The sequence below is a fragment of the Oreochromis niloticus genome, linkage group LG3 (genome assembly GCF_001858045.2).
Source record: "Oreochromis niloticus isolate F11D_XX linkage group LG3, O_niloticus_UMD_NMBU, whole genome shotgun sequence".
Lineage (NCBI taxonomy): Eukaryota > Metazoa > Chordata > Actinopteri > Cichliformes > Cichlidae > Oreochromis > Oreochromis niloticus.
The window spans coordinates 46831654-46975832 of NC_031967.2; the positions used below are offsets into that span (position 1 = coordinate 46831654).

The 144179-nt window shown below is 40.8% G+C and overlaps 6 protein-coding genes, 1 long non-coding RNA gene and 1 pseudogene across 7 annotated transcripts; 4 read left to right on the top strand and 4 right to left on the bottom strand.

Annotated features, from left to right (window-relative positions):
* The window catches only part of LOC109199344 (nuclear factor 7, brain-like), a 1891-nt pseudogene extending 1167 nt beyond the window's left edge, over window positions 1-724 (bottom strand).
* A 15070-nt stretch (window positions 725-15794) lies between these two features.
* LOC112846187 (uncharacterized) lies at window positions 15795-16649 on the bottom strand (the record flags this gene model as incomplete). The annotated part of the gene is made up of 1 exon (XM_025905526.1): window positions 15795-16649. A coding segment is annotated over exon 1 (855 nt), but the record flags the coding sequence as incomplete, so codon positions are not given.
* A 10966-nt stretch (window positions 16650-27615) lies between these two features.
* LOC102075779 (interferon-induced protein 44) lies at window positions 27616-58443 on the bottom strand. The gene is made up of 9 exons (XM_019350956.2): window positions 58416-58443; window positions 56887-56904; window positions 56726-56759; window positions 55646-55847; window positions 55310-55459; window positions 54928-55096; window positions 54522-54622; window positions 54278-54435; window positions 27616-27771 (listed from the first exon to the last, which is right to left on the bottom strand). The coding sequence occupies exons 1-9, from the start codon at window positions 58441-58443 to the stop codon at window positions 27765-27767; spliced, it is 867 nt and encodes a 288-aa protein (XP_019206501.1). The 3' UTR covers window positions 27616-27764.
* Window positions 36873-47231, top strand: LOC102079077 (uncharacterized). Its single transcript, XM_019354636.1, has 6 exons — window positions 36873-36908; window positions 38924-38955; window positions 39772-39818; window positions 44553-44586; window positions 46130-46324; window positions 46552-47231. Exons 2-6 carry the CDS (start codon window positions 38940-38942, stop codon window positions 46878-46880), a joined length of 621 nt encoding a protein of 206 aa, XP_019210181.1. The 5' UTR covers window positions 36873-36908; window positions 38924-38939; the 3' UTR covers window positions 46881-47231.
* A 3208-nt stretch (window positions 58444-61651) lies between the features above and the next one.
* On the top strand, window positions 61652-73200 carry LOC112846460 (uncharacterized). The gene is made up of 6 exons (XM_025905983.1): window positions 61652-61664; window positions 61869-61900; window positions 62718-62764; window positions 70670-70703; window positions 72258-72452; window positions 72680-73200. The coding sequence occupies exons 2-6, from the start codon at window positions 61885-61887 to the stop codon at window positions 73006-73008; spliced, it is 621 nt and encodes a 206-aa protein (XP_025761768.1). The 5' UTR covers window positions 61652-61664; window positions 61869-61884; the 3' UTR covers window positions 73009-73200.
* A 1529-nt stretch (window positions 73201-74729) lies between these two features.
* On the top strand, window positions 74730-80215 carry LOC109199333 (uncharacterized). Its single transcript, XR_002059756.2, has 5 exons — window positions 74730-75197; window positions 75928-76006; window positions 78762-78919; window positions 79286-79372; window positions 79756-80215. It is a non-coding gene; the product is annotated as an uncharacterized LOC109199333 (long non-coding RNA).
* A 12209-nt stretch (window positions 80216-92424) lies between these two features.
* On the top strand, window positions 92425-97835 carry LOC102079008 (uncharacterized). The gene is made up of 7 exons (XM_019354633.2): window positions 92425-92485; window positions 92823-92854; window positions 93383-93429; window positions 94747-94792; window positions 95099-95200; window positions 96922-97116; window positions 97336-97835. Exons 2-7 carry the CDS (start codon window positions 92839-92841, stop codon window positions 97656-97658), a joined length of 729 nt encoding a protein of 242 aa, XP_019210178.1. The 5' UTR covers window positions 92425-92485; window positions 92823-92838; the 3' UTR covers window positions 97659-97835.
* Window positions 97836-108363: 10528 nt separating this feature from the next.
* On the bottom strand, window positions 108364-113739 carry LOC109196641 (C-type lectin BJcuL-like). Its single transcript, XM_019350949.2, has 4 exons — window positions 113657-113739; window positions 108791-109174; window positions 108451-108712; window positions 108364-108367 (listed from the first exon to the last, which is right to left on the bottom strand). Exons 1-4 carry the CDS (start codon window positions 113727-113729, stop codon window positions 108364-108366), a joined length of 723 nt encoding a protein of 240 aa, XP_019206494.2. The 5' UTR covers window positions 113730-113739.
* Between the last annotated feature and the right edge of the window lie 30440 nt (window positions 113740-144179).

Genomic DNA, 144179 nt, shown 5'->3' on the forward strand with positions numbered 1-144179 from the left:
TCACTTGAACTTCTTCACAAACCTTTAACTTCTTCTTTAAGGGCTCCAGAGTTTCCTGAAGTTCCTTCTTGTGTTGTTGTGCAGCTTCATCGATGGGTCTGAATCTGTGATTGGTGTGTTTTTCTGAGTCTCTGCAGACGACACACACTGGCTGCTGATGGTCCAGACAGAAGAGTTTGAGTTTCTCAGAGTGCAGACAGCAGAGAGCCTCTGAAGCTCTCTGATCTCTCTCCTGTAAGAATGACTCACACAGGTTCTTTAAAGCCAGGTTTGAAGGTGGTTTTGACCTTGAAGCTCTTCTCTTACAAACTGGACACTCGTGTGTTGTTCTCTCTCTCCACGATCTCTTCAGACAGTCTTTACAGAAGCTGTGGCTACATGACAGAAGAACAGGATCTTTGAAGACCTCCTGACAGACCGGACAGCAGAGATCCTTCTCTAAACTGGAAGCCATTGAGTCTGTGAGTGAAGCTGAAAACAGCAGACAGGAAGTACAGTCAGTCCTGGCTCCCCTCCCTCCTCTACGACCTTCACTGAAACTTCTTTTGAGTCGTGTTTTTGCTCAAACTCACATTCAGTGTGTGGAGCGTCAGCAGCTTGAAGCAGCAGTGTTGGAGTTTTCCACTTTTCTCTCCTGTAGCTGGACTCACTCAGAGGAAGCTGCTAGTTTGGTCTGAACTCAGTCTGATTGTCTGTGCATCTCTCTTTACTGAGGAAGAACAACATCCTGTTTCCTGGTTTGTAGCATTTCAGTGACATATAGGCCGGAACATCACTCAGTATGAGTGTGACAGCAGAGTGCAGACGTTCATCGCGGATCAGAAACGAAACCTTTTCTCAAGCTTAGAAAATAAAGTGTGACTCAGTGGTGCAGCTGTTTGGCAGTTTTTATTTCAGACTTTGTTCTGGTTATTGTTCAGGTTCCACAGCAGTGGGAGTGTAATGCAGTCACACAAACACAGGTGGATTTACTCTGGAGAACTTCAAGACATGTTGAGGAGGTAATTTAGCCATTTAAATCAGCTGTATTGGATCAATTACACATCTAAAACCTGCAGGACACTGGCCCTCGAGGCCTGGAGTTTCCCATCCCTGAGTTACTGTAACAGCAGCCACTTTTCCATCAGACCAACAACAACATTAAATTCTGTCTGACACAAACAACAACTCTAGATGGAATTTATCTTTTGACTTTAAGTCCTCCTCTTTATTCTCTGAAACACACTTTCATTCATTCATTGATTATTTTAGTCAGAAATGTTGTTTATTAACATTAAATGTGATTAAACATAAAATATTAAAATTGAAGAAGATGTGATGAAGGAATTTTTGCTTAAAAAAGAAAAATATTGTTCATCATGAGTTTTCTGGAGCTCTTTGTTGGTTTAATTAAGCCACAGCCAGAAGCTCTTGCTTTCTTCCAGATATGAAATATTTCTATGTGGTGTTAAAGAGCAGAAAGAACAGAAATAAGTGTAACACCTGTCCCACCTTCTATTGAGAGGAGCCCTGGGTTTCTGTTATTACCTACACTGTAAAATCTAATTAGTTCCCAGAACTCAAAAAAATTATGGAAACTCGTTGCCTCAAAAAAATTGAGTAAAGCTTAGCTAAAAATGACTAAGTTAGGACAACTTATTTATTTTGAGTACTCTGTACAAGCTCATTTGTTCCCAGAACTCAAAAAAATTGGATCAAGTTTACGTAAGATGACCAAGTTAGGGCAATACTCATTTTGAGTACACTGTACAGCCGTGTTAGTTCCCAGAACTCAAAAAAATTATGGAAACTCGTTGCCTCAAAAAAACTAAGTAAAGCTTACTTAAGATGACTGTTAGGACAACTTATAGATTGCAAATCTGCAGTATTAACAATAACTTGATATTTCTGACTGTACAATACTAATTGTTTACCTACTGACAAACATGTTAAGTTCAACTAAATGAAAAAACAATTTGTGGTAACCTGAATATGATTAAAAATAATTAACAACAATTTTTGTAATGATGTTAAAATGAGCCCAACTTTTATTTTCAAACACAACAAAGTATAACAGCCAACATACTGGACACTGTTCTGCTGAACAACAAACAATTATATTGCCATCACTGTTATAATTTTACAATGAAACAAAGTCTCAGATGTAATTATTCTGAAAATAAGTTTAGGTCTACCACAGTTTGTTTTGTACTTACATTACTTATATAATCAAAATAAAATATTTATTGTTCTGTCACAAGTGCAGTCTCTAATTTAAACAACACATTTGTTTTCCATTCCAACACATGAGCTGGAATGTTGTATTATTTTAAGGATGGCTTGTTTCCAGTCCAGACATTACTGCCTGAATGACTGTCATGGATCGAGGTGATCCAAATGTAGGTGCAGAAGAAAGTCTTTAACTTCCCTTAAGTACAGTGGCAGTGGATGTGGGTTGGAGATGCAATGAGCTTGAACCTGCAGGCGACCATCTTCACTGACCACACCATCTGTGACGGAGGACTCATCTCTCCTGTTGTCCTGCAAGCAAACAATCATATTTTTTGGAACATGAACTTAATTGCTTTCTTAAAACATTTTTTTCTGCATTTGGTATAGAACAGACTCCAATTTAGACAATTTCAGGCTCCCTCCCCACCGGAGAGGTGACATTCAATGTCCCAAATTGTCAGTCTGCATAGCCCTGACCACCACCCAACACACAATAATGTCATGAAAGCATCATTTTAAAAAAGGGCTATGCAAACATGGCCAATAACTTTCATTCTAATGATGTGCAAAATGATTTTGGGCACAAAACAGATTTTGCTGTTAGAAAACTTGCCGACTTCACTATATACAGTGTAGACCCTCTAAACTAAGTTTGGGGGATGTGATCTTTCAAGAAATGCAGACCAAACTGTTGTTGTTGTTTGTTCACTTACACAGCATGTCTTGTAGAATTAACTGGAGTCACCAGCAACAGCACAGTGCAGTCATATCACAAGTCTAATAACAGAAGACAGGAAAAGATCAGTAAAGAAACAACTTCCCCAAACCAAAGCACAAACAAAACAATAAGTAAAACAGGCTGATCTAAAGTATGATTAAAGTTCAGCCTGATTAATATAAATGTCACTGACAGTTGCTAATATATTGGAAAACCAAAATACTTACCACTGAGTTGATGTCTTTCTGTCCAACAACAGGAGTGCTGGTCCCGAGCCTCAAAGACAGTAAGAAGCAAGCAGAGGGAGAAAAAACAGAACATTTTTCAGAAACTGATTTGATCCTTAATGGCTGTGCAATCATTGTAACATAGAGTTTGCTTATGTTGTTAAATAAAGGCTAGATTTGACATTAATAGATGCCACAGATGTTCTAAAGCTGCCACAAAGCATGAAAAAAAAAATAGACGTCTCCGAAAACGTCGGAGCATTTTTGCAAATATGTGATGTCTTGATAAATCGAGCAGATATTTGAAATTTACACAGCTACATTCTCGCCTGAAAATATGTTAAAAGTTTATTTTGTGACCCAGAAAAAGTAATAAGTTTTTCAGCGGCGCTCCTCCGCCATTGCCGCGCTTACAAGTACGCACAGGCTCCGACAACCGCGGCGACAAATGCCATCCTCCTTTTCCCCAGACTACCCTTTCTGGGTCACAAAATAACCTTTTAAGATATTTTCAGGCGACAATGTAGCTATGTAATGCTCAAATATCTACTTAATTTATCAAAATATCACATATTTGCAAAAGTGCTTCCACGTTTTCGGAGAGCTCTGTTATCCACCCCCCACGTCCCACACCTACCCCACCCCTAACGGCTGCACCTCCCGAAGAATTTTGTCTGGGCTCTTATCTCACTTATTTATTTCAAACAATCAACAGAAAATTTCACCACATAGTTTTATGTAAGGTTTTTAAGGCTGTGGTGTTAATTTTTAAGTAACATGAGCCCAGCGGCAGCAGCAACGCTAGGCTAACACTAACTAGCTAGCAAGATTTTAAACCTGGTGCTAAACTAAGAGAAGCCACAAAATCAGTTTGAATAAGAGTAAACATTTACTCACCAAGTCAGTGTATCAGGTAAAGATCCACAGCAATGACAACAATAATATCTTGAGCTGACGCTTCTCCAGGTTTGCTCAACATATTCCATAAAAAATGCACCGTGAACATGCGGACTGATCCGAGAGGGAGGAGGACGGTAGTCACGTGGCATTTTCAAAACACATCTTTCATCCTTCCGCACTGAGAAGCAAAACTTCCAGCTTACTTAGTTATTCTAAGTTAAGACAACTCAAATAAATGGAGTTTATCAGCATTTTTGCATAAAAAGTACTGGTAACTTATTTAAATTGAGTTCTAATAACAAATTGATAAAAACTGAGTTCAGCCTATTTAATATTTTTAATTAAACACAATATTACATTTTACAGTGTACAACTGATACTCCCTTGATACTTGTAATATGAAATGTGCATTAAATTAGACTGTATGGCAATAAACCACATGCTAGCAGGTCAATTATAAATTTAACTCCACTTTAGTGAACACACACACACGCGCACACACACATACACGTTTTTCCAGCCACGTGGGGACTTCCATCTAGGAGGTTACGCGTGGGGACACAACATTTCTAAATGTAATACAGGTATTATTAAGGCATAATTTGAACTCTTAATTTTTTTAGGGCCCAAACATCTATTTTGGTACCACAATTTGTTAAATTTACAAAATCCAAGTTTTGTCAGGTTTTTCTACCTGGTGGGGACACAGCTTTTATGTCTTTTCACAAACCACCACCAGGTGACATAGTTGCACGTTTACAGTTAGAGGGTCTATTTATAGGAATTTACAACCCAGAGTAATCAAAGCTGGTATAATGAAAAAGCTTTCAAGTGCTGGTTGGATTTCAGAGAATGGTGTCTGCTACATATTTTTATTTATTGATTTTTATATTGTTTTTGTTATTTTGTCATTACCCCTTGTATTTGTTCACTGGAAAAGTTGCGCAATGGCCTCTGCTTTCAATAAAAAATGTTTCAACTAAAGAGCTTAGCTTCCCAACTTATCTTTTAGATATACAGTATAAAAAGAAATACTGAAATATCAAAATACCACATGGGGATACCAAATACTGAAGATTTAATATGTATAATGTGCTCATACATTTAACATTCTGCTTCATGTGGTCTACCCATTTAAAAACAGTGAATGTGAGAAGACATTAAGACAGTTTTAATCACTTTTGTATTTTAGACCCCAGCCTAATTAAGACTACTTCAGTACAACAATTCTGCCTTAATTGTATGATTAATGTGGCCAATATTATCTAATCTTATCCAAATATAATTTATCAATATTTTTTTATATTTATTTTAGATTTTGCAGACCCCTACTAATCATTATAATTAGCCTTCCAAATTCAATAATAATTTAAAAAGACACCACCAATCAAAAACAAATTCTCCATCTCATGCTTGCATAAACTCAAAGTATTAATACACTAAACCTAAAGGCACACATGGACTGAAAAGAAAACTTAGTATAAACAAGTATGGTCACATGTTATACTCGCATGGTTTTAGAAAGGGTTCACAGACCCTTTAATTCAGTCTACAGCAAATTATATAGTTGCAGTTAAATGTGAGAGAAAACTCCCTGCTCAAACTTAACCTGAACAGCAAAGAAAACAATCTTTTCAATACTAATGTACCATTGCTGTCATGGCTGTGTGTAGACGCGCAGGAAATGGTGGACCCAAAATGCAGACTCACGGAGACGAAAGTGAACCGAAAAAGCAGCTTTATTGCTGAACACAAACTAACTTAAACTGAGAATATAAACTGAGGAAATAGCAGGCAGGATACACGGGCGGAAACACAGCAGGGTGAGGGTACGATGCGACATGTAACTGAGGGAGACGCCGACATAAATACACAGGGGAATAACAAGGAGCGTCAGAACACACGAGGAACACAGCTGATACAAATCACAAAGACGAGGGCAAAGCAAGACACATCCACATGAGGCACAGAACTTCAAAGTAAAACAGAAAACACACATGCGAAGACAGACTTAGAGACATGGGCTTAACACAGGGACCTGACTAAACTGGAACAGAGGGAGCCCACAGGCAGGGATGACAGGACACAGAACAGAGGGGTCACAGCATAACACAAGGGGCAAAAGGACCAAAACATGAGCCCGCAATAACAAAGATAGAACACTGGGTCCCCGACCCAGCACCGTGACAATTGCCTGGTTGAAATGAACAATCCTTTTTTTTCTCTAAACAGGAGAAAATTTTAACTGCTGTAACTGAAGCTGTTTATGTTCCATTTGTTTGACATTAGCTTCTTACCTTCTTTTCACAGACTCTCGCTTTAAAGCATCAATTCGGTTTTTCACGTAAAACTTAACTCCCTCCCAACGTCTCTCTTTCAATGCTAATGGTGAAGTCTCAATACATTTGAGACACTCTGCCTTCCCAGGAACCTTTCCAGAGCTGATGTACTCCATTAGAGTCTTCTCCACAGCCTTTATTTCTGCTTCAGTCCACTTCCTTCTTGTGGTTTGTGATGCTCCTGAATAAAGTAGACAGTAACCGTGTTATTCAAAAAGAAGAGCATGGAAGTTGGTGTGTAATCACATGACTCCCCTTATGACCAGATCTGATACTTGGAGTATGTCGACAAGTATAACAAAAGCTATAGGTACATTTGGACTATACAGGGAGTGCAGAATTATTAGGCAAATGAGTATTTTGTCCACATCATCCTCTTCATGCATGTTGTCTTACTCCAAGCTGTATAGGCTCGAAAGCCTACTACCAATTAAGCATATTAGGTGATGTGGATCTCTGTAATGAGAAGGGGTGTGGTCTAATGACATCAACACCCTATATCAGGTGTGCATAATTATTAGGCAGCTACCTTTCCTTTGGCAAAATGGGTCAAAAGAAGGACTTGACAGGCTCAGAAAAGTCCAAAATAGTGAGATATCTTGCAGAGGGATGCAGCAGTCTTAAAATTGCAAAGCTTCTGAAGCGTGATCATCGAACAATCAAGCGTTTCATTCAAAATAGTCAACAGGGTCGCAAGAAGCGTGTGGAAAAACCAAGGCGCAAAATAACTGCCCATGAACTGAGAAAAGTCAAGCGTGCAGCTGCCAAGATGCCACTTGCCACCAGTTTGGCCATATTTCAGAGCTGCAACATCACTGGAGTGCCCAAAAGCACAAGGTGTGCAATACTCAGAGACATGGCCGAGGTAAGAAAGGCTGAAAGACGACCACCACTGAACAAGACACACAAGCTGAAACGTCAAGACTGGGCCAAGAAATATCTCAAGACTGATTTTTCTAAGGTTTTATGGACTGATGAAATGAGAGTGAGTCTTGATGGGCCAGATGGATGGGCCCGTGGCTGGATTGGTAAAGGGCAGAGAGCTCCAGTCCAACTCAGACGCCAGCAAGGTGGAGGTGGAGTACTGGTTTGGGCTGGTATCATCAAAGATGAGCTTGTGGGGCCTTTTCGGGTTGAGGATGGAGTCAAGCTCAACTCCCAGTCCTACTGCCAGTTTCTGGAAGACACCTTCTTCAAGCAGTGGTACAGGAAGAAGTCTGCATCCTTCAAGAAAAACATGATTTTCATGCAGGACAATGCTCCATCACACGCGTCCAAGTACTCCACAGCGTGGCTGGCAAGAAAGGGTATAAAAGAAGAAAAACTAATGACATGGCCTCCTTGTTCACCTGATCTGAACCCCATTGAGAACCTGTGGTCCATCATCAAATGTGAGATTTACAAGGAGGGAAAACAGTACACCTCTCTGAACAGTGTCTGGGAGGCTGTGGTTGCTGCTGCACGCAATGTTGATGGTGAACAGATCAAAACACTGACAGAATCCATGGATGGCAGGCTTTTGAGTGTCCTTGCAAAGAAAGGTGGCTATATTGGTCGCTGATTTGTTTTTGTTTTGTTTTTGAATGTCAGAAATGTATATTTGTGAATGTGGAGATGTTATATTGGTTTCACTGGTAAAAAATAAATAATTGAAATGGGTATATATTTGTTTTTTGTTAAGTTGCCTAATAATTATGCACAGTAATAGTCACCTGCACACACAGATATCCCCCTAAAATAGCTAAAACTAAAAACAAACTAAAAACTACTTCCAAAAACATTCAGCTTTGATATTAATGAGTTTTTTGGGTTCATTGAGAACATGGTTGTTGTTCAATAATAAAATTATTCCTCAAAAATACAACTTGCCTAATAATTCTGCACTCCCTGTATGTTGGGGTGGCTGTAGCTCAAGCGGTAGAGCACCTACAGACCTCGGATCACCTACTGATCGAAAGGTTAGTGGTTCGATCCCTGGCTCCAGTCTGCATGCCAAGTGTCCTTGGACAAGAAATTAGTATCCCTGGGTAAGTTGCTCATTGGAGTATGAATGTCTGAATGTAGTTAGGAGGCACTAGGTATAGCAGAAAGGTTGTGTGATTGGGTGAATGTGGCATGTTGTATAAAGCGCTTTGAGTACTCTGGGAGAGTAGAAAAGCGCTATATAAGAATCAGTCTATTTACCAGTGTGAGATGGTTCTTCTCCTCTGTGTATATGTGAATGAACAGAAATGTGTTAAAATACGAAAATATGACTAAAAATATGGCCTAAAATCCATATCGCAATATAATTTGAAGCACGTGCGGTAACGATATATATCGCGATATATTCTTTTCTTCTGTATAACGTATTTTCCACACTATAAGGTAAATGGTAAATGGTCTGTATTTATATAGCGCTTTTCTAGTCCCTAAGGACCCCAAAGCGCTTTACATATCCAGTCATTCACCCATTCACACACACATTCACACACTGGTGATGGCAAGCTACGTTGTAGCCACAGCCACCCTGGGGCGCACTGACAGAGGCGAGGCTGCCGGACACTGGCGCCACCGGGCCCTCTGACCACCACCAGTAGGCAACGGGTGAAGTGTCTTGCCCAAGGACACAATGACCGAGACTGTCTGAGCCGGGGCTCGAACCGATAACCTTCCGATTACAAGGCGAACTCCCAACTCTTGAGCCACACTTAAAATCCTTTAATTTTCTCAAAAATCGAGAGTGTGCCTTATGTATAAATTCTGGTTGTGCTTACTGACCTCGAACCAATTTTGGCGTGCAGAAATCTGTTAAAAAATGTTTTAGTACAACTTTGGTAAGCCGCACTGCTTGATGGATTGTCAGAGCATTACGGCTGCTGTAGTGAGGAGCTTCGTGGAGTAATCTGGGTCCAAAACTCCGTCCGCTTCATGTCTCAAAGTCAAACGAACACTGAGAGTTAAAAACGATCTAAATTCTTTCATCTTTAATAAAATCATCAGCATTGCTGCTTTACCGGGTGTAACAATTAGGTTTAACATCCAGGCATCCATGAAAACAGGATTTATTAAATTTAACGGAGCTACAAGTTAACAGGAAGTTAGCTCACTAGTTTCCATCTAAACATGACATACCATGTTCTGACTGAGAAATTTTTGAAACTAATTAAAACGTACAGCTCTGCTACCACTTCCAACATAAATGAAGACAGAAAACTAAACAGCAGTGGCGTTTGCAGGGTTACTAAAGTTGGACTACCTGGTATATAATGTTGTGCTACGTGATTGCTAGCGACACAGCTATGTTAGCATAACATTAGCACAGTGAAACTGGAGGATAAACGCCAACTTTTTTTTCCACTCGATAAAAGTTAACGTGAGGGATTCTGGTGGTTCGGCACAAATGCAATCACATAGCAGGATGCTATACATGGGCCAAACTTCAATCAGGAGAACAACTGAGATTATTCATCCACAATACGAGGTTACTTATTAATATACTGCAACAACATGGAAATAGAGCAGCTGCGAGAGAATTCAACATTATTGAATCAATGTTACGGAAGTGGAGGAAGCGCAGTTTTTCCTTTCCCTATATTTCAAAAGTGCTTCATCTCTTTGCTATGACTGTCACCCAGCATAATTTGCAGAGGATAATGCTTGTAGCCGCTGCGATGCTTTCGACCAAAACAGGTGCAGCTTGATGACATCATCAACATGCGCTATCGTGATAGAGCAGTATAGTCAAAATCTCTATCGTTGGCCAAATTTGTATCGTTTCTATCGTATATCGTTTATTTCGCCCACCCCTAACTCAAACCACTGAAGTGTGTCATAATAAGCAACATACAGTACCACATGATACACAGGAATATGAGCGTGAATACAGATGTGCTCATTTGTTCTGGTTTAACAGCAGATTTCTCCGCATGCAGAGAAATTCCTGCCTCTTTCACACACACAGTGGATATATATATATTTGTTTGGAATATTTCATCTTTAAAGTATGATGTGAGCCATGTGCTGACATCACTGCTTCTGTCCAACCATCAGTGTCCTTCGATCAGTGATGAATAGTAAGATGTTCTAGCTTTACAGAGGGCTTTTTATAGAGCAACATTCTCTTTTTCCAGGTTAAATGAAGATCTTCTGCATTACTGAGACATCTTCAGCTTATGAATTACCTGATCATCTTCAGGGACTGCCTGTCCTTCATCTCAGGACTTCACACCTCTCAGCTTCACACCTCCCAGCTCCCAGTCATTACACCCACCCCAGGCTTCTGTGGACTCCAACATACACCCCCCTCCCCCAAAACCCGCTCTTTATATCTCAGCACTTCAAGTGAGGAACGAGCTTCGCAAGATCAAGGTGCGTAAGGCTGCAGGTCCAGATGGCGTCAGCTCCAGGCTCCTGAGGTGCTGCGCAGATGAACTGTGTGGCATCCTAGGTTATCTGTTCAACCTGAGCCTGTCACTGGGGAAAGTACCACAGCTGTGGAAGACCTCCTGTGTGGTACCGGTACCAAAGACCTCCCATCCCAAGGACCTCAGCAGCTACAGGCCGGTAGCCCTCACATCGCATCTGATGAAGACCCTCGAGAGGTTGGTTCTAAACCATCTGCACCCCCTGGTGAGGTCTTCATTGGATCCGCTGCAGTTTGCTTACCAGCCTGGCATCGGGGTGGAGGACGCCATCATCTACCTCCTGCACCGAGCTCTGACTCACCTGGAGAAGCCTGGAAGCACTGTGAGGATCATGTTCTTTGATTTCTCCAGTGCTTTCAACACCATCCAGCCACAACTTCTGAGGGACAAGCTGGAGCTATCGGGAGTGGACCACCACATGTCCCAGTGGATACTGGACTACCTCACAGAACGTCCACAGTATGTGAGGTCACAGGGCTGTGTCTCTGATACGCTGGTCTGCAGTACGGGGGCCCCACAGGGAACTGTGCTGGCACCGTTCCTCTTCACCCTCTACACTGCAGACTTATCCATCAACTCCCCACGCTGCCACCTACAGAAGTTCTCTGACGACTCTGCCATAGTTGGCCTCATCACAGGCGAGGACGACTGGTGATGGCAAGCTACAAACCTGGTTTGCCTCTTATCTGTAGTTATTTATATTTAATTTAAAAACTGTACAGTACTCTGTTTATAGTAACCATTGTCCATTGTAAATATGTAAGAAAAAATTGTGTATGTTTCTGTTCTGTGTCCTGTGTACTGTTTGTTTGTATATGTGTCTTTCTGGCTGCTGTTACAACCAAATTTCCCCTTGTGGGACAATTAAAGGATTATTCTATTCTATTCTATACTATTCTATTCTATTCTATTCTATTCTATTTAAGGTTTGTGAGTTATACCAGGGAGTCAAATTCCTCTGATTTAAGGCGTTCTCCTTTAGAGGAGCCACAGTATCCAGAGCTGTACACAATGAGGATGAAACTGTCATGGTTCAGGGTCAACTGACTCAGCATTTTGAGTTTTCTTGTGTTTTGGTGACATTATTATGATTATTATTTAAAGTTCATTAGTTAGTCTTGAGGGTTTTTTTCTATATTTTGAGTTCGCCCCTGGTTTTTCCTGTTTAGTTCTTGTCTGTTCAGGTTCCTCCCGTGTCTGTGTCTCCCCACTCTGTTTATAGTGTTGGGTCTTCAGTGTGTCAGCCTGTCATTCCCCCTGTGTTAAAGTCTCCCTCTCCTTTGTGTATCCCACTTACATGTTTGTGTCTTGTCTTCCTGTTCTGTCCTCTTTGCGTTTCATTCCATGTTTTCCCAGCCCATCATGTGTGATGGGAAACTCTACCTAGCCCTCACATTTAGATTTATGTGGTTAGAATTTCACTGTATTCAATTCAATTCAATTCAATTTTATTTATATAGCGCCAAATCACAACAAAAGTCGCCTCAAGGCGCTTTATATTGTACAGTAGATAGCACAATAATAAATACAGAGAAAAACCCAACAATCATATGACCCCCTATGAGCAAGCACTTTGGCGACAGTGGGAAGGAAAAACTCCCTTTTAACAGGAAGAAACCTCCGGCAGAACCAGGCTCAGGGAGGGGCGGCCATCTGCTGCGACCGGTTGGGGTGAAAGAAGGAAAACAGGATGAAAGACATGCTGTGGAAGAGAGACAGAGATTAATAACAGATATGATTCGATGCAGAGAGGTCTATTAGCACATAGTGAGTGAGAAAGGTGACTGGAAGGGAAAAACTCAATGCATCATGGGAATCCCCGGCAGCCTACGTCTATTGCAGCATAACTAAGGGAGGATTCAGGGTCACCTGGTCCAGCCCTAACTATATGCTTTAGCAAAAAGGAAAGTTTTAAGCCTAATCTTGAAAGTAGAGATAGTGTCTGTCTCCCGAATCCAAACTGGAAGCTGGTTCCACAGAAGAGGGGCCTGAAAACTGAAGGCTCTGCCTCCCATTCTACTTTTAAATACTCTAGGAACAACAAGTAGGCCTGCAGTGCAAGAGCGAAGTGCTCTAATAGGGTGATATGGTACTACAAGGTCATTAAGATAAGATGGGGCCTGATTATTTAAGACCTTGTATGTGAGGAGCAGGATTTTGAAATCAATTCTGGATTTAACAGGAAGCCAATGAAGGGAAGCCAAAACAGGAGAAATATGCTCTCTCTTTCTAGTCCCTGTCAGTACTCTTGCTGCAGCATTTTGGATTAGCTGAAGGCTTCTCAGCGAGTTTTTAGGACTTCCTGATAATAGTGAATTACAGTAGTCCAGCCTGGAAGTAATAAATGCATGAACTAGTTTTTCAGCATCACTCTGAGACAGGATATTTCTAATTTTAGAGATATTGCGCAAATGGAAGAAAGCAGTCTTACATATTTGTTTAATATGTGCATTGAAGGACATGTCCTGGTCAAAAATGACTCCAAGGTTTCTCACAGTGTTACTGGAGGCCAAGGTAATGCCATCCAGAGTAAGAATCTGCTTAGATACCATATTTCTAAGATTTTCAGGGCCGAGTACAATAACCTCAGTTTTATCTGAATTAAGAAGCAGGAAGTTAGCGGCCATCCAGGTCTTTATGTCTTTAAGACATTCCTGCAGTTTAACTAATTGGTGTGTGTTACCTGGCTTCATGGATAGATAGAGCTGCGTGTCATCTGCATAGCAGTGAAAATTTATGCTATGTCTTCTAATGATGTTGCCTAAGGGAAGCATGTATAATGTAAATAGAATTGGTCCTAGCACTGAACCCTGTGGAACACCATAATTGACCTTAGTGTCTGAAGAGGACTCTCCATTTACATGTACAAACTGGAGTCTATTAGATAGATATGATACAAACCACTGCAGTGCAGTACCTGTAATACCTACAGCATGTTCTAATCGCTCTAATAGGATATTATGGTCAACAGTATCGAACGCAGCACTGAGGTCTAGCAGGACAAGCACAGAGATGAGTCCACTGTCAGAGGCCATAAGAAGATCATTTGTAACCTTCACTAAAGCTGTTTCTGTGCTGTGATGAGCTCTGAAACCTGACTGAAACGCTTCAAATAAGCCATTCCTCTGCAGATGATCAGTTAGCTGTTTGACAACTACTCTTTCAAGGATTTTTGATATGAAAGGAAGGTTGGAGATTGGCCTATAATTAGCTAAGACAGCTGGGTCTAGAGATGGCTTTTTAAGTAAAGGTTTAACTACAGCCAGCTTGAAGGCCTGTGGTACATAGCCGATTATTAGAGATAGGTTGATCATATTTAAGATCGAAGAATTAATTAATGGCAGGACTTCTTTGAGCAGTTTTGTAGGAATGGGGTCTAAAAGACACGTTGATGGTTTGGAGGAATTAATTATTGAAGTTAACTCAGAAAGATCAATTGGAGAAAAAGAGTCTAACTTAACATCGATGGTACTAAGAGTAGCTGTAGATAATATTACATCTGTGGGATGATTATTGGTAATTTTTTCTCTAATGATAAAAATTTTATTTGTGAAGAAGTTCATGAAGTCATTACTAGTTAACGTTAAAGGGATGGTTGGCTCAGTAGAGCTCTGACTTTTTGTCAGCCTGGCTACAGTGCTGAAGAGAAACCTGGGGTTGTTCTTATTTTCTTCAATCAGTGACGAATAGTAAGATGTTCTGGCTTTGCGGAGGGCTTTCTTATAAAGCAGCAAACTATTTCTCCAGGCTAAATGATGATCCTCTAAATTTGTGACACGCCATTTCCTCTCCAGCTTACGAGTTATCTGCTTTAGGCTACGTGTTTGAGAATTATACCACGGAGTCAGGGACTTTGGATTTGAGGCCTTAGTTTTCACAGGAGCTACAGTATCCAGAGTCGTACGTAGTGAGGAGGTAAAATTATTAACAAGATAATCGACCTCTGTTGGAGTAGCGTTCAGATAGCTGCTCTGCTCTATGTTGGTACAGGGCATTGAAGATGATAACAGTGGGTGGATTATATTCTTAAACTTAGTTACAGCACTTTCAGAAAGACATCTACTTTGATAAAGTCTACTCTCCACTGCTGTGTAATCAATTATTGTAAATGTAAATGTTATCAGGAAATGATCAGACAGCAGAGGGTTTTCAGGAAACACTGTTAAATATTCAGTTTCTATGCCATATGTTAAAACAAGATCTAGAGTGTGATTAAAGTGGTGGGTGGGTTCTTTTACATTTTGAGAGAAGCCAATTGAGTCTAGTAACAGATTAAATGCGATGTTGAGGCTGTCATTTTTAGCATCTACATGGATGTTAAAATCACCCACAATAATTATTTTATCTGAGCTGAGCACTAAATCAGATAAAAAGTCTGAGAAATCAGAGAGAAACTCTGTGTAAGGCCCAGGTGGACGATAGATGATAACAAGTAAGACTGGTTTCTGAGTTTTACAGCTGGGGTGGACGAGGCTAAGCATCAGGCTTTCAAATGAATTAAAAGTCTGTCTTGGTCTTTCGTTAATTAATAGGCTGGTGTGAAAAATTGCTGCCACACCGCCCCCTCGGCCTGTGCTTCGGGATTTCTGGTAGTTAGAATGACTCGGGGGTGTTGATTCATTTAAACTAACATACTCATCCTGCTGCAACCAGGTTTCTGTAAGGCAGAGTAAATCGATTTGTTGATCAATTATTAAGTCATGTACTAACAGAGACTTGGAGGAGAGAGACCTAATATTTAATAATCCACATTTCACTGTTTTACTCTTTGGTTCAGATGTGGATACTGTATTGTTCTTTCTTTGTGATTTTTTATGTTTAAGTTGTTTATTGCTGGTTTTTAGTTTGTTTTTTGTCTTTTTGGGAGCTGACACAGTCTCAATGGAGATGGGTTTTTGGGGGGTAGCAGGAGGAGAGAAGCTGCAGAGAGGCGTGTAAGACTGCAACTCTGCTTCCTGGTCCCAACTCTGGATAGTCATATTTTGGGGGGTTTAATGAATTTGTCCATATTTCTAGAAATGAGAGCTGCTCCATCCAAAGTGGGATGGATGCCGTCTCTCCTAACAAGACCAGGTTTCCTCCAGAAGGTTTGCCAATTATCTATGAAGCCCACATCGTTTCTGGGACACCACTCAGACAGCCAGCAATTTAAGGAGAACATGCGGCTAAACATGTCACTCCTGGTCTGATTGGGGAGGGGACCAGAGAAAACTACAGAGTCCGACATTGTTTTTGCAAAGTTACACACCGATTCAATATTGATTTTAGTGACCTCCGATTGGCGTAACCGGGTGTCATTACTGCCGACGTGAATTATGATCTTACTGTATTTACGTTTACCCTTAGCCAGCAGTTTTAAATTTCCTTCAATGTCGCCTGCTCTGGCCCCTGGAAGACAATTGACTATGGTTGCCGGTGTCTCTAGCTTCACATGTCTGAGAACAGAATCACCAATTACCAGAGTTTGACCCCCGGCGGGTGTGTCGCCGAGTGGGGAAAAACGGTTAGACACATGAACAGGTTGGTGGTGTACCTGGGGCTTCAGTTTAAGACTATGCTTCCTCCTCACCGTCACCCAGCCGCCCTCTTTCCCCAGCTGCTTGGGGTCTGCCGGGGAACAGCTAGCGGGGCCTACGCTATCTTCGGCTGCACCAGCTACAGGGGCCTGGCTAGCTACGGGTGAATGAAGGGTGCGAAGCCGAGTCTCCAATTCAGTAATCCTGGCCTCCAGAGCTGCAAATATGCTACATTTATTACAGGTATCATTACTGCTAAAGGAGGCCGAGGAGTAACTAAACATCTGACACAATGAGCAGGAAAGTGCAGGAGGGACAGGTGAAGTAGCCATGGTGCTAACGAGTCGGCTACGAGCTAAGCTAAGCTAGCGAAACAGTAAAGAGACAGTGAGTGAATACTTTGGCTATAAATTAGGTAGTGAGTACACAGAAAGGGTGATTCAGATGAAGCACGTTAAGATTATACTATGAAAAAGGGATGTATCAAAAGATTTAAATTAAATTGCTAAGCAGAAAAGCTACTCAGAAACACCACTGTGTTTGAGCAGGAACAGGAAGTGATACTATACCACAGAGCGAGCGAACACCAAGTATGATTTTTGTATAACCTTTTCATGCTTAGATGAAGTACGTGTATGTGTCAGTATGACCTTGTGAAATGAAAAACAGCTTAGCTAGGCCTAACAATGTTTCACTTTGTTATCTGCTAACCGCTTTGCTCAAAAGGATGAAGCTCAGAGCCAGCGCCAGGTGCTGCCCTGGGAAAAGATAGCGGGAGTCTTCTCTGTTCAGCAACAGCCGGGTTGGACAAAAGACTGTTGTAACTGAAAGATACACAGTTTGTGCGATGTTAAAAAAGGTGTGCGGCGATGCCCCAAGGTCAGAGCGCTAATAACTTAGACCTGTGTTGTTTTGATGTGTGTATCCCTTTTACTGAGCACAGTAATAAATAGCTTGACCACAGCTCTTTCCATGTTGCAGACTATTTACAAAAATTCCACAACACATGTCTCTCTCCGTTTCTCTCTCGTGTGTCCTCACTCCCTCTTGTGTCTGCCTTTTCTCAACCCCTGTGTCAAGCTCCTGTTGTCACAGTCCATGTTTCACCATGTTCCTGTTTTATTTTGGCAGTCTTGTGTTTCTTGTGCAGTGTGTTTAGTCTTGTGGTGTCTTGATCATTTGTCTCAGCTGTGTTCCCTACGTGTTTCTACTTCCACCATCACACTTGTATCTGTTTATTGTGTAAGCTGTCAATCATTTGTCATCAGGTATTACATATAGATACACATTACATACAAAATTTGCCAGAGGAACCCACCCGAGGGATTTATAAAGTCACTATCAGCCAATCACATGGCAGCAACTCAGTCATTTAGACATGGAGATACAATAAAGACATCAATGAAGTTCAAACTGAGCATCAGAATGAAGAACAAAGCTGATTTAAGGGACTTTGAACATGAGGGGCTGGTCTTGGTGTTTCAGAAACTGCTGATCTGCTGGGAGTTTCCCACACATGCATCACTAGAGTTTACAGAGGATTGTTGTAAAAACAGAAAATATTCAGTGAGCAGCGAGAAAGTGTTTTGTTGAGCTCAGAGGTCAGAGGAAAATGGACAACCTGCCTCATGTTAATAGGACGGCAATAGCGAGTCAAATAACCACTTATTACAACCAAGATCTGCAGAAGAGCATCTCTGAGTACTCAGAACACTGAACCTTGAAGCAGACAGACTACAGCAGCAGAAGACCACACCAGGTGCTGCCTCTGTCAGCTAAGAACAGGAAACTGAGGCTAGATTTCACACAGACTCACCATAAGTGGAAAAATATTTCCTGGTCTGATGATAATAATAATAATAATAATAACAATAATAATAATAATAATTATAATTATAAGTTATAAGATAATCCAAGTCGTAACATTGCTGTATGGAGCTGCAGATTTGGTTGCAGGTTAACATAGCTGGACTCATAGCTGGACTGGCCATCGGGCATTTGCCGGGTGGGCTGATGACTTTTTTTTTTTTGTAACGGCATGAATAATGAAAAGTGGTGGATGCACCAGATGCTGGCCGATGTGTAAAAATAACTCAGCTGTTTGGTGGTGGCTATGGCGGAGCTTCCAGAGAGGCCAGCAGGTGGATGAGGGAAGGGGAGGCAGGAGGAGCACAGACCCGAGGCAGCTGCCGGTCCGAGTGTGAAATGAACTTCAGGCCTCCAAGGTTTGGAGGTTTGGAGGCCTATCTTCCCCCACCACTTCCCCTGCCGGTGGCGGACGCCCTCAGACATCAGTGCATTGGTGGTTCTTTGTGTCCGGGGATGGGCGTCCAGGTACACACCGGCTCACTCCTTGGTGGCTGCTTATCGGGGCCTGGAGCATGGGGCTCGCTCGGGCCACTTCGGGGATGGGGTGCCCTCGGCCTCTCGGCCTGGGGCTCGGTCACTCAGGCACAGCTGGCTGCCGGCGGAGCTCACGGGCACGTCACTGCAACCCCCCTGGCTTCTGCTCCGCGGCTGCTGAGTGACCCCTCATCTGGGACTCTCCTCAGCTCTTTCTGGGACAGTGGCGCGGCTGCCCCTCTGTTGGTCTTCCTTGGTCTCTGGTGTTCTGAGGGCCTCTGGATGTCTGGAGTTTTGATCTCCTCCATACCTGCTTCATGCCCTGAAGGACGGGGCAGTGCCCCCCCCCCCCCCCCCCCCCCCCCCCCGCCCCCACACACACACACCCTCTAGCAGATCTAGCAGGAACCTTTTAAATACAAGCGCGCTCATGCTCACAGGTGTACACACGGGTGATCACACACACAAACTACACCCTTTTTGGCTCCTACCTCAAAGCACACTGTGCACTGTCAATCTTACGTGCTACACAATAATGTTTAATATTAAGTATTTAATGTTATATTCCCATATATCATTGTGATGTTGATTATTCTATTACTCTCGTTTTCTTCTGTTTGTTTTCTTTTTTCTTTCTCAACAGGTGATCCAGATGATCGATATATGTATTTTTTGTCTACTTGTTCTGTTGGTATTTGTTTTTGCCCTTTTCTCCCGTCCCTCTTCTCCGCTGTTTTTCTTTCCCTCTTTCTTTCTCCCCTTTCTTTCCCCCAGTCAAGTTTGTCCCGTATTCAGCAAGTGAAAATAAAATAAACAATAAAAGGTGAATCAAATAGACCATTACGGCAAGGCTGGGATGGTCTATTTATATCTATATATATCTATAAGTCCGAGCTGCAGCCTGTCAGCATCAACGGGGAGTGCGTGGAAAGGGTCTCCAGTTTCAAGTTTCTGGGTGTGCACATAGACACAGACCTCCAATGGAGCTCTAACACCTCTGCGGTCTTAAAGAAGGCCCAACAGCGTCTCCACTTTCTGAGAATCCTCAGAAAAATGGACCTGAAGAAGGAGGTGCTGACCGTCTTCTACCGCTGCTCCATTGAAAGTGTGCTGACATATTGCATCGGTGTATGGTTCTCCAGCTGCACCACAGCACACAGAAAGGCACTCCAGAGGGTCATCAATATGGCCCAAAAAATCATTGGACATCCTCTTCCCTCCCTGAAGGACCTGTACAGCACTCGCTGTCTCAAGAGGGCACGCAGCATCCTACGAGACTGTACACACCCAGGACACCGGGTGTTTAAGCTGCTGCCGTCTGGCAGGAGGTTCAGGCTGCTGAGGTCCCGAACAAACAGACTCAAGGATAGCTTTTACAACAGGGCAATAGCCCTAATCAATGCAAATAGCTGACCTGATTGGCTACCTGCCTGGACTTTTTTTAGGGGGAGGTAACAATGTTTAAAACAATAACAATAATAATATTTATATTTATAACAAGGTGCAATAATAATTAATGTGCAATAATAACAGTGTGCAATACACATAACACTTATTCTTCTTTTTTATTTCTAAGTTAATATACTGTGTTGTGTTGTTTGTGTTGCGTTGTGATGTGTCATATCGTGTCGTGTTGTGTTATATGTAGTACCGACGTAGGACAGTTTTTCCAATTTCATTGTACTACTGTACTATGTATGACTGTGCAATGACAATAAAGAATTATCTTATCTTATCTTATCTTATCTTATCTTATTTGGTAAAGTAAATCTGTTGGGCATCTTTCTTCACCTTTAGACAATAATTCTGATGGCAAAAGAGCCAAACGGGACAGGCAGAAAAAAAAAAAAAAAAAAGAACTGAACTTCAGGTAAGAAGTTATGACCTGCAGTCTATCTGGGTCAGATATAAACCAAGTTTAGGTGGAGTTTATTTTCGTTGTGCGGACTTTTTACAGTCAGTTACAATAAGTCGTACCGTGTACTAGCTAGCATGACGGAGTTTCTATACAGCTGGGTGGGTGCTATGATGTTACTGATAGTGAACTTTATTTTATTCATAAGGTTAGTTAGTAGAGTTGCCAACGGCTCCTTAAAAAATGGAATGGTCCCTCATTCAGAGAAAATATTACGCGTTTCGTATTACACTGAGAAGGGACGCAGTTTGTCCCGTACTGGAGTTATTCTGTCGTTACGCTGCACAGCTGCCTCTTCTTCTCTCATTCTCTCTCCCTCCCTCTCCTGTTTCTACTTCAATCATGAAACTGATCAATGATCAGCTGATCGGCTTTTCTCTCGTTTATTTATCGCCCACTTTGCGCCAGAAAGAGGAAACCAGTGGATGTCGCGCTAAACAACAGCAGCACGTTTAAGCTTGATCAGCTGTTGTTAGAATTTATTTAATATTATTTTCTAGTATCAGCTGATGTTTGCTGGAGCCACAGCTGTAAAAGCTGCTGGTCATGATATCGGTTTGGATATGTGGTGAGAGGGAAACATGAAGATGAAACCAGGAGATGTCCTTACTGAATCATCAGAGCTGAACAGGTGATGGAGAAACAGGTTTACCTTTTAGGTGACATGAATGAGTTGAAGGGAAGTTATGAACTGTTTCTGAGAGACAAATAACACCAGGATCCTTTTCTAAGTAGCTGACAGCTGGTAACTGTGCAGGGGCGGGTCTAGCAAAGTGTTGCCAGGGGGCCAGGTAGGGCATTAACAGGGAGAGGGGGGCACAAGGAAATACTTTTCTTTATTATTCTCATTTAAAATGTCTAGCTTTTATTAAATAATTATCTGAATCTTGCGACGTGTAATATATAGAAATGTATGCATTGTATAGAAATCATACACATACCAAAAAAACAGTGTACATCACTGTCACAACAGCGTTCGTTTTCATTCAAAGGCTTTATGGCTTTAATACTTCGTGGGCCGGTCTCTAGTCAAAATGCCCGGGCCGATTTTTTGTCCCAGTCCAGCCCTGCGGGTTAATACTGGCAGTGTCATCATGCCAGCTGACTGTATTTCATCATCAGCCAGTGTTGTTCTTGTTTGTAGAATGTTTTTTTAACATTATCTGCCAATTACATCTGCCACCCTTCTTTAAATCTGTGCCCCTACCTGCCCCCCCCAACAAAAACTTTCTAGACAAGCCACTGTTGTATTGGTGTGTTTGATATTTTCTACTTCCTTACAGTGCGTTCACAACGAACACAATAGACGCGACCAAAACACGGCAGACGCCCCTAGATGGTTGCGTGCACATTCGCTGCTTGACGCGCATCCAACGCGAATTGGTTGCACATCAAAATATGCAATTTTCACGCGAGTGAAGTGGAAATGTGGGAGGAAGTAGTGCCAGACGGTATGTTTGCAAGATGGCAGCTGTCGATCTAACTCTCTCTTGAAGAGAGAGTCTTGTGGTTGTCACAATGGAGAGTAATTCTTCAGATTAGCAGTAGGTGGATCACAGCTTCCCAATTTCAATTAAAGTCAACAACACAAAAATCACAGGAGAGTAGCAAAGTTCTATGCCAGCTGTTTTATTGCACAGTGCAGCTCAGCAAAACAGAAGGAAAAGCAAGCTTGGACCACTGTGTATTAGTATTATTCAAAGAAACCTGTAAGTCACTTAAAGTCAAGTTCACTCATAAAATGTGTCCGTCATAATAATGTTACAGGCTATGCTAGGCTTTGGCGCACATCAGTCTAAAATTGTATGTAACCATGAATAACGAGTTTTGGAAACTAACTGCACAACAGGCAGCACTATTAGTTCTCTCAGTCTCAGTGATAGGTTTGTAGCTTGAACCTATTCGCTGGAACGTTAAAGGCAATGTAATAACACAGCAAGCAAGACACGAAGTAGGCAAAGTTCCTTGTGTCACTCATGCATGAGGGAGGCCTGCCTGGAGCCAAGTGTCGTTCCACCTACTTGACCTCCATCAGACTCTCGTCCGTTCCCCCGTAACACTGCTCTTTTATTGTGGTTACATGAATATGCATAGGTTCATTAACATATGACATCTTATAGGTATACACGTGAACAAGGAATACCTTGTGTGTGTGTGAGCTGCTGACCAAAAGGGTCATAAAGCAGGAACAACATCCTAGGTCATAAAGAGGGTAACCTCCCCACACCCAATCTATGGTTCACCCTAGATAACACAGTGAAGCCATACAAAGGGCAGGAAGTTTTACCACATCAGACCTTCACAAGGATGTTTGCCTGTGATAAAACACTACAGCCCCCCACTCAGAACCTCGAGAATCTGGGGAGGGGAGAACAAAAGAATTCCTTTCAACACACAGTTAAAGTACAAATGGTAAGAATAAAAATGACAAACATTTAACAATTCACTCTAACACTCAGAGTAGCATTTCTAATTTTGATTGAAACTGTCAGAGAAAACGGCAGCCTCGAGGAAACCAGGATATTAGTTTACAGAGGCTGTTAAAATTATATGTCTAATGTTAAAATGTTGGTGACACAATAATTTCATCCTAATGGTACTGACATATTCATAGGGTTAATTTTTGAGACAATATATCATGAGGTAATCTTGATTTTGCAAATATATATGCAAATATATAATACCAGTTTGCACAAATTGTTTTAAAAATGCACTCACCCTACAAACATTACTGATGAGTCAAGATCTGCACAGAAACACTGAAGCAGCTACACATTTTATTCTTCTTGTCATGTATGTCCTATTTGTCTGGTGACAGAAGAACCAACACAAAGCTCAGCGAGTAATGGTGATACAAGATCACAGGTGAAATTGGATGATGACTTGGTGGTTCATGACTGTATTTGAAGCACATGTGTGACTGCATGTATTTGGGATGTCTCACTGTTATTTATCAGCTGACAGAGGCAGCTCTGCCATGTTGTAGCTCACACAGAGGTGAAGAGGCGAGGTCACAGGTGACTGACTGATGATGTGGTGCTATAACTAGTATTTATTATCATCATCTCAGTATCTTCTGCTGAGGCTGAAAGAAGCTTCAGTGCTCTCAGAAGACTAAAAACATGGCTAAGTTCAACAGTGACTCAAATGAGATTAAACAATGCTGCTGTATTTCCACCAGGAGAGACTGGACAGTATAGATGTAAAACAAATATGCCAGCAGTTTATCTCAGTTAATGAGGGGAGAAGGCATGTGTTTGGCTCCTTCACATAGTGGACATTGAGTTGTTGTGTGGGGCACCAGTAGTCCATGTCTGTTGCTGTAACAGTAGTTCATGTTTAGAATAAAAAATCCCAGCTCACTGATTTGATCGGGGCAATAGTGTGCATAAAATATTGCATAATTTTGCTGAGAGATCTTGTACTTTGTGATAATTTAAGATGAGTAGTTTTATGGACAAAAACCAGCAGGTCATTCAGTGTTCCCTTAGTACTAATGTATCAGAGATGTTGGTGTACTATAACTGAAGTAATGTTGTTAAGTCCTTAAAGTCATATTCTTTTATTGTCATGACTGTATTTTAAGCTATTTTTTATTTTTGTATGATACCTGATTTATAAGGAATATGGCTGAAGTAAACTAAAATCTAAAATACTTAGTCATTTGTTTAATTGTAATTTAAAACTATATAATTCACATTAAACAATGAATTGTAACTTTAAATGGTTTAAAAGCATGTAGAATAGCATATGTAGGCAAGTATATTTCTCCCTTTTTTTTTTTATCAAGCAGCAAAGACCATAAGGGAAAAACAGAAACAGGGCAGTGTTTGATGGTTGAATCATCCGTCCCCACCAATGCCAAAACCAAATCTACACCCTTGGGTCACACCATGGTCAAAGGTCACACATTAGTACAGCAAATAGCATAGTTTTTGTGATAATCTTATGATATTCATGTGAATAATACTTGACCTAACTACATCAAATATATGGGTTAAATGCATTACATAAAATAAACAATCCAGTGTAGGTTTATAGTGCATGTGTGCATGATAGCAACTTCATTATGTTGTTTCCAGTATCTCTGTTACCATGTTAAGAGATATGTCTAACGAATGTGCTGCATTAAAAACATTTATTGTGTGTGTGTGTGTGTGTGTGTGTGTGTGTGTGTGTGTGTGTAAAACACACGCTGGCCTAAAACTCTACATGAAAGTTAATGCATATATATATTCAGATACATATATAGGTACAAAAATCCAGCACATTAGCTATAAAGGTATACATGTCATACAAAAATCCACCACAGTCTCCCTCCTCTATTTACTGTGGAGAACAGAGCAGCGGCGTAAAGGACGTCCTCGCCATACCTGTGTCCCTCAGGTTCTCCAGAGGCATGAGCAGTTTGGTGAGTCTCAGCGGTACCACTGTCTTTCCCTCGCCCAGTTTGAGGAGCTGCTTTCCCACGTTGGTCCCAGCATCGCCCACCTAGACACCACCTGCAGAACGCCTGTTCATCTGCCTGCGGCTAGTAAAAAAGTTTATTGATACCTGTGCTAATATATGCTAAACTATCTGTTTACACACTGCTAACATGGATGTGGTATGCTAACAGTGAATGCTGTCGGTGTTTGCTGATATCAAGCTGTGGTATGAGGACCACTGTTGGTAATCTTTGTAGTGATACTCAGAAGGTCTATCTTATAAAGCACTTTTTTATTTAGACCTGGTTTAATTCTGGTATAGAACCAGTTGAATATTTGTATATAATCCCCGCAGCTGTCAGACTCTATGACAGAAGTCACCAGCCTTTCTTAAAACTGACATTAGTCATTACAAAAAGTTATTTCAAATAATATTAAAATTCTCAAACAGAAAAACATTAAACACAAATATATAAAATATAAGTATTTACAGAGAGACAGGAATAAAAAGGACCCAGCTTAAAGTGGAAGAGCCTCAGGGAGAAAGAGGAGAAAAATAAGAACATTGTTTCTATCCTAGAGAGCCAGCTGCCTCCAATGTTTGGGTCTAATGTTTCCAAATTTAACACAGCTGTGCTGTTTTCAAAAACTAATTAATACATTTGAAATTTCACTAATTCTGTCGTCTGAGGCGGCATGCTCTCCAGAGCAGGAACAAGGCTGAGGAGGAAATGCTCTGTTGGAGACTGACATGGCCTCTTCAGGAACTCCAGGATGGCCAGCTCCACCACCGATGGTCCGTCCTGGGACCCGTCCCTCGTCCGCCTCAGAGCTGTCCTCCTCTGTGGGCCTGTAAAACACAGCACAAAACACAAAGAAATGATGGGGCTGCTACTAGATTTTCATTTTCAACATTGAAAAAAACAGGATATAATCAGATTGGTTGTAGATATTTAGTAAAGGAAATCATAATGGAATCCAAGCGAGTAAAAAGTTATCAGTGCTCGCTGTACATCTGATGCTACAATTACATACCTGTGGGTGCAGCAGCAGCTCAGGGACTGGGGAGTATTTCTTCCAGATCCAAAATACTCACCAAGTGGCAAGGGCCCTTCATGGACACACGGCGGGTGAGCAATGTTCTTCATGAACTTCACTGGCTCCCTGTGAAACTCAGGATAGTGTACAAACTAATTCTGCTCACCTTCAAGACCCTTCATAACCTCGCTCCTCCTTACCTCTCTGATCTGTTAAGCCCCATCTCTTCTGCCTGCTCACTTCAATCCTCCTCATCTATCCAGCTTGCTGTGCCTTCCTTCTGCCTCACCACCATGTGAACCACAGCTTTCAGCTGCTCTGCTCCCAGGCTGTGGAACTCTCTACCCACAGATATAAGAAACATTGATTCTCTCCCCCAGTTTAAATCCCTACTCAAAACCCATCTGTTCAAATCTGCATATTCATCGTGAACCTATAGTTTGTTTAATAATAATAATGATGGATTGCATTTATATAGCACCCAAAGCGCTTTACAATGCCATTATTCATTCACGCTCACATTCATACAGTGGAGGAGGCAAGCTACTGTTGTAGCCACAGCTGCCCTGGGGCACACTGACAGAAGTGAGGCTGCCATATCGCGCCATCGGCCCCTCTGGCCAACACCAGTAGGCGGTAGGGTAAAGTGTCTTGCCCAAGGACACAACGACCAGGAGAGAGAGGCCGGGGATCGAACCGGCGACCTTCCAGTTACAGGTGCGCTTCCCAAACCCCTGAGCCACGGTCGCCTAATCTATCTTGTGCTTTGGTTTTCATTGTCCTTCATTTTGTCGTTGTTCTATTATGTGTTCTTTTGTATTGTAAAGTGTCCTTGGGTGTTTTGAAAGGCGCTTTCAAATAAATTTGGGCAATTTTTTGCTGCTTTAATGTAGCTCCTGTGGTACATGTGTAGGTTACTTTGACACATAAATAATTATTATTGCAGAAAATGAACGCTTCATGGAAACAGAACTCACTGATGACTATAGCCTTTTTATGCAGGATAATGCCACTGCCATGAGAGGGATGTGCTGGTCAAACAAGTCTAAACCATGGAGGCTCCACCTCGCAGCTTGCAAGAGTTAAGGGATCTGTTGCTTCCTTCAGGAGTCTAGTGGAGTCCACGCCTCAGTGGGTGAGGGTTGTTTTCACAGCAAGAGGGGGACCAACAAGATATAAACAGGTGGTCATAATGTTATGCCTGATCGTTGTATGTTCTTCACAGTAAATGAAAGAAAACTCATTCAGAAATATTTATTAATTGTATAATTCTTATTTTAAAAAAGGATACAACAGACTGAAATACCATACAAGGTTTAATGCAAATGTATGGGACATTTATTTATCTTAAGTGCACATTTGCATTCTAACATGCAGAGTTGGGTGATGGCTACACAAGCTCATGGCTGGAGTGCATGTGTGAAATGTATCTGCAAAGACAATGACAGCTTTATTTTATTTGATTATAAATGTTCTTCGATATATTTCTGCGATGTTATTCGATATTAAGAAAGGAAAAGAGAGAGATGAAACTTGTGTTTCTTTTCAGTTTAATCACACTCAGTCATATCAGCGTTCAGTAACAACTTCCTGATTTTTATTTTATCTGGTAATTAACATCAACCTGTGTGGAAAAAGTGACTCTTATTGTACTGGGATTATGTATTATTCATCGAGTGTATTACATCAGTGTGTATGTCTGAAACTGTCAGGAATGTGTCAGTTTATAATTTAGAGTCAATGAAGTCTTCTCCCAGGTCAATCATCATTCTCAGTGCGCTCAGGATCAAAGTGTCGACGTCGTCATTCAGTTGTGTTTCTTCACTGTAGTTCTTCACAGGAAGGATGAAGTTAAGCGGGATCCCCAGTTTTGAGCTCAGATCTCCCATCTGAGTTTTTACAGAAACAAATAAATTACTGTAAGATCTGAGTACAGGTATCGTTGTAATGTTAAATTTTTCCAGCCAAAATTCACCTTTCTCTTCACGAGCTTGCTTTTGTACACATTCTTCAAGTCTTTTTCAGTTTCAGGACAGGCCTCATCAAATTTGGTAAGAAGAGCTAACTGGGGAATACCTGGCAACATGAGATGTTTTATGATTAACTTGACAGGAATTTTTACTATGCATACAATTTGCACAACAACAACAATCCTAGTGTTCCACTCTGATTGTCTTTCAGCAGAGACTGTGTCCATATTTAACCAGGTATAGTTATAAATTTTTTGTTATCAGAAGTTTTACGACAACCAAGTCTAATGCAGAATTTCAGCCATGTTTTTCATGCACATGCATTTGTTTTCTTTTAGAAGTGTTAGAATAAATATCCAAGATGTTCTTTAAATGCACTGTAAGTCTGTTACACACTCAGTCCCCTCTTACCCAAGTCGCTGGCTGTCTCTCTGATGGCTTTCATCTTCTGTAACACTGAGCTGTTAATTTCTGTCGTGTTACCAGAGTAGAGACAAACCACAACATGAACTCTGTCCTCTGGAGAAGGTGAAGGGTTGTAGCCAGAATCAGACGTGGACAATGGAGACGCAGGGTTGAACTGCAATATGTTACAAAGATCATAAGCAGTCATTGTATACGATAACAAGAATCTCAATAATAACATGAATGAAAAAGACTGTGCATGTCTGTATTTTTTTTTTTAAAAGCTTGAATAAATTCATCAATATATGATTTACTTTTTTGATCACAAAATAACTTGAAGAAAATTAGAGAGTTTTACTAAAAGAGTAAACAAAGTTCATAGTTTGATGATTGTACCTTATAACCCTCCTTCACATGTCCCATCATGGCCAGTTTGATGTCTTCCACTCTCACTCCTCGTCCACTCCCTTCTTCCAAACCCATCAGGTCATTGAAGACAAATGGGTAAAACTGCCCTGTGTCCTTCTTAATGTTGTGGGTTTCATACTGAAAGACCAAAAAAAAGTTTGCAAACAACTTGGGAGGAGATACGATTTGTTTTAAACATAATCAAAATGTTTTAATTACTTATTAAATCTTTAACATGGTGTGTAGGCTAATATTTTACCATAAGTTACAGTTTTTGTCAGGGTCCTGGGTCTCTTGACCCAGCGTGTTTAGTTCTTCAAGGTTTTTGTATTCTACTTGTGAGTTATTTTATGGTTTCTAGTTTTGATCCCTTGCCCTTCATGTTTCTATGTCCCCTCAGTACTGTGTAAGTCTGTGTCTTTGCATGTTTGAGTTTCTTGTTTTCTGTCACTCTGTATTATGAATTATGTTCTCATAGTTGGTCTTTTGTTACTCCCTCGAGTCTAGTTTCTTGTGTTCCAAGCTTAGCATTTCCCTCTGTGTATTTTGGTTTTTAGTCCTCTGCCTTTAGTTTATGTCTCTGTGTTTCTTAGTTGCTGTCTCCACTGTGCCAAGTTCGCGTCTGTGTCATACTTCCTGTTTTACTTTGTAGGTCCGTGTCTTATGTGAATGTGTCCTGCTTTGCTTCCCTGTCTCGTCAGCCTTGATTTCTCCCAGCTGTGCCCTCCTTCTGTGTCTCATTCCCCTCGTTACTTCCCAGTGTATTTAAACCCGGTGTCTCTCTGAGTCAGTGTCGCGTTGTCCCTCAAGCTGTGTGTTTCCTTGCGTGCCGCGCCGTCAATTGTAAGTTTATATTTCCCAGTTTAGTTTTGTGCGCTTTCCCCTGTCAGCAAATAAAGCTGAGTTTTTGAGTTTATCCCTCGAGTCTGAGTGCCTGCATCTTGGGTCCAACTTCTGCCTGCCACACAGCGTTTCATGACAGATTCACTTGTTACATTTCCAGACATCGAGTCAGTGTAAATAAAAAGAAATTACTTTTTTGGTGAAACTTCTTTCCTCCTCGTTTGTTGCGTTGGTCAAAGCTGGAGAGGTTATTCTTCTCCGTAAGACATTGCTGACAGAATTGATGAAGCTGGACTTCCCAGCACCGACTGGGCCATAGAGCAAAACTCTGCCATGTCTCACTTGGTCATTTTGAAGCTGAAAATTCTTCACATACTGCAGATCTGCCTGGTTCCTGCAAAATGGGGTTAAAACAAGTTTAATATATTGTAGAATGTAGTTTTAACATGACTAATGGTGTGAAATCATCCTGATACCTCTGTGGGGCTACTTTTTAAACACAGCTGTTCAATCAGGAAAATGCTAGTTTTAGCATGTTTCCTGTAACCTGTGATAATGCCTGTTATCAGAATAGCATGATAACATTTTCTGAATGGCATATCGTCAGGAATCATCAGATTTCCAATGCAAACTAAATACTGACCTCATGATGGAGCTATTTTAAAAAAGATAGACAATTACAGAAGCCTGAGGAAAACGTGTGTTGTGGAAGCTTCCCATTTAATAAAATCTGCAGACAAGCGGTGAGCAGTAGCAGAGTGTGAGGCATGCTAAAATCCAGTGGCACCAAGGCATTGTACAATAAAATAATGTTAATGATACATAAATGACAGAAATTCTTCCACGATATTCCACCCTTTGATTCTTCAATCACCCTTAAGAATCACATTAATAACAGAATTTCTTTCCTGACATTCTGTAAATCACATCAGCATTATTGTACACTTAACCCTCCTGTCATGTTGCGGTTCAGATTTTGTCACATGTCATCTGCATCACTACAGAAAACGAAAAAAAAAAATCAAAATTATAAAAGAAAATTGTAAAATAATCAATGTCAGTGTTTCTGACACTTTTGGATGAGTAAACATGTCCCAGGACAACTTGACCCAGGAACATAATTGGTGTTCCTGGAAACCAACATAACAGAAGGTTGACACTGTGCATCCTCACTTCACTATTCTCTCACCACCCTTTGTTCATCTCCAATCATCCTCACAATCTAAGCTCTCACATGTAAATGACAACAAAGGAAAGACCCTCTCCAGAGTCTCTAATTGTGTATGGCAAAGTGAAACAGCATTAGGTGGTCATTCATGGGAAATTGCTGTCAGTCATTTCCGGTCACTGTCATGGTTCCTGTTGTCTGTGCTGTTTACAGAGTCATAATTCCTTTGCTGATCTCCCTCTGCGCTGTCACTCTTGGAGCTTTGCACACTCCCTTTATCCCTCAGTTTCCATTCCAACGCATGTGTAGGTTTAGGTTTAACTCCTCTCTGGGTTGTCGTGCTGGAAATGGTCCCTGTTTCTCACTGGTCCTCTTGAAGCCTTCTCTCCTGGTCTCAGTCTGCATCTGCACCTCAGTCTCTCCTTCCATACTAATCCCCCTGTAATTTAAAAAGTGAAAGCCAGCCCCAAAAAACTCTCTTTTGCCACATGACCCTTGCCATGTGTCAACTTAACACAATTAGAGATGCGCAATAAAGTTGCACCTTCTCTCTTAAAAATTTCAGGGCTTCTCCCCTGGAGTAGCTCCACTTCAGGCCTGTAACCCTGTGTTAAAAAAAACAAAATAAAACACACACATTAGCGAGTGGTATGTCCTGCTGTAAATCATGTGATTAAATCACATGAACAGCCCTCTGCTGTAGAAAAAGTGATGTAGATGTTAGCACAGTGCATCTGTATGCACACTAACTCACAGTGACCTTTGCATTGTAAACAATACAAGGTCATAAATAACACACCGCTGGTAAATTCATAGACACAGAAAGTGGCAATGAAAAGGTTAAGTCGGCAAGGCCCAAAGCTCATGCAGACTAGGATGCTGCTGTCACCTTTCCGCTCCCGTAAAAAAAAAATTCATACATACGTACATCTACCCTTTTGTCACATCTGGTTGGAGGTAGGTGCAATCTTGTATACTGGTGTCATGTCAGTCAAGCTTTTGTCAGTCCAGTCAGTTCCCCATTTTTATTTCTGATAGTGGAATCTCTCATGTCACATTGAGTTTCTACTGCCAGCAAAATGACGTCATTTCAAGAAAGAAAAAGAAGAATTTGGACTGGATTATCTCGGTGAATCCTTTTAGGAACCTTTTATCTGATTGTGTCCCAAATACATGGCTTTCTCCAGAGCCCATTTTAATGTGGAGAAGCTCAGTTCGCGATTGTTTCTGACAAAATGAGATGTAGCGTTTTCAGTTCCAATTGTGCAGGCCTGCTGAAATGACAGACATTATCAAACAAAACTCTTTGTGCACGGTGAAAGTAATAAAAAAAGAAAAAAGAAAAAAAGGTATAGTTAAGTCATGAAGCATGCTCTTCATCTTGGGAGGGTAAATCAAACAAAAACTAATAGGCAGGTTCACCTTGGTAACAAAAGAAAATGTATCAGCCAGATAAATCCCCAAAACATTCATCCATGAGCCCCACACACACCGCACAACCCTAATGAGTTTCTTGCCATGTAACCAGGTGTGTGCCATGGAAAAACTTCCCCCACACATCAGAAACAAGACATTTCATAATCTATTAGTTTTCACTCATCTGACCCCCCTGCAGCATTCTGTTCACCCCTGCTATAATTCAGTCATCTTCCCCCAAAACAATACTAGTTTACTAGTCTATGTATGTATAGACTATGTATGTAAGGGCCCCCCTTTGTTTTACAAGAAAAATGTCATTCACCCCACCCCCTGCGCACGCACACGCACACCTGCGCACAAACACATCCTCCAACCACACACACCCATATTTTGTTCTATTGCGGTTTATTTCACACCTCAAACATTTAGTAAACAATTAAGCAAATACAAGTAATCTGCAATAAATTACAGGTAGTAAGAAAATAAACTACTAACTCTTTTACGCTACGTCCGCACCTACACCCGTATTTTTGAAAACGCAGCTGTTTCGTCCACACGTAAATGGTGTTTGGAATCACCGAAAACGAAGATTTTTTTAAAACTCCTTTTTTGCATTTACGTGTGGATGAGGAGTACAGAGTTCATCACGTTATTGTTTAGATGAGATGAACTGCAGAATGGCGGATAGAGACAAAATACTGTTAATCTGACTATCTGCAGGTTTTACACGCTTACACAGGCAGTTACTGTCCCTCCATTTAGAAAGGGAGAGGCGTCACGGTGTGATTATTTTATATGTAGTTGTTTTTTTCCTGTGTAATAATATTCAAAATTGCTATCAATACATTTTTCAACTAATGCCTCTCTGTGCAAAATGGGTTTAAAAACATAAACAGCTGTGGGATACTGTTTGTCTGTGATTTAGACAGGGGGAACAAATCGTGGCAGGATCAGCCTGATATTATTTGTATCCCACTGTAACTTTACTGTATAAAGAGCTAACATCTCCAAAATGTCAGGAGTAGTTAGTCATTACAACAAGTGTTTGTGAACTAAAAATCAAGAATGTGGGATACTGTTTGTCTGTGATTTAAAGAGCCCAGCTTGTGCTCCCGACGCAGGGAAAACCAATTCTGCAGGGCAGGCACGTGCAGAGGGAGGGGCGGGAGGGTCTTGAGCACCCGCCCCTTTCCTGATGGGTGCCCAAAGTGCCCTTTTGTTGAGGCAATTTTTTTTTTTAAATTTAATTTTTTTTTTTTAAATGTGTGTGTGCGTGCGGAGTCCTGTCTGTGCCCCTCAACAATAATATTTAACTATTAATCACAGTTTTGCTAAATAAAAGGATCTGGCTTGCATCAGTCACATGATCACCATTAACCAATGATCGCCCTTGACGGCAGAACGCGCTGGTTACGAGCCGGGAACGAGCTCACAAAGAGCACGTGCATTTTTTGCGGTCCGGAGCTGTAGGAATTTGAAGGCTAGACCGTCCTATTTCACAGCCTCGGATTTCCGGCCTTCTCGGTCTTCGAAGGACCCGGCCCACGTAGACCGCGAAGGCCGGGTCCTTCGAAGGATGCAGCCGACGTTTTGGGACACAGCTACAAATTACCTCAGAGACACAGACTGATGCGACAAAACCAGTAAGTAGCTGTACAGCGTACACTGTAGTGTATAGCACACAGGAGTATTAGCTTATCATGTACACGTTGGTAAGTTGTCTTGTGACAACTGACGAACTGAAACAAACGAGCGTGCTGTGTGTGTAACAGCGCGACAAACCTGTCCTTTTATTAACTGCACAAGTAGTGCTGGTCATAGCTGCTGGCTACCTGTGTAAGGGTGTCATGGGTCTGTAGCTCTGTCACCGTTTTAGGGAACATATTTAGTTTTAAAGTAAGTTACAGGGCTTTTCCTGCCTTTCTGGAGGGCTTATATTTCACTAAAAACGATCTAATATGCATGTCCACATAATTATGGATTATTATAATTATAATATTTAATAAAGACGCTGTATTTTAAAGAACATACATTAAGAAACAGATTATATTAGATTTATATTTTAAATAAGACAAAATGCTGATTTTACAGCAGCAAAATTATTGTATCTCTACAGTTTAAAAATGTAATAAGCTTTCTGCCTGCACAGAGTGGATAGTGAAACAAATGGAATCATCATAAATACATTATTTCATATTTATTACTTTTTTCCCTCATTGCTTTATTATTGTAGCTCTGCTAATAAAGGGAAGGATTCTGGATCAGCACCACGATGGAAACTTGTGCCCACAGTATATAAAGTATTCTGAAGAAGGTCTAAAATGTCCCTGTGTGTGCATGCATGTGTGTGTTTTATGTATATGGATTTTTTAAATTATTACTCATGATATAACATTGTCCAGACATGGCTGGTAAGGACATGAGGAGGAAACAGTAGGAGCTGTGTGAGGCTACTAAAGGCAGTGGATCCCTCAGCAGCTGGATTACAAAGAGCACAGGTAACATTAACACATGTACCAGTTGTTGGAGAGGTATTCCAGTATAAAAATAATAATAAGCACAACTGAAATGTTTTTCTTCTATAACATTTTTCTGTCATCATTTTATTATAGATTAAGTGCAAGAGTTGTTAAGTGTGGATAATTAAATAATAGTTTATTGCAATAGCAAGTTGTGCCTTGTTCTCAGATGGACAGCAAGTGGAGAGTGATAGATGAGATGAGAAGATGAAGGAGGAAGAGAGGCAAAGAGTGATTCACAGGCAGGGTCTAGTTTATTTCTCAGTTTTTTGTTGCCTTATGGTTCCAAGCGCTGTCACCAATCTTTGCATTTTGTTATTATCTCATGACACTTGTTTAGTCAGCTACAATCTCTCCTATGGACTTTTTAATGTCTACAGTCTGAGATCAACACAGCCCTGCCCTCCAGCACTATCAGCAGCAGGAGCAGCAGCAACATAGGCTACGTTTGCTTTGCCTCACAACAGTGATATAGTATGATGCGATCCCATATTAGATTCTTGATGAATGTGTGTTGTTGTTATTCAGCCTGGTTCAATGTGCCCCTTTTTAGCTTTGAGCACCCGCCCCTTTAAACGTCTCTGCACGGCCCTCCTGCAGGGGAGACCTACCTTGGCACTTGTGCAGGTGAAACCAAAGGGAAGATATGCTTCACCATATTTTCTAGTCTTTGGCTTAGAATGAAGTTGGTTTGGAAACATATTCAGCGATGCTTCATCTCCTGCTTTGCGTTTGTGGAGGCGCCGCGTGCTAGCAGTGTCCAAGCGTTTTGTCCCCCCCCCTTTCATACCGCGCCCCCCCTGCAATGGTTCTGTGCCTCCTTGCGGGGGCGGGCCCCACACTTTGGGAGGGTCTGCACTAAGTTAACCTGACAAGATGATGGTAACAGAATCGCATGCTTAACATACTATTTGATTCTCATGAGCTTCATTGCGTGTGTGTATGTGTTAGTAGGATTAATGCATTTTTCTGTTTGTGTGTGTGATTTTGTGTCCTATTTTGTGGTGCTCCAAGACACTTTCTCAATTTTCCCATTTGAAGCAGTCAGTTTTCCTCCCAGATTAATTAACCCAATTTGATTTCCCACACTAAACAACAGCATTCCTCCCCTCCTCCTTCCACTGTGGTCTTATCTCCCCCATGAGGCAGTCCAGTGGCAGTTCTTCTCTTCAGCTTTGTCCTGTGCAATCCCACTGTCTCTTTCATTGCCATTTCACTCCAAACCATTTCCAAACCACTCCATTTCACCAACTCTCAAACTTAAACAGTCTTCTCTAAGGTCCATTCACACACAGTGAAGTTGTAGCTTAAACGCATCTCCATCCATCCAGTCATGATGATGGCGTTGATGCCATTTGCCCATACTGCTGGTGCTGCTGGGTCTCTCACTGCTCAGGACAATGCCGTTGTCTCTTGGCCTGCCATGTTGTTGCTTTTGGAACTGCATTTCTTGTCTTCAGGGAGAGGTTAGCATCCTTGGAGCTTGCTTTTCAGGATGAGGAACACATGGAAGTGAAGCTACAAAAACAATTCAGCCAAACCTCGGCCTGAGTGTTTCTAATAATGTTAACCTATAATTTTACTCTGACTGCTGCCTGTGGAAAATTGATCCAGGTCTGTTTCCCCATCTGGAATTGACAGACTGAGACATTTTGATAATTCTTCCTTTGGAGGAAGCCCATTTCTGCCGATTGTATCCCCGATCTCGTTCTTTCGGTCACTACCCACAGCTCATGACCATAGGTGAGGGTAGGGGCGTAGATGGACCGATAAATTGAGAGCATTGCTTTTACACTCAGCTCTCTCTTCACCACAACAGACAGGTACAGCGTCTGCGTCACTGTGGCTGCAGCGTTAATCCGTCTGTCAATCTCCCGCTCCCTTCTCTCGTCACTTGTTAAGAAGACCCCGAGATACTTAAACTCCTCCACTTGGGGCAGGAACTCGCCCCTGACACGGAGTGGGGACTCCACCCTTTTCCAGCTGAGGACCATGGCCTTAGATTTGGAGGTGCTGATTCACATTCCCACCGCTTCACACTCGGCTGCAAAACATTCCAAGGCGGCTGGAGGCCATCACCCAATGAAGCCTACATCATCAGCAAAAAGCAGAGATGAGATCCTGAGACCACTCAAGGTAAAGCCTTCCACCACTTGGCTACGCCTAGAAATCCTGTCCATAAAAATTATGAACAGAATTGGTGACAAATGCAGCCCTTAGTCACCGATTCTGCACCGATAAAACAATGAAGTTCAAAAATATTTTTTTCATGCCTAAAGGTGAATAAAAATACTTGAGAAAAAAATCTGATTGAGGTTGTCATAATTCATGAATTAAAGGGTTAGACTAAATAATTTTTCTTACTACTTATTAGTGCAGCCTTTCAAATGTATATCATTAATTACAGTTAAAGAGAAGAGAAGAGAATGGGTCTAAGTCAGTCCTGTTCACAAGACTAGAAACTGTAGATTTACCCCCAAGATACTTGTCTCCACGGAGGTTTCAAAGCTGTAAATGAAATTAAAAGGCATTTTAGAAAGTGAAATAGATGCAACTGTATTTGTAAACAGAAGAAAACAGTTTTGTTCAAAATAATCTGTGAATAACAGTAACCAATGTTCTAAAATGAAACTTACTAGGAGAAGGTGGAGGTGCTACAAGCTCTAATTAAAAACACAAACAATATGAAACATATTAGACAGTTACGTGCACAAACATCTGCAAATAATTTGCAGAAATTGCGTTATTAAATTCATGAAATAACTTACTAGGGGGACGTGGTGGAGCTGGAGGTGCTACAAAGTGAAACATACAGGAAGTAAAATACAGTTTCAGTTTCAATTAATATTTCTGAATTGTTTGTTGTGGGAATATAACTGCAACAAACAAATAAGATTTAAGTTCCATTGATTTCTAATAAGCAGCTCTTGCCTTATCTGCAAAAGAGAACAATGTCTTCACTATATGTTACTCACATTTACGAGAAGAAGAGCAACCTCCCATGGCGAAAACTGAAGAAGTAAAGATGAACTAATAACTAATATATATTAATTAATAACATACAAAACATTACACTGATCACCCCCCGCCTCCAAAAAGAAAAGGTTTATGGAATAATTATAACCTTAAACTAAATGAGTTCCGAATTTAAACATAAAACCAAAGACTTTGCACAAATATTGTCTTCTACATTAAAGTAATGAAGGGAAGGAGGGAAAAATACAACTCTGTTACAGACTGGACTTTCCACACATAATAAAACATAAAATTGAACTATATGATTCACTAAGGCTCTTTTTCAACCTGCTAACAAACATGGTAAAGACATCTTACCTGTATTGTGATGCAGCTGCAGAGGCAAAGATCAAGTGAAGCTGTTGAAGGAAACACAGTTGCTCTTATATAGATGGATTTCATTCACTTTTACTTTCCTTATGATAAACCATGACTGTTGTAAAAAACCATTTCTGGGAAGCAATTTAACTGATGCTTTGCTTTCCTGACACTTTTGGATCCAAACCTCATCTGACTTTTCCCTTACATGACTTTGCAATTATTAGAAAAGATCAAATGGACATATGTATTTATCTTTCAAAATGTGAAACTCAGATTCTTTTTAAATATTTGCAGGCTATAATTAATCATTACTGATGAACACAGCAAATGAAAATGCCTGTTCACATATATTTATATTGTTTTATCTCTGAAACCAGCAGACTGCTCACTGATTGTTTTTCTGCAAACATTTGTCAATTGCTTAAACATAAAGCTCAGAGTAATTGGGGGGAAATTTCCAAGACACAGGAGGTTGATTTCTTTTAAACCGCATGCTTTATCCTGAAAAAACAAAAAAACAAACAAAGTGAAAGTGGGGAGGCTACTATATAAAAGACCGAGTGCTTTCTTTAAATAGTTTCACTACTTTCTTGTCACTGCAGCAGCACAAGGTAGGAAGCCAGACTGATGATGTTTTATATTTTTTGGCATTTTAATTTCTTAAACACTGCTGCAATTCTGACTTTATCCTGTAATAGACTGATGATCTGTCCAAAGTCTACCTCCTTGTAGAGTATGTTAGCATAGACCTAACATAGTGGACATGCACATCTGTTACCTTTTGCTTCTTATTTTTATATCTTTCTTTCTTTCAGATCTTCAGATTTGATCATGGAAAAATCTAAAAGTAAGTGACAAATTGTTTAATGCAGATATCCAACTTAGTCACCACAGTCTTCTTGTTCATGGCATTGATGTAATTCTTAAAATAATGATACCTCAATAATACCTCATTTTTATTATAGTGCTGAGTCATTATTAAAGTGCTGACGTTATGCCTGCTGCCTCGCCTCTGTCAGTGCGCCCCAGGGCAGCTGTGGCTACAGTGTAGCTTGCTATCCAACTTAGCCACTGAATTGAATTCATGTTGTTGTTAAAGGCATTGATAAAATTTTTATAACATTTATACTCATAATACCTCATTTTCATTATAGTGCTGACACATTATTAAAGTGCTGATGTGATGCCCGCTATGCAGAGTAAAATCTTAAACACTTAAATCCCTCACTCTCAAATGTTTCACACATTATGTTTGTATGCACAACACCAGGGGTGCCCAAGTCCAGTCCTTGAGAGCTACTGTCCTGCAGATTTGGATGCATCACTACTCCAACACAGCTGAATCAAATGGTCTGATTACATCTTCAGCATGGCATCATGTTTGGAAAAGGCCCAGTAACAAGCCATCCATTTGATTCCAGTGTGTCGGGACAAGGATGCATTTAAAAGCAGCAGGAAAGTAGCTCTCAAGGACTTGGCACCCCTGAACTACACACAGAATCATAGCATGGGAGTTGTTTAAGTAGAAAGCCCATGAAAATGTCACCTAACTCCTCTTTTGTTTACTTTGTGTGAATAATGATATAAAAGTCAAATACTATATACTACTACTATAAGCATTTTAAACAACACTCTTCAACTTGTTAAATATTTTTTTCCCCAGATCCATCACCCTCTTCACCTTCAACTGCTCCAACACCACAAGTACAGGTTAGAGAACCTCCTTGGTCCCTCACATCACAACTAACATAGAGCATACACACAGCAGAACTCACTTTATAACAGGAGCTATCATGATGGAGCTAAGAAAAAGACCTTTTCTTGAACTTTAAGGAGAGAAATGTACTTTGGCCATGGAAATACAAGGTTTGTGGATAATGATTTTGGCGTGACACTTTATTAGAATTACGATGAGCTAACAAAAATTATAAAGTTGTTAGAAAATACATAGCTTGTCATTTTTGTAATTTCACAGTTTTAAATATTTTGTTCTCTATTATTGAGTCCATAAAATTTTAACAACAGTGTTTTCATACTTTGCTTTCGGATTTATGGATTCATCACAAAGTAGAAACCAGTTATTTAGAAGCTTCTAATGCTTAAGATAAGATAACCTTTATTTTTCCCACGTGTGTGAAATTTGTTTTGCTACAGCAGTGAACAGTGCAAAGTTGCATAGAAAAATTAGAGAAAAACACTGGAATAAGATATCAATAAGATACTGTACACAATAGAATAGGATAAAATAGAATAAAAAAAAATTAAAAAAATAAAATAAAATATATAATCGAATAAAATAGAATAAAAAAAGAATACAAATGCTATATACAATTGAGTATAATACAACGATGACAGAAAAGAGTAATGCACTTAGTGTTATTGTTATTGCACATGTGTGGATGTGTGTGTTTGATCAGTTGGAGTCTTTGTTGTGGAGTCTGACAGCAGTGTGGAGGAAAGACCTGTGAAATCTCTCTGTCCCACATCGTGGGTGCCGCAGCCACTGAAGGAGCTGCTCAGTGCTGTCAGAGTCTCCTGCATGGGTTGGGAGATGTTGTCCAACAGGGATGACAGCTTAGCCACCATTCTCCTGTCACTCACCACCTCCACTGGGTCCAGAGGGCATCCTAGAACAGAGCTGGCCTCTTCATGGCATTATTCACAATTGTGTGTTTATATGTGTTAAATGATTAACACATATAAACACAAAATGACTAACATGTGCACAAATATAGTTTATTAATAGAAATTTTATAAATAATTGCTACTTATTCCAATTCATGGTACAGTTGTTAAGTATTTTATGTGACCTCATCTAAAATGAGGACTATCTATGATTATAATAATGCATTTACACATGAAAATAAAAGCTGAGACCTTTTTTGACACCTTGCCTATCTTTAAACACAAAAAGAAAACTGACAAAGATAAACAGAAATTCAAATACTTATTATCATTATTAGTCTGTACAACGCTTTTTACAAGAGAAAGACATGCTAAGTACCTGAAACCAAGTCTCAATCTAATATCTCATATATATATATATATATATATATATAAAAACAAAAACACCCATCTCGCCCCTGCGGGCGGTTTATCCTTCAAGCTCGGGTCCTCTACCAGAGGCCTGGGAGCTTGAGGGTCCTGCGCAGTATCTTAGCTGTTCCCAGGACTGCGCTCTTCTGGACAGAGATCTCCGATGTTGTTCCCGGGATCTGCTGGAGCCACTCGCCTAGCTTGGGAGTCACCGCACCTAGTGCTCCGATTACCACGGGGACCACCGTCGCCTTCACCCTCCACATCCTCTCGAGCTCTTCTCTGAGCCCTTGGTATTTCTCCAGCTTCTCGTGTTCCTTCTTCCTGATATTGCTGTCATTCGGAACTGCTACATCGATCACTACAGCCGTCTTCTTCTGTTTGTCTACCACCACTATGTCCGGTTGGTTAGCCACCACCATTTTGTCCGTCTGCATCTGGAAGTCCCACAGGATCTTAGCTCGGTCATTCTCCATCACCCTTGGGGGCATCTCCCATTTTGACCTTGGGACTTCCAGGTTATATTCGGCACAGATGTTCCTGTACACTATGCCGGCCACTTGGTTATGGCGTTCCATGTATGCCTTGCCTGCTAGCATCTTGCACCCTGCTGTTATGTGCTGGATTCTCTCTGGGGCATCTTTACACAGCCTGCACCTGGGGTCTTGCCTGGTGTGATAGACCCCAGCCTCTATGGATCTTGTACTCAGAGCTTGTTCTTGTGCTGTCATGATTAGTGCCTCTGTGCTGTCTTTCAGTCCAGCTTTGTCCAGCCACTGGTAGGATTTCTGGATATCAGCCACCTCCTCTATCTGCCGGTGGTACATACCGTGCAGGGGCCTGTCCTTCCATGATGGTTCCTCGCCTTCCTCCTCTTTCTTGGGTTTCTGCTGCCTGAGGTATTCACTGAGCACACTGTCAGTTGGGGCCATCTTCGTGATGTATTCATGGATGTTTCTTGTCTCATCCTGGACTGTGGTGCTGACACTCACCAGTCCCCGGCCCCCTTCCTTCCGCTTAGCGTACAGCATCAGGGTGCTGGACTTGGGGTGAAACCCTCCATGCATGGTAAGGAGCTTTCTTGTCTTTATGTCAGTGGCTTCTATCTCCTCCTTTGGCCAGCCTATTACCCCAGCAGGGTACCTGATCACGGGCAGGGCGTAGGTGTTGATGGCCCGGATCTTGTTCTTACCGTTCAGCTGACTCCTCAGGACTTGCCTGGCCCTCTGCAGGTACTTGGTGGTTGCAGCTTTCCTAGCGGCCTCTTCATGGTTCCCATTTGCCTGCGGGATCCCCAGGTACTTGTAACTGTCCTCTATGTCTGCAATCTTGCCTTCTGGTAGTTCAATCCCCTCAGTTCTGACTACCTTCCCTCTCTTTGTTACATCCGACTACACTTCTCCAGCCCGAATGACATCCCGATGTCATTGCTGTATAGCCTGGTAGTGTGGATCAGTGAATCGATGTCTCGTTCACTCTTGGCATACAGCTTGATGTCATCCATGTACAGGAGGTGGCTGACAACCGCTCCGTTTCGTAGTTGGTATCCGTAGCCAGTCTTGTTAATGATCTCACTGAGGGGGTTCAGGCCTATGCAGAACAGCAGTGGGGACAGAGCATCTCCTTGGTAGATCCCGCACTTGATGGTGACTTGTGCTATGGGCTTGGAGTTGGCCTCTAGTGTTTTACGCCACCTCCCCATTGAGTTCCTGATGAAGGCTCTTAGGGTCCTGTTGATCTTGTACAATTCTAGGCATTCCAGTATCCAGCTGTGGGGCATTGAGTCATAGGCCTTCTTGTAATCAATCCAGGCTGTGCACAGGTTGGTCAGTCTGGTCTTGCAGTCTCGGCTGACTGTTCTGTCTACCAGTAGCTGGTGTTTTGCGCCTCTGGTATTCTTGCCGATTCCTTTCTGTGCCCCGCTCATGTATTGACCCATGTGCCTGTTCATCTTAGCCGATATGATGCCTGACAGGAGCTTCACTGCTGATCAATGCTGCCGTAGTGTAGATCAGCTTGTTAGTGTCGGTAATCGTGGTTGTAGGTATCATCCGTAGTGCTGCATTGACATCATCTAGCAGACCTTCTGAGGGTACTTCACATAATCTTGGTAACCGGCTACGGGGGATCCAGGTTTCAAGCTTGGCCATGATCCTATCTTTCAGGTCAGTTCCTCTCGCACTCAACGATCCTTCTCCTATCGCACTTGGGGCTATGTACCCAAACTCGGGTGGGGGTGATGATATCTCCCCCCTGACCTGGCGTCCTGACTCCTCCTTGCCGTAGCATTTATGTTGTACCTCGTCAATCTCTAGCTGTGAGAGCAGTCCTTTCTTTCGAATGTTGGAACACTGAGCTACTAGTTGTTTCGCCGTCATTGTGGATGTTGGGTATCGAAGAATCCATAGGTCCCTCATCCTATTCATGTAACCCCTTCCGCCAGGGTTACTTGTGTAGTAGCATTCCAACAACGCCCTGTTTTCATCTCTTGCCCACCGATGCCTTCTTGTTCCAGTAGCCCACTTGTCGTCAGGGTGCCCTGGTTCCTCAACACCTGACGCGGACCTTGTTGATCCGGCCGACGTCCGAGCCGGCATGCCTTCATATTTATCTGTCTCGCTCATGTCTGCGGTAGGCTTGCTTAGCATGGGGGGTCTAGTCTCCTTCTCCTACTGCTTCATGATGACTGCTGCCATGGTATAGATCAGGTTGTTAGTTTTGGTAATGGTGCCGGTAGGTATTGTCATTAGTGCTGCATTCACGTCATCTAGTATATCTTCTGAGTGTACTTCACATAGTCTTGGTAACCTGCTACAGAGGATTCATATTTCAAGCAAAGTGTTTGTTCATCCATCGATGTTTCACAAGAAATGTTCGTCCAATGTATTGTTCAGAATTTTATCAAACACACAGACAATCATCACCAAATGGCTCTTGACCTAAACTGTTCTCAGCTCGCAGTAACCTGGGAATTACGATGGATCATATTACGTCCTTGAAATTTTGGTTATATACGTAATACTCTATGATCAGAGGCTAAAAATTATTAAACAATTGTCTGACAAACGGTTTCAGGGCCAAGAAAAAAATGTACCCAGCTATATGACCTTAGCTGTATGAGTATAGGTATAGTTCTGGTTAGATGTTCATCAGTAGTCTCCATTTCAAATGATTAATTCCAAACCAAACTGATATGGGACCATGTTCATGGAAGTCCACTTGATAATCTGAAATACCATTTAGCTGTTAAATTTACTTCATTAAAAACCACAACAATAAACTGTCATTCTGTTAAGTAAGTCACAGCAGCAAATCAACAATAGGATCACACACTTTTTTAAAAAAGGTTCCTGTCTGAAAAAATGTAAGTAAAGAAACAAAATTCAATTTGTCTACAATTTCTTTCAGAGGCCGTGCAAACTTCCAGACAACTGCAGGAAGGGTATGTACCAACTTATTAGTTGGTATTTTTAATTCTTGAAATGTATTGCCATTTCTAGATAAAATTATGTAAAGCTTTCTTCTCTGTCATATTGTCATAATGTCGTATTTTAATCAGATGGTTTGTTCGTGTAACTTTCACACTGTAAGAATTTGTTAATGAGTTTCTGACACAGAAAGCCTTCACTTTTATTTCATTTGTTTTTTTGATAAAGATATGGAAATATCCTCGTAAATGTTGTGTTTATACATTTAGCCTCTGAACTTGTTTAGATGAAACTGTCCATCAGTGTTTCCTAACCACTGTGTCACGGCACATAGGTGTGCTTTGAGAAATTATCAGGAGTGCCATGGAAGATTAATGGTTCCACCTGATTAGTACTCTAAGCAACCAGCGTAACGGGCAGAATAATTCCATTCTCTTCCACTAGAGGGCAGTACAACTACCTGCTCTAATTAAATGGGTTGCCAACTGCAAATAAAACAGAAGAAGAGGGAAAAGAAACTACATAACAGTCATGCTGTGAGTGAGACAATGTTGGAGTCAAATTGTTGAATGTTGTCATTGTGTTTCTTAAATTTGTAAGTCTTGGTTCAAGCTGTAGGATCAAAGACATTCCTTTGTCTCTGACCACCTCTCCAGCCACTCTGGTGCTGGGGGAGGTTTTATTGTAGGTACATCCTATCTGTCAGACCTGATTCTTGTGTTGTAAGCTTCCTGCTTTTATGACCTTTGGTGAGCAGCAGAGCACACGCGCGCGCACCCACACACACACACACACACACACACACACACACACACACACACAGTGTGCCTTGTTTTTTGTAACCAAGGGGGGTTTACGGTGGGAGGTGCTTGTGTTGTGTAAACTGTAACTGTCACAGGAATAAAAGGCTTCGAGGCTGCTCTAGTTGGGCTGGAGACAGGTGAGGAGCGTTAAGCTCCACAGCCTGGTTCCGATCAGCCTTTCCTCGCTAGCGAATAAAAGACCGGTTGAAGATGTTCTGTCTTGTTTTTGTTCTTTATGAGGAATAGGTCTCTAAACTAGCGGGGCCTGTGGAAGAGCAGACTCAACAGACAATGTTGTGCATAATAGCAAAAGATACAAATTTAAAAAGTAAAAGTAGCCAGTCTGACCTGGGTCCTGGAGAAAATTCCAACCCAAAAGAAGACCCTAGCACAAACATTTTTGCTTGCTGCTGTATCGTGTCATTTCTTTAGTGAGAAAAACTTGCCGTGGGAAAGACTCCTCTACATGACACTGACAGTAAAACAAAATAATTGGTGGATTAACAGTGCTTCCAGAGTTTTTTCCATTGGAGGAAAAGTTTCAACCTCTTACCAATGCCACTCTTTTTCTTTTTAAAAATCACACCACACTGCATACCACAGTATGCATTACTTCATTACATGATAAATACAACCTTGTTTCTTATCAAGAAGACAAAATTTGCCAGTTAGTCATGTGTCAGAGTGAGCATCCAATCAAACTTAAAAAAAGACCTTTTCTGTTAAGTTATTCCTCTTTTCAAAATGTGTGCAGATGCAGTAAAGGTCCACATTTACTGTACAGCTGAGACCTTCGGGGCGGACAAAGATGTGCTGTACCAAGTAAACTTGTCTCAACAGCTACTGGTGGAGAGCACAGACCTACAGGAATGCAACACTGTCATTGTTTTCTGCCCAATCAACTCTCATGTTAGGTCAGATGTGAAGGCAGCCATGTCTAAAGCACCAGGTACTATAAAGCTTCGTCACAGTAATATGAAGTGTGTTCAGTTTTCCATAATTTCTTTTTAACTTTACTCACTATCAATATGCTTATTAATATTTTAGTTCAGTTTTGCAGATAATCATGGAAAAATCTTTTCTTATGGTTTCAGCCCTCTATCCATTCAAAACAGTAACAATGCAATAGCTTTGTATTTGATTTTATTTATTTAGTGTTTTTTCTGCTGTGTGCAGGTAATAAAGACATCATCCTGGTTGTGATGCACCATACCCGAAAGACAAACTACTCAACAAGTGGGACAGGATGGTCTCAAATATTTCCAAATGTAATCCTGCATGTTGATGTTCTCTTTCATGAGACTGAGAGAGGATTACTGAGCTGTCCAAAGAATGAACAGGCAATCTGTCAGATACAACAACAACTACAGAAACACAATGATATTAGCGAACCAACCAACACTGTGGGAGAACAGAGTCATTTGGCCCTGCCCCAAAGTCAGACTTCATTAGGGCCAAAGATGCAGGGATCTAACATTGCAGATCGTCACTGTCTGATTTTGTAGTAAGATCGCTCGGACACTGACAATGACAGAAACTGTGTTTAATTGAGAATAATTTCAGCTGAGATTTAAACTTTGCATGAAAAAGGATAAACCTAAATAGTCTAAATGAACAACATAATGCTTATTACAATGTTGAATCTTTACAACATGAGATTTAATGTCACAACCAAACAAATGAAAATGCTGATACTATAAGTGTTCATATCAAAAAGAATGACTGAATAACCTCTCGTGATAATATGAGTCCTCAGTTTCCTTTGTTGTAACACTTTATTTTAGCAGACCTATTTTGCACTTTTATGCTGTGTATAGAAAAAGATTGCATGGTTTACGGCAGAAAGTAGCATAGTTGAACACAGCTCTAACACATTTTACAAATGTTTAAGGTCTTTTTAATGAATGATAATGAAACAAAAGTCTACATGAACATCAAGGAATTCTTCAGATGTTATTGATTTTGTTTGTCAATAAATTCTTTGACTATTAATTCGGGCCCAGGGCCACCAAAAGCCCCTCCTTGTTCATGACAGTTTTCAGGACCCAGCCTGCCCCCTGCCACCTCCCAGCCATGGGTTTTAGGGATCCTTCTTGGGGTCCCCAGGGGTGTGGTGCGAGGTCCTTGGGGCAGACCCTTGTGCCGTATCCACCATCCTGCGTCAGCCGGCAGTGATGGGGTAAGCCAGCCCTTATGTGGTGTCAGATCCTTAACATAGGGAGGTTCTGGAAGCAGAGATGATCTCTGTTGTCCTCGCAAAGAAGACCCACAATGAGCGGGTAGGGTTCTACTCAAGTTATCTCATCTAAGTAAATTCAGACGTAAAAAATAGTTAAATAAACTGTTTTACCAGTTGTTCTATTCTTTAATCTAAAAAACCCACCTGATATTAGAGCTGCCGGGAGAAAGAAGTGTTGACTCATATTAGCTCAACACAAAAACTTGTGAGTTGATAAAGTGACATCCCTATAGAATGAAAAACATATTTTTTCAATAATTGTGATACAGAGAATTTTTTTTGGGGGGGGGTTGTTTTTTTCCAGTGTGCCTGAACTCTAAACCTTTAAAGTTTCATATCTATAAATATATACAAAACACAAAAATATCTGAAAGCATTTTGAACCTGACTGGATGCCGTCCGAGCAGGTTCAGTATGCTCCATCGTCTAGACCAGGGGTGTCCAACTCCAGGCCTCAAGGGCCGGTGTCCTGCAGGTTTTAGATATCACCCTGGGTGATCACCTGGGATATCACACCTGAATTCAATGATTAATTCATTACCAGGCCTCTGGAGAACTTCAAGACATGTTGAGGAGGTAATTTCGCCATTTAAATCAGCTGTGTTGGCTCAAGGACACATCTAAAACCTGCAGGACACCGGCCCTTGAGGCCTGGAGTTGGACACCCCTGGTCTAGACTCTTCTCCTGCCTACATTTACTCTGGCAACAAATATTTTTATGTTTTGTATCTGTTTGTGCTTTGTGTCATTTTCTCTTGTGAAGATAGGTGAGATTTTTTTTCAGTTATGAGCTACTTTTATTTTCATTAATATAAAAACAGTTTAAGGCGAAATTATGCTTCACTTTCGATGAGGTCACTTAAAATACCTAATAACTTCTAGCTGTCAGAAATAACAATGAATTGCAAAATGATATAATTATTTATAAAACATTTATTAAGACACTAGCATGGAGCTCATATGTTAATCAATAAATATATAAATTTGCATCTAAAGACTTTATAATTTATTTAGAAAGAATACAATGATATAGGGCTTTATCAAGAATAAATATTTATAAATGAATACTAAGGTGAAGTAATGCTTTATAAATGATAAAATAAGATCTTAATAATAGCTTACTAAAGCTCAACAGTTCACATATCAAATAGAAACATGAATCACTTGTAATGATTAGAAACTTGATAGAATTTCAAATCTAGTTTGGGGAGTCATTCAGTGAGAAACAGTGAAATGATTTTCCATGTGAAAAGGTGGACAGCAGAAACAGAAAGAAACAGTGAGAACTAAAAGAGAAACAAAGAGCTTTGGAACAACGAGGCAGCAGGAGGACAGCTGCAGTTTAACAGCTTCAATTCACTGACAGGAAACAACATTAGAAATATCATCATCCTCAACTCATCTGCTCCACTGACACCTTCAATGGCAACACCTTCACTTTACCACCACTGTTAATGTATGGAAACATACTGTGAGTGAAAGTGTGTGTGAAGGTGTGTATGTGTGTGTTAGTATCAGGATCAGAGAACGACAGCTTTCCTCTGTTCCAGTCCAGATTCACTCTGATCCTCTGGAGCTTCTTCTGTACTGAGAGAGAAGCACAATTGCTTTTGTCTGTAGAGGTTCTTCAAACACACCCAGTCCCCACCATGTACTGTCTCCAACCTCAACATCCAGGCTGTGAGTCCCTGAGTTAAAGCCCTCAGAGCCCAGGACAAAGCAGGAACGATCAAACCTCTCTGGATTATCAGGAAGCTGCTGCCTCTCTCCTCCTCCTCTCACACTGGTCAGATCTTCAGACAAGATGAGGTTTGGATGAGCAGTGTTTGAGTCCCTGATGAGAGGAGTGTAGGAGACCATGTCCTTCATGTTGTTCCAGATGTTGAAGGTCAGGTTGCCCAGGTGTTTGGACTGGTCTATCAGAGCTCCTGAGGGCAGCTGTGGATCATCCAGCAGGGGGCAGCGCTGGACTCTTTCCACTGCAGCCTTGTAGTTGTGCAGGAATGAGATGTCTTCAGCTCTCAGCTCCTCCTCTGTGGCTCTGACTGTGTCTGAAAGAGCTGCTATCTCTCTGCTCAGAGCCTCCATCTTCTCCTTCATCATCCCACCCTTCTGCTCCTCTTCCTCCCTCAGTGCAGCCAGCCTGGCCTCCTCTTCCTCTGCTAGAAACTGGTGAAGCTTCTTAAACTGCTCCTTAATCTGCCTCTCTGTGTGTCGGGCCTGGACCTTAATGTGTTCTGCTGTTTGATCAAACTTCACTTGAACTTCTTCACATAACTTTAACTTCTTTATTGTCATTGCACAGTCATACCTTGTACACTAGTACAACGAAAATGGTAATTAACCCACATCGGTACCACACACAACTAAACACAGCACAACACAGCAACTTAAAGTGGATGTTTGTAAAGTGCAAGAAAGGTATGAGTAAAAAAATGCATCACTTAATTGATAAATAAAAAAATAATAATTGAATGTTCATTCCACATTATTATTATTATTATTATTATTATTATTATTATTGTTGTTGTTACTGCCCCTCAAAATATCCAATCAGGTCAGCTGTTAGCTCTGATTAGGGCTATATCCCTGTTGTAAAACCTGACCTTGACCAGACATGAAAAAAGAGAGTGTTGATGAATCATGTTTTCTTCTACATCAGGTGGAGACCAGGTGCACGTGTGTCACTTACCTGACACCAGTATGCACTATGGAAAGAAGGCAAAGCTGACAGAGGCAGTTTGTAGCTATGGGCAATTTTCTGCTGCTTTAACGTAGGTCCTGTGGTACATGTGTAGGTTACTTTGACACATACATAATTATTATTGCAGACCATGTACACACTTCATGGAAACAGAACTCACTGATGACTATAGCCTTTTTCAGCAGGATAATGCCCCTGCCTCAAAGTAAAAATGTTCTAGGAGCACAACAGTGAGCTTCGACTGATGACAAATTACTCAGGTCTTAGTCCAGTCAAGCATGAGTGGGATGTTCTGGTAAAACAAGTCTAAACCATGAAGGCTCCACAACGCAGCTTGAAAATATTGCTAATCTACGCACACCTTGAGGAGTCCAGTGAAATCCATGCGTCAATGGGTGAGGGATGTTTTGACAGCAAGAGGGGGACCAACAAGATATTAGGCAGGTGGCAATGTTCTCTCCAAGCTGCGCACATGTGCAATTGCGCACTGCTGGCACTGTCTCTGCGCACAGAAAATCTGCGTTGCGCACAAAAAAAGAAAAAAAAGAAAATTGAAATTAAAATAAATATGTTAACAATTCTGTTTTGCAGTGTTAGTCAGTAAGTGACTGGCTGCTCCCATATTGTATTAGAACGATGCCACCTTATCCCATAGTCCAGCCAATGATGCGATCCACATTCGTATATATGCAGCTAATCAACTTCGTTGACAGGCTATGACAGCGTCCTTATGTGCCGACACCGGGGTTTTAGCTAGCAAAGCGGCGTGGCTGATGTGGAGTGAAGCCACGTTAATGACAACGTGTACAACCATTGGAGATGTGAGCAGGACAGACGGAACAACTGACGAAAAAAGTGTGGACTTTATACCAGTTTTTAAATTGTGTTGATAGGCTTATGGTTAAAAAAATACCCCTCCCAGCCTTTCCTATTGGTGGAAAAATGTACCATGTCGACCAATCAAAAAATGATATGGCAACATGGCATTTAGATGTTTAGGAAGGAGGAAGTTTTAGGAGTGACAGCGGTGTTTTGAGATGTGAGAGATTTGTTACGTTTAGCGCAAATCTTGTGTAGTTAGTGTGTAGTGTAGTCAATAGTTTTGTTGTGTGTGTCAGAACAATGAGGCGACTGCTGAATGTTACAGGTGTTACAGGAGTGATACATCTCCTGTTGTCAGGCCTGCAGGTATCAGGCTGTTGTTCTCCTTTATCTCATAGTGGACAGAAATTATTTTTGGAGTGGCACAAATAATTTGTGTGGCATCAGATTTGATGCAGAACAGCTGATTGTTCTGTAAATAGTTTGAAATGTTTGTTTAAAAAAACGCCTTGGCTCTATTTTTAGGTAAAGAACTGCAAGAAACTTTGTTGTTTGCAAAACTCAGTTACTTTTTTGAAGAAGTAACTATATAATTAATTGCCCAGCATTGGTCATTATATACTGTATTTTGCAGACAGAGAGTTACAGGACTCTCTCCCAGACCACAGACTCATAATACAAGTCAGAGCTTTTTAAAACAAATTTTGTGTTTTCAAAATTTAAAGTTATTGGAGTTGGAGTTATTTATACTTCTAATACGGTAGTAATAGGCATGCTATTACTTCCAATAGTGTTAACATACTGCACAGGTCATGAACAAGATTTTTTTTTACATTTTCATTGTAAGTGGGCTAAAGCGGTTAATTAAAAGTAGTCGAACATAAATGTAAATGCTGTAATTTGATTATTTTAATAAATCATGTAACGTGGATGGATTCGATGCTGGCGTAACCACAGTGCACACGTCTGATGTTGCTCACAGTGGTCCAAGGAACCACTCAGGGAGTTTGTGCGTTCGCTCAGACACATGAAAAATTAGAGGGAACATTGGCAGGTGGTCATAATGTTATGCCTGATCGTTGTATGTTCTTGACAGAAAATGAAAGAAAACTTATTCAGAAATATTTATTAATTGTATAATTTTTATTTTGGTAAACACTGAAAAAGGGTACAACTGACCTAAACACCATACAAGTGTGGCAGGATGAATGTTATCCCTCGGTCCAACCCACTTTCAGCCTGGCGCATTAGGGGGCGCTAGTATAAATAGTGGCCATTTGAGTGTCCCTGGATCGCTTACCTGTGATCTCCTTTTTGGTCACCTGACTTCCCTTTGCGGTTGCCGTGATCATTTGCGGGTTACACTTCTGAAGCCTCCATCGCAGCTGGTAGGTGTTTACTCATTGTAGTGTGTATATTACCTTACTTGGTGGTAAACGGCTATTGTTTGTAGGTCGTAGCTGTAGAAGCCTCCTCTGAGCCATTCTGCTCAAGTTTTATGACGCGGCTTACTTGGTACGTAATCAATTTTTGTTACGATCTCTGCCTTCTATTGTTCTTTTATAGTAATTACTTATTATGCTTTGCAGGAAGGGTGGGCCTTTTACGCCACGCTACGTGAACCGAAGTGCTGCTGCTTTGTTTTGCCTTGTTTTTACTGTCTGTTCCGGCTGCGAGGTTTCTTTCCTACTGCTGCCCGCCTTTAAAGTGGACGTCGGCGTGGACAACGGCCATATGCATGCCACGCGAGTCGGCTGGCGTACATACTGATTGACTGACTGGAAGATTAACTTATAGTCGTGTAGACGGCAAGTTGGAGCAATACGGCGATTCCGTTTGCTCCAGATTTTAGAGTTTTATCTAGATTGTATATTGTTTTTCTGTTTTGATTTGTAGTTTGGATTTTTGTTACGCCACTGGTGGGAGGCCCTTTTTCTAGCTGTAGATCACCAGTGTGGTCCTGCAGTTGGGTTATCCCCCAGCGCTGTATATTAGTTTTGTTGTAATATATTAAAATTTTCTTTGTTTCTTTTATTCAGATGCGGAGCGCCGACGTGCAGGAGACTAGGGTGCCTTGGTGGTGGGATCCTTTGAGTGTACACACCTGCCTTGTTTAGTTTAGTTTAGTAGGGTGAGTGTGTGATAGTGTGCTGCATTTGTGTCTTGGTGTATTTTCTTCTTTTTTTTTTTTTTTTTTTGAGTTTGTGTGTGGCATCCCTGCCCTCCACTGGTAAGCCTCAGCTCTGAATACCTTTTTTAAGCATATTTGTACACTGCTTTTGTACGTTGTTTTAAATAATTATTAATAAATTGTCAACTTATTTTATCATTGGACCTCGTCTCTGTACTGAGTATAACAAACCTAACTGCCTTCTTGGTGATTAGTGTTACCTCCAGTATTCTCTGGGTGAAATTCCCAGGGTGGCGTTGTCTTTTTAAACTGTGAAGCGTATTTACTTTATTTCCACCTCGTGCTGCCACACAAGGTTTAATGCAAATGTATGGGACATTTATTTATCTTCAGTGCACATTTGCATTCTAACATGCAGAGTTGGGTGATGGCTACACAAGCTCATGGCTGGAGTGCATGTGTGAAATGTATCTGCAAAGACAATGACAGCTGTATTTTATTTGATTATAAATGTTCTTCGATATATTTCTGTGATGTTAGTCGATATTAAAAAAGGAGAAGAGAGAGATGAAACTTGTGTTTCCTTTCAGTTTAATCACACTCAGTCATATCAGCGTTCAGTAACAACTTCCTGATTTTTATTTTATCTGGTAATTAACACCAACCTGTGTGGAAAAAGTGACTCTTATTGTACTGGGATTATGTATTATTCATCGAGTGTATTACATCAGTGTGTATGTCTGAAACTGTCAGGAATGTGTCATTTTAGAATTTAGAGCAGGGGTAGGCAACTCCAGGCCTCGAGGGCCAGTATCCTGCAGGTTCTAGATATCACCCTGGGTCAACACACCTGAATCAAATGATTAGTTCATTACCAGGCCTCTGGAGAACTTCAAGAAATGTTGAGGAGGTAATTTAGCAATTTGAATAAGCTGTGTTTGATCAAGGACACATCTAAAACCTGCAGGACACCGGCACTCGAGGCCTGGAGTTGCCTACCCCTGATTTAGAGTCAATGAAGTCTTCTCCCAGGTCAATCATCATTCTCAGTGCGCTCAGGATCAAAGTGTCGATGTCGTCATTCAGTTGTGTTTCTTCACTGTAGTTCTTCACAGGAAGGATGAAGTTAAGCGGGATCCCCAGTTTTGAGCTCAGATCTCCCATCTGAGTTTTTACAGAAACAAATAAATTACTGTAAGATCTGAGTACAGGTATCGTTGTAATGTTAAATTTTTCCAGCCAAAATTCACCTTTCTCTTCACGAGCTTGCTTTTGTACACATTCTTCAAGTCTTTTTCAGTTTCAGGACAGGCCTCATCAAATTTGGTAAGAAGAGCTAACTGGGGAATACCTGGCAACATGAGATGTTTTATGATTAACTTGACAGGAATTTTTACTATGCATACAATTTGCACAACAACAACAATCCTAGTGTTCCACTCTGATTGTCTTTCAGCAGAGACTGTGTCCATATTTAACCAGGTATAGTTATAAATTTTTTGTTATCAGAAGTTTTACGACAACCAAGTCTAATGCAGAATTTCAGCCATGTTTTTCATGCACATGCATTTGTTTTCTTTTAGAAGTGTTAGAATAAATATCCAAGATGTTCTTTAAATGCACTGTAAGTCTGTTACACACTCAGTCCCCTCTTACCCAAGTCGCTGGCTGTCTCTCTGATGGCTTTCATCTTCTGTAACACTGAGCTGTTAATTTCTGTCGTGTTACCAGAGTAGACACAAACCACAACATGAACTCTGTCCTCTGGAGAAGGTGAAGGGTTGTAGCCAGAATCAGACGTGGACAATGGAGACGCAGGGTTGAACTGCAATATGTTACAAAGATCATAAGCAGTCACTGTATACAATAACAAGAATCTCAATAATAACATGAATGGAAAAAGACTGTGCATGTCTGTATTTTTTAAAAACTTGAATAAATTCATCAATATATGATTTACTTTGAAACTCTCTAGCTTGAAGAAAATTAGAGAGTTTTACTAAAAGAGTAAACACAGTTCATAGTTTGATGATTGTACCTTATAACCCTCCTTCACATGTCCCATCATGGCCAGTTTGATGTCTTCCACTCTCACTCCTCGTCCACTCCCTTCTTCCAAACCCATCAGGTCATTGAAGACAAATGGGTAAAACTGCCCTGCGTCCTTCTTAATGTTGTGGGTTTCATACTGAAAGACCAAAAAAAAGTTTGCAAACAACTTGGGAGGAGATACGATTTGTTTTAAACATAATCAAAATGTTTTAATCACTTATTAAATCTTTAAAATGGTGTGTAGGCTAATATTTTACTATAAGTTACAGTTTCACTTGTTACATTTCCAGACATCGAGTCAGTGTAAATAAAAAGAAATTACTTTTTTGGTGAAACTTCCTCCCTCCTCGTTTGTTGCGTTGGTCAAAGCTGGACAGGTTATTCTTCTCCGTAAGACATTGCTGACAGAATTGATGAAGCTGGACTTCCCAGCACCGACTGGGCCATAGAGCAAAACTCTGCCATGTCTCACTTGGTCATTTTGAAGCTGAAAATTCTTCACATACTGCAGATCTGCCTGGTTCCTGCAAATGGGGTTAAAACGAGTTTAATATATTGTAGATGTAGTTTTAACATGACTAACAGTGTGAAATCATCCTGATACCTCTGTGGGGCTACTTTTTAAAGAAAAGCATTTAATTAAAAAAGAGGTCAGTGCAGCAGTTAGATTAAAAACACGAGGACATCATAACATGGAAACACATTTGTGGAAAGGTCCTCATTTATGTCTCTGAAATGTAGATAAAATGTAAAATGTAAATGTAGAAATGTAGATGACTCCTCCCTCCTGCCTTCATCATTAATGAAGGCAATATTTACTTGGGTGTTACTTAACCAATTAACCAATAACAAACTGTTATATGTCAGCTGGTTTATCTATGAAGAATGCTTAATTTGAATTTTTTTATATTTCCTGTATTTTATTTAAGCACAGTTCTACAGTCTTTTACTATGACCCTGATGAAGGACATCCACCGAAATGTTCCTGCATTGTGATTTCTTCATCTTCTCCACTTGGAAGTAGGTGAAGTTGTGACAGAGATTTTTGCTGTTTTTTAAACACAGCTGTTAAATTATCAAAATGCTAGTTTTAGCATGTTTCCTGTGACCTGTGATAATGCCTGTTATCAGAATAGCATGATAACATTTTCTGAATGGCATATCGTCAGGAATCATCAGATTTCCAATGCAAACTAAATACTGACCTCATGATGGAGCTATTTTAAAAAAGATAGACAATTACAGAAGCCACAGTAATTCATCCTGAGGAAAACATGCGTATTGGAAGTTGTCCATTTAACAAAGCCTGCATAGAAGCGTTCAGCAGTAGCATGTGAGGCATAAAATCCAGTCAGAAGCTGGTTTCCAGTCCTGTTCACCAGACTGGAAACTGTAGATTTACCCCCAAGATACTTGTCTCCACGGAGTTTTCAAAGCTGTAAATGAAATTAAAGGCATTTTAGAAAGTGAAATAGATGCAACTGTATTTGTAAACAGGAGAAAACAGTTTTGTTCAAAATAATCTGTGAATAACAGTAACCAATGTTCTAAAATGAAACTTACCAGGAGAAGGTGGAGGTGCTACAAGATCAAATTAAAAAACAAACAACATGAAACATATTAGACAGCTATGTGCACAAACATGTGCAAATAATTTGCAGAAATTGCGTTATTAAATTCATGAAATAACTTACTAGGACAGGGGTCGGCAACCTGCGGCTCCGGAGCCGCATGCGGCCCTTTAGTCCTTATAGTGCGGCTCCGCGTGGTTTGGGAAAATAAATTATTTTTTTAAGTAATTAGCTGAAGTGTATTTTATTTATGTTAGTTATTTTTTAACTTGTAGTTCTAAATTGGAAGATTAATGTGATATTGAAATATAAATATAAAATTATATTCTATTAGTTTTTGATCGCTCAAAATAAGCGCCACACTTAAGGAAGTCGATATACCCGTCGAAACGCCGTGCATTTATCGAGACTTTCAGCCCCAGGCAGGCCAATTATGGATCTTCAGATCCACATTATGTCAGAAGCTATTCTCCACCGTGAACTATGTTATAAACAAAAACCGCTCACGCCTCACAGACGACAGCTTACAGTCCTGCGTAAAGATGAAAGTGACTTCGTACAGCCCCGATTTGCAGACGCTGTGCGCAGAGGTTCAGGAGCAGAAGTCCCATTGTAAACATATCACGGCAGACCTGACGATGTTTCCATCAACATGCTTTTCAGCATCTCTGTATTGACCACTTTTCACACACGGTTGCTGTACGCATACAGCCAGTGTTAAAGCTCACACCCTGACACACACCAACACAACAGCATAGATGGCACAGACGTTAAGGCGGCGAGGCGTGATTGCGGGTGCTTCTCAGGTGCGTCTGACTCCCCTGCAGCGGCAATGCAGGCCACGCCCCGCCACACACATTAACCAGGTAAAGTACATATTTAGGCAGAATTTTGCAAATATCTATTTTTCATTTTTCAGCAGTATAGAGCTTTTTTCCAATTATTTTTTTAAAAGTCAGGTCAAGGCTCCAAAAGCCCAAAGGCGATATAAGGGTGGTAGCTCACAACAGTTTTTGTTTGCTACATGGATCATTTTAGTTAAGCTGGGTGTCTTTCCTTTTGTTATATTTCTTTAAGAGTTCAAAATGCGTTAATTACATGAATAAAATGTAATTTTCTCTGTAGCACTTCATGGATTTAAGCAACACACCTTAGTTGTTCACACAAAGCATAAAGGTAAAAAATATATATATATACAGTGTTATCTTCATTTTAGATGTCAAAAAGTATTTGCGGCTCCCAGTGTTTTCTTTTGCGTGGAAATCGCGTCCAAATGGCTCTTTGGGTGTTAAAGGTTGCAGACCCCTGTACTAGGAGGACGTGGTAGAGCTGGAGGTGCTACTAAATGAAACATACAGGAAGTAAAATATACAGTTTCAGTTTCAATTAATATTTCTGAATTGTTTGTAGTGGTAATATAACTGCAACAAACAAATAAGACTTAAGTTGCATTGATTTCTAATAAGCAGCTCTTGCCTTATCCTGAAAAAGAGAACAATGTCTTCACTATATGTTACTTACGTTTAGGAGAAGAAGAGCTACCTCCCATGGCGAAAACTGAAGAAGTAAAAATAAATTTGATATTAATCAATAACACATAAAACATTTCACTGATCACCCCCCACCCCCAAAAAGAAAAAGTTTATGGAATAATTGTAACCTTAAACTAAATGAGTTCCGAATTTAAACATAAAACCAAAGACTTTGCACCAGGGGCGATTCTAGGATTAGAGCTTTGGGGGTGCTGAGCACCCAGAGAGCTGCCCAGGCAAGATAAACTCTACACGTCACAATAAGACTTCTTCCCTGTCTCTGTCAGTCCCTGCATCCTTAAATGTCTCCAGTTGCCTCAAGTTCCCTCTGGCTGTCTCCTTGGTGCATTTAAACCCCTGTTCCTCCCTGTCCTCATCGTCTGTTGTCTTCATCTCCGTTATCAGTCATCATAATTTTACCATCTCTGTGCAAGTCTGCAAATTTCTTTCTTAAATCATATGATTCTTAAATTCATCAAGTCTCTCTGTGCCTGGGTCCTCGTCTCAAAACATGACATTACCGTTTTGTACATTTTAACACAATTTAATCCCCACATTTGAGAAAGAAAAGCAAAACACTTTTTTTTGAAAAGTCTGTAACAAAACCATCAAATCTGATAAAGGTTATTTAAATGCTGCAAAAGAAGAATGGATTGGAATTAAAAAAAATACATATCCTAATCTTAATTACTGGGGGAGAATAATGAATGATGCTCATAGTGAGTAAGAAGTAAACTGAGTGCATTTGGACAGAGATTCACTTTTAATGTGTATGTATAATATAATACAGATACATAAAAAACACTCCCAAAACAATAAATTATTACAAATAAAAATCTTTACTGCAGATACTAATTTTACTAATTTAATAATACAAATTTTGTGTTGTAAGATTTATGAGTTTCATGCTTTCATAGTGGTACTTGGGAGAGTTTGACATTTTTATCAGGTGGCACACACTGTAAAAAGGTGGAGAAACACTGATAAGTGTATGTGTGCTTTTGGAAAACATTTAAAGCTGCTGTACAGAATCTTTGAAACAAGCTTAAAACACTTTTAGAATATAAACAGAGCACTCTGCTTCTCTTTACAGCTCCTCACTCCACCAGGGCACGTTTGGCACTTTCTGATACTGTACTGCGGCAGTCATACAGACGACTGGACGGTCCAAAAGTTGGCCTACATATCACTGGCTGAGGTTTTAGTAGAGTTGTGGCTGAACCACATAAAAATATATCATTAATTTTAATCTCCCCAATCAATTATAATGTTATGTTGGAATGTTGTTAAAGACGGTCAAAAATGTTTCAACCCAGTTTGTTTTGCAGATTCTGTATCGCAGCTTTTATATAGGGAGAGCACAACTTCCAGACTGTATAAGTAAAATCAGGTTTTTTCTCTTTGTCAGTTTAACAGTTTCTGTTGTGCCTGTCACTGTTCCCTGTCTGTTTTCTTACCTGGTTCTTCCTGACCTTTCTCCTCACGTTCCCCTCTTTCCTCTCTCCCTCTTTGGACTGACAATCATACACAAATAGATTGTATTCAATTAGATGAAAAATTACCTTAATATGAAAAAATACTATTAAGATCACTAACAAAAAGTCCTCTCTCAGTCTACTTTCAACAAAAAGGCAAATAACCAAACCACATGAACATCTAATAAAAGATATAAATATTGAAACACTGATCCAACATTATTTTTGATTGACAGATCATTTGATTTTACACTTTTACCTGAATGTGGCTTCTTTTTTTGAAAGAACTTCCTTATATCCCTTATCAACCTGGCTGTCTCTCTGTACACAAACACACACACACACACACAACAGGAGTTATAAGGTTAATGGGCATCCAGTCAGTTAGCTAGTTAGTATCCATTTCAAACAGGACAGTGGTAACAACAGCAGGCTACGGACAATTTTAAGTTTTAGATTTTAAATTGGCTATATACATTTCAATGGGAGCAACAGGACGGTCAAATGCCGCAGAATTTACTACAGAGCAGGACGGATTGTAGGGTAGCAAACATCGTCGGAAAACATTTTTTCAACACTGCAGGTTACCTGGGTGTCATGTTTTTCAGCTAAAAAGAAACATGTTATGACTCCTACCTAACTATATAAAGAGTAACTGAAGGTTAAATGCAGCTAATATGTCCTGTTTTAAGCCAGGCACTTAAACCTCCGCTCCGCTACCATGGCTCTGGCAGCAACGCAGCCACAGCAGCGGAGAGCCAAGCTGGAACAAACCATTTTGGGAGAGGGGGGGGATTATCTATACTTTTGTTGTTAAAATGTTATGTCTCAACCAAGTACTGTATGGTTTTTATATTTTTAGCAGTGTGTCACACAGACAGCAAATATTGTCCAAAAAAAGTAAGAAATCTTTGGGGGTGCTTTGATTCATTTTTGGGGTGCTTCAGCACCCCAAAAAATGGGCTAAAATCGCCCCTGCTTTGCACAAATATTGTCTTCTACTTTAAATTAATGAAGGGAAGGAGGGAAAAATACAACTCTGTTACAGACTGAACTTTCCACACATAATAAAACAGAATAAAATTGAAGTGTATGAATCACTAAGGCTCTTTTTCAACCTGCTAACAAACATGGTAAAGACATCTTACCTGTATTGTGATGCAGCTGCAGAGGCAAAGATCAAGTGAAGCTGTTAAAGGAAACACAGTTGCTCTTATATAGATGGATTTCATTCACTTTTACTTTCCTTATGATAAACCATGACTGTTGTAAAAAAACATTTCTGGGAAGCAATTTAACTGATGCTTTGCTTTCCTGACACTTTTTTATCCAAACCTCATCTGACTTTTCCCTTACATGACTTTGCAATTATTAGAAAAGATCAAATGGACATATGTATTTATCTTTCAAAATGTGAAACTCAGATTCTTTTTAAATATTTGCAGGCTATAATTAATCATTACTGATGAACACAGCAAATGAAAATGCCTGTTCACATATTTTTATATTGTTTTATCTCTGAAACCAGCAGACTGCTCACTGATTGTTTTTCTGCAAACATTTGTCAGTTGCTTAAACATAAAGCTCAGAGTAATTGGGGGGAAATTTCCAAGACACAGGAGGTTGATTTCTTTTAAACCACATGCTTTATCCTGAAAAAAAAACCAAAACAAACAAAGTGAAAGTGGGGAGGCTACTATATAAAAGACCGAGTGCTTTCTTTAAATAGTTTCACTACTTTTTTGTCACTGCAGCAGCACAAGGTAGGAAGCCAGACTGATAATGTTTTATATTTTTTGGCATTTTAATTTCTTAAACACTGCTGCAATGCTGACTTTACCCTGTAATAGACTGATGATCTGTCCAAAGTCTACCTCCTTGTAGAGTATGTTAGCATAGACCTAACATAGTGGACATGCACATCTGTTACCTTTTGCTTCTTATTTTTATATCTTTCTTTCTTTCAGATCTTCAGATTTGATCATGGAAAAATCTAAAAGTAAGTGACAAATTGTTTAATGCAGATATCCAACTTAGTCACCACAGTCTTCTTGTTCATGTTCATTGATATAATTCTTATAATAATGATACCTCAATAATACCTCATTTTTATTATAGTGCTGAGTCATTATTAAAGTGCTGACGTTATGCCTGCTGCCTCGCCTCTGTCAGTGCGCCCCAGGGCAGCTGTGGCTACAGTGTAGCTTGCTATCCAACTTAGTCACTGCATTGAATTCATGTTGTTGTTAAAGGCATTGATAAAATTCATATAACATTTATACTCATAATACCTCATTTTCATTATAGTGCTGATACATTATTAAAGTGCTGATGTGATGCCCGCTATGCAGAGTAAAATCTTAAGCACTTAAATCCCTCACTCTCAAATGTTTCACACATTATGTTTGTATGCACAACACCAGGGGTGCCCAAGTCCAGTCCTTGAGAGCTACTGTCCTGCAGATTTGGATGCATCACTACTCCAACACAGCTGAATCAAATGGTCTGATTACATCTTCAGCATGGCATCATGTTTGGCAAAGGCCCGGTAACAAGCCATCCATTTGATTCCAGTGTGTCGGGACAAGGATGCATTTAAAAGCAGCAGGAAAGTAGCTCTCAAGGACTTGGCACCCCTGAACTACACACACAATCATAGCATGGGAGTTGTTTAAGTAGAAAGCCCATGAAAATGTCACCTTACTCCTCTTTTGTTTACTTTGTGTGAATAATGATATAAAAGTCAAATACTATATACTACTACTATGAGCATTTTAAACAACACTCTTCAACTTGTTAAATATTTTTTTCCCCAGATCAGTCACCCTCTTCACCTTCAACTGCTCCAACACCACAAGTACAGGTTAGTGAACCTCCTTGGTCCCTCACATCACAACTAACCTAGAGCATACACACAGCAGAACTCACTTTATAACAGGAGCTATCATGATGGAGCTAAGAAAAAGACTTTTTCTTGAACTTTAAGGAGAGAAATGTACTTTGGCCATGGAAATACAAGGTTTGTGGATAATGATTTTGGCATGACACTTTGTTAGAATTACGATGAGCTAACAAAAATTATAAAGTTGTTAGAAAATACATAGCTTGTCATTTTTGTAATTTCACAGTTTTAAATATTTTGTTCTCTATTATTGAGTCCATAAAATTTTAACAACAGTGTTTTCATACTTTGCTTTCGGATTTATGGATTCATCACAAAGTAGAAACCAGTTATTTAGAAGCTTCTAATGCTTAAGATAAGATAACCTTTATTTTTCCCACGTGTGTGAAATTTGTTTTGCTACAGCAGTGGACAGTGCAAAGTTGCATAGAAAAATTAGAGAAAAACACTGGAATAAGATATCAATAAGATACTGTACACAATAGAATAGGATAAAATAGAATAAAAAAATTTAAAAAAAATAAAATAAAATATATAATCGAATAAAATAGAATAAAAAAGAATACAAATGCTATATACAATTGAGTATAATACAACGATGACAGAAAAGAGTAATGCACTTAGTGTTATTACTATTGCACATGTGTGGATGTGTGTGTTTGATCAGTTTGAGTCTTTGTTGTGGAGTCTGACAGCAGTGTGGAGGAAAGACCTGTGAAATCTCTCCGTTCCACTCCGTGGGTGCTGCAGCCACTGAAGGAGCTGCTCAGTGCTGTCAGAGTCTCCTGCATGGGTTGGGAGATGTTGTCCAACAGGGATGACAGCTTAGCCACCATTCTCCTGTCACTCACCACCTCCACTGGGTCCAGAGGGCATCCTAGAACAGAGCTGGCCTCTTCATGGCATTATTCACAATTGTGTGTTTATATGTGTTAAATGATTAACACATATAAACACAAAATGACTAACATGTGCACAAATATAGTTTATTAATAGAAATTTTATAAATAATTGCTACTTATTCCAATTCATGGTACAGTTGTTAAGTATTTTATGTGACCTCATCTAAAATGAGGACTATCTATGATTATAATAATGCATTTACACATGAAAATAAAAGGCAAGGTGTCAAAAAAGGTCTCAGCTATCTTTAAACACAAAAAGAAAACTGACAAAGATAAACAGAAATTCAAATATTTATTATCATTATTAGTCTGTACAACGCTTTTTACAAGAGAAAGACATGCTAAGTACCTGAAACCAAGTCTCAATCTAATATCTCATATATATATATATATAAAAAAACAAAAACACCCATCTCGCCCCTGCGGGCGGTTTATCCTTCAAGCTCGGGTCCTCTACCAGAGGCCTGGGAGCTTGAGGGTCCTGCGCAGTATCTTAGCTGTTCCCAGGACTGCGCTCTTCTGGACAGAGATCTCCGATGTTGTTCCCGGGATCTGCTGGAGCCACTCGCCTAGCTTGGGAGTCACTGCACCTAGTGCTCCGATTACCACGGGGACCACCGTCGCCTTCACCCTCCACATCCTCTCGAGCTCTTCTCTGAGCCCTTGGTATTTCTCCAGCTTCTCGTGTTCCTTCTTCCTGATATTGCTGTCATTCGGAACCGCTACATCGATCACTACAGCCGTCTTCTTCTGTTTGTCTACCACCACTATGTCCGGTTGGTTAGCCACCACCATTTTGTCCGTCTGTATCTGGAAGTCCCACAGGATCTTAGCTCGGTCATTCTCCATCACCCTTGGGGGCATCTCCCATTTTGACCTTGGGACTTCCAGGTTATATTCGGCACAGATGTTCCTGTACACTATGCCGGCCACTTGGTTATGGCGTTCCATGTATGCCTTGCCTGCTAGCATCTTGCACCCTGCTGTTATGTGCTGGATTCTCTCTGGGGCATCTTTACACAGCCTGCACCTGGGGTCTTGCCTGGTGTGATAGACCCCAGCCTCTATGGATCTTGTACTCAGAGCTTGTTCTTGTGCTGTCATGATTAGTGCCTCTGTGCTGTCTTTCAGTCCAGCTTTGTCCAGCCACTGGTAGGATTTCTGGATATCAGCCACCTCCTCTATCTGCCGGTGGTACATACCGTGCAGGGGCCTGTCCTTCCATGATGGTTCCTCGCCTTCCTCCTCTTTCTTGGGTTTCTGCTGCCTGAGGTATTCACTGAGCACACTGTCAGTTGGGGCCATCTTCGTGATGTATTCATGGATGTTTCTTGTCTCATCCTGGACTGTGGTGCTGACACTCACCAGTCCCCGGCCCCCTTCCTTCCGCTTAGCGTACAGCCTCAGGGTGCTGGACTTGGGGTGAAACCCTCCATGCATGGTAAGGAGCTTTCTTGTCTTTATGTCAGTGGCTTCTATCTCCTCCTTTGGCCAGCCTATTACCCCAGCAGGGTACCTGATCACGGGCAGGGCGTAGGTGTTGATGGCCCGGATCTTGTTCTTACCATTCAGCTGACTCCTCAGGACTTGCCTGGCCCTCTGCAGGTACTTGGTGGTTGCAGCTTTCCTAGCGGCCTCTTCATGGTTCCCATTTGCCTGCGGGATCCCCAGGTACTTGTAACTGTCCTCTATGTCTGCAATGTTGCCTTCTGGTAGTTCAATCCCCTCAGTTCTGACTACCTTCCCTCTCTTTGTTACCATCCGACTGCACTTCTCCAGCCCGAATGACATCCCGATGTCATTGCTGTATAGCCTGGTAGTGTGGATCAGTGAATCGATGTCTCGTTCACTCTTGGCATACAGCTTGATGTCATCCATGTACAGGAGGTGGCTGACAACCGCTCCGTTTCGTAGTTGGTATCCGTAGCCAGTCTTGTTAATGATCTCACTGAGGGGGTTCAGGCCTATGCAGAACAGCAGTGGGGACAGAGCATCTCCTTGGTAGATCCCGCACTTGATGGTGACTTGTGCTATGGGCTTGGAGTTGGCCTCTAGTGTTTTACGCCACCTCCCCATTGAGTTCCTGATGAAGGCTCTTAGGGTCCTGTTGATCTTGTACAATTCTAGGCATTCCAGTATCCAGCTGTGGGGCATTGAGTCATAGGCCTTCTTGTAATCAATCCAGGCTGTGCACAGGTTGGTCAGTCTGGTCTTACAGTCTCGGCTGACTGTTCTGTCTACCAGTAGCTGGTGTTTTGCGCCTCTGGTATTCTTGCCGATTCCTTTCTGTGCCCCGCTCATGTATTGACCCATGTGCCTGTTCATCTTAGCCGATATGATGCCTGACAGGAGCTTCACTGCTGATCAATGCCGTAGTGTAGATCAGCTTGTTAGTGTCGGTAATCGTGGTTGTAGGTATCATCCGTAGTGCTGCATTGACATCATCATCATCATCATCATCATCATCGTTTATTTATATAGCACTTTAAAAACACACAAGGCTGACCAAAGTGCTGAACAATAGAAACATAATAGATTCCATAAGAATAATAAATACGATAAAAATAATAAACATTATAAACATAGCAAAAACAATAAAATATAAGTAAATACAAGTCAGTCAACCACTGAGTCAAAAGCCAGTGAATAAAAATGCGTTTTCAATCTGGATTTAAAAACCAGCACTGATGTCGATCGCCTAATGTGAAGAGGAAGGTTATTCCAAAGCTTAGGAGCCACAATAGAGAACGCTCGGTCGCCTCTCAGTTTCAGCCGTGATTTGGGGACTGAGAGCAACAGCTGCTCAGCTGACCGGAGCGAACGAGTGGGGACATAGGGCTTCAGCAAATCAGACATATATGCAGGTGCCAGACCATTTAAAGATTTAAAAACCAATAAAAGAACTTTAAAATGAATCCTAAATTCAATTGGAAGCCAGTGCAGGGAGGCCAGAACTGGAGTAATGTGCTCAAATTTCCTTTTACCAGATAAAAACCGTGCCGCAGCATTCTGTACTAATTGCAGGCGTGTCAGAGTGCCCAGTCCAACCCCAATTAAAAGGGAGTTACAATGATCCAAGCGTGAGGTTATAAAAGCGTGGATGACAGTCTCCAAGTCACGCCTTGAAAGGAAAGGTTTAACCTTCGACAGACGCCTGAGGTGATAGAATGACGATTTCACCACCCCATTCACGTGGCCATCAAAGGTAAGAGCAGAATCGATTTTTAACCCAAGATTGGTAATCGAGCTCTTCAGGTGAGGGGTCAGAGCAGCAAGGTCAACATCAGGGATATCAGAGGAACGATTCGGGCCAAACACAATTACTTCCGTTTTACGTTCATTAAAATTTAAAAAGTTTTGAGCCATCCATGACTTAACATCACTAAGGCAATCAAGCAGGAGTCTAATTGAGGAGCTATCAGAATGACTGAAAGGAAAATAGAGCTGGCAATCATCAGCATATAGATGAAATGAAACATTGTGTTTACGAAAGATCGCACCCAGTGGCAGGAGATACAATGAAAACAGTAATGGCCCAAGAATAGATCCCTGTGGTACACCCCATGACAGAGGGGCCACAGAAGACGATGATGAGCCCAACTTAACACAGAAGCTCCTGTTTGAGAGATATGATTTTATCCACAGGAGTGCCAAGCCAGAAATGCCCACACAATGCTGTAATCGAGAGATCAGCAGGTTGTGATCCACTGTATCAAATGCAGCAGTCATATCTAGTAGTATAAGCACTACGTGTTTACCACAGTCTGTCGCTACCAGAATATCATTCATAACCTTTATGAGAGCTGTCTCTGTGCTATGAAGCGGCCTAAAGCCGGACTGGAAAACTTCAAAGATTTGAAAGTTGTTTAGATAATCCATCAGCTGAGTGTGAACAACCTTTTCCAAGATCTTACTCAGAAAAGGAAGTTTAGAGATGGGTCTAAAATTTGACATTACTGAAATATCTGAGCCTGGTTTCTTAAGTAAGGGATGAATAACTGCATGCTTAAACTCACTTGGTACTTGACCTGACAAGAGGCTGGTATTGATTATGTTCAGAATATGTGGTCCAACAGTAGGAAACACCTCTTTCAGAAAACGGGGATGAACGACATCATTCGGAGAACCACACGGTTTAGCAGTTAACACAAGCTTCTCTAGTTCAGGTAGAACAACTGGTTGGAAAGCAATAAGCAAATTTAAACAGGGAACATGCACAGCCGGGTCAACAGAAGCTACAGTGGAGGGTCTCAAACTAGCAACCTTATCCACAAAGAAATTGAGAAACCTATTACACATAACCTCAGAAGATTGCAAAAGAACATGATCCTCTGCATTCAGTACAGAATTAATGGTATTATACAGAACACGAGGGTTATGTGAATTAGCAGCAATAAGTTGTGAAAAATAGGAGTTTTTGGCGGTCTTTACTGCCCTCTGGTAAGCTTTCCAGCTCGTCTTAAGAGCTTCCAAAGAGACGTACAGCCTGTCCTTTTTCCATCGTCTTTCACATCTCCTACATTCTCTTCTAATGGCTCGAGTAAAATCGGTTAGCCAAGGGCTGGCCTTGGGTTTACACTGCCTGAGTCTTAGAGGTGCAACAACATCAAGGGCAGATTTACAAACAGAGTCCAGATGAGAGAGTAATCCATCTACGGAGGACGACTCAGAGGGACTGGACATAAGTTGTTCAAATAGTGTTGAAAAATCTTCAGCAGTATCTGAGCCGAAGGCACGATAGCATCGCGTCGGTGCAGCCCGTTTAACAACAGGACTAAGAGGAACAACGTCAAATAAAATGGGCATATGATCAGAGAATACAGCATCCTCCACATGTAAGTTACAGACAGATAACCCATATGACAACACCAAATCCAATGTGTGACCACGTTCTTGAGTGGCACATTTAACAGATTGAACAAGATTAAAAGAGTTCACCAGGTCCATGAATTCCTTAGCCAGGGGCTTCCCTGGGCAACATACGTGTATATTAAAATCACCGAGTAGCAGGACCTGGTCATACCGGGATGCACAGTCAGCGAGAAACTCCGAAAACTCAGATAAAAACTCCTTTTTATATTTAGGAGGCCGATAAACTATTGCACACAGCAATGAAGGCGAGTGGCCCAGTTCACACAGGCAAAGTTCAAAACTGGTGTGGCGTGTCCATGAGGATAGTTGCTTAAACTCAAAGTGTGATTTAAAAACAACAGCTAACCCCCCGCCACGACCAGAAACTCTCGGAGCGCTAAAATAAGCACAGCCGGCGGGCAGCAGTTCAGAAAAAACGCTTAACTCACCGGGTGAAGTCCAGGTTTCAGTCAAACAGAGGAAATCCAATGCATGGGAAGAAAAGAAATCCTTCAGGATGAAGGTCTTATTCGCCACCGATCTGGCATTTATTAAGCCCAACCTGAGGGGAGCTGGTTCGGAGACCTCCGGGGTAGTGACAACCAGATCCACCGATCGAAGGTTTGATCGGTCGATTCCCCTCCAACGCAGATGCCGAAGAGGGAATGATTTAACAGGGCTGCTCCCGATAGAGCCGACAACGGGAACCAACCAGGAATCCACAGGATCCAGAGCACGCAATGGTACCAGGAGTCGTGGGATCTAGCATCATCTAGCAGACCTTCTGAGGGTACTTCACATAATCTTGGTAACCGGCTACGGGGGATCCAGGTTTCAAGCTTGGCCATGATCCTATCTTTCAGGTCAGTTCCTCTCACACTCAACGATCCTTCTCCTATCGCACTTGGGGTTATGTACCCAAACTCGGGTGGGGGTGATGATATCTCTCCCCTGACCTGGCGTCCTGACTCCTCCTTGCCGTTGCATTTATGTTGTACCTCGTCAATCTCTAGCTGTGAGAGCAGTCCTTTCTTTCGAATGTTGGAACACTGAGCTACTAGTTGTTTCGCCGTCATTGTGGATGTTGGGTATCGAAGAATCCATAGGTCCCTCATCCTATTCATGTAACCCCTTCCGCCAGGGTTACTTGTGTAGTAGCATTCCAACAACGCCCTGTTTTCATCTCTTGCCCACCGATGCCTTCTTGTTCCAGTAGCCCACTTCTCGTCAGGGTGCCCTGGTTCCTCAACACCTGACGCGGACCTTGTTGATCCGGCCGACGTCCGAGCCGGCATGCCTTCATATTTATCTGTCTCGCTCATGTCTGCGGTAGGCTTGCTTAGCATGGGGGGTCTAGTCTCCTTCTCCTACTGCTTCATGATGACTGCTGCCATGGTATAGATCAGGTTGTTAGTTCTGGTAATGGTGCCGGTAGGTATTGTCATTAGTGCTGCATTCACGTCATCTAGTATATCTTCTGAGTGTACTTCACATAGTCTTGGTAACCTGCTACAGAGGATTCATATTTCAAGCAAAGTGTTTGTTCATCCATCGATGTTTCACAAGAAATGTTCGTCCAATGTATTGTTCAGAATTTTATCAAACACACAGACAATCATCACCAAATGGCTCTTGACCTAAACTGTTCTCAGCTCACAGGCAGTAACCTGGGAATTACGATGGATCATATTACGTCCTTGAAATTTTGGTTATATATGTAATACTCTATGATCAGAGGCTAAAAATTATTAAACAATTGTCTGACAAATGGTTTCAGGGCCAAGAAAAAAATGTACCCAACTATATGACCTTAGCTGTATGAGTATAGGTATAGTTCTGGTTAGATGTTCATCAGTAGTCTCCATTTCAAATGATTAATTCCAAACCAAACTGATATGGGACCATGTTCATGGAAGTCCACTTGATAATCTGAAATACCATTTAGCTTTTAAATTTACTTCATTAAAAACAACAACAATAAACTGTCATTCTGTTAAGTAAGTCACAGCAGCAAATCAACAATAGGATCACACACTTTTTAAAAAAATGTTCCTGTCTGAAAAAATGTAAGTAAAGAAACAAAATTCAATTTGTCTACAATTTCTTTCAGAGGCCGTGCAAACTTCCAGACAACTGCAGGAAGGGTATGTACCAACTTATTAGTTGGTATTTTTAATTCTTGAAATGTATTGCCATTTCTAAATAAAATTATGAAAAGCTTTCTTCTCTGTCATATTGTCATAATGTCGTATTTTAATCAGATGGTTTGTTCGTGTAACTTTCACACTGTAAGAATTTGTTAATGAGTTTCTGACACAGAAAGCCTTCACTTTTATTTCATTTGTTTTTTTGATAAAGATATGGAAATATCCTCATAAATGTTATGTTTATACATTTAGCCTCTGAACTTGTTTAGATGAAACTGTCCATCAGTGTTTCCTAACCACTGTGTCACGGCACATAGGTGTGCTTTTAGAAATTATCAGGAGTGCCATGGAAGATTAATGGTTCCACCTGATTAGTACTCTAAGCAACCAGCGTAACGGGCAGAATAATCCCATTCTCTTTCACTAGAGGGCAGTACAACTACCTGCTCTAATTAAATGGGTTACCAACTGCAAATAAAACAGAAGAAGAGGGAAAAGAAACTACATAACAGTCATGCTGTGAGTGAGACAATGTTGGAGTCAAATTGTTGAATGTTGTCATTGTGTTTCTTAAATTTGTAAGTCTTGGTTCAAGCTGTAGGATCAAAGACATTCCTTTGTCTCAGACCACCTCTCCAGCCACTCTGGTGCTGGGGGAGGTTTTATTGTAGGTACATCCTATCTGAAAGACCTGATTCTTGTGTTGTTAGCTTCCTGCTTTTATGACCTTTGGTGAGCAGGAGGTCACACACACACACACACACACACACACACACACACACACACACACACACACACACACACACACACAGTGTGCCTTGTCTTTTGTAACCAAGGGGGCTTTTACGGTGGGAGGTGCTTGTGTTGTGTAAACTGTAACTGTCACGGGAATAAAAGGCTACGAGGCTGCTCTAGTTGGGCTGGAGACAGGTGAGGAGCGTTAAGCTCCACAGCCTGGTTCCGATCAGACTTTCTTCGCTAGCGAATAAAAGACCGGTTGAAGATGTTCTGTCTTGTTTTTGTTCTTCATGAGGAATAAGTCTCTAAACTAGCGGGGCCTGTGGAAGAGCAGACTCAACAGACAATGTTGTGCATAATAGTAAAAGATACAAATTTAAAAAGTAAAAGTAGCCAGTCTGACCTGGGTCCTGGAGAAAATTCCAACCCAAAAGAAGACCCTAGCACAAACATTTTTGCTTGCTGCTGTATCGTGTCATTTCTTTAATGAGAAAAACTTGCCATGGGAAAGACTCCTCTACATGACACTGACAGTAAAACAAAATAATTGGTGGATTAACAGTGCTTCCAGAGTTTTTTCCATTGGAAGTTTCAACCTCTTACCAATGCCACTCTTTTTCTTTTTACAAATCACACCACACTGCATACCATAGTATGCATTACTTCATTACATGGTAAATACAACCTTGTTTCTTATCAAGAAGACAAAATTTGCCATTTAGTCATGTGTCAGAGTGAGCATCCAATCAAACTTTTAAAAAAAAGACCTAAAGCTTTTTTGTTAAGTTTTTCCTCTTTTCAAAATGTGTGCAGATGCAGTAAATATCTACACTTACTGTACAGCTGAGACCTTCGGGGCCGACAAAGATGTGCTGTACCAAGTAAACTTGTCTCAACAGCTACTGGTGGAGAGCACAGACCTACAGGAATGCAACACTGTCATTGTTTTCTGCCCAATCAACTCTCGTGTTAGGTCAGATGTGAAGGCAGCCATGTCTAAAGCACCAGGTACTATAAAGCTTGGTCACAGTAATATGAAGTGTGTTCAGTTTTCCATAATTTCTCTTTTACTTTACTCACTATCAATATGCTTATTAATATTTTAGTTCAGTTTTGCAGATAATCATGGAAACATCTTTTCTTATGGTTTCAGCCCTCTATCCATTCAAAACAGTAACAATGCAATGGCTTTGTATTTGATTTTATTTATTTAGTGTTTTTTCTGCTGTGTGCAGGTAATAAAGACATCATCCTGGTTGTGATGCACCATACCCGAAAGACAAACTACTCAACAAGTGGGACAGGATTGTCTCAAATATTTCCAAATGTAATCCTGCATGTTGATGTTCTCTTTCATGAGACTGAGAGAGGATTACTGAGATGTCAAAAGAATGAACAGGCAATCTGTCAGATACAACAACAACTACAGAAACACAATGATATTAGCGAACCAACCAACACTGTGGGAGAACAGAGTCATTTGGCCCTGCCCCAAAGTCAGACTTCATTAGGGCCAAAGATGCAGGGATCTAACATTGCAGATCGTCACTGTCTGATTTTGTAGTAAGATCGCTCGGACACTGACAATGACAGAAACTGTGTTTAATTGAGAATAATTTCAGCTGAGATTTAAACTTTGCATGAAAAAGGATAAACCTAAATAGTCTAAATGAACAACATAATGCTTATTACAATGTTGAATCTTTACAACATGAGATTTAATGTCACAACCAAACGAATGAAAATGCTGATACTATAAGTGTTCATATCAAAAACAATGACTGAATAACCTCTCGTGATAATATGAGTCCTCAGTTTCCTTTGTTGTAACACTTTATTTTAGCAGACCTATTTTGCACTTTTATGCTGTGTATAGAAAAAGATTGCATGGTTTACGGCAGAAAGTAGCATAGTTGTACACAGCTCTAACACATTTTACAAATGTTTAAGGTCTTTTTAATGAATGATAATGAAACAAAAGTCTACATGAACATCAAGGAATTCTTCAGATGTTATTGATTTTGTTTGTCAATAAATTCTTTGACTATTAATTCGGGCCCAGGGCCACCAAAAGCCCCTCCTTGTTCATGACAGTTTTCAGGACCCAGCCTGCCCCCTGCCACCTCCCAGCCATGGGTTTTAGGGATCCTTCTTGGGGTCCCCAGGGGTGTGGTGCGAGGTCCTTGGGGAAGACCCTTGTGCCGTATCCACCATCCTGCGTCAGCTGGCAGTGATGGGGTAAGCCAGCCCTTATGTGGTGTCAGATCCTTAACATAGGGAGGTTCTGGAAGCAGAGATGATCTCTGTTGTCCTCGCAAAGAAGACCCACAATGAGCGGGTAGGGTTCTACTCAAGTTATCTCATCTAAGTAAATTCAGACGTAAAAAATAGTTAAATAAACTGTTTTACCAGTTGTTCTATTCTTTAATCTAAAAAACCCACCTGATATTAGAGCTGCCGGGAGAAAGAAGTGTTGACTCATATTAGCTCAACACAAAAACTTGTGAGATGATAAAGTGACATCCCTATAGAACGAAAAACATATTTTTTCAATAATTGTGATACAGAGAATTTGGGGGGGACGGGGGTTGTTTTTTTTTCCAGTGTGCCTGAACTCTAAACCTTTAAAGTTTCATATCTATAAATATAAACACAAAAATATCTGAAAGCATTTTGAACCTGACTGGATGCCGTCCGAGCAGGTTCGTCTCAGTGTATCTTTCTCTCTTAAACCCCTCCTACAAACTCAGACTCTTCTCCTGCCTACATTTCAATATCATGCAAACCCCATGTGGACTTTGTTTACTCTGGCAACAAATATTTTTATGTTTTGTATCTGTTTGTGCTTTGTGTCATTTTCTCTTGTGAAGATAGGTGAGATTTTTTTTCAGTTATGAGCTACTTTTATTTTCATTAATATAAAAACAGTTTAAGGCGAAATTACGCTTCACTTTCGAGGTCACTTAAAATACCTAATAACTTCTAACTGTCAGAAATAACAATGAATTACAAAATGATATAATTATTTATAAAACATTTATTAAGACACTAGCATGGAGCTCATATGTCAATCAATAAATATATAAATTTGCATCTAAAGACTTTATAATTTATTTAGAAAGAATACAATGATATAGGGCTTTATCAAGAATAAATATTTATAAATGATCACTAAGGTGAAGTAATGCTTTATAAATGATAAAATAAGATCTTAATAATAGCTTACTAAAGCTCAACAGTTCACACATCAAATAGAAACATGAATCACTTGTAATGATTACACTGTAAAAACGATAACTAGTAATTGTTGATTTGAGTAAAGTTTTCAAATTAAACTGACTTAGAAATAAAACTTTCCATTTACAACCTAAAATAGCTTGTCTGCCCAACAAATTTCTTCCATTGTTGTCCTAACTAAGATTTTCTAGCGAGCATAACAAAGATTATCAACTTTTGAGTAGATTTTTTGAGTCGAGTTGGGAACCGGTGGGAAACCCCGTAGGTGACTGGCTCACGTCGTGGTCTGAATAAGTCTGAACTAGACCAAACGAGTCTGAGCAGACTGTGTGATAGTGGTTTGTCGATGTGTTCTGAACTGAAAACCTGCTAAGAAACTTTGAACAAACGTGGCCAAAGTTGGATGAAAATTACAATTTTTCGACCATTACGGATTTTACCTGGTCTGAAGTTGGAGTGTATTATTTGACCATTTTTTGGACAGGTGCGGGAGCTGCCGGCCATTTGCCCTAGCAGGTAAGCTAACGACATCTGTTATTAGGATTTTCTACAAGCGCTAGGCTGCATCCTCCTGAGGACCCAGGAGGGTGGAACGAGTAAAGCACTGAAAAAAAGCCAAACAATAACATATTTAAGTCATCTAAGGGACTTATATATCATGTTTAAGCTAGCGAAGGACCGCGCGGGGGGTTGAAAATGATATGCCAGGAGTTCGCTGCTCTCGCTGCTCTAGCGAGCCTTGAATCCCCAGCTAGCTATCGAAGCTGGTGGTAACAGACGTCTCCGAAAACGTAGAAGCATTTTTGCAAAAATGTGTTGTCTTAATAAACTGAGCAGATATTTGAAATTTACACAGCTACATTCTCGCCTGAAAATACCTTAAAAGTTTACTTTGTGACCCAGAAAGAGTAATAAGAGTAATATTAAAACTAAGTGGCTGCCGCCATTGTTTGAAGGGAGAAACTAGAATCGGCTGGGCCGCGCTATGAATTCTGGCATAGGGTGGGCCACGAAGGATACACCTGACCCATCCTTCAAAGCTGTGGAAAGTATTGTATTGTTTTGAGAGCCTTTTTGTTGGTGGAGTATTGATTTTATGTACAATTCCACGGGTAGACGCGATCTGTACGGTCCGACTTTGCACATGCGCAGTAAGGATCGGGGAGTCCGATCCGTAACTTTTTTTTTTGTTTTTTTTTTCTACATTATATTGAAATGTTTCATTATTGCAAACATTTTCTCTCAGGCGGAGAGAGGTCGTGGAGTGTCAGCCTATGGTATCTGAGGTCCAGGAGAGATGACCTGCGCTGTTTTCCTCTGAGGAGGTAAGACTGTCCAAATTTATTTATAATTTAATTATTATTCAAATTGGGCATGATTTATACTTATATTGAAGCAGTACGGTATTTGCTGGGGTAATGCATTGGCCAACTTTATTATCTTGTGCTACCACTCCAGTCAAGGCCCTTGCCAGTGTTATATTGAAATCCTTACCCTGAACATTTCTGCCAGTACAAGAGTCCCCATGCTAAATCGAAATTGTGAAACAGAAAGGCAATCTCATAATTTTGACTTAGCATGTATTTTTTTTCTTTTTGTGCTAGAAATAGGACTTCTATAGTCTGAGGTTGTTAGGGAAAGAATACTAAGGCAGGTCACAGAATCTGATTGGTCACATATTTTGGTGCAACTTAGAACATAATATGTATTTTCATATTGATACTGGGTTTTGTGGGGGGTGTTTCTATTCCTGTGCAAAAGACGTATTCATGAGAGATTTTTGAAGTAGGTTTTGCTGTTGATAACACAGTCAGGCATATAACATGGTGCAGACTGTCCAAGACAGCTACCCAGGAATTTTCTGTGCTAATCAGATCACCGCTCCATCCTGCTTCTACCCGCCTACAGGCAGAAGCTGAAACAGGAAGCTCCAACCCTGAGGGCGGTGCATCGTTGGTCGGACCAATCGGAGTCTACGCTGCGGGACTGTTTTGATCACGCGGACTGGGAAATGTTTCACGTGGCTGCTAAAGACATCGATGAATACACAGACTCAGTCTGTGGATTTATCAGAAAATGCGTGGAAGATGTCGTCCCATCCGGAACAGTTAAATCCTTCCCAAATCAAAAACCCTGGATTAACGGAGATGTTCGCACGGCGCTAGCGGCACGGAGCACCGCTTTTGCCTCCGCGAACACATCGGACTACAAACACGCACATTACCAACTCCGGAAGACGATCAAAGCAGCCAAACGTGAGTACAGGGACAGGGTAGAGCAACAGTTTGACAACCCTCGGAGTATGTGGCAGGGACTAAACACGATCACAGACTTTAGAGGGAAAACCAGCACACCGCAGACCACGGCCTCTCTGTGTGAGGATCTAAACGTATTCTACGCTAGATTCGACACAGCGAACACCAGGAGACCGGACAGTGTGCGCACCGCGGATGACGTCAGTGCACACACTGTGTCTGAGGAGGATGTGCGGAAGTACTTCAGGAGAGTGAACCCACGCAAAGCTACTGGTCCGGACGGGATTCCCGGCCGCGTCCTCAAGTCATGCGCGGCTCAGCTGGCTGGAGTGTTTACACATATCTTCAACCTTTCCCTCTCTCTGTCTGTAGTCCCAGCCTGCTTCAAAATGGCCACCATCGTCCCTGTACCCAAATCCTCCACCATCTCATCATTGAACGACTGGCGACCTGTAGCCCTGACCCCCATCGTGAGCAAATGCTTCGAGAAGCTGGTCAGGGACTTCATCTGCTCTGCACTACCCGACTCACTGGACCCTCTACAGTTCGCATACCGCCACAACAGGTCCACTGATGATGCCATAGCCCTGACACTCCATGCTGCCCTGTCACACCTGGAGAAGAGAGACACGTATGTGAGAATGCTGTTTGTAGATTACAGCTCAGCATTCAACACCATCGTTCCCTCGAAGCTGGACAGGAAACTGCAGGATCTAGGACTGAGCAGCTCCCTCTGCAGCTGGATCCTTAACTTCCTGTCTGACAGACGCCAAGTGGTCAGACTGGGCAGCACCACCTCATCCCCCATCACACTGAACACTGGTGCTCCACAGGGGTGTGTACTGAGCCCTCTCCTGTACTCACTCTACACCTACGACTGCACGGCCACTAACAACTCCAACATCATTGTGAAGTTTGCGGACGACACTACAGTGGTGGGTCTTATCACCAACGGTGATGAGACAGCCTACAGGGAAGAGGTCAGCGCCCTGACCCACTGGTGTCAAGACAACCATCTCACCCTCAACGTCGCAAAGACAAAGGAGCTGATAGTGGACTTCCGGAGGTGCAGAGGAGTACACACCCCCATCACCATCAACGGCGCCGCTGTGGAGAGAGTGAGCAGCTTCCGCTTCCTTGGTGTACATCTGGCTGAGGATCTTACGTGGTCAGTACACATAAACTACAGGAAGCGGTGCCTGAGGAAAGCGGGGAGGATCATCAAGGACTCCAGTCACCCCAGCCATAAACTCTTCAGACTACTTCCATCAGGAAGGAGGTTCTGCAGCATCCGGTCCCGTACCAGCAGACTGAGAGACAGCTTTTTCCACCAGGCCATCAGACTGCTGAACACGTCATAGACACCTCACCCTCACTACTGGAACTTCAACATTATGCACTCCATACTGTACATTAATGCCACTGTTTTGCACATACCTACCTCTGTATATTTTATATTTTATATATCTTATTTTATTGTTTACTCTATTTCATTTGTAAAACATGTATATACACACTCACACACACACACACACACACACACACACGTAGAAAAACATATTTAGTACACACATTCAGTAATGTATATACCTTTATATATGGTACATATATTTATTACTTTTTAGATTAACCATTTTTATATTTTGCTTGTTGCACGTTATTGTATTTTGCACAACTCTGTTGCTTGTGAAGCTTGCACACAAGAATTTCACTCGCATGTACTGTACCAATGTACCTGCACATGTGACGTGACAATAAAGGTGATTTGATTTGATTTGATTTGATTTGATTTAAATGACACTATTTTGGTGAATGTATTGTTTAGATATCTGAAAATTTCATCGGATCACAAGCAAAGACCTCCTGGGGACCTTCAATGCATCCCTTGACAAAGTTGTGCCTGGCCTGCTGAAACTGTACTGGTCTAAGAAGGGAGCTCTTGGTGAGGAGATGGAAGACCTCCTGGATAAACTTGATGAACAGGTGAGTGAAGTGCTCCTTTATCTGACATTTTTAGAAGAGAGTATACTTTTCTCTTAACAGAAACTGAAAAAGATGTTGGCTTCAAACAAAACACATCAGTGGATATGTCAGTAAAAATGAATGTCATGAGTCATTGCTTTGTTCTTATTTGGCAGTATTTTATTTAATTTGTAAAACGAAAGTAAAATTGTTAACATGGTGTTGTTGTTGTTGTTTTTTTTTGGGGGGGGTTGTACGTTTTGCGTGTTGCTGGGTCTGACCTGTGCTTTACTTTCATTACTATGAGAGTTCTGATTTTGCATTGTGTATAGTACACCATGTTACTTCACTAATTGAAATTCTTGTTTTCCACTGAATACTCTTTAGACATCCAACACTGTGTCCAACGGGCACTGAGAGGCCTGCCCATTTTCCTCAAGAGAAGATGCAACAGAGGTTTTCCTGAAGTGCTTAGTAAGTACAAAAAAGTAATGCAAGTAAAACTAATTGCTATGAGATGTTTTTAAAGGATGAGTTTATCCAAAATGGAAATGTACACTTTCTCAGTGCAGTCCAGATAATTTTATAGTGGGGATTGCAGTTGTCATAACTCTCACTCCTTTTTTTTCTGCTGAGCAGCAGCTGGGCATTATTAGTGGTTGTTCCATAGCAGAAAATTATTTTTGTACAAAACTCACAAGGTGGCATTAATTAAAAGAAAATAAGCTTTTTCTTCTTAAAACCTCCATGGGTCAAACGACCAGCATGGTATAGAGGTTAAAGTTAAAATCTTTTGAAATTTGTTTTGTCTTTAGTTTTTCTTAGCTTTCAATAATTCATATTTTACTTTTCTTCAGGACACTGACATTTTGGAACCAGTGTTGAACGGTGCATCAGTTGCCATCCTCACCATCCTACAAGATGACGATGCTGATACGTCTGTGCGAGAACATGCAGTTGTGTTGGAAGGGGACATCGTGCTACATAACATTCCAGATCTCTCTACTGCCCTGGCACACCTCTTTGGCCTTCTGTATGCCCTCAACATTGATTATCCAAAGCAGATGAGTTTTACCTTTGAAGCAATTCAGGCCATCTTATTTTGGCCTGGTCGGACAATATGAAGGTGAAGTGGATAAATCATTATTCGAAATGTAAATTTTAGTCAGATGAATCTGTATTGTTGAGAATATATGGTGAAAATTTGTCTTGTAGTATTTTAAAAGATTTGTTATAGTGTTAGTTTCCTCTTCATTGATGGTAACATTTCTAAGAACTTTTAACTTCCATAGTTCATCATAGTAAGCCTGTGTAAAATGTCAATGTCTGGGTGCATAGGCAATCGTTTGTGGCACTACCCTATTTAATGTGCAATAGTTATGTTCAGCTTTTACAAGACGGTCAGGGTGTGTGTGCATGAATTATTAAGTTGCTGGACACTTTTCTTTTTTGGTTCTGGACTCTAGAATTTTAACGTCTCTGCTGGGGTGCTCAAAGCACCCAAAAGAAACTGGCAACACGTTTTTGTTTGTTTATTTCTTTTCTTTCTTTCTTTTTGTTTTTTTTAACAGAAATTCACCCTACTACCCATGACATTCTGAAATGTACTGAAAAGACTGTTGAACAAAATAAATAAGCTTTTAGATAACATTGAATTGTGCTTTGTTTTATTCTATATCTATTTATTAAGTGTTTTTTCAAGTATAATAACAACATACATTTTCCTTTGTTTATATAGGTAAATTTTCAACTCACTGGAGTAAGAATTGTATGATTACTCAACAAGAATATCTGTGTTTGGTGAAGGCAGAAATACATGGCATTGAAACCAGAATTTCTTCGTTAGACTTCCAGGATTATCCTAATTAGGTGAACAAGGAGATCCAAGTTGGCAGAACTTGTAAATCTTAGTTGAGTCAACAGCAGTTGGCAAAAGTTGAGAAAACTCAAAAATCTCTTGCATCATGTTGCCTTGAAATTTTACGTTTTCTCAACATTTTCTTTTTTACAGTGTAGAAACTTGATAGAATTTCAAATCTAGTTTGGGGAGTCATTCAGTGAGAAACAGTGAAATGATTTTCCATGTGAAAAGGTGGACAGCAGAAACAGAAAGAAACAGTGAGAACTAAAAGAGAAACAAAGAGCTTTGGAACAACGAGGCAGCAGGAGGACAGCTGCAGTTTAACAACTTCAATTCACTGACAGGAAACAACATTAGAAACATCATCATCCTCAACTCATCTGCTCCACTGACACTGACACCTTCAATGGCAACACCTTCACTTTACCATTAGTGTAAATGTATGGAAACATCCTGTGAGTGAAAGTGTGTGTGAAGGTGTGTATGTGTGTGTTAGTATCAGGATCAGAGAACGACAGCTTTCCTCTGTTCCAGTCCAGATTCACTCTGATCCTCTGGAGCTTCTTCTGTACTGAGAGAGAAGCACAATTGCTTTTGTCTGTAGAGGTTCTTCAAACAAACCCAGTCCCCACCCTGTATTGTCTCCAACCTCAACATCCAGGCTGTGAGTCCCTGAGTTAAAGCCCTCAGAGCTCAGGACAGAGCAGGAACGATCAATCCTCTCTGGATTATCAGGAAGCTGCTGCCTCTCTCCTCCTCTCACACTGGTCAGATCTTCAGACAGGATGAGGTTTGGGTCAGCAGTGTTTGGGTCCAGAATGAGAGGAGTGTAGGAGACCATGTCCTTCATGTTGTTCCAGATGTTGAAGGTCAGGTTGCCCAGGTGTTTGGCCTGGTCTATCAGAGCTCCTGAGGGCAGCTGTGGATCATCCAGCAGGGGGCAGCGCTGGACTCTTTCCACTGCAGCCTTGTAGTTGTGCAGGAATGAGACGTCTTCAGCTCTCAGCTCCTCCTCTGTGGCTCTGACTGTGTCTGAAAGAGCTGCTATCTCTCTGCTCAGAGCCTCCATCTTCTCCTTCATCATCCCACTCTTCTGCTCCTCTTCCTCCCTCAGTGCAGCCAGCCTGGCCTCCTCTTCCTCTGCTAGAAACTGGTGAAGCTTCTTAAACTGCTCCTTAATCTGCCTCTCTGTGTGTTGGGCCTGGACCTTAATGTGTTCTGCTGTTTGATCAAACTTCACTTGAACTTCTTCACAAACCTTTAACTTCTTTATTGTCATTGCACAGTCATACCTTGTACATTAGTACAACGAAAATGGTAATTAACCCACATCGGTACCACACACAACTAAACACAGCACAACACAGCAACTTAAAGTGGATGTTTGTAAAGTGCAAGAAAGGTATGAGTAAAAAAATGCATCACTTAATTGATAAATAAAAAAATAATAATTGAATGTTCATTCCACATTATTATTATTATTATTATTATTATTATTATTATTATTATTATTATTATCATTATTGTTGTTGTTGTTGTTGTTGTTGTTACTGCCCCTCAAAATATCCAATCAGGTCAGCTGTTAGCTCTGATTAGGGCTATATCCCTGTTGTAAAACCTGACCTTGACCAGACATGAAAAAAGAGAGTGTTGATGAATCATGTTTTCTTCTACATCAGGTGGAGACCAGGTGCACGTGTGTCACTTACCTGACACCAGTATGCACTATGGAAAGAAGGCAAAGCTGACAGAGGCAGTTTGTAGCTATGGGCAATTTTCTGCTGCTTTAACGTAGGTCCTGTGGTACATGTGTAGGTTACTTTGACACATACATAATTATTATTGCAGACCATGTACACACTTCATGGAAACAGAACTTACTGATGACTATAGCCTTTTTCAGCAGGATAATGCCCCTGCCTTAAAGTAAAAATGTTCTAGGAGCACAACAGTGAGCTTCGACTGATGACAAATTACTCAGGTCTTAGTCCAGTCAAGCATGAGTGGGATGTTCTGGTAAAACAAGTCTAAACCATGAAGGCTCCACAACGCAGCTTGAAAATATTGCTAATCTATGCACACCTTGAGGAGTCCAGTGAAATCCATGCGTCAATGGGTGAGGGATGTTTTGACAGCAAGAGGGGGACCAACAAGATATTAGGCAGGTGGCAATGTTTGGCAATGTTCCCTCCATGTGCAATTGCGCATTGCTGGCACTATCTCTGAGCACGGAAAAAAATAAAAAAATAAATCGTACCTGTTAATTGAAATTAAAATAAATATGTTAACAATTCTGTTTTGCAGTGTTAGTCAGTAAGTGACTGGCTGCTCCTGTATGGGATTAGAACGATGCCACCTTATCCCATAGTCCAGCCAATGATGCGATTCACATTCGTATATACGCAGCTAATCAACGTGGTTGACAGGCTATGACAGCGTCCTTATGTGCCGACACCAGTGTTTTAGCTAACAAAGCGGCGTGAAGCCACGTTAATGACAATAGTGATGGTAGATTTGATTATTTTTACTGAATCGAGTTTTAATGAGTCACTCACCAAAGTGAATTGGGTTTTTTGAGTCGTTTGATTCACTGAGTCAGTTGACCAGAGAGTGCAAAAAATGTACATTTTCTATCAAACTTAATTTCTTTTCTCTTTTCATGTAAATCTTACTGCTAAGATGAGTGATTCTAAAAGAAAACAACTATTTTATAGAGCAGAAAAGAGCAAAAATATTTCTAAAGGGAACATTTATTTTGTTTATTTTTATTTTGTTAGTATTTTCCTTAAATGTGTCAAATATATATTTTCTCATCTAAATGTCCACTGAGCTGTGAGCCAGGGGGCGGTAATGCGCCTTAACATTGGTTGCCAACCAAGAAGAAGAAGAATCTGTGAGCCAGGAGGGAGGGGGTTAGTGAGTCCTGAGTGATTTGCTCGCTCTATAGATGTGTCCCAAAACGTCGGCTGCATCCTTCGGAGGACCCGGCCTTCGCAGTCTACGTGGGCCGGGTCCTTCGAAGACCGATAAGGCCGGAAGTGCGAGGCTGTGAAATGGGACGGTCTAGCCTTCAGATTTGCGTCACCGCTGTGTCGGTGGAGTTTAATAAAGTCGGCCGTCTGCTCCTTGCTATCTAAAATATTACAGGACACTGGCGTAAATTCTCGACCGTCTCACACTTCTGTTTAATCAGTTTTCTGTTTAACGTTTATTCAGCTGTGTGAAAATCCCGGAGGAACCCACCCGATGGATTAATAAAGTTTTATTTAATCTAATAATCTAATAACTTTGATCTCAGCCAAACCGATTTACTCCGGAACAAATAAAATACCGAAGAAAGGCAAACAATTACATTTTTAAGTTATCCGATTGACTTATATATCATGTTTAACCTGAGTAGCGAAAGAACGGGGGTCTAAAAACGATGAAGCCGGGAGTCCGCTGCTCTCGCCGGCTGGAGTGACCATTGAACCCTCCAGCTTGCTATCGAGCGGGTGGGTAACGTCTCCGAAAACGTCGGCACACTTTTGCAAATATACGATGTCTTGATAAACCAAGCAGATATTTGTAATTTACACAGCTACTTTCTCGCCTGAAAATATGTTAAAAGTTTATTTTGTGACCCAGAAAGAGTAAAAAGACTAATTTTAAAACTTAGTAGCGGCTGCCATTGTTGGTAGCTGAAATTTGGCTGGGCCGCGCTATGAATTCTGGGATATGGTGGGCCACGAAGGACACACCCAACCCATCCTTCAAATTCGGGGAAATGAAGGACGCATTTTTCGGCCGCATTTGAAGGAGTCGACGAATTGGGACAGCCTTCGTCGCCTGGCTGTGACGTAATCGGCCTTCAAATAAGATAAGATAAGATAAGATAAGATAACCTTTATTGGTCCCACACGTGGGAAATTTGTTTTGTCACAGCAGGAAGTGGACAGTGCAAAAGTTATGAAGGACAATTAGAATAAAATAAAATAAGAATAAATACAGTACACAACTGTACAGAATAGAATAAAAATAGAATACTATATACAGTAAAATAAAATAGAATAAGATATACAATAGGATAAAAATAGAATACAAATGCTATATACAACAGAGTGAAAAATACAACGGTTGCCAGAAAGATTATTGCACATTTGTGATTATTGCACATTTGTGTTATTGCACATTTGTGGATGTGTGTGTATGATCAGTTAAAGTCTTTGTTGTGGAGTCTGACAGCAGTGGGGAGGAAAGACCTGCGAAATCTCTCCGTCCCACACCGTGGGTGCCGCAGTCTCCCACTGAAGGAGCTGCTCAGTGCTGTCACAGTCTCATGCATGGGGTGGGAGATGTTGTCCTGCAGGGATGACAGCTTAGCCACCATTCTCCTGTCACTCACCACCTCCACTGGGTCCAGAGGGCATCCTACAACAGAGCTGGCCCTGCGGATCAGCCTGTTCAGTCTCTTCCTGTCCCCAGCAGAGATGTTGCCACCCCAGCAGACCACACCATAAAAGATGGCTGAGGCCACCACAGAGTCATAGAAGGTCTTCAGGAGTGGGCCCTCCACTCCAAACGACCTGAGTCTCCGCAGCAGGTACAGCCTGCTCTGCCCTTTCCTGTAGAGGGCGTCTGAGTTATGAGTCCAGTCCAGTTTGCTGTTCAGATGAACACCAAGGTACCTGTAGCTGTCCACAGTCTCAATGTCCATACCTTGGATGTTCAGTGGTTGCAGTGAAGGATGTTTGTGCCTGCGGAAGTCTACCACCAGCTCCTTGGTTTTACTGGCATTGATCTGGAGGTAGTTCAGCTGGCACCAGTCCACAAAGTCCTGAGTCAGTCCTCTGTACTCCTTGTCGTCCCCATCAGTGATGAGGCCGACTATTGCAGAGTCATCAGAGAACTTCTGCAGGAAGCACTGGGTGGAGTTGTGGGAGAAGTCTGCAGTGTAGATGGTGAAGAGGAACGGAGCCAGAACCGTTCCCTGTGGGGCCCCCGTACTGCAGACGACCCTGTCCGACACACATCCCTGAGTCCTCACATACTGTGGTCGGTCGGTGAGGTAGTCCAAAATCCAGGTAGTGAGGTGATGGTCCACTCCAGAGTTCTCCAGCTTGTCCTTCAGAACCGAGGGAAGAATAGTGTTGAAGGCACTGGAGAAATCAAAGAACATGATTCTCACAGTGCTCCCAGCGGTCTCCAGGTGAGCGAGGGAACGATGAATGAGGTGAATGACGGCATCATCCGCTCCAATGCCAGGCTGGTAGGCAAACTGAAGTGGGTCCAGTGATGAGCTCACAAGGCGCCGAAGCTGAGCCAGGACCAGTCGCTCCAGGGTCTTCATCAGGTGGGATGTCAGAGCCACCGGCCTGTAGCTGTTGAGGTCCTTGGGGCGTGAAGTCTTTGGCACTGGAACAACACAGGAAGTTTTCCAGAGCTGTGGGACTCTTCCCAGCCTCAGGCTCAGGTTGAAGAGGTGCTCCATCATACCACACAGTTGGTCCGCGCAGGACCTGACGACCCTCGAGCTGATGCCATCTGGACCCGCTGCCTTCTTGGCTTTAATCCTCCTCAGTTCCCTCCTAACCTGGGTGGTTGAGAGAGACAGGCTGGAGCCTTGTGTTGAGTGTGTATTGGATGCTGTTGTTGGGGGTGGGGAGGAGTGAGCAGGGTGAATAGAGGAGGTGTGAAGTGTCTGAGGTGTCAGAGGTGGAACAGCAGCAGTGGTGGTGGGTGAGTCTGCAGCCGATGTTGGAGACTGCCTCATGGCTGAATCAAATCTGTTGAAGAAATGATTCAGTTCATTTGCCCACCTCACATCCCTCCCAGGCAGAGAGTTCTGATGTTTGTGGCCTGAGATGGTTCTGAGGCCTCTCCAGACTTCACCAACGTTATTTTGCTGAAGCTGGTTCTCCATCTTCTGCCTGTAGCTGTCCTTCCCATTCCTTATCAGTCCCCTCAGCTCTCTCTGCACCCTTTTCAGCTCCTCTTTGTCTTTGGATTTGAAGGCCCTCCTCTTCTGCTTGAGGACAGCTTTAATTTCCGGGGTAATCCAAGGTTTGTTGTTGGAGAAACACCGTACAGTCCTGGTAGGTACGGTGTTATCCACACAGAAATTAATATAGTCCGTAATGCATGTAGTAAGGCTGTCGATGTCCTCTCCGTGGTCGTCACAGATCACCTCCCACACAGTCGACTCAAAACAATTCTTAAGAGCCTCCTCGCTCTCCTCCGACCATCTCTGCACTGTGCGGGTGGCTGGTGGCTCCCTGCGCACTAAGGGCTCATACACAGGGACAAGGTGCACCAGGTTGTGATCAGATCTGCCCAGGGGAGGGAGAGGTGATGACCTGTATGCCTCTTCAGCATTGGCATACAGTAAGTCCAGTGTTTTATTGTCTCTGGTTGGGCAGGTCACATACTGGGTGAAGGTGGGCAGTGTGGAGTCCAGTGAGGCATGATTAAAGTCCCCTGATATTATGAGGAGGGCTCTCGGAGATTGTGTTTGCAGTCTGCTGACCACAGAGTGGAGAGTGTCACAAATGCGGCCTCCGGAGGATGCAGCCGACGTTTTGGGACACAGCTTATGATTCAGCACAGGAAAGGAGGAGGTGAGTAGCTCAAATGTGCTGTTAGCATATTAGCAGAGCGATACTACTGTGAACCGAGGAGCTATTGTCTTGATGTGAGCTCCTACTCAGGGTTTTTTCTTCCAGTTCAAAGCAGAAATGTTTTGTTAAGACACTGGATGTTGTGTTTTTCTCCACAATTTTAATTATAAGCTAGATATATTGCAGCTAACAGCAACAGGGATGAGTCAGTGAGTCAGTTGGACTTGTGAATCATGATTCATGAGTCAGTAAAGTGATTCTCGAGTATTGAACGATTTGTTCATAATTCGCGCATCACTAACTGACAACCTGTACAACCATTGGAGGTGTGAGCAGGACAGACGGAACAACTGACGGGAAAAGTTTTGACTTTATACCAGTTTTTAAAGTGTGTTGATAGGCCACGTAAAACCAGAGTTATGGTTTAAAAAATATAGATAAATATGCAATGTTTGTATTTTTCTCTGAATACAATCGTTGTTTATATTTAGTGCGGGAAGAAACGGTAAAAAGAGCATTTTATAAGGAAAACGCTCAAAACCACTCTCCGCCTTTGAGCTAACCCCCCCTCCCAGCCTTTCCTATTGGTGGAAAAATGTACCATGTCAACCAATCAAGAAATGATATGACAACGTGGCATTTAGATGTTTAGGGAGGGGGAAGCTTTAGGAGTGACGGCGGTGTTTTGAGATGTGAGAGATTTGCCACATTTAGCGCAAATTTTGTGTAGTTAGTGTGTAGTTAGTGTGTAGTGTAGTCAGTAGTTTTGTTGTGTGTGTCAGAACAATGAGGCGACTGCTGAATGTTACAGGTGTTACAGGAGTGATACATCTCCTGTTGTCAGGCCTGCAGGTATCAGGCTGTTGTTCTCCTTTATCTCATAGTGGACAAAATTATTTTCTGGAGTGGCACAAATAATTTGTGTGGCATCAAATTTGATGCAGAACAACTGATTGTTCTGTAAATAGTTTGAAATGTTTATTTAAAAAAACGTTTTGGCTGCATTTTTAGGTAAACAGCTGCAAGAAACTTTGTTGTTTGCAAAACTGAGTTACTTTTTTTGAAGAACTATATAGTTAAGTGCCCAACATTGGTCATCATATACTGTATTTTGCAGACAGAGAGTTACAGACTCTCTCCCAGACCACAGACTCATACTCATTGTCAATAGAAAATTGTACTTAGTAGTCAGTATAATCTTTTAATGATATAAGTCTGCATATGGTAGAGTACTGCATGTTGACCTTTTGCATGTTGACCCCCCCCCCCCCCCCACACACACACACATATACACATCCACATCCACATTCCAATGTAATATGCAAAACGCACCCAATGATGTACATAAATAAAGACCAGGGCAGTGGCAGAGCGGAGTCTCGGAGCCCTCACTTCCATGCGAGCACAACCCTGCACAACCCTGCTCGTGTGTTTGGTAAATGGCCTGTATTTATATAGCGCTTTTCTAGTCCCTAGGGACCCCAAAGCGCTTTACATATCCAGTCATTCATCCATTCACACACACATTCACACACTGGTGATGGCAAGCTACGTTGTAGCCACAGCCGCCCTGGGGCGCACTGACAGAGGCGAGGCTGCCGGACACTGGCGCCACCGGGCCCTCTGACCACCACCAGTAGGCAACGGGTGAAGTGTCTTGCCCAAGGACACTTCACCTCTCTGATTCTCAGCTGAAGAAGTGTCTTAGAATCTCTTGACACTCATAATACAAGTCAGAGCTTTATAAAACAAATTTTGTGTTTTCAAAATTGGAGTTATTGGAGTTGGAGTTATTTTTAATTCTAATAATTGTAAGTGGGCTAAAGCAGTTAATTAAAAGTAGTCTAACATAAATGTAAATGCTGTAATTTGATTATTTTAATAAACCATGTAACTTGGATGGATTCGATGCTGGCGTGACCACAGTGCACACGTCTGATGTTGCTGTTGGCAGGTGGTCATAATGTTATGCCTGATCGTTGTAAGAAGATTATATATGGTACCTTTTTTGGGGGGGGTCAGAGGTCAGGGGAGGGTGGGGGTTTTTGCCTGGGGGGGATTGCCCCCCACACCCCCTTTGCCGAGCTTAAAAACTGCCATCTTGTGCACGTACGAGCACGCGCGCATGCACTCTCATGCACGCGCTTTCACTCTTCCGAAAAGGGGCACTTCCTGTGGCCATGCGGTCCCACTGCGCATGCTCTGTCTTCTCTTAGCGGGGTGCATTTTTAATTAAGGTTCATCAGCCGCTGTAGGCATTTTGGCTTTTCATGGTACACTTATACAAACAGGAATGACTTTGTCTTTTATTCTATAGAAAGACTTTTGTTGTCAGACAATCGAGCTGAAACGGCAGTGTGTCTTATAAGCAGATTTTCTACAGTTAGTTAAACGACTCCCCAACCTTGTTGCATTGTTTCTATCAACTCATTGTTGGCTGTTTTAGACTTTAAGACGCCGTTTATCTCAAGAAATGGTGAATTAGGAGGTGGAGAGAGACCAAACTTTTATCCCTTTCATTAAATATTTGCATCCCCAAAAAAACTTTCACTAAGAACAGCGCCGTCAGTTCGCATATATTTTGAGTTAAAATTTAAAATAATTAAAACAAAAATAAGCGATGACTTTCCCAGACATTCTTTAAAACACAGATGTGCAACGCATTATTTAATTAGTGTTTATCAGCCGATGCGTTTTAGTTTTCAGTGTGAATATATACAAACAGGAGTTACTTTTGCAATAGTGTTTTTACACACTCTAACCGAAATGGTAGATTTTGTGTGTTTTTAACAATTGCACTTTGGAGAGGGGGATAATTAAGGTGAATTTGAGGTCTGTGCTTTGGGGTGGGGGGAAGAGGCATAAAGGTTTATAAAAGCCAGCAAACTCTATCCTTGAGCCTGACACCCGCACGTTAGTTTGTGTATTCGACCGTTTAAATTTTAAATTTTTAGAGAAAATACGCATTGAATTTTGATGCCATTTTTAAAACATAGATGTGCAATACATTATTTTAATGTTGTTTACCAAATGCTGTGTGCGTTTTAGTTTTCACTGTGAATGAGTTACTGCTGTAAATGCAGGATGACATTTTTTAATGGTGCTTTTTAGACACTGATCTGAAAGATAAATGCTTTAGTAGAAGCAGCTTTGCTGGATTTGTTTTTTAACTTGGTGAAACATAGTGCGAAACTCTTAATTTAGTATTTTTACAGGTTTTAACTGTGTGGTCTTTCTGTCTTTCTGGAAAATGTAGGTCAGCTTGTGACATGAGAGCATGCACCGTGCTCTTCAGACCTGTCAGCTTTGCTCGTTTCATGGGTCTTCTGTTGAGAAAACTGATTGTTGTTGTTGTTTTTTTTAATGGATCTTAATGTTTAGAGACAATAGCGAAGGTACTGACCTGTGCATCTCTTTAAGCTCTAGATGTTAAATTTTAAGGCTACATATTATTTATCTCGCACTAAGTCTGCTTGGCATATGCTATGTATAAAGGCTCTTTCCAAAAAAGCGTAGAGGCGACTTTAGCGTGATTAATTTATTACAATGTCAGTTTCTGGGAAGTTTTCAGTTTTCCCTCCTGTGTCTATGGCTGGTGCAAGTTTTTTGTTTATTTGTGAAACTGAGACAATTCCGACTGTGCTGTTTGAATTGTGTTTCGTGCTGGATCGCTTTCTTTAATTGTTACTTCTCTGCGAGCAGTGAAGAACCAAACTAGTACTTCAAAGTTTATAATCCGTTTTGCCCCAGTGGCCAGTGCGAAGTTGTGCTGCAGATCCCAGCATGAAAGCTGAGGGTCCAGCCAGCTGGCAGAAAGGCCAGTTGATGCCTCGACGTTTGTTGGAACCGGCTTTGCCCGCACAGAGCATTTCTGACATGCTGACGTTGCTTATGCATAAGAGAAAAGCAACAATACAGCGTGCTTCTCTGCTCCAAGACATCCTTTCACACGGTATGTATGTCTGTCTGTCAGAGCTAATTATTCAAACCCTCTTTAAAAGGCGACTCATTTGTTGTCCAAAAACATTTCCTCTAAATTTGCAAAGTTACTGATTTAAACATATATATTTTCGATTTTTAGCTGGATGTCACACTCTAGACTCTTGAGCATATTTATATAGCAAAATTCACAATGGTATAAACATGTTAAATAAAAGATGCCCAAGTGTGCGCAATGCACTCTAATGCATGCCTTTAAACTGTAAAAGCCTTTAAACTAGCTATCAGGAGATACTGGAGCACTTCATGCTTCCATCTGCTGAAAAGCTTCATGGAGATGAAGATTTCATTTGTCAGCACAACCTGGCACCTGCTCACAGTGCCAAAACCACTGGTAAATGGTTTACTGACCATGGTATTACTGGGCTCAATTGGCCTGCCAACTCTCCTGACCTGAGCCCCATAGAGAATCTGTGGGATATTGTGAAAAGAAAGTTGAGAGACTCAAGACCCAACACTCTGGATGAGCTTAAGGCCGCTATCGAAGCATCCTGGGCCTCCATAACACCTCAGCAGTGCCACAGGCTGATTGCCTCCATGCCACGCCGCATGGAAGCAGTCATTTCTGCAAAAGGATTCCCGACCAAGTATTGAGTGCATGACTGACCATAATTATTTGAAGGTTGACTTTTTTTGTATTAAAAACACTTTTCTTTTATTGGTTGGGTGAAATATGCTAATTTTTTGAGATAGGAATTTTGGGTTTTCATGAGTTATGTATGCCAAAATCATCAATATTAAAACAATGAAAGGCTTGAACTACTTCAGTTGTGTGTAATGAATCTAAAATATATGAAAGTCTAATGTTTATCAGTACATTACAGGAAATAATGAACTTTATCACAGTATGCTAATATTTTGAGATGGACCTGTATATTGTTTTATCTCTGAAACCAGCAGACTGCTCACTTATTGTTTTTCTGCAAAAAGTTGCCAATTTCTAAAAGATTGATTTAGGGGCAATTTCCAAGACACGGGAGGTAGATTTCCTACAAACCACATGCTTTATCCTAAAAACAAAACAGAAAGTGATAGTGGAAGTGGGCAAGCTACTCTATAAAAGACCAAGTTCTCTCTTTGAGTACTTTCACTGCATCCTCCTCTCTGCAGCAGTCACAGCAGCAGCACAAGGTAGGAAGCCAGACTGATGTTGTTTTATGTGTTTTGGTATTTTAATTATATTGTTTAGCTGTCTGGTTGGTTTTGTTTTCTAGTTTGCATTTTCTGATGTTTGAGAACATGGATTACACAGAACAGTTTGTTAGCTGGAGACATATATCACTTTGCTTTTTTTTCTTTTTTTTTTTTTGCTTACACTATTAAACCTGAGTGTATTAATTGCTGCATTGCTGACTTTACCCTGCAATAGACTGTTGAGCGGTCCAAGGTTTAACCCGTTATCCTAACATAGTGGACATGCACATCTGTTACCTTTTGCTTCTTATTTTTATATCTTTCTTTCTTTCAGGTCTTCAGATTTGATCATGGAAAAATCTAAAAGTAAGTGACAAATTGTTTAATGTAGATACCCCACTTAGTCACCACAGTCTTCTTGTTCATGGCATTGATGTAATTCTTATAATAATGATACCTCAATAATACCTCATTTTTATTATAGTGCTGAGTCGTTATTAAAGTGCTGACGTTATGCCTGCTGCCTCGCCTCTGTCAGTGCGCCCCAGGGCAGCTGTGGCTACAGCTATCACCAGTGTGTGAATGTGTGTCTGAATGGGTGGATGACTGAATGTGTAAAGCGATATACAAATACAGGCCATTTACCATTTACCATGCTGTGCAGAGTCAGTTATATTATTTCACATTTAATTCCCTCACTCACAAATGTTTTACACATTATGTTTCTGTACACTACACACACAATCATAGCACCAGAGTTGTATAAGTGGAAAAGGCCATAAAAATCTCAGCTAACTGGTCTTTTGTTTACTTTGTGTGAAATATAATACAGGTCAAAACAATATAGCAATTTTTAACAAGACTCTTTGACTTGTTAAATATATTTTCCCCCAGATCCATCACCCACTTCGCCTTCAGCTGCTCCAACACCACAAGTACAGGTTAGCGAACCTCCTTGGTCCCTCATATTAGAACTAACATAGAACATACACACGCAGAAGTCACTTTATAACAGGAGCTATCATGACAGAGCTAAGAAAAACACTTTGTCTTGAATTTTAAGGAGTGCAATGTGCAGTACGTTGGCCATGAATATGGAAGGTTTATGGATAAAGATTTTTGGGTAACACTTTATTAGAACTACAATGAGCTATCAAAAATTGTAAAGTTATTAGAAAATACGTAGCTCATCAGGGATGTTTAGGAGTTTGGAATTTCATAATTCATTCTTCAAGTTCAACTTCCTTCTGGTTTGTAGTTTTAGCTAGCTTTAGATAAACTATATATAGGCAACTGGAAATAGATCAGATTGATGCTGACTTGCCTATCAGCATCAAATCAGATCTATTTACAAAATTAAACAAAGAAGTGTACGTTGTCCAGCTTTGGGCTTTCACACAGGTGTGTTCAGGTAGAATTAAACCTGAAACCCTGCCAGCACATTAATTCTATTATTATTAATGCTCAGTTGCCACGATAAGCACAAAACTCTCAAAATGGAATGTAGCATGAAAATATAGATTCATGCTATTTTTTAAGCTTATATAAGTTTGATATATATATGTATGTATGTATGTATGTATGTATATATATATATAAAAATCTGTAATAAAATTTCTATTAATAAATAAATACCAATCTGTACTGATGTAGTACAAATACTTTTTAAATCATGTGATTTAATAGAAGTGAAGACTTTTAGCTTTAAGTAAAGGGCTATATCGGAAGTATTGAAGTAACTATTTAGAAATCACAGACTCTTTTAGCTCATGTAGCCAAAGACCCTGTGGACTCATGTCATGGAGAAATGTCTCTTCATCCCTCGATATTTTACAAGAATTGTTTGTCCAGTTTATTGGTCAGAATTTGATCAATCATACAGACAATGATCACCAAACGGGCCTTCACCTAAACTGTCCTCAACTCATGTTCATAGTCACATGTGTCATTTTGCAGGCAGTAACCATTTGGTTTTAGCTTTAGAGTTTCCAGAAGGTTAACGAACAAACTGATGGATTTACATGTAAACTGATTAGGTTAGTGTTATTCATAACAGACAGACCATAGCAAAGTTATTTATTCTTTTGTCTCAACTCTAAATTATTATTCACATCCTTAAAAACAACAAAAACAAAGCTGTTATTCTGTTAAGCACCAAATCAACAGTAGGTTCACAAACTTTTTTGAGAAGTTCCTATCTGAAAAAATCACATTTTAAACAAACAAAGAAAAGTCAATTTGTCTACAATTTCTTTTAGAGGCTGTACGCACTCATTGAAAAGCTTCCAGACAACTACAGGAAGGGTATGTACCAACTTGTTAGTGTAATGTATTGCCATTTCTAAATAAAATTATGAAAAGTTTTCTTCTCTGCCACGTGCCCTGTTGGTCAGTATATTCTGCATCATTTCATGTCATATTTTAATCGGCTGGTTTGTCCGTGTAACTGTAACACTGTGAGAATTTGTTGATGAGTTTCTGACACAGAAAGCCTTCACTTTCCAAAGCTCCATCAGTAATGCCTCCTGGTATTGTTTATCTTGGACAAACAATTTCAGCTGAACACCACACACTGTAATGCAGACTAAAAATCCCTTTTTATCTTTTTAGCTGCTACAACTTTGTGGGAGGCCTATCACCGACGCCATACAAACAACAGAATCAACGAATTCTTCAAATGCTTGGAAGAATGTGTGAAGCACCCTCATACAGGTTTGTTTCGGGTGGCTGTGGCTCAGGTGGTAGAGCAAATCAGCTACTGATTGGAAGGTTGGTGGTTCAATCCTTGGCTTCCCCAGTCTAAATGCCAAATATCCTTGGGAAAGATACTAACCCCAAGATGCTCTCTGTTGCATTCGTGTGAGTGTTTTTTAGTTTGCACTTGAGTTTAGTGCTTGTGTGATTGGGTGAATGAGACATGTTGTATACAGCGCTTTAAGGACTCCAGGAGAGTACAAAAGCACTATATAAGAATCAGTCCATTTACCATACAGGTTTGTGTATGCACAGTTTTTACCTTTTCATTTTGGCATTTCAGGTTGCATACTGTCGTATTGCATTCCATATATTACCTGATACTGTTAGACAAAGTTGTTGGTAATAGTAAAATGGGGACCCGTGTTTAGATGACTTTCATAAATATTCTCTACATGACACTGACAGTAGTACTAAATAATTAAATAACTGGTAGATTAACAGCAGAGATGGGCAGTAATGTGTTACAAGTAACGCTTACTGTATTCCGATTACTTTTTCAAGTATTGAGTAATGTAAGGGATTACTATTGCAAAAAAGTAATTCGATTACTGTTACTTACCCATAAGCACGCTGCATTAGTGCGTTACTAAACCGTGATTTGTTTGTGAGAGTTTCTCATGAAAATGACATAAGTGCGTGCGACATCCGTGGCAGCAACAGATGTGTAGATCAACAATGAGACTATGACCATGTAGCGTTAAAATCCTGGAACACACTCTTCGTGGGAAGAAAACTTCTTTCTACTGCAAAAAATTAAACTTCAAATCTGAGCAGGCACCTAGCAAGCCACCACAAGAATGTGAAATTCACAGAGAAACCCCCAGGATACCCCCACTGACATGAATGTAACGGGAAAATCTCCAACTGCTCCACTCCTGCTAAGCAGGTGAAAATAGATTTAAGAGGGACAGGAATTAGAGCCGGTGAATCTTTGATTTTATTTATTTTCTGCTGTGTTTTACTTACATCTATGTGAAAAAGTGAGTGTAAACACTACAAATTATTTTATTTTATATACTGGAATATGGAGAAAATTGGTTTAAATGTTAAAGAAATTTCCTTAAGTCAAAGACTGTTGCATATAATTCAATTTGTGCTTAATTTAATGTGCATAACATTAAAAGATTAATTTTATTAGATTAACTAATAAAACAATTTTTACAAAGACACTTTCATTTTACTCTCATTTTACCTGATGGATTATGCAGAAAAAATAGAATTGGGTTAACAGGTCTATTTCTTTATTATGTATTCATGTTGTTTATCATGTTTTAAAAAAGTAACTAACTAGTAACTAATTATTTTGGAAAAAAGTAATCAGTAAAGTAACGAGATTACTGTCTTGGAAAAGTAAAAAAATAATTGGTAACTAATTATTTTTTTCAAGTAACATGACAAACACCGATTAACAGTGCTTCCAGAGTTTTTTCCATGGGAGGGACAAAGAAAAGTTTCAACCTCTTACCAATGCTGCTCTTTTTCTTTTTACAAATCACACCACACTGTGTATCACAGTATGCATTACTTCATTACATGGTAAATACAACCTTGTTTCTTATCAAGAAGACAAAATTTGCCATTTAGTCATGTGTCAGAGAGAGCATCCATTCAACTTAACAGAAAAGCTTTAGGCCTTTTTTTTTTTAAAGTTTTTCCTCTTTTCAAAATGTGTGCAGATGCAGTAAAGGTCCACATTTACTGTACAGCTGAGACCTTCGGGGCGGACAAAGATGTGCTGTACCAAGTAAACTTGTCTCAACAGCTACTGGTGGAGAGCACAGACCTACAGGAATGCAACACTGTCATTGTTTTCTGCCCAATCAACTCTCGTGTTAGGTCAGATGTGGAGGCAGCCATGGCTAAAGCACCAGGTACCATAAAGCTTGGTCACAGTAATATGAAGTGTGTTCAGTATTTTCTCTTTAACTTGACTGACTATCAATATGCTTATTGATATTTTATTTCAGTTTTGCAGATAATCATGGAAAAATCTTTTCTTATGGTTTCAGCCCTCTATCATTCAAAACAGTAACAATGCAATGGCTTTGTATTTGATTTCATTTATTTAGTGTTTTTTCTGCTGTGTGCAGGTAATAAAGACATCATCCTTGTTCTGATGCACCATACCCGAAAGACAGACTACTCAACAAGCGGTTCAGAGTGGTCTCAAATATTTCCAAATGTAATCCTGCATGTTGATGTTCTCTTTCATGAGACTGAGAGAGGATTACTGAGCTGTCAAAAGAATGAACAGGCAATCTGTCAGATACAACAACAACTACAGGACATTAGCAAACCAACCAACACTGTGGGAGGACTGGGTCTTTTGGCCTCACCCCAAAGTGAGAGTTTGTTAATGGCACAGACTCATGAACCTAACACTGCAGATAGTGGAAAATGTCTGATTTCGTAATAAGACAGCTCGGACACTGACAATGAAAAAAACTGTTTAGTAGAGACTAGAACAACTAACGATTTACACTTTGCATGAAAAGGATAAGTCTAAATAATCTAAATGAACAACATATTACTTATTACAATGTTGAATCTTTACAATATGAGATTTAATGTCACAACCAAATGAATGAAAATGCTGATACTGTAAGTGTTCATATCAGAATGAATGATTAAATAAACTCACGTGATAATATGAGTCCTCAGTTTCCTTTGTGGTAGCACTTTATTTCAGCAGGCCTATTTTGCATTTGTATGCTATCTATACAAAAATGTATGAAAACATGTATGATAATGAAACAAAAGTCTACATGAACATCAAGGAATACTTCAGATGTTATTGATTTTGTTGGTCAATAAATTCTTTGACATTTAATTGGGGCCCAGGGCCACCAAAAGCCCCTCCCAGTTCATGACAGTTTTCAGGACCCAGCCTGCCCCCTGCTACCTCCCAGCCATGGGTTTTGGGGACTTCCAACTTCCAATCGAGGGTCCCCAGGGGTGTGGTGGGAGGTCCTTGGGGCAGACCTTTGGGTCGTATCCACCATGACCCAGTTCCTGCGTCAGCTGCCAGTGATGGAGTAAGCCAGCCCTTATGTGGTGTCAGATCTTTTACATAGGGAGGTTCTGGAAGCAGAGATGATCTCTGTTGTCCTAGCAAAGAAGACATCCCTATGTAAACAAACAAACATGTTTTTTATGCAAATTATTGTGGTACAGAGAATTTAGTGTTTTGTTTTTTTCCAGTGTGCCTGAACTTCAAACCTTTAAAGTTTCATATCTATAAATGCAAAGAAAGCAAAAATAATCCATGTTTCTTTTCATTCCGGAGCATTTTGACACCGAACCTGTCTGGATGCCCTCTGGTCTGACTAAAGCTAACAGACTACAAACCAGAGCAAAGCAGAATCCCAGGAATAAACTAAGCTACTTTTATTTTCATCAATATAAAAACTGTTTAAAGCGAAAATACATTTCACTTTATATGGCCTTAATATTATGACCTTATTTTATTCTATCTCTTTGGCAAACATATGGAAATAGACCTGGCAGATCATATAAAGGTACTTGCAGCCTGTATATGTTCATTTCTTTGTGCATACCCAAATGCCAATTCACAGTATTTGAGTATGAACAATGTAAGTATGGCTGGGCAGGCCCCGCGGACCCTCCAGCAGGGAAACAGAAGTGGGGTAAACTGGGTAAGCTGAGGGTTATGTCGAATGATGGCATCTACTGCACTCAGCCCGATTGCCATGATCCTCAAATCTGGGGATTGGGCGATGCGGTCGAGCAGGCTCACCATCCGCTCTATCTCAGCATTGTACTCCGAGGTGAAAATGTCTGCGGGGTCCATGTTCTGGTCACGATCTTCTGTCATGTGAAGGCTGTATAAAACCCCTGTGATTTGTGTATATAGACTGTTCCACGCACCTCCTCTCCTGGGTTTGTGTTTACACTGGTTCACCGTGATAGCGCTGGTGGAGCTAGTTTGTTGTACTGAGCATCTGTCGTGCGTGTGCGTGAACGATAAGTAAGTGCCTTGTATTTGTTCTATGGTTTTAACTCATCCTATACTCACCCATGTATGTTGTGTGATGCTTGTATAGAGTTTGCCAGTGGTTTGTGTCGCCACGAGACACTGTAGTTACTAGGGATGGGTACCGGTATCCGGTGCCATGATAGCACCGGTTCTGACATAAATGGTAGTAACCAGACGGAAAAGCAGTGCACATTTCGGTACTTTATTTCGGTGCTTTTTTTTTCTGAGATGTCAACAGCTAAACATGAGAGGTTTTTGGACAAAGTTTGTCTTTTTTCCATTGTTTAAGCACTGCTTCCAGCCAAGAGTGATACCATATATGCCCTATAGCTGCAGAAGGCTAACATTATTATCTTTTTACAAAAAAACAGCTAAACATGAGGTTTTTGGACAAAGTGTGTGTTCTCCATTCTTTAAGCACCGGCACCATTTCAAAAGTAGCGGTTTGGTACTGGTATCGGATAAAACCTAAACGATACCCATCCCTAGTAGTTACTCAAGTTGAATTGACCAAAATGGCGCCACCCTTGTGGACTGAGCTGCCCAAAGTAAAGATGGAGTCTATCCCTGTGCAGCAGCCCATTTGTGTCCACCAGGGGGTGGTGTTTAGTCATTTTCGAATTAGATTTTCTGTTCAACCCTTTCTGTATTATTTAGACCAGTTTGGTTTACTTTAATTGTTTGCTAATTGTAATTTCTGTTATTTTACAGAACCACACATACATATACTCACACGAAATTACTTCTGAAGATGTTTTGGATTAAAGGAACCCAAATTATCATTGCTGTGGACCGTCTCTTTCATCATATAAGTCACCTATGCCTTCTGACCGAGGATAGGAATATCCTCCTGTAATTTGCCAGTTTATTAAGCACACACATGTCCAGTTCAAGGCTGTGTGAAGGCAGGAAAAAGACCCAAAATGCAGACTAACGAGACAAAACCAGATACATTAACATGAGACATGGGCCTTCAAAGTAAAACAGGAAACACAGACTGAACTTACAGACACAGACTCACAAGCAGGCACTGCAACAGAGGGAACAGAGACGTGGGACCAGGGCAGACACAGACACTGACTGGACACAGAATAGAGGGAGTCAGGAAACCAAAACTTGAGAACCACATAATCACACACCAAGAAGAACTAGGGAAAAAATAGAAATGCAAAACAGAAACCAAAACCTTCACAAAAATGAACTAAGATAAGAACACAAATAAAAAGGTACAAAACTGAAACCACTGGGTCAACAACCCAGGAACCCTAACAAGATGAACTTAAAAATAATCTGCAGTAGATCACAACCGAAAGAAAACCATTAATCAGCGTATGAACATTACGTGAAGTGAAGCAGAGCAAAGTTTTATTAGAGACACAGCTAAGCGTTTTGCAATTTTGCGTAATTTTAAAAAGTTTAAATTTGTTTAGTATTGAACAGCAGAAAAGAGGCTTTCAGCGCTGTAAACAATGGTAGACTTGTGCGCAATAAGCAAGCGAGTAATGTAGAAAACAGATTTTTAGATTGGAAACTGTTCCTGAAGTACACTGAGAGAGAGAGAGCACAGTGCATAAAGAGAGAGAGCGTGCACTGTGCATAAAGTGTGATTTTTATCGTGCTGGAAGCGAAACAGGAAACGTAAGAGGGAATTCATGACGATGTTTATGTCAAGCGAAATGTGAAGCGTAGTTTGGATCATCTTTTGCTGCTGGTTCAGTCAATATTGTTTGGAAAGAGATAAAACCTGCAGCTTCAGAATCAGCACAAAAAGGGCGTAAACACAAAGTGCGGACCCGCCGAAACATCAGAATCAGTGAGCTGTCGGCTTTCAGCCCCGACCGTGCCCGTGGCGTCGGGTGAGAAAGGTGACATCTCACTGATTCTGATCCGTCGCTTTGTGTTTACGTCTTTGTGCAGAATCCGTGTACCTGCTCTCATTTACTGTTTTAGCTGTTTGGTGGTTGTTGAAATTTTGTGAGGTTTAACCTGAGATTCTGGCGTTTAGGCAAAATAAATGTATCAAACAATATCATGTTATCCAAGCTAGAATCGATTTTAATCGATAAATCGATAATCAAAACTCACCCCTATTTTTGACGAGTTAACCAATTAACTCATCCTGTAAAGAAGAGAGCCTCATTGCATTAGAACTAAGTATATTTAAGTTCAAAACTACTGTTTGCCTTTCAAAGTAAAATGTCTTTAATCAAGGTTTTTTATTGTTTTGTCTGAACAGTTATAGACAAGTTTGAAAACATTTCACAGATGTTTTAGTACTTTGGTAAGCTACACTATGTGTCTATACACCTAGCATGACGTTACCGCAAAACTGCTGGAAGATGTGGTGGGGAAATGGTGAAGTTGGGGTGATTTGTGCCAAGGGGCCTGGGTTAAGTTGTGCCAGTGGCACAACTCACCCCAACTTATGAATATTTTACAATACAATACAATTTTATTTATATAGCACATTTAAAAGCCAGAGGTATGCCGAAGTGCTTCACAGAACCAATTAAGAGCAATAACAGATACAAATACAAATATACTGACAGGTGGGAGACATAACTAACCAATAATACACCAGGCACAGTGGTCACAAGCCAAAAGGCTGAAGGTTAAATCATTATCAACATTAATCAGAGCAAAAAGATAAATTACAAACACTTACAAATGCGGGCTATAGGAAGTCGGGGAGGCTAGGCTAAATAAATACGTTTATAACCAAGATTTAAAAAATTAAATTGAATCAGACATGCAAATAGCTTGACGGAGATTATTCCAGACGTAGGGTGCAACAGAGGCGAATGCTCGGTCACCTCTGGACTTAAGCCGAGAACTAGGTCACACCGGGAGCATTTGGCCTGCTGATCTCCCAGGGGTATAAAAGTTAAGGAGATCAGTAAGGCACGGTGTTATTTATGATTTTAAAAGTGAGCAATAAGATTTTAAAATCTATGCGATATATAATGGGGAGCCAGTGCAGGTCAGAAAGAACTGGACTAATAGACTCAAACCTACCAGTTTCAGTTAAGAGATGCGCCGCAACATTTTGAATGAGCTGCAGTCGGTGAACAAGGGCAGAATTGTCACGGTCCTGGGTCCGTTCGACCCAGCATTTTGAGTTTCTTATGTTTTGGTTTATTTTTGCATTATGGATTATTTCTTATCCTCTGGTGCTTTGATTATGATTATAAATATGTCTTATTCTTGGTGAGGGATTAATTCTTATGTTCATGGTTTTTCTCGGGATTATCAGTTATATGCTGTTTTCTTTGTGATACTGTTTTGATTATAATTATGTTCTGATTCTTTATTTCTGGTTTAGGTTTTGTTATCTTGCCCTCATGTTTAGTTTAGGTTTTGTCTGTGCTTAGTCTTCTCTGCCCGTATGTCCCTCTGTCTGTCCATGGTGTCTTGTCTGGTCCTCTGTGTCTGTTAGTTTCCTGTTTTATTCTGAAGGTCCTTGTCTTATGTGAGTGTGTTCAGGTTACGTTTCCCCTGCCTTGTCAGTTGTGATTTTCCCCAGGTGTGTTTCCCTCCTGTCTCTCATCCCTTGATTACTGCCTCAGTGTATTTAAGCCCAGTGTGTCGTTGTGTCAGTGTTGCGTCGTCAATGTCTGCTCACCCTCAGTTTCCGCTGTGTGTTCTGTTACCTGTTTTTGCCTGCCTGTTAGGTTATATTTTCCAGTTTAGTTAGTCTTCTGTTTGCTCAGCAGCCTGCAATAAAGCAGTTTATTCTAAGTTTACTTTCGGCTCCGTGAGTCCTGCATTTTGGGTCCTTCCTCTCTGCCTGCCTGCACACAGCCATGACAAGAATGGAGACCAGTATAGAGGGAATTACAGTAATCTAATCTGGATGTAACAAAAGCATGAATACGTTTTTCAAGGTCCTTACGTGGTATGTAGGGCTTGGCCTTAGAGATTAGACGTAATTGATAGAAACTAGATTTAACTACAGCGGACACATGTTTGTCCAACTTGAAGGAACTGTCCAAGACAATACCTTAGTTCCTCACAGTATCAAAGATTACAATTTCTGTCTTCTTATCGTTTAGAATGAGAGAATTGCTTGGTAGCCAGGTTTTAACTTCATTCCTACAATCGAAGAAGTGTTGCAACGATGATTTGACATCCTCAGCCAGTTCAAAATAGATTTGAATGTCATCCGCATAAAAATGAAAAGAAATATTGTATTTTTCAAAGATTCGGACCAAGGGTAACAAGTATAAAGAGAACGGAAGAGTAACACACACTCCTGGGGACACCAGAGGTAACAGGGGAAATGAAGGAGGAGTAGGTACCCATGGTGACAGAAAAGGATGTTTCTAATAGGTAGGATTAAAACCAGCTAAGGGCACTGCCCATGATGCCAATCAGATGCTCAAGCCTCATTAAAAGGATATTATGGTCCACCAAATCAAAAGCAGAGGACAAATCAAGCAAAGCTAAGACCGCAGGGTGCCCTGGGTCAGCAATTGAGAAAAAATCATTAAAGACTCTCAGTAATGCAGTTTCCGTGCTATGGCGTGGCTTAAACATAGACTGAATTTTTTCCCTGATGTTATTTGCATCCAAATAAGTTTGAAGTTGGGAATGAACAATTTTCTCTAGCATTTTAGACAGAAACAGCAGTTTGGAGAACAGTCTAAAGTTAGCAAGATCATTATGATCGAGGCAGCTCTGTTTGAGTATAGGTTGCACTACAGCGTGTTTAAAGGCAGCCGGAACACAGCCCGATAACAATGACAGATTCATTAATGATATAATACAAGGCACGACAACGTTAAATCCATCTTTAATAACGCGGGATGGAAGGGTGTCATGAACAGCATTTGAGTTTTTTAGGTGGTGGATTATTCCCTTAAGACTAGGGAGTGGAACTGGATCAAACTGATTGAGATTAGTGGAGCATCATAAAGCTGGGGCCTGACTCATCACAGGGGGCGTGTCAGACTCTTAGAGATAAAATTCTGCCTGTAAAGTGATTTAAAAATTGTTCACAAAGAGCCAAGGAAGCCGATCTAGGCGTTTCAGGACAGGGATTAACCAATGAGTTAAAAGTTTTAAATAAAATACGTGAGTTGTGGCTGTTATTCGTAATGACAGCCGACAGGAAAGCCGCTTTAGAAATCATTGTGATACAGAGATTTAGGTTCTTGTTTCACAATGTGCATGAACTCAAAATCGTTTGAGTTTCTTATCTAAAAAGTGTCGAAAAGAAGACATTTATTCCAATGTATGAACTACACCTCTTGTAAAAAAGCTGACTGGAAATGAACTCAAAAACTGAACACAATTACAATATGGTGATTGAAAATACGTGATGGTAGATAAAAAGTAATTTTGTCAAGCATGAATGTACTTTTATGTTCACCAACAGTTCGGGAAGTCCTCGGTCCAAACTGACTTTGTGGTTTATTACATATTTCTCCAGGACGGAAGGATACAGCAGTCGGCTACTTGATTTACTTCTTTTATTGCCATATTTGCTCCTTATATGTACCTATAAGGAGCATTCAGCCCTTTTACATTTGAATGCCTCTGATTTTAACATGGACCTCAAACTTACACAGAGAGAAAAAACTATAGAAACAAAACAAAAACTTCAGTGTCAAACTACCTTTAATTTCATGGATCTGTAGCAATGTCACCTGATCTATCACTCAGTGTAAAAACCCACAATGGACTCATTCATTTACTAACAGAAAAATAAGCTCAAATTACCTACAAGAAAATCCAAATCCAATTCATTTATATAGCATTTAAAAATAGAAAGCTTGCCCAAAGTGCTGTACAGAAACAAAAGGGTAAAACACAAGATAAAACCACTGACACTCACATAAAAACATCATAATACACATAATAAACATATCAACTCACACCAGGCTGAACGCTATCGAAAAAAGGTGTGTTTTTAAAAGCGACTTAAAAACAGGAAACAAAGATGCCTATCTAATATTTAAAGTCAGCGTATTCCAAAGTTTGGGGGCCATAATTGAAAAGGCTCGTTCTCCTCTACGTTTTAGCCTAAATTTTGGGACAACCAACAGGAGCTGGTCAGCTGATCTAAGGGTCCGCGAAGGAATATAAGGCTGACTCAAAATTTTCAACTTTAACACTAAATGTTCTGCCACTTGTTGGGATTCAGAGATTCTTTTATTGCTACCATATAATCTGCCTTATGATAAATGCATTAAGAACATGTTTTACAGTAATATTTCTTACAGGGTTCATATTGCATTGAATATGTTTGTCATCACATTCATTCTATTCACAGGTTGAGTTCATTCTATACACAATGCATATCTGTGCTGATTTGGAGTTGATGTTCCATCCAAGAGGGTTTTAAGCTTCACTGGTGAGAGTGTCCAGGTGATACATGTTGAGGGAAGATGAGAACATAGCAGGTTAATTGCATGCATGCTTACAATACACATTAAATCTAGCAGCAGGCCTGAGCGAAGGCCCAAGTGTCTTCTGCTTCTTTTTGAGACCTGCGCCAATTCAGTCTACTTAGTGATTGATGACGAGGGTCAATTATTAGCTCTTAGAGGCCCTGAAGCTTGAAGTTTATTACCTTAAAAGGCAGGTGTTATAGAAAAGAGAAGTTAGATGTCTGTTTATAGTTATTAGAGATGTACAAGATGTACCCTTGTCTGTAAACAATGACTGTACACAATGTATTTTTGACCTGTATTGACGTGTATGTGTGGGCGTTAATTTTCTATGCTATAAAACCAGCATTCAATGTATTTTTGTCAGAGGAAGACATATGCTGATGGTTCCTCTCCTGTGTTAATAAACTCATCGTTTGATTGCACTTGTCTGGTGCCTCCGTCGTTTGTTGTTCTGGTCTCCAATTGATTGATCTCGCACGATACACTCAAATATGAGCGAAGCCAATCCAGTTCTGCACCTTTGATGCCAACCAGGTGTTCCAAATGAGAGATAAGAATATTGTGGTCAACAGTTTTAAACGCCGCAGTAAGATCTAAAAGCACAAGGATCACAGGACTTCCACAATCAGTAGCTAAAAAGATATCATTAAAAACACGTAAAAGTACTGTTTCAGTGGAGTGTAGATGTTTAAAACCAGACTGAAAAAGTTCCATGATACCATTAGTATCTAAAAACATGTCCAGTTGGGTAAAACTATTTTTTCCAATAACTTTGAAAGGACCCTACCAGGGGGCAAAACCGGGAGGAGGCCCCGGGGCAGACCCAGGACATGCTGGAGAGATTATATCTCTCGGCTGGCCTGGGAACGCCTTGGTGTTCCCCTGGATAAGCTGGAGGAGGTGGCTGGGGAGAGGGAGGTCTGGGCTTCTCTGCTTGGGCTGCTGCCCCCGCGACCCAGCCCCGGATAAGACGAAGAAAATGGATGGATGGACTTTGAAAGGAATGGAAGTTTTGAAATGGGTTTAAAATTTGAGCAAACTAAAGGGTCGAGGCCTGTTTTCTTTTTTTAATAAAGGGTTTACAATTGCATGTTTAAAACCATCAGGAACCACAATGGAAGTAATAATGCTATTTATGATTGGAAGGACTGAGGTTCCAATTGAAGGGAAAACCTCTTTAAAGAGCCGGGAGGGAACCCCAGCAGGGATCACACCCACAGAGAACCAGAAGATTTAATTTGTCTAACCATCTTGTTAAGAAGTGTAATTGAGATGGGTTCAAACTGGTATAAGGCAGCTGAACAGGGACTAAATGTGGATGGGTCATATGTAGGAGGTACTATTGTTGGCCTGATGGACTCAACCTTGTTTACAAAAAAAGAAAGAAACTGATTACATCTGTTAGCAGAGCCTTCCAGGGTGGTAGACTGGGGCACATTTAAAATAGAGCCGATGGTCTTATAAATTTGATGCGGTCACCTGAGAAAAATGTCTGTTTTTCTCATTTTTCACTCTATTTTGATAACATTTCCACCACACCTTAAGTTCAAAAGAAAAAAAATGAAATTATCAGGACTCTAGTCCTTATTTTCATGAGTTCACTCCAGCTAACCTCATAAAACAAACAAAAATGTCAGTATTGGCAAAATGTAAATTTGCCAAAGTCAAATAATATTATTAAATATTATTAAATAAGAAAGGAGCTACATATACAAGGCAAAAAATAAAAGATACACCTGCATGCTTCCATACATTTTTTATATCTATTTCTTCTTACGTTTTCCTTTTTATATACCTGCCTACATGGATGCATCTCTTTCAACCCAAATAGCTGTTTTATTACTTGTAACACACAAAAACATGAATTAAACCACAGAACACATTAAAAAACCTTTAAAATATAACATGAAGAAAGCTGAAAGCTACAAAAACAAAACTAGAAAAACATGTCAACACAGGAGAAAAACAATGTTTTGTTGTCCACCCTGACCTCCTCAAGCAGATCTCTGGCTCTCCTCACTTTCTTCTCCGTCATTTGTGTAAGTCAGCAGATGTTGCTGTCACAGTGAAACAGAACTATGGATCCTAATAAACTGCACACAGACAAAGCCTGTGCAGTGACGTCCACAGAAGGACAGAGTCTAAAGTGTTGAAAGACACGATGCAAAACAAAACAAGAGACTAGAGCCTATCAGGAAAACTAGTGAGTGGACCTCTGATTAAAGAATTTCTACCAAACTACAACTGCAGCTGAACAAATGAGCTGTTGGTGGAACTTTACACTCTGAAATATTGAAAGATTTAAAGGATGAGACAGCTCAGCACAGCATGAAGTGGTTCAGTCCAGTCAGACTTCAGTTTTGCAGCCACCGTCCACATCCTGCTTCTTCATCTGGTCGTCACGGTAACTCTGGGCTTTCCTCCAACGAATCCTGAAGTCTGTCAGTCCTTCTGACAGCATGAGGCCTGACAGCTGGACAAAATGTGCAGATGATGAAAAACATGAAGCATAGTTTGAACTTGTGTCAAGTTTGTGTTGGTGACTGAACTGCTGACCTGCTGTGAAACCTGCTGCTGGATCTCTGTGCTGTGCATGTCTGCCTCTGACTGAAGCTTCATTTTCACCACTGTTTGCTTTGTCACTGCTAAAAATGAACCACATATAAAAACACAAACATTAGTGTTTTACATGATGACAGGATCTTATAGTGTTTGCATTCTAGACCTCACCTGTGAAACAGAAAAAACGGACTCTGTCGCTACACATGCCATCAGCCCATTTTTGTGAGAGTAGATGAAATGATACACAGTACTCAAGTGACTTGTAGTTATTAGGCTCAGAAGGCTCCCAGTTAGTGAATGTGGAGGTTGTGTTGTCAGACCAGGAGGCCCAGGGATCCCTGTAGAGACCAATCCACACATACTGAACCCCTGATCCATTCAAAGTGAGCGTGATGTTGGATTTCTCCTCTTTGCTTCTTATACTGGTCAGGTCTGTGTGGTATGTCCTGCAGTACGACTGAGCCGCTGACCAGGAGCGGCTCTCCATCACTAAGATGTAACTTGTATTTTTGGCTGTGAAAGAGTAAAAAAGGATGAATTTTGAAGTTCATAAAATTGTAGGATAACTATGGCAACAAATCTTTTTCCTACCATTGTAACACAGGAAAGGGTAAGAATCTCCACAGGGTCTATCATTCATCTGTGTTTGTCCCTGAAGAGCCACACAGTATTCCTTTGCATTTAGACAGTCTGGTTGGCCGTTAGCCCAGATCAAAAATTCATGTTTACTGCCAACATAAAAAAGTTTTCCCTCCATGGACCACTTCCAGCTGTAACGATCATTATAGAGCCCTATCCAAGTCCAAGCATTAATACTTGGTCCTATTGAAACAAGCAGTTGGTTGATGTCGCTGTTGTAGATGGTGACCAAGTCAGTGAAGTGTTCTCTGCAGTAACTCTGAGCTTCGGTCCAGTTCATCAGCTGGTTCACAAAGTGGTATTCTCTGGAGTGGGGAGGAAGAGTGGAAAGTCCTCCTGAGAAAAATAAAAAGTTTTTATTGTGGAAACTGGACTGTTAGATGAATCACTGAAAAAGACTGAAGAACTGAAACCATTTAGTCCCAGAAATAGTACTAAATGGAGGTTTACCAGAGACAGAAAGAAAAGAATTATAAATAATGTGTTATATTAGTTAGGTAGATTTTTCACATATTTTACTTTTACTTCTTACATTTTTACACTGATTTCTGTCCTTTTAGTTTTTATAACATTTGGTTTATCACATTTCTTGGATTAAACCATTTGGGGGAAGTTCATATTTCACATCACGGTGCAACTTCAAACATCAAACTTCTTTGAGTCTAAATGGAGGGAATGATAACACATAAAAGACAGTCCTACTGGCGAATGAGCTATATTTTTTCATTCTATTGCTTTTCTCTACTCTATAGTCAAACTGCAACAACTGTGTGCAGTGCAACCATGTACAACTAATAAAGTAAAGTAAGTAAAATGTTATTTACATAGCACCTTTCAAGACAAAAATCACAAAGTGCTTCACAGAAAAGCTAAAACATAAACAGAGAAATCAACCAAAAGCAATTTTAAAAAGATGGATTTTTAGCTGTTTTTCAAATGAAACCACTGAGTCCACAGATCTCAGGCTCAAAGGAAGGGAGTTCCTGGGGGTCACAGTTACAAACGCGCTCATTTCCCAACAAGCAGAAGAGTAAAACCCAACTTTGCATCTTCTGTCAGGATCCTGGGTCTCCTGACGTAGTGTTTTCAGTTCTTTGTGATTTTTGTATTTTGTCAGGTTCATTTGATTTATTTTATGCTTCCTAGGTTTTGATCTCCTGCCTCTGCGCCCTCTGTTCTGTGTTTAGTCTTTTCTGTCCGTTTGTTCCCCCCTGTGTTGTTGCCTTCTGTGTCTCCCTCTGTGCGACTGTCTATATAGTGATGTGAGTTATTGTGCTTTGCTTCCACCCCTTGTGTTCTGTGTTTTCGTCTTCCCTTCGTGTATTTCTTTATGTTCTCTCTCACTCAGGGCTGTCTGTTTGTACTTCCTGTGTTACGTTTAAGGTCCATGTCTTGGTGTCAGTGTTTATAGTTTCATGTCCTCCCCGTCCTGTCAAGTGTAATTGTCCTCAGCTGTGTTTCTTGTGTGCTTCCACTTTCTTCATTACCCTCTGTTCCGTGTTGCATCTCTGTGGAACGTTAGGTTATACATTCCCAGTCTAGTTTAACTCATCATTAGTTGTATCAGTTTCCTGCATCTACAATAAACTGCCCTTTTGAGTTCATTCCCGTGTTGCCAGTCCTGCATGTTGAGTCCTCACCTTCTGCCTGCACACAGCGATTCATGACATCTTCAACCATAACCTTTTAGTCAGGACAGACTTAGTCAGAAAGAACTTGAGTGAGTTTCTCATGCCACCAAAAAATAGCCTTAATGTTGTTCTCCTTCGCTATAGCAACTCAACTTCACAAGCACTACACTGTGTCTTAGGCTACGTTCACACTGCAGGTCTTAATGCTCAATTCCGATTTTTTGATCAAATCCGATTTTTTTGTCTGCTTGTTCACACTACAAATAAAATGTGACAGCAAACGCGCTCTAGTGTGAACCCTCAAAGCGGCCCGCATGCGCAAAAGAAGATGTCACACACAACGCGCTCTGTTTAGACCCAGACCAAACAGTACTGTTTGACTGATGGACCTTAATATAAAGACTTGTTTCGGACTTTACGTTTCCCAATTATGCTTTAAGTTATAAAATTATTTTGTTATTTACATATGGCCTAATAATGATCCTTATTGCTGTTTTAGAGGAGCGGTGCTTCAAGGGATAGTTGCAGATTTCTGTCAGAATCTGCAGATTATACAGTACAAATAAAATGTTCACGTTTCTCCAACGCTGTCTTCCCAACAGTTTCACTGGATGGCCAGGAAGCGTTCGCGATGTCTTATGGGGCGCTTCTCCGGAGCTGATAATTGGGTCTCTCTTGTGTCAGTGACGTAAAAGACGGATTTAATGCGACATGACCGTTCAAACAGCAGTCGCTTTTCAAAACATCAGATATGTATCGGATTCAGGACCACATACGAAAGTGACCCAGATCGGATTTGAAAATATTGGATTTGTGCCGTTCACACTGTCATACCATGATCGGATATGGGTCGCATAGGGGCGAAAAAAGCCGGATTTGATGCGTTTTGTGGGAGAAACGTTTCGTCACTCATCCAAGTGACTTTTTCAGTCTCAGCTGGCAGCAGATTCCCTCAGTCTTATAATTGGGGGCTGACGCAACAATGGAGCACCCAGCCAATTGTTCATTGAGTGCTGCTAGTTTCAGTCATTATGCAAATGTACTGTTTATAAGGTATAAACCAGGGGTCCCCAATCCCAGTCCACGAGCGCCGGTGTCCCTGCAGGTTTTAGATGTGTCCTTGATCCATCACAGCTGATTTAAATGGATAAATTAGCTCCTCAACATGTCTTGAAGTTCTCCCGAGGCCTGGCAATGAACTAATCATTTGATTCAGGTGTGTTGGCCCTGGTGAGATCTAAAACCTTTTCTTTATACTTAGTTATAATGTTTGACCACCAGGATAAGCATTATATGAAGAGGGGGGGGGACCCCAAAACCTCAGAATAATACTCTGTATATAGTTTTAAAAATTATCTGTCTCAGGTACCGCTGTTAAATCAGTCAGTTAAATTTTGTGAAGCGGCTGTGTTAGCTTATTAGCTGTTAGCTTATTAAGTGTTTACTACTGGTGCCACTGAGAATTGGTTTGTTGGCATGTCAATATATTCTTGGAAAACAGAAAATTAGTATTTAATTACTGTGATACAAAATATACTGGTAAAGGTCAACAGTTTATGGCGGTTGTTGCTTTGAAGCATTAAAAAGCTAAATAAAAAAGTTAGTTGACTCATTTTAAAGCTTGCAGTTAATACTTTCTTTCTTTAATGTTCCAATAAATCCATTACAGTAAATTCATATTTGTGTTGTTGTTTTTTATTTCGGTTTTGAAACCTTGTATAAACAGATTAAAAACAGAAATAAAACAAAACAAAAAAACTATTTGCTAGACTTTGTACATAGTGTTAGTTCAAAGACCTATGTGTTACGGTGGGACATGCTGGTGTTTTTATAAAACTGATCCCTTTATTGTGGCTGAGGAAAAACAAGGTGTGGTGAAACAAGGGCGAAACTAAACTCAAACCAAACTAAACACATTGAACATAGAAACACAGGATTTTCAAAATAAAAAAAGGAAACATGGAAAGACATAGACATGACAACACAAGCTAGACAACATGAAAACACGCAGACAAGGAATACATGACATACTGACACAGAAAACAAGAACAGACTCACAAAAGGGGACATATACGAAAACCTAAAATAGAATAAATGCAACTAAATCTTAACTGATAATACCAAATCAAGATCCTAAAATATATTCAAAATAATATAAGAAATCAAAAGTATAAAACAAACTCAAAACTGCTGTGTCACAGACCCAGCCCCTGACACTGTGAGCAACTGATAACAGTCAAGGACATTTTATTTTCACTTCTCAGAAAGACAAAAGTCTTTTATGTTTGTGGTCAAATTGACCCCACAAATCAAAACTTTCCAAAGATGATCTATATAAAGACATATACTTCATATAAATAATTAAATGATAAATTAAATATTTTTAGGTAGCAGTCACTTAAGATGCAAAATAGTTAAAGCTGATCAAAAATAATGAGTTTAAAATAACATATTAGATTACCTTAAGCTCTTTAGGTTAGCAAGTCTGTTTTTTTTAACATCACTTAATTAATTTAATACCAGTACCAACGGATGTACCTTCATTCTCTGCAACACATCATCCAGTTCATTCCCTTTACAGTAGTAAAGGGAAATACTGCGCCATACTGCCTTTACCTCTCCTCTTCCCCTCTCCTCCTTCTTTGTCTAAGCCCAGCAGGTTGTAATGTTACCCAGCTTATCAACAGCACTGATGTTAGAAAGTGTTAACTCAGGCAACTAACGATCTGATATGGAAATGTAATTCTTATCCACATATTTGATTTGGCAATGATTTGGTTTCAGGTACTATTCTTTATGCAACTCTCACCATTTTATCTGGGCTTGGGACCGACACTAGTAATACACCGGCTTGTTGTTAATAACAGTAATAATAAGAATAAGGATGAAAAGAAGTCGAAGGAAAAAAAAATCGTATTTATTTCTAAAACTGTGGAATTATGGTGCATCAGTAGCCAAAATTAAAACAGTTATTCAATAAATCTAAATTTAAAAAAAAATTAAATAACATATTTTAAAATGAATGCCGGTATTGTGGTATGAATAGGTAAAGATTGTCTCTCTGTTCTTGTAGTTGATGTGTTAATACATGCATTGTTTAAAGAATCTGATTACCTGAATGACATCAGTGAGTCTCTGTGTGTTTATAGAATATATCTCAGATGTTTAAGACATTAATATTACTGACCTGAGAGCAGCAGGATGAGCAGTAAACAGGTTTCTTCCATTCTTTGCTTCTGTATAACAGAAATAGTCATCATATTTTTATTGTACCATAATTATTATCAAAAATGTTTATTTAAGATTTCTTATCTCCAGTCTAAGTTTCTTAGTATATAGTTTATATACATATACAAAATACAATACATTTTGAATATTTAAAATCTATCGCGTCTTTTAAAAATGGTTTAAATAATAATAATAATTTATAACCTTTAGAATAATGTTTAGAATATAAACATATACAAGAATATAAGTTTAGAATTAATGATGCATATCTTACCTGTCAGCTTATCTTCTCCTCTGTTGACTGAAGCTGACTTTTAAGAAGGTCTTTGTTCATTTCATATATTTCACTGTCAAATGAGGAAACCAGAAGGGAGGGACCTCTCTGTAGAAACATAAGTTCTCAACTATTATTATATCTTCTGAGCTTTGATCATAGGAAAACCCAGTTTATCACCTTTCCTTCTCTAATTGGTGATCTTACAAAAAATTGCTGAACATGACAATGTTTCATTTTAATGCTTCAAACTGAATACCCTCTCTGAGATTCAGAGGTGGTCTTTCCCTTTTCATGTAAATGGCCTCCTTGACTCTGCGCTCAAACCAGCGTTGAAAAAGTGTTCACTGGCCTGTAGATGTAAATAGACTGCAGAGTCAAAGACCATCTCTGACTCGAGGAGGGGGGCTGAGGGTACATCTTTCACCATCTTACAATGCTGTGATTGCAGCCATTTCCCAACTCTTTGTGAATGGTACTCATGGCCATTGATCAGTGGTTGTTGATCAATGGACATGAGAATTTGCATATTAATGATCAAAGAAGGCAAAGAAGGCTGGCCTCTCCCTTAGAGATAGGATAGGGTGAGAGGTTCAGCCATCCGGGAGGGCTCAGAGTAGAGCCGCTGCTCCTCCACATCGAAAGGAGCCAGCTGAGGTGGTTCGGGCATCTGACAAGGATGCCTCCTGGGCGCCTCCTGGGTGAGGTGTTCCAGGCATGTCCCACCAGGAGGAGGCCCCGGGGCCCAGGACACACTGGAGAGATTATATCTCTCGGCTGGCCTGGGAACGCCTTGGTATTTCCCCGGATAAGCTGGTGGAGGTGGCTGGGGAGAGGGAGGTCTGCGCTTCTCTGCTTAGGCTGCTGCCCCCGCGACCCAGCCCGGATAAAGTGGAAGAAAATGGATGGATGGATGGATGGAGGCAGTAGCGGTTTTTGATACGCTAAGAAAACTGTCACTAATGAAGAAACATCAGTGGCTGTCCTAGCTTCATTCAGCAAGAGCCCACAGCGTAGCACTCGCCGCATGTCACTGGAGAGTGGCATTAGTCGAACATCCCTTCGGCGGATATTAGCTACTCACAAATGGCACCCTTACAAACTCCAGCTACTGCAGCATCTCAACGAGGATGACCCAGATCGGCGCACAGAATTTGCAGAATGGGCAAAACAAAAATTGGAACAGGACCCTCAGTTCACGCAGATGATTTTGTTCAGTGATGAGGCAAACTTTTATGTGAATGGTGAAGTTAACAAACAAAACCACCGCTATTGGTCTGACACTAACCCACATTGGATGGATCCCTCCAAGACTGTTGGAACAACAAAAGTGATGGTTTGGTGTGGTATATGGGGTACAACGATAGTGGGTCCATTCTTCATCAATGGAAACCTCAAGGCCACTGGATATTTGAAATTGCTACATGATGATGTGTTTCCCTCTTTCTGCACTGAAGCTGGCACGTTCCCAGAGTTTTTCCAGCAAGATGGTGCACCACCACATTATGGGTGCCAGGTCCGAGCATTCCTAGATGAACAGTTTCCTGGAAAGTGGCTTGGTTGTCGTGGGCCAGTTGAATGGCCCCCAAGTTCTCCCGATCTGACCCCCTTAGGCTTTTATCTTTGGGGTCATCTGAAGGCAATTGTCTATGGTGTGAAGATACGAGATGTGCAGCACCTGAAACTACGGATACTGGATGCCTGTGCTGACATTCCTCCTGCGGTGTTGCTATCAGTGTGTGAAGAGTGGGAGAAGAGGGTTGCATTGACAATCCAACACAATGGGCAGCACATTGAACACATTATATAAGAGGTCAGAAACTTGTAAATAACTCATGAAAGAATAAAGTTACGTTGAAACCAAGCACATCATTGTAGTGATGTGTCGGTCGCGAATGAAACGGCTCTTAGAGCCGGATCTTTGAAGTGAACGACGTGAGCCGGCTCCTTATTGGGAGCCGTGTTTTTGTTTGTTTTTCTTTCTCTCACCCTCTCTCTCACCCTTTTTTTCCTCTTCACTCCGCACGCGAGCCTCGTGCTTTGCGCTGGGAAGAGGTGGGAGGGGGGGTAGTTACACTCGCAGTAGCACAGGAAGAGAGCCGGAGGGAGAGAGAGAGAAAGAGAGCCAGGGACAACAACGTCACATTAGAAAGGTATAGTAATCATCCACAACTATTTTCAGTTGCGGATGATAAAGGATTCAGAAAGTTTATTCATGCAGGCCCATATGACAGAGAATATGCATCTACTTTTCATATTTTAATCATCACATGCTAACATCAACATCAGACATGCTACCACTGTAATGTCTTGATGCATTCTCAATCATCCAGGAAAGTAAATCTCCAAAAGTTGAATCTGTTCATCTGGACGTAGCGTTTTGTGGGAGAAACGTTTCGTCACTCATCCAAGTGACTTCTTCAGTCTCAGCTGACTGCAGGTTTCCCCAAACCTTATAAACAGTACATTTGCATAATGACTGAAACCAGCCCACTGAAGGAACAATGGGCTGTGAGGTCAGTTCCTTAATCATAATTATGCAAATTCCCATGACCATTGATCAACAATCACTGACCAAAACCCACTGATCAAAGAACACTGATCAATGGCCATGAGTCCCATTCACAGAGAGTTGGGGAATGGCTGCAATCACAGCATTGTAAGATGGCGAAAGATGTACCCTTAGGCCCCCTCCTCGATTCAGAGATGGTCTTTCCCTTTTCATGTAAATGGCCTCCTTGACTCCGCGCTCAAACCAGCGTTTTTCCCTGTCCAGGATGTGTACATCCTCATCGTTGAAAGAGTGTCCACTGGCCTGTAGGTGTAAATAAACTGCAGAGTCCTGGCCTGACGAGGTTGCTCTTCTGTGTTGTGCCATCCGCTTCGCTAGAGGCAGTTTGGTTTCCCCGATGTATAAATCCTGGCAATCCTCCTGGCACTTAACAGCGTACACTATGTTACTCTGTTTGTGTCGGGGGACCCGATCCTTGGGGTGGACCAGTTTTTGGCGCAGCGTATTTTGGGGTTTAAAAGCCACAGAGACCCGTGTTTAGAAAAAATGCATCTCAACTGTTCCGATACTCCTGACACATATGGTATCACTACAGGTTTTCGCCTGGGCAGCGGTTGTCCTTCTCTCCTGGATCGGCTGGAGCTTTCTTTAGGTGCCTTCCCAGCTTTGACAAAAGTCCAGCTGGGATAACCACATTTACTCAGGGCCTTCTTGATGTGATGTTCTTCTGCCTCCCTGGCTGCTGTGTCAGTGGGGATGGTTTTCGCTCTGTGTTGTAGCGTCCTGATGACACCCAGTTTGTGCTCCAGTGGATGATGAGAGTCAAACCTTAGATACTGATCCGTATGCGTAGGTTTACGGTACACGTCAGCTTTTAGATGTCCCCCATTACTGATGGAAATCTCACAGTCTAAGAAGGCTAACCTGCCACTTTTCATATCCTCCCTGGTGAATTTGATGTGTCGGTCCACCGAGTTAATGTGATCCGTGAAATGTAGAACGTCCTGAGATTTGATTTTCACCCAGGTGTCATCCACATATCTGAACCAATGGCTTGGTGGTGTTCCAGGGTAGGATAGCAACGCCCTCTTTTCCACTTCTTCCATGTACAAATTGGCCACGATGGGTGAAACTGGGGAGCCCATGGCACACTCATGTTTCTGCCTGTAGAACTGACCCTTGTATGTGAAGTAGGTGGAATGAAGACACAGTTCCAAAAGCAAACACACTTGGTCGATGCTGAGAGTGGTCCTGTTGCTGAGGTTGCATATGCATGTTCTTTTTTTTTTTTCATATTTTAATTTATATTTAATTGTGTTGTGGTTTGTAGTGTTTTGTGTTGTTTCACTTTAAATTTGTTTAAAAGTAAAAAGCTGAAAATTTAAATAGTTAAAAGTTGAAATGAGAATAGTTGGTTTTTGTATTATATGATTTATTTATTAAATTTTATGTGGAGTGAATTAATAAAAGTATATTTACTGTGGTCCCTAGAGACAAAACACGTACAAACTCCAAAACATGTACAAACTCTAAAACACGTAAAAACTCAGAAGCACGTACAAACTCAGAAGCACGTACAAACTTCAAAACACGTACAAACTTCAAAACACGTAAAAACACAACAGAAGTGCTCCAGGATGTTAGGGGCAGTGTTGAGCTTTTGTTACCTAGTGGCTACACGAGCCAGCAAGTACCAACGACCGGATTTGGTGTGTGGTAGTAACAGGTAAATGAACATTTTTCTTAAATTATTTGAATATATATGAGTGCTTGTGTATAAATACACAAACAATACACATATGCTTTCAATTGTGTAATTTAAGTGATCTAGGTAGCTCTGGTTTGGAAGTTCAGTTAACGCTAGAAATGTGTTTTGGAGTTTGTACGTGCTTTGTCTCTAGGGGCCAACGCATATATTTATATATAAACATGTATAAATAAAACCACTTTTTTTACATTAGTAATTCCGATTGTGCATAATTTTATATTATTGTTAATAATAAATTAAAGTAACAAAACAACCTGAAGAGCCGGTTCGGAGCCGAAAGAGCCGGCTCTCTAAAAAGAGCCGGAAATCCCATCACTACACTATTGTTTTTCTTGTGACGTTACCAATAAGTTTGATGTGTCACATGGCCCTCTTCCTATTGAAAAAACAAAAGTTGTATCCAAGATGGCTGACTTCTAAATGGCCACCATGGTCACCACCCATCTTGAGGAGTTTGCCCCCTCACATATACTAATGTGCCACAAACAGGACTTTAATATCACCAACCATTCCCATTTTATTACGGTGTATCCATATAAATGGCCCAACTTGTATTTTGGTCATGTGACCATACCTATGCTTCTTTAAAAAACAAAACAGTCTATAAATGACGTGCTTTGGGACTTAAAGAAACATAAACAAGGTTAAGTGTAGGTTATTCTACATCACCAACATGCAAATCATTAGGAAAATCAAGCTGTTGAATAGGGAAAAAAGCAAATAAGCTCAGGCGTGGTTCTAGGAACAGATGTAGCTGTTAGGAGAAACAAGTGCGGAAGGATTATTGAGTCTGTGTTTGTCGTTTGTCTCCATGATTCAGGACACTGTACAGTTTGTTAGTGAATCTCAGGAGTGGGAATGCTTAAGCCTCAAAATCCTAACCAGTCCCTGGCTTTAGACAGGAATCATCCAACTGTTTTTAAACATCCTAAAAAATCCAATGGTTCCTGAAAACAGCGACTCTGTGCTTTTCAGTGAGATCAGGATGATTTCGGAAATCCCACACAGTGTCACAGCAGAACCACAAAGCTGAAAGTTGGTTGAGAGCAGAGTGAGATGCAGCCCTACAGAAAGCTGGCATTTTATTGGACATTTGGGCTATTTTAGTCAGGTTTTTTGTTGTTTTGGGGGTTTTTTTTGCTGTGTTGTTTTCTGTGATTTTTGCCTAGATTTACTGTCATGGTCCTGGGTCATTTTGACCCAGCGTTTTGTGTTTCCTTGGATTTCATTTTGTGCTTTGTGTTTATTCTGATTTTGTATTAGTTTAGGGCTGAACCTGAAGTTTAGTGTTTTATCAGCCCTACCTGTGTCTGTCCTCGGTGCCCTGTTCATGTCCCCGTGTTTGTGTTGTAAAACAGTCTGTGTGTTTCCTGTTTTACTTTGTAGGTTTGTGTCTCGTTATGCCCATTAGTTCCAGCCGTGTCCCCTCCTGTGTGCCATTTCCTGATTACCTGGTGTGTGTATTTATACTGTGTGTCTGCCTGTGCTCCTCGTGGTGTCGTCTGTGTTCATCCTCTGTGAATCCTCAGTGTTACTCCGTGTCTCTCTGTTCCTCGCCCCGTGTCCTCCTTTTGTGATTAGTTTTCCCAGTCTAGGTTTATGTTTAGTTCTGCCCTGGCTTTGGTTATTTCTCACTGTAAATAAATCCTCATTCACATCTCCACCGCCATCTGCATCTTGGGTCCTCATTCATTCCACAACACGACTGCTGCCCCAGCCGTGACAGACAGGGTTCATACGCCTTTTTCAGGGTAAAATTCAAGCACTTTTTAAGCACTTCAAGGTCCCTTTTCAAGTATCCCCCCCCCCCAAAAAAAGAATGCATGTTTCAATTCGCATCACCTCAGTAAGACCATGTGAAAAGACAACTTTGCTCCCCTTTTGTTAAGACATAGAAAAACACACCACACAAAAATACTGCAAAAGGAAACGGTCGCCTTAGTGTATAAACTCAAAAGCCACATTTCAGTTAAAAATTAAGATGTGAAAATGTGAACGAATCAACTTGTTAGATATTCTTCTCCTGTTGAAAAAAACAAAACAAATAAATGAGTCTTCTCAGTTGTATTCTATTTTTATCTTATTGTATATTTTATTCTATTTTATTCTGCTGTATATAGTATTTTATTTTATTCTGTACAGTTGTGTACTGTATTTATTCTTATCTTATTTTATTCTAATTTTTCCTTCACAACTTTTGCACTGTCCACTTCCTGCTGTGACAAAACAAATTTCCCACGTGTGGGACTAATAAAGGTTATCTTATCTTATCTTATCTTATCTTATCATCAGCTATTGATGCTTCTTTCCTGTGTGACAAAAAATAGGAGACAGATGTTTGTTTGTTTTTTAAGTTAATTCCCAATAAAAACTGTTTTATTGCTAACTACATTGCTGTCTGTATTATTGCTGAAGTCCTAAATGATCACCTTTAAAGTGTTTGTGCTAATAACATCATGTACAGTCAGACAGACATGGAGAACAGCACTGACTGGGAGGCTTTGAACAGATCACATAGTTCAATTCAACATATAAGACTTTAAGAATGCACAAGCATCTACTTAAAATCTATTGAATTTATCATCTGTGATATTATTATGTACAATTCCAATGTATTTTGTTCATCTGCCTTAAATAAACAGGCAGCCTTAAAGTATGAAATATGCATATACAAATACACATAAATGTGTCTACTGTCTCAGTGGCTGATAGTGCCCCAAGTTAATACTTAAAAAAGCTGCAGCAATACACACAAATATAAACAGTACTTGGTGACAACTTTGCTTTTAACCTTTAACCCTCTGGTGTCCAGGGTATAATTGGCCGTTTTTGACTACTTTTGATTTGGCCTCTATATTTCACCTTTAAAAACTGTTTATCTTGCCAATCTGTTATTTACTTATTTTGACATAATGTGTCAGCACAATTTATCTAAATTCAGACATAATTTAAAATACGAGTAGAAAGTGATATTTTTGACTGTATAAACCGCAAGCATGTTTAAGGAATCATTCTCATAACTTGAAATGCAAATAGAAATTGTACATCTTTTAAAAATATGCACAAGTTTTGCAAACAACAAAGTTAAATGGTACTATTTACCTAAAAATGCAGCCAAGGCTCAGACGTTTTTTATATAACCATTTAAAACTATTTACAGAAAAATCAGGTGCTCTGCGTCAAATAAGGCGGCACACAAATTATTTATACAACTCCAAAAACATAGTTTGTGTCCCCTATAACACAGAGGAGAACAGCACAGGGATAAACCTGCAGGTCTGACAGCAGGTGTGTCACTCAGCGTTTACACTGCAATCTGCCTTTGGTGGCTTTTTTGCAGCAACTGTGACATTCACTAGTAGAACTGACACACAAAAGAAAAACTACACACTAACTACACAAGACAACACACTAACTTGAGACTCCAAACACGGCAAACGTCACAAATCTGTCACGTATCAAAACTCTCTCTCTCTTTCGCTCACTCGCTCTCTCTCTCTTTTGCCAGTCACTCCTAAAACTTCCCCTTCTTCCCAAATGACCAAATTGCACATGTTGCCATATAATCTTTTGATTGGTCGACATGGTAAATTTTTCCACCAATAGGGAAGCAGTGTTTTTTCTTTTTCTTTTTTCACTCACAAGCAAAGCGTGTTTGCAAGCGTTCTCCTTAGAAAACGCCATTTTTACCGTTTCTTCCCGGAGTAAACGCCACTGTTTTTTTCAGAAAAAAACAAAAAACATCGGTTTTATGTGACCTATCAACACAATTTAAAAACTGGTATATAGTTTGAAGTCCGCACGTTCGACCCAAGTTGAAATGGAGACTCTGGGTCCGTCGACCCCAGAGGGTTAATCAGAAAGCCTAAGTTGGCTAGTTATGTATCGGGCTAATGTTTAAAGCTTTCACTTGAGTATATTAACTCATATTACTGCTAAGTAATGTTAGCTAAGATCACAGCATATTCCATAATAGCGCTGCCATACTGCATCACACTCAGTGCATTTCAATCATTTCTCCAGTGAGTTTGTTAGCTAAAAAAATAATAATCATAATTTTTTTTTAAAAATGCATGTGTAACTGTCACAATCTGGTTGTAGGACCCAGGCGCAGAGCGGTTAGACGTCTCCAAAAACAGTTTATTTACAGCACCAGTGCACAATATATACAGTGAAGGGAATCCAAAACTCCCGGGAATCACAGGGTAGCTCTCTGACACTCACACACGTTCACACGGCAGGGAGGTCAAAGGTCCAGGGAGGAAGGTGTCTGTAGTACAATCATCCAGCGACAAGAGGATCTGGGGCCGTTTCTCAATTCTCAAGTACGCGAGTACGTACTCGCGTACTTGGGCATTGATAAACGGCCTGTGTTCCAGCCTCAAATACTGCTCCCGGTGATGACAGGTGATTGTTGTCAGGTGTGTGGGCCAAGGGCGGGAGCCCACGGTGAGCTCCGCCCAGGCAGAGAGGGAGAGAGAGAGAGAGAGAGAACCAAAACAGCACATGTAGCCTTGTGGGGCCGGCTGGGCAGGCACGGAGACCATGACAGTAACGTACGCGTACTGGAAAATTATTTACTAGCACTCACCTATTATGCGAGAGAGCGCAAACTCCGCCATTGTCGTTTTCCATCAACACTCATTTAAACAGCAACCTACAGGTATGTTAGCGCACTCATCTCCGACTGGCCGAGGGAGGGGCGGGGTCATACATTGAAACAGACCCAAGGCAGCCCCAGACGGGGAAATTATGCTTTTACATTTTGCGACTCATTTTATTTCTCTCTATCTGATAAGAAAACTATTCAATCAGATAGTTATTTGTTGTGAATTAAATAGTTATATTTTCAAGCACTTTTAAGCACCACACCTGAAATTCCAGCACTTTTAAAACCTTGAAAAGACAACATTAAAATTCAAGCATTTTCAAGGATTTCAAGCACCTGTGCGAACCCTGGTGGGATCGAGGGAACATGAGGGAGAGCACAGACAAGACTTGTATGACAAACTTGATGGACTAAAACACAAGGAGAAAACAAGGCACAAGAACTCACCACTACATAAACACAGACATACAGAGGGAGACAGAGGGCAAAGACACGAGGGGAACCTAAATGTACCAGGGTTAACCTAGAATAAACTCAGGATACCACAAGAATAACAAACCACAACATAACAATCATGAAAACACAACGACCACAAAACGCTGGGTCAAAAGGACCCAGAACCATGACAACCGAGCATTGTTTCTTTTTACTAAAATTCAACATTTTTCGATGAAAATTCAGCTGCGTTGTTTTGGGTTTTTTTTTTATTTCACTGTAACAAACCCCAAATGCTCTTTATTTAGGATGATATTCTTGTGGATTCAATTTTTTTATATATATTTTATTCTATGAACAACATTTATGCTATGAAAAAAATATGTTAATTTTTAATATGAAGATACAGATGTTTCATAAAATATACATATTTTTAACAGGGCCCAAAAAGCACAATAGAGAAGGCTATTGTGTTTTAAGCTGTTCGTATTTTAAATATTCTTCCTGTATTCTGGAGAAGACTCAACATCCTTACTTATGTTATGGAATTAATAAATACTGGATCCAAGCTACATCTGAGTTACAGTTTTTGTCAAACAAACACTGCGGCATCACCGAGAGTTACAAACTGTCTAAATTCTTTCATCTTTAATAAAATGATCAGTGTTGCTGCTTTACCAGGTGTAACAATTAAGTTTAAAATCCAGGCATCCATGAAAACAGAATTTATTACATTTAACAGAGTGTGGGAATGCAGTATTATAAATTTAGGGATTCAGCCACATAAGCTAAGCTAATAAGTATTATATTTGTTATTCAAGTATAGCCCTGTGACAGACTGGCAACCTGTCCAGGGTGTACCCCGCCTTTCGCCCTATGACAGCTGGGATAGGCTCCAGTGCCCCCCGCGACCCTGAAAAGGATAAGCGGAAGCAAATGGATGGATGGATATTTGTTATTCATTTAACCCTTTAAGACCTACCATAGAACCAAGTCAAAAAAATGCAATAAACTACAGAAAAATTGAAAATTGTTTTTGTTTTTTTTTTAACATATTTCCAGTTAGAGAAATTTAAGGCTTATCCCTCAAAACTGTAAATACAAAAAAGTTGCACAAAATAGTTTCCCTTTACAGGAAATTTATTTTGAGTGTCTTTATAGTTTTATTTTTGAAATACACCAATTTTTATATACTGCAGGAAAAACGAAAAAAAATATTATGATGCAAATTTGCAAAAAAACAGCATATGCATCAAAATAAACAATTTCCAGCAGTGCAATTTGAGTACTAAGCATCCCAGAAACGACACAGAAAGTCATAAAGTCAAACATAACTTTTAAAAACACCAGTATAGGCTCATAAGGCCCTGAAGGTAAAAAAAAAAAACTACATTTCCGCAAAATGACATCACTTCCGGTTTCGGGCAGGTCATGGCGGACATTCGATAGTTTGTGCTGATGGACGTAGGAAGTCTTACAAACAGCCGATCGGATCGGCAAAGCGTGTTTCTGGAATATTACGTTTTTGTTGCTGCAAGTGCTGTTTTTGCAAAGCTATATGTGGAAGGAAATCGTGACCTAGGACAAGCTGATGGCATAAGATGTAAGTACAACTCCTCCGGTTTCATATGTAAAAAAAATTATTGCGCTAGTTTACGTGGTTGCAGTTCTACCGGGATTTAAAAATAGTTACGCAAAACGGAGCGTGCCCGCTCCGAGCGGCTTTAAAGGGCTAAGTAGGTCATAGGTGAGTTACTAACACACACACAGCACAGAGAGAGAGGGAGGGAGGGTAGTAGACCTTGCAGAGTGAACACAGCTGAACGAAGCAGACACCGCCCTGACCAAAGTTTTTGTGAGGATTGGAAACAACTTCTTAAAAGGAGACAACAGTGAGGCTGTTAGACAGTGCGGGAGGTTTTTAGTAGTTTTACACTAAGTTTGGGAGTCGGGCAACAGGGGGCAGGATACGAAGGTGTAAAAGTAACTGCTGAGTCAGAAAGTTTCAGATCAACGTAGGGTCATGTAGGGCAACATAGATTGTATGCGACTGCTGATCTTCAAATGCACATTTGTTTGATTTGTATGAAATAAAAGTTGAACCTAGTTTAAAGTCTGGTTGTGCTTCTTTTGCCAGCATCAAAGAATTGGGGGGAGACGGTGGAAAGCTCCAATCTCTACATCATACATGCCAAACCTCCCGATATTTCCGGGAGAATCCCGAATTTCAGTGCCCCTCCCGAAAATCTCCCGGAGCCACCATTCTCCCAAATTTCTCCCGATTTTCCACCAACAAAATTGAGAAACCATATTGCAGAATTCATAGCGCGGCCCAGCCAATTCCAGTTTCCAACAATGGAGGCAGCTACTTAGTTTCAATATTACTCTTATTTCTCTTTCTGGGTCGCAAAATAAACTTTTAACATATTTTCAGGCAAGAATGTAGCTGTGTAAACTTCAAATATCTGAGCCAGCGAGAACAGCGAACTCCTGGCACATCATTTTCAAACCTTTGTGGTCTTTCGCTACTGAGGTTAAACGTGATATATAGGTCACTTAGATAACTTAAAAATGTTATTGTTTGGCTTTTTTCAGTGTTTTATTTGTTCATGAGTAAATCGATTTGGCTAAGATTAAAGTTGTTAGATTAGATTAATTAACTTCAATAATCCCTCGGGAGGGTTCCTCCGGTGTTTTTATACAGCTGAATAAACATCAAACAGAAAACTGATTAAACAGAAGTGTGAGATGGTCAAGAATTTACGCCAGCGTTCGGTTATATTTTAGGCTACGTCCACACGTACACGGGTATTTTTCAAAACGGAGATTTTCTGTTTTCGTTTTAAAAAATAATCCCGTCCACACGTAAACGCAGAAATGAAGTAAAACACTGCTAGGAACATGCCAAAGCAACAGGTGGCGATATATTCCCAACCGTGTAGAAATGTTGGCCAATCAGACGTCTAGAAGCCTCGGTGGGAAATAGTAAACAAAGATGGGGCGTAGAAGCAGAACCGAGTCGTATGTATGGAGGGACAGTAACTGTGTGTGTGTATATGTAAGCATTTAAACACTGCAAAGAGTACAATTAACAGTAACAGTATTGTAGAAATTCATTTCACCGAAACAATAACGTGGCGCACAGTGTGACGTCAAAAAAGGCGCACACCTTTGACGCTGCGTTTTCTCCGTTTTTCTCGTCCACACGTAAATGCAAAAACGGAGTTTTCGAGAATATCCACCCTGGCCGGCGTTTTTAGAAATCTCTGTTTTCATTGACCGAAAACGCCGTTTACGTGTGGACGAAAGGTGCAAACGCATAGAAAAATCTGCGTTTTCAAAAATACCCAGGTACGTGTGGACGTAGCCTTAGATAGCAAGGAGCAGACGGCAGTTTCACTCCACTGAGAGAGCTCGTGACGTAGTTCTGAAGGCTAGACCATCCAATTTCACAGTCACTCACTTCCAGCCTACCCAGCTTTCGGAGGACCCAGCCCACTTAGACCTCAGGAAGATGCAGCCTCTGAATTTAGACAGCCACCGCTGTTTAGGCCAGCCAATAATAACGGTGACATTTAACTTATTTTATCCGATTAAATAAACACTGTAAATAACACAATATATATATATATATGTATATGTATATATATATATATACGTCTGTATATGTATACCACTGCCCCCCCCAATGTTGCCTTAATTCTGAGGTCTCAAGGTTGGCAAGTATGATCTACATTTGGTGTTTCCACCCGGTTGTTGGCGAAAGTTCAGAATTGGCTTGAGGCAGCGCAGGATGGACACTGACGGACTGGCTGGCCAAACAGAGGGTAGGCAGAGCCAGTTCAATCGATGTCTGCACATTGGATTGCTGTCTAAATTATTCCCACAAGTGTCCTGAATGCTGTTGTCGGTGAGTTGACGAAAAACGGTGGAAAGCTCCAGTCTCTACATATTTAAGTGTACAGCTCTGCTATCACTTCAAACATAAATGAAGACAGAAAACTAAGCAGTAGTAACGTTTTTAGGGTTACTGAAGTTGGCATAGCTGGCATATTATGATACACTACATAGTGGCTCTCTACAGAGCTATGGTTAGCATAATATAAAAACATTAGCACAGTGAAGCTGGAGGATGAACGCTAACTTTTTTCCATTAGATAAAAGTTAACGTGAAGGTTCCCAATGGTTAGAGACAAAGGCAATTGTATGGCAGGAAGCTGTAAACGGACGAAACTTCAGTCTGAGATAATCCATCCACAATACGAGGTTAGTCATTAATTTACTGTTGCATGGGCTGGGCTGTAGTTACATTGTAAGTTTTTAAAAACTGAGCTTAAAAATGAAGAGAGAGGCTGACAGTGATCTCTGCCTTTTTTTAGGGTTCTTACGTTCGTGTCCCTAAACCCACAAAACAGCCACACCCCAAAAAGTGCTATAAAAATGTTATATATTAGTATTTTTTCCACTTTAAATGAGTCAGTCTTTTAAAACTACTCCTGCCTAAAATATTCATATGAGGTGCTAATTATTGTTCAAGGGTTTTAACCCTTTAAATGCCAGTATCTTTACATCACTGTTTTTTTACAGAAAAAAACCCTACAAATTTAAATATTTTTTCATAAAATACATTTCAAGACATGTTTTTAATTATACATAGGCCTTTAGATGGATCAAAGATTGGCACCAACATTCATTTTGATCCATCATTATTTTTTTTGCTGTGGCACAGCAAATTCAATATATCATATTTTTCACTTTTTCCCCACTAAATGGTTATTACCTTGTTGTGTTCTAAAATAAAACGAAAAATTATGTAAACAAAAATACAAGAACAGTTTAAACCAGAAAAAAACATTTATTTTAGAACAATGAACATTTATGTTTTTTGGGAACAGGGAAAGGTATGAAAAAGAAAGAGTGAGTGAGAGGTTGAGAGAGAAAGAGAGCCTATGTGGAGGTGTGTCAGAGTCCTGCTCTGTTGAAGCAGAGGCTGCAAATTGACAGACTGTGGTCCTTACATGTGAGCCTTCCTAACAAAAAAAAAAAAAAAACTATGTATATTTTATACAAGAATATATGAGCATATGAATACTTAAATGTGTGTGTAACTGACACCTACCTTGTCAAGGTTGTCGACACCTATGCACCTGTTGTAAGCATGTATGATCATGGGTGTTTTGTCTTCCTTCGTCGCTTATGTCCGGACTGCTGTGTTTTGTTCTCAGTAATAGCACATTCTTGCCGCGTGGGGGGATGTAAGAGACGACTGTGTGGTTTACAGTAAAAGCGAAGGCAGAGGAGAAGATCGCTCTCCCTCTTGTCTGGAGAAAAATAAGGCGGAAGGTCAGGCTTGATTTAGCGAATTGTGCCAACCAGGGCCAGTTTCCTCCTGAGTAGCTCTTCTGCCAGGGTGTAATGAAGTAAAAAAATTGTCACATGTGATGACGTGTCCCTGGAACCCCTCTGTTAGTTCCAGGACCACCCTCATCCCCTGGTTGACCTCAGCACGATTGCCATCTTCTTTGCCCGTGTATACCTGCAGTCTCCAGGCGTAGGATATTTTCACATCACACACAGACCATAATTTTAGATCATATTTGGCCGACTTTGTTGGCATGTACTGCTTGAAGTTGTACCTGTCTCTGAATGGGATGAGCTGTTCATCGACACAAATGTCTCTGAACAGCAGCTCTAGACGATGCGTCCAGCAATCCCATACATTGTGGAAGGCAGACAGCTTGTCATCATGGGGTCGGGGTCGGGAAAGCTTGTCGTCAAAACGCAGCACCCTGCTGATTTGATGAAATCGCTTGTGGGACATGATAGCCTGGAAAATGTCCCGTCCAGATTTTTCACTCCAGAGGCTGAGGGTCGATTTGGTAGACACTGGCCAAAATGAGCAGCCCCACATAAGCACAAAATTCATCTGAGTACATTTCTCGCCAGTCGGCGACTGCGCGTCTCCCGTGCACATTTGTCATGGCCACGGTGTGCTGCACAATTTCATCAGTGAGGAAGAGCGCAAAGCTGGATGTCGGGTCACTGATTCAGGCGACAGCATAGTGTGTAGGTCCCGGGGTGACACATGTGGCTGCTGGGACATAGTGGAGCATCTCCAAATTTGTGGGCAACCAAACGATTTTCCCATTTTTTGAAGTCCATCCTGATGCTGCTTCATCCATCCATCTCCCCTTCGCTCTCATTTTCAGAGGATATTTCACAGAAAATTGGACTCCAGCTACCCTGTTTCTACAGAATAATCCGTCTCATCTCTATAATCCTCGGAGGAGGATGACGAGAAGCCATCCAGGAGTCCAGGACCATTTCCAATACCTGGTGGACAAATAAAAAAATTTTAAATTTAAGGCCAGGATTATGAAAGGAAAGCCTAACCTAACATAAAATTATTCATTATTTTATGTTATTATAGTTTTGGAATTAAAAATAGTATTTATAATCGTTGTCAATGGGCCATAAATGGCCATTAGGATAATGAGTGTGAGTATTTTTGCTGCTTAGCCATTTTAAGCTAATTTAAGAAACTCAGACCGAAGCTTAAAGAAGCTAAATAAAATTTAAAAAAAAATATCCTTTGGCAAATTTGGCTATATTTCATTCAACAGGAAATGGCTTGAAATTTTAAAAAAAAGCAAGTGGCAGAAAATGGTCCCAGGGACACAAACAGAGTATTTTGGACTCGGAAGCAGGATTCATCACATCATCACTTAAAGACCGAATTACACTTACCTGGGAGGCACAAAAGTAAAATACTGCACCCAGCATTTGTCTTTATTGTGCATTCAGCTATTACTCTGAGGCTACGTCCACACGTGCACGGGTATTTTTTAAAACGCAGCTTTTTCTATGCGTTTGCACCTTTCGTCCACACGTCAATGTTTTTTTATTTTTTTACAGTTTTTTACACACTTGCATACAGACAAACTTAGGCTACGTTCACACTGCAGGCGAAAGTGCATCAAATCCGATTTTTTTGACCCTATCCGACCCATATCCGATCATGGTATGACAGTGTGAACGGCACAAATCCGATATTTGATAAAAAAATCGGAATTGAGCATTAAGACCTGCAGTGTGAACGTAGCCTTACTGTCCGTTCATTTACAAAGACAGAAGAGTCAGAGTGAACTTCTCCATTCAACACAGACACTCTCACAACCCTAATCCCAAATCAAATCAAATCAAATCACCTTTATTGTCACGTCACATGTGCAGGTACACTGGTACAGTACATGCGAGTGAAATTCTTGTGTGCAAGCTTCACAAGCAACAGAGTTGTGCAAAATACAATAACGTGCAACAAGCAAAATATAAAAATGGTTAATCTAAAAAGTAATAAATATATGTACCATATATAAAGGTATATACATTACTGAATGTGTGTACTAAATATGTTTTTCTACGTGTGTGTGTGTGTGTGTGTGTGTGAGTGTGTATATACATGTTTTACAAATGAAATAGAGTAAACAATAAAATAAGATATATAAAATATAAAATATACAGAGGTAGGTATGTGCAAAACAGTGGTATTTATATACAGTCTGGAGTGCATAATGTTGAAGTTCTGGTAAGTGAGGGTGAGGTGTCTATGACGTGTTCAGCAGTCTGATGGCCTGGTGGAAAAAGCTGTCTCTCAGTCTGCTGGTACGGGACCGGATGCTGCAGAACCTCCTTCCTGATGGAAGTAGTCTGAAGAGTTTATGGCTGGGGTGACTGGAGTCCTTGATGATCCTCCCCGCTTTCCTCAGGCACCGCTTCCTGTAGATGTCTTGGAGGGAGGGAAGCTCACCTCCAATTATCCGTTCAGCACACCGCACTACTCTCTGGAGAGCTTTGCGGTTGTAAGCGGTGGTGTTGCCATACCAGGTGGTGATGCATCCAGTGAGGATGCTCTCAATGGCACAGCGATAGAAGGTCCTGAGGATGCGGGGGCTCATGCCGAATCTTTTCAGTCTCCTGAGAAAGAAGAGGCGCTGCTGCGCCTTCTTCACTGTCTTGTTTATGTGTACTGACCACGTAAGATCCTCAGCCAGATGTACACCAAGGAAGCGGAAGCTGCTCACTCTCTCCACAGCGGCGCCGTTGATGGTGATGGGGGTGTGTACTCCTCTGCACCTCCGGAAGTCCACTATCAGCTCCTTTGTCTTTGCGACGTTGAGGGTGAGATGGTTGTCTTGACACCAGTGGGTCAGGGCGCTGACCTCCTCCCTGTAGGCTGTCTCATCACCGTTGGTGATAAGACCCACCACTGTAGTGTCGTCCGCAAACTTCACAATGATGTTGGAGTTGTTAGTGGCCGTGCAGTCGTAGGTGTAGAGTGAGTACAGGAGAGGGCTCAGTACACACCCCTGTGGAGCACCAGTGTTCAGTGTGATGGGGGATGAGGTGGTGCTGCCCAGTCTGACCACTTGGCGTCTGTCAGACAGGAAGTTAAGGATCCAGCTGCAGAGGGAGCTGCTCAGTCCTAGATCCTGCAGTTTCCTGTCCAGCTTCGAGGGAACGATGGTGTTGAATGCTGAGCTGTAATCTACAAACAGCATTCTCACATACGTGTCTCTCTTCTCCAGGTGTGACAGGGCAGCATGGAGTGTCAGGGCTATGGCATCATCAGTGGACCTGTTGTGGCGGTATGCGAACTGTAGAGGGTCCAGTGAGTCGGGTAGTGCAGAGCAGATGAAGTCCCTGACCAGCTTCTCGAAGCATTTGCTCACGATGGGGGTCAGGGCTACAGGTCGCCAGTCGTTCAATGATGAGATGGTGGAGGATTTGGGTACAGGGACGATGGTGGCCGTTTTGAAGCAGGCTGGGACTACAGACAGAGAGAGGGAAAGGTTGAAGATATGTGTAAACACTCCAGCCAGCTGAGCCGCGCATGACTTGAGGACGCGGCCGGGAATCCCGTCCGGACCAGTAGCTTTGCGTGGGTTCACTCTCCTGAAGTACCTCCGCACATCCTCCTCAGACACAGTGTGCGCACTGACGTCATCCGCGGTGCGCACACTGTCCGGTCTCCTGGTGTTCGCTGTGTCGAATCTAGCGTAGAATACGTTTAGATCCTCACACAGAGAGGCCGTGGTCTGCGGTGTGCTGGTTTTCCCTCTAAAGTCTGTGATCGTGTTTAGTCCCTGCCACATACTCCGAGGGTTGTCAAACTGTTGCTCTACCCTGTCCCTGTACTCACGTTTGGCTGCTTTGATCGTCTTCCGGAGTTGGTAATGTGCGTGTTTGTAGTCCGATGTGTTCGCGGAGGCAAAAGCGGTGCTCCGTGCCGCTAGCGCCGTGCGAACATCTCCGTTAATCCAGGGTTTTTGATTTGGGAAGGATTTAACTGTTCCGGATGGGACGACATCTTCCACGCATTTTCTGATAAATCCACAGACTGAGTCTGTGTATTCATCGATGTCTTTAGCAGCCACGTGAAACATTTCCCAGTCCGCGTGATCAAAACAGTCCCGCAGCGTAGACTCCGATTGGTCCGACCAACGATGCACCGCCCTCAGGGTTGGAGCTTCCTGTTTCAGCTTCTGCCTGTAGGCGGGTAGAAGCAGGATGGAGCGGTGATCTGATTGGCCGAATGGGGCGCGGGGGAGGGCTTTGTACGCATCCCGGAAAGAGGTGTAGCAGTGGTCAAGAAGCCGGTCTCCACGAGTGTTGAAATGGATGTGTTGGTGGAGTTTTGGTGAGACTTTCTTCAGGTTACCCTTATTAAAGTCCCCGGTCGTGATAAACGCCGCCTCTGGGTGTGCGGTTTCCTCACTGCTGATCGCGCTGTACAGTTCCCTGAGTGCTCGGTCAGTGTCGGCTTGTGGGGGAATGTAAACAGCCGTAATAATCACTGCTGTAAATTCCCTCGGTAGCCAGAATGGCCGGCACTTAACCATCAGGTACTCCAGGTCCGGTGAGCAGAAGGATTTGACCGGGTGCACGTTCGCATAATCACACCAGCTGTTGTTGATCATGAAACACACACCACCGCCTCTGCTTTTCCCAGTAAGCTCCTGTGACCTGTCCGCGCGGTGCACAGAGAACCCCGGTAGTTGTACTGCGGAGTCCGGTACCTTGTCCGATAGCCAGGTTTCTGTGAGGCAGATCACGCAGCAGTCCCGCATCTCTCGCTGGAATGAGATCCGTGCCCGAAGCTCGCACAGCTTGTTCTCCAGAGACTGCACATTAGCCAGTAATAAGCTGGGTAACGGTGGTCTGTTAGTGCGCCGTCTCAGTCGAACTAGAACGCCAGATCTTCTCCCTCTGCGTCGGCGTTTGCGGCCTCCACGGGCCCAGAACAAAGGCGTCTCAGGTGAGATGAATGGGGGGTCTGCAAACGGAGGGTCCGTGTTGCAAAACTTGAACTCCGGAAAGTGATGAGAAAGTCCGTCTTTTATGTCCAGTAAGGTTTGTCGGTCGTACACAAGGAGACATGTGCTACTCGTGAAAAAATAAAGAAAAAGTAAAATTAAACACAAAAAACAGCTGTTGCTTGGGGAGCTCGCGACGAGGCTGCCATACTCGGCGCCATCTTGAATTGACGTCGGTTTTGAATTTTTTTTTGAAATTTATGTTATGCTGTATGCATTTTGTTCATTCTTAAGTTGTGAGTCTACACCAGCCAAAATACTGTATTTAGTCATTAACATTTGCAATGACGCAGGCACTTTAAAAGTAACACAAAATTAGCTGCCTTTCCATAAAAACTTTTTGGAAGTACCTAATGTTTTTCTCTCCCAGGCATCTAGACTTCTGATTGGCGAACATTTCTACATGATTAGGATTTGGCATGTTCTTGTCAGCGTTTGACTTTGTTCTTGGTGTTTACATGTGGACGAAGATATTTCTTCAAAAGTGCACGAGTAAACAAGATTTTTTGTTTTAAAAACGAAAACGGAAAATATCAGTTTTCAAAGATACCCATGTACGTGTGGATGTAGTCTGAATATAAATTCTAAAACTGAAAATGTTGCACCTCCAATTCACATGACTGATTTAAGCTGACATAGCAACAAGCTGCAGCCACACTAAGGCTACGTTCACACTGCAGGCGAAAGCGCATCAAATCTGATTTTTTTTACCCTATGCGACCCGTATCCGATCTTGGTATGACAATGTGAACGGCACAAATCCGATATTTTCAAATCCGATCTGGGTCACTTTGGTATGTGGTACTGAATCCGATACATATCCGATGTTTTAGAAAGCAACGGCTGTTTGAATGATCATGTCGCATTAAATCCGTCTTTTACGTCACTGACACAAGACAGGCGCCAATTATCAGCGCCCGAGAAGACATCGCAAACGCTTCCTGGCCATCCAGTGTTTATGTTAGTGAAACTGTTGGGAAGACAACGTTGGAGCAACGTGAACATTTTATTTGTACTGTATAATCTGCAGATTCTGACAGAAATCTGCAACTATCCTTTGAAGCACCGCTCCTCTAAAACAGCAAAAAGGATCATTATTAGGTTATCTACATTATTATGTAAATAACTAAAAATTGGGAAACGTAAAGTCCGAAGTCTTTATATTAAGGCAATCAGTCAAACAATATTGTTTGCTCTGGGTCTAAACAGCGTGTTGTGTGTGACATCTTCTTTTGCGCATGCGGGCGCTTTGAGCGTTCACACTATAGAGCGTTTGCTGTCGCATTTTATTTGTAGTGTGAACAAGCAGACAAAAAAATCGGTTTTGATCAAAAAATCGGAATTGAGCATTAAGACCTGCAGTGTGAACATAGCCTATGTCTCTGGCAGGAGTTTTGAAAAATCTCGGTTTTCAATGATCGAAAACGCCGTTTACGTGTGGACGAAAGGTTCAAATGCATGGAAAAAGCTGTTTTCAAAAATACCCATGTACCCTGTCCTCTTGTTTTATATTCTAGGTGGTAGCAGACATACATTTTTCTGTAGTGTCTCAGGGATCACAGGGCTACACAGCCAAGAGACTCAAGCCACCAACAATGGAAAGCATTCACTATGTATTTTTCCTCTCCAAGAACAGATTGATGCTACACCTCTTCCACATGGTGCTGCAGAATTCAGCAAAATGCAGAGGTCTCAGTGCAAGACTGGTGTGAATAGGCAGCTTCAGTTACTTGTTAATCACATCAAAACCTCTGTACATGTGAGGCACATTTACTAATAAAACTAACCATGTGTACTAAACAATAAAGGTTCATGAGTTGTATTCTTTTTACTGCTTTCAAAATGGCAGGACAGATTATTATGTTTTACTAGGTGACCGGTGTGGCGGCGTGAAGGAGGAAAACTGGTAAAGGTGCCTGAATGGTGTAGACAAAGCCACATGGGGAGGTATTTACACCCCAGGAGAGATTACAATAGTCAGTGCAAACGTTATAACAGTTATAAAAGCCATACCGCTTCATTATTACAAGCAGAGGTAAAGCAAGTCAATTTCACAAGACAAAGGTTATTGGACAAAACAACTGCAAATATACAACTGCAGAAAAGAAAACATCTTAAGTAGCAGGGCTAGCAATACCGAACCATTAATTAAGACACTTCATTAACAAACATTACTTAAAAGAACAAGGTTTGCTGCCACAGTGCTACCCTAGTTAAAATAGCAACTCAGAGTACTACTTAAAGTACGTAAAATTGTGGAGACCGGCCTCTTGGGGACTCAACCTACAGGGAGTGCCACCAATTACTCACCCGTGCAGTCTCTGCAATCCTCATTGCCACTCTAACTGCAACTTAAATGGCGCGTTATACTTGTTTCCCGGTGTGTACACTCACATGCATCAGAGGGATTTCCACCACACGTGTCTAGTCCCCACAACAAGTGGTCACTCCTCCACTAAAGCAAAATAAAACAAACCACCTTAGGAAATAATATATAAAGAAACAGGAACAGACACACACACAGACTCACTTGAGTCAGTTTGGGGTTGCATTTTTTAACTCCCACCCTTTGGGGACACCAGTTTCTGTATGGTTTAGAAGCAGGCTCACAACTGAATTTTACACCTCCAAGTCCACAGAAAACAAAAGTCACTAGAGATTTTCATTTTAAGCAATATTTCTCTATACAGTAGTTTGACACAAGCAGCCCTCAGTCTATTGCACAAGCTTTTCTTTTTAAGGCAATAATGTGATTTCTGACATAATTTCTTAGCCCAGTACAGTTTCTGTCTTTCACTGCATAGGGTTCTGCACTGATGCATTGAGTGCAGTCCAGCTTCTGAGGCACCTTGCATGTGTTGATGAAACGCATCATGTGTCTTTCAACTGCACGTACCGCACAATCTTGTGGCGTTCAAACATGTGGCGTTACCTCGGTTGACTTTGAAAAAAAGACAACAGACATCAGTGCGCTGTTTAAAACCTCTTCAATATCATTTACCTCTAGTAAATGAATCAATTGTAACTAGATGACCCATCACCTTGTCACTTCATTCATTCACGTTTATGTTTATGTCAAAAAAGCCAAAACAAATTGGTCATTAGCCTTTTTCAAGGGAGAAGTGGAACAAGTTGTTAGAGATGAAGAAGTCCCTGGTCCCCTGTCTCCATCCTGATCCGTTGTCTCGTTCTCTTGTGTTTTTGTTGCCTCCAGAGCTGGATGAAAAGGATCACTCTCATCGCTTGAGGTATCTGAATCTTGCAGATCAACTTTTAATAAAAGTTAAAAGAAAACAAAACACGGCCAGAGTATTTAATAATAATACAAAAATCTATTATTATATTTCAGAGCATCCTAATAAAAATTCTTCATCAAGTGTCAAATATCATCAAGTGTTTGGCCTTTGTAGTGTGAAAAAGCTCCGTTCTCCAGTGCCAAAAGCAATGTGCTCATCTTAGCAAGCTGAAGTGTTCCCTGAGGCAAGCGGTATACTGCCTGTGCACACGTATGTCATGACCCAGAAAGTCTGCTAGTTGGTCTGCTTCATTTTCTTTAAGATTAAACAACCACAACATTGTTGGTATATGCTTTCGAAGCCTTCTTGATGTTCAGATTTCAGGGTGTTTGGTCCCACTCTCCTTTGCAAACATTTGGATACAGTCTCCTCTTCGATAGGCAGATAAAGCTCCTGGTCTAGCAAACATGGAGATGTTCTCTTTAGGGACACCACAAGATTCACGAGTTTCCACAACAAGCTCCATTGCAGAGACCGTTGATGATTTTAGGAGAATAGGAACTCCTCTCCCTCGTTTTCCACAGGTTTCTACTCTGGTGAAGAAATCACTTTTTTTTTTCAAGTGAGGTTAGGCAAGCAGCCATGTCCATATAGATTTCTGGATTTTTTCTGTCTTTAAAGGTGGACACTTCCATTCTTGATACTTCTCCTTCTCTTCCTCTGTTAAAAATGATCACTTGAGCAAGTGTCACTTTGGCAAGCTTGCATAGCTAAATGGCAGGGGAGCATTCTCAGCATTCTTTCAGCATCACCTTTAATAGTTTTCATATGGTGATCCAAGTAGAAGTAGGTAGGTCTCTGGAAAGTATTTCTCTCTGGATTGTGCCAACTCTTTCACTGCAGATATCAAATGGTTGAAGTTTACAGGATAAATCAGTTCCTCTGCCTTTTGAATGGGGCTATTTTTCTGAGGTATAAGCAGCAGGCACCCAAATTCCCTAAGCCTTTGCCTTATGTAGTCATGTCTGTTCTTTCTTGCACCATTTAGATCACACAGGTTCTGTCCAAACTGCAGAAGTTGGCCATTTTGGATTGAGGAACTTTGTCATATTTCATGCAGGAATCACAATTTTCAAGCTGTGAGGGACCAAGCAGCCAAGGCATAGAGGATACATGAAAAAAATGTCTTCAAAAAAGGGTTTTCTTTATTTTAACCCTCAAAAAGGTTCAAAAGGCAAAATTCAAAAACATAATTAGCAGGCCCATAAAACTACTCATAAAGTGACCTAAGGGTAGCTTTTACAGTGGTTTGGTCAAACCATTTACACACAATAGGGGGAAAACAAAAACTTACACTTATATCACACTAATATTAACCAAGTACAGAAAAGTAAACCTAAAACACCCCTGTTACTGATAAGCCCATGGTTGGTCCTGCTAAGCAGGCATTTTGTTCTCAGAATCCTCAGCCACACCTTTTGCCCAGACAGGAAACAGCCACCACCCAAAGCGAGGTAACTCAAAAAAAGAGAAACATAATTAATATAACAGAAAACATTTTTAGAAAAACACACAATGCCTTTATGCGCACGCCTCATAATATCAGTGTTAGGTTTAAATAAAATGATTAATGAAGAAAACTGCAAACCAAACTAATAAAGTGAACAAATGGACTGATTTACCCATGTGTGGCTGATGCCATCACATAAGCCCTCTCGAACGTCACGAGAAACAGCAGTTTTCAGTGCACATTTGGATCGAACCCTCTGCTTCCCACCCTGGGAGTCACCTTCTTTCTTTGCTGGGCATCTTCTCATGTACTTCCACTGTGTTTTCAATGAATGAAATCAATGCCCTCTGTGGATTTCCTGTAGCTCACCAGCTCCCCTCTTCAACACACTGGCTTTATGGGCAAAATTTCCACATCTTCTAAGGATGTTCAATCTATTGTGTCACTCTCTTGAATTTTTGGGATATTGAAATGCAAGAGCAAACTCTTCTACATTTTTATCTACAGCCTCCAGGTGTCGTGCAATTTTTGATGTAGGTTGGTGTCTAAACAAACAGTAGTTTCTCTTATCATACACACGGTGACTTCCAAACTTTGAAGGGGGTAACAATTTGGTTAATTCTGAAATCTGTTCAATTCTGCTTCTCTTTGGTGTACTTTTAGTATTCTGAGATCCTCTTCTTAGGAGTTATGGCACCAATTTAAAATTTCTGAAGAATTATCTAGTTTTTGTGGAGATAAATCAGGGTATCACAGAGAAGGCAGAGGCTTCTGTGCAGTTGGATAAAGAGGTCCATCTTCATCTAGCTGACAGGAACTTTCTTCAGAGTCTGGAACATAATCAGCATCACTACAGTCTGGGTTATCGGATTCATCGAAAGACGTTTCTGCATATGTTGAGACCTTGGTTAAAAAAAAATAACATCTCTTTAAGATTTAAGGCATAACTGAAGTATTTGGGTTGTGAGAGATTAAAAGTTAAAGCCATTTAAAGATAAATAAAACATGTATATTACACATTTTCTACCTATGACCTCTTTTTTTCAGTATTCAACAAAGCAATTCTCAGATGCTGTTTGAAGTGATGATGTGGCAATTATATGAGGAACTGCAGCCTTAAAGGATGGACAAAAAATAAAAACTCTAAGTGTCTAAAAACACCATATTATTATAATGTATTTTTGATATGTATGAAACCAAATAAGGAAATATTAAACTGCAAAAGTAATACTCGTTACAGCATAGAATTCAAATCGGGAATCACTGGTTTGAGGATATACATTTGAAAAAAAAAATGTAATTTAGAAAATTAGCTTATGTAGGGCATTTTGTAAGAGGGGCTTGAAAATGAACATTAAAACTAACCTAAACTGCACAGCGATGCACTTGTTTAAATTCAAAGACTTGTTATCAATAGTTCGGCTACCTGCTGCACATCTTCCAGTGTTTCCCTGGTCCACATCTCCAAGGAGAAATTATCTGATAAGCATAGCGGCAATGAAGGTTAAGAAGTGCAATACATAGTAGACAAATATTCAACAATAAATAAACCATCTTTGTCAGTGCCATTACATCTTAAATTATACAGTACTTGTGACATTGATCAAACATTATCTGAATTTCCTTTTCTAAGCTGCAAATTGTAAGTGTATCTGAATGTCATGTTGAAAATTCATGTCAGGGGTATTTTCTGGCTGGGGTTTTAGTTGTGAGCAAGAGTGATAAATGGGATGCTAGTTTTCAGAAGAAAAAATGAAACCAGCAGGAACTTTAAATCTTAATCCTCCTCACACAGTGCATGGACAGGGGGTTGCATATCCAGTACACTTAACATACAAAATTTTATCATCTATCAAATAAATTTGGGTACAAGACTTTGTATGTGTGACCTCTGGGTTATGTCTTCTCAGGCCTTTAAATGAACGAATGGGGTCGGGAAAGGTGACATCAGTGTTAGCTAACTATACTCCCGGGTCTCTTTACTGATAAAGAAGTCTCACATACACGAAAGTTTAACCCAGGGGTGGGCAACTCCAGGCCTCAGGGGCCGGTGTCCTGCAGGTTTTAGATCTCACCCTGGGTCAGCACACCTGAATCAAATGATTAGTTCATTACCAGGTCTCTGGAGAACTTCATGAGATGTTATGAGGTAATTAAGCTATTTAAATCAGCTGTCTTGGATCAAGGACACATCTAAAACCTGCAGGACACCGGCCCTTGAGCCCTGCAGTTGCCCACACCTGGTTTAACCCAACATAAGGATGGGAGAAATAACCCACGGGAAATAATGTTTAACCAAAAATAACTGGGTCAACTTGTGTTACCTTTACAGCTAGCAACATGACTTTTTTTGTTCATGACATTTACACATTCCTTATCTCTACGGGAATCGTCTATTACTCTGAGGATTACCCAGAATTCCTTGCCCTTTGTGGTTATTGCAGGGTGACATTTACAACAGTAGGTGGTGCCAATGTCCCATTTAGCGGAATTTAACTTGAACCTTATTTAACTATGTTGTTACGGCCCTGGACCGGTTGTGTATTTTTGTTGTGCTGTGTCTTTACGACTCTACAGGTCCTTCCTGGTTGGGGAGCTGGCGGCGGCTGATTGGTCCCCTCATCAGGTGGCTGTTTCTAAAAGATCCCTGCCCAGCAGATGTCAGCGGCAGCAACTGACAGCAGCAACAGAAGACCCCCTGAGCTTTGTACATAGTGTGTAGATACATTTTCACTTTTAAATAGTACATTGTGAATAGAAAATGAAACAGAAGGGGTGAGCTGCCTTATTATTTTCGTGTACTGTTTTCTCCTCTTTATTTCAGTTAAGGAGTTAGATGTAGCATCTGTCTTTTGTTTGGTTTTTGTAAAACATAGGGTTTTAGATGGCACCTCCTCTCCTGACTTAGCTTGTTTTGTTTGTTATTTTGGCCTTTGTTCATTCCAGAGCTTAGTTTTCATTATAGACATTAAACCACCTTTCACTTAAGAAACTGGTTTTTCTGTGTATGGTTTTGGGGACCAGGGCAGGGTCCCTTCTTTTTTTAACCCTTATGCTACCTTCCTCTACCCCTTGACTGCAGTGTTGCCAACTTAGCGACTTTGTCCCCCTAGCGAATTTTTTCTAAAAAAAGTCGCTAAAAAGAGACGTGAAAGCGCGTATCGCTTTTACTCTGATCAAGCAGCGGGTGCTGTTACACAGTCAGTTCTTCTTTTACTCTTTTACTCTTATGCTGGTTTGTGGATTACAAGGTTTAAAACTACTTATAAACACACACACACAAAGTAACTCCACCAGAGTGCCTATTTCGGGTCACTTTCGCCGGTCCAAGCCCGGGTAAAGGAGCAGGGTTGGAATTGTGACTTTAAAAAAAACAATAATTGCTAAAAGAAATTTAATTTGTAGTTCTAAATAAACTCTAAATGCATTTAGGACGTTTTTTACTCACTTTATGTCTCTTCCACGATGTTATTTCTCTCTCCAACAACATAGGTTACAATTATATTAGCATGACCAATTATGCAAATTAGGTGATGATGTCATTTAGCGACTTCTAGCGACTTTTAGGACGACCAATAGCGATTTTCCTTACTGAGGAGTTGGCAACACTGCTTGACTGTGGTGTAACATATGTTACATATGCACTGACTAAATACCCAAGTACATTACTCGCAAGAGCATCCAGTTTTGTTAGTTCCTGTGCCAGCTTTGCACATTTCATTAAACTCATGGTGTAATGTTTTTCCTCAGCATTTCGCTCATCCCCTGTCTTTCTGTGACTTTTCAGGGATTTCACATGATGTTGCCGCAGCTTGGGTATTCGTGACTAGGTATACAAACTAAATAAGCAAACATTAGTTGTACCACACATAATTAGCACCAGCTCATATGTTAATTACTTTTGTAGAAACTATTCAAACTTTGAAGCTAAACTTGCATAACAGATTTCATTTAATCATTACTACACCTGACTCACAAATTTTGGGTAAAACACACTGCTTTAACCTAAATATGGGCCGATCAAAACACCCTTTACCTCAGGGCACTAATAAGTACAGTGTTAAAGATCTATGAGTAATAAAACATTCTGCCTTTTTTTACAAATACTGAATGAAAAGGCACAGGCTGAAGCATTGTTTACATTTATGTCTGGCCTATATTTTTATCACTAAAGATACCCTACCTTCCACCTAGAGAAAATTAAGATTAACAAACAAAACCGCAACAATACTCTCACATGTGACCCTCACATGTGGTCCCATTTCACTGCAGGGCAACTTGCATGTGACAAATAAAGACTTGACTTGACTTCTTGACGAAAACAAATTTGTAAAGCATTCTTTTGAAGACCAAAAATTAATTTCACATTTTGATGCACACATCAACATCATTCACAGTTCAACCCCCAAATCAGAAATACATATTTGTTTAGTCTCTTTCTTTGTTCTTTTTTTATAATAAAATTACAAAAATCATATTAAAAAAACTACTTTTTAAATCCAGTCTCAAGTGGCCAACCCAAGAAATTTTAGAATTTATTGTTTAGCTTCTGAGAGGTCTGGAAAATGCTTTTGCCATGATGTAATCTGTAATTTCCACAAAGTATGCTGATCAGTGTAATTTTCAATGATTGAACTGTAGTAGAGACGAGCAAACATATTGGTACATCTGAGAAGAGAGAACTTTTGTTATGAAAATGATTTTAATCTTTTACACATGATTGCATTTGAGCTTATTAAAGAGCTGTGGCTCCTGGTCAAGTGAGGGTCAGAAACTCTTGGCGGGCGTTATGATCTGCCAATACACGGTGAGGAGGACAGGAGCTCTGAAAGGAATTGCAACACACCTGCTTACATGACATACGCCTGGAGTGATTTTTATCTTTTATTACTTGTATCCTTTAGAGCTCAGATTTAAGGTTTATCATTTATCACTTATATTCTTTTAAGTAAGTTTAAGTTTTATTTAGGTTCATTTTAAGTGTTTCCTTCATAGTTTGAGTAGAATCATTTGAGTGTGACAGTTAGCCTAGAAGTCACACATAGTTCAGCTGTGGATGAGCGCAGGCCTTATGTCTGGGTATGACAGAGGTGTGAGGTGAAGCTGGGGTGCAGACCAGGTCATGACACATACTTAGCATATACTGCAGACACACATACACACCATAACAGATCTATTTTGGTAGGGCAGAAGTGGAGATGTATTTTTGCTGCAATTGTAGAATTGTGCCGAAGTACTTAGAGGAAGTGCAACTGATGTCGAGATAAGAGACGTAATATTCTTTAAACTATGCTAAAGTTCACGGAACATCTTGTGGTTTAAGTGATGTAAGCTGTACTTTGTCTATTTTTGCAAAAGAGGGGGGCTTTGTTATTGTACCCATATAAAACCTTTGTTTAATCATCGTGGGTTCAGTTCGATTGCTGACTTTGCCCAGCTTCGGACTCCACGCGTGTAATCAATAAATCTTTGCTTTGACCACATCTTCCGGACCAGAGTTGTTATTTGCTTGTGAGCCCTCCGTACTCCTTTTCTCCAACTTTTGAACCCCAACATTTGGGGGCTCGTTCCGGTGGTTGGAGAAAGGCCAAGACCAGGGAGGCGCTGGACAGGGTCCGAGGTGGTCAGGCGGACAGACGGAAATCAGTGGTGGAAGTGAGGGGACATTCGCCGGCGAATTAAAAAAAAGGTAAGACACTACCTGTTGAAGTGAATTTCCAAAAAGTGTCAGATTGAACACGACAAAATTAGAAAGTCTACTCACT

Bases quoted from the DNA above. Each gene is read 5' to 3' on its own strand.
- LOC102079077 (XM_019354636.1), top strand. The intron at 39,819-44,552 runs GTTAGAGAACCT...AATTTCTTTCAG, and splicing joins CTCCAACACCACAAGTACAG to AGGCCGTGCAAACTTCCAGA. The intron at 46,325-46,551 runs GTACTATAAAGC...TGCTGTGTGCAG, and splicing joins AGCCATGTCTAAAGCACCAG to GTAATAAAGACATCATCCTG.
- LOC102075779 (XM_019350956.2), bottom strand. From the start codon at position 58,443: ATGGGAGGTAGCTCTTCTTCTCCTAAAC. The intron at 55,848-56,725 runs GTAAATCTACAG...CCCCATTTGCAG, and splicing joins TGGAGACAAGTATCTTGGGG to GAACCAGGCAGATCTGCAGT. The intron at 55,097-55,309 runs GTACAATCATCA...AACATATTGCAG, and splicing joins ATGTGAAGGAGGGTTATAAG to TTCAACCCTGCGTCTCCATT.
- LOC112846460 (XM_025905983.1), top strand. The intron at 62,765-70,669 runs GTTAGTGAACCT...AATTTCTTTCAG, and splicing joins CTCCAACACCACAAGTACAG to AGGCCGTGCAAACTTCCAGA. The intron at 72,453-72,679 runs GTACTATAAAGC...TGCTGTGTGCAG, and splicing joins AGCCATGTCTAAAGCACCAG to GTAATAAAGACATCATCCTG.
- LOC102079008 (XM_019354633.2), top strand. The intron at 93,430-94,746 runs GTTAGCGAACCT...AATTTCTTTTAG, and splicing joins CTCCAACACCACAAGTACAG to AGGCTGTACGCACTCATTGA. The intron at 97,117-97,335 runs GTACCATAAAGC...TGCTGTGTGCAG, and splicing joins AGCCATGGCTAAAGCACCAG to GTAATAAAGACATCATCCTT.
- LOC109196641 (XM_019350949.2), bottom strand. From the start codon at position 113,729: ATGATGACTATTTCTGTTATACAGAAGCAAAGAATGGAAGAAACCTGT. The intron at 109,175-113,656 runs GTCAGTAATATT...TATTTTTCTCAG, and splicing joins GCTCATCCTGCTGCTCTCAG to GAGGACTTTCCACTCTTCCT. The intron at 108,713-108,790 runs GTAGGAAAAAGA...ACTCTTTCACAG, and splicing joins CCCTTTCCTGTGTTACAATG to CCAAAAATACAAGTTACATC.